Here is a 144,179-nt window from a genome sequence, read left to right as displayed (position 1 = left end):
TTATTCTAGCCAATGAGAAGTCCTCATCTGAGAAATTCCCTTGGCTTGATCCACCTGAACTGCTAGAGGAAAGGCCTTCAGAATTACTTTTATCTATTTCATATACTTTCTTAGTCCATCCCATTAGAGGAAGAGGCTGTCTCATCACCTCTAATTCACATGGGCTGTGGAAGAAATAATAATACATATAGGTATATATACACACGTGAATGATAACCTGAGATCAGCTCAGTTGGTTAGAGCATGGTGTTAATAACAAACACGAAGGTCATGGGTTTGATCCCCATATGGGTCATTCACTTAAGATTTGGACTTAAGGATCTTTGTGGGTCCCTTCAACTCAGAAGGTTCTGTGAAACATTCTCAGATATATGTTCAGCTTTCTACAAGATTTCACAAGGCAGACAGAACCCTCTAGAAACAAATTATGGTTCTATTTTATTGTTCTGTTAAACATGGTATTTACTAAGTTCATGCATTTTCCATTTTTAAAACTGAATGGTATGTCACTGATTTAATGCCACTTGCTGACCTTCAGAAACTATGGAATAAAATTATGTATTTGACATCCCTTCAATGTAAGTTTTCCCAAACTAAATAACAGACATGGAAAGATGTAATGGGATCAGAAAAAATAATAATGATCAACAGAGTAATAAAGCAATGTTAAGTGAAAAAAGTTGTTCTATTATATTGTAAAAATTGACTTCAACATGCAACTGGATGACACACAGAGAAGGTTCAATACCGACTCCCATTGTAGTTTGGCTATAGAGATAATCCCCACGCTCTGTGTGTGTGTGTATCCATGGCCACTTCTGAGGATTTCATCCTGTGATTTGCACTTTTGTCTCATGAAAATTTCCTATGACATTTTAATTTGGTAAAGAAGCACATCTCCAGCCTCTCCACTTTGCCCGTGCCCTGTCTCCAGCTCCCCACAGCCCTGGTCAGCCCAGTCATGGGTCCTGATGAGTCAAGTCCACCTGTGGACAAACATCCCAGCCTGGCCTTGGCCAGCCCCATCTGAGATGCCCAATGCCCAGGGCTGGGGTTACTCCCAGCTGTCCTGCTCCTGTCTGGGCATCTGTCAGGCACTGCCCAGCCAGCTGGGTACTACGATGGGCCCCAGCTCCCTGTTCCTGAGGCAGCACCTGCTGGTGCTGTGCCCTGGTAGCGCCTGTGTAACACAGTTGGATCCAGCTCCTCCGTAGCCATCAGGAGAGCTGTGGGCAGGGCCTTCCTTCTGGATTATTGGCACTGGTGTGGCCACTAGCTCCCCAACTGGCTGCCTCTGCAGCTGGGAAAGTGCAGGGAGCTCCTTCCCTTAGCTTGCAAAATAGCTTCTAATCTGCAGTTGTCGGAGAAATGATGGTCATTCAAGGGTGTGAAAATTGTATGTGAATACCAGTAGAATAACAGAGTAGCATGAATAATTTTATTAACAAAGAAAATGAATGTAAACCTTGTGACTTGGTTCACAATGTACAAATGACATTTCCTCTGAATGGGAATAACAGCTCTTACCTGACATTTGTTGTTTAAGACCTAGTCATTTCCTGGTGAAATGAAGGAGCTGCCCAGGAAATGGAATTATCCCAATTCACCTTCATTTTTTTTTCTGTGAAAATTCCATGGATTTTGGTATGTGAAATAAAGAGGTAGATTTTTTAAAAATTATATGTACAAACTTGCAAACCAAAGGAGATGAAGGGGAAGTTAAACATTACACATAAAAATCAGTGTTCTGAACAGAACTAGTCAGGGAACATGAATAAAAATGACCATGAGGTTTAAGAACAAGGAAAATGCAGAACAAATTTGTTTGAATGAGAATTAGATGTCATCTCTGACTGTAGACAATTAACTTCGGAGCCTCTTCTTCTATGTTTATGTTCATCAATGTTTCTCTGGGATAGGAAAACAAAGTTGTAATGTAATACAATATACAATAATAGAAATACCATTAGCTGCTAAAAGAAGACACAGCTTTTCTTTTTATTGCTGCATTGCCATTTTTTTAGTACTTTTGACTGTATGCCAATATTCTTTGCCAATACATTAAAGCTCAGGGTCACAAGGACAGCAGCATTATGTTCCAGCATCTAAATCAGAGGTCAGAACAAGTTGTTTGAACCGCGCTCAGTGGTGAACAGTGCTTGTGAAGTTGTATATTTGTAACTACTCCCACGATGATGCCTTCATTGTAAATACTAGTTTATAAACTCCAGCCTGCAAACTAAAACTGACAGAGATCAAAATGATCAGAGTAAATCCTCTGTAGTAGCAATAATCAATACAAACACAGCACCATACGGACTACTATGAAGAAAATTAACTTCATCCTAGCCAGACCCAGTACACTCCTCAGTCAAGTATCATGGGAAAATTCAGCCTCAGAAGGGCTCAATTTTCTACATAAATATTGTCTTGCATCATTAAATATCTGCTAAAGAACCATTAAATACTTTTCACAGGCATGTTCTTTTGAACGAGACTAAAAATAATTGTATTATTCATAAATCTCTGGAGAATTATTTCAAATCCATGGCTGCTTTTGTATTTGTAAGGTGGGAATTGAGAATAAAAGGTAGAACTTTAAGTAACAGCTGATCTTCGCTTAATTAGATACTCTTGTATCTAGACAGATCACAACTTATGTGTCAGACAGTAATTTTATTTTACATTTGAGTTTGGTGACAGAACCATTGATTTAAATGAAGGCTAATCTCTGAGGAGCTGGAAAAAAGGATTGTCTGTTACTGTAAATCTGAAGTTACTGTAAATCTGAAGTATTCTGTAATTTGTAAACAAGAGTATTCTCCAGGTAGATTTTAATACATATTCATGGGCCTGGTGTGGAGATTTTCTCTGCACAAATTATTCTTTAAGTATCCACACATTTATATGCTTGTTAAGCAGCTGTTACCGGTCAGTTTTAGAGAGGAAAGTAGAGTTTACTACTAGCAATGTTTCCTATTGTTTACTATATGTTCATCCTGACAAGCTAGAGAGCTTATAAAATGTAGTTATCATGACCTTTGAAAGATGCTTTCTGAATTTATGACAATTAACTGTCGTTGCCAGTGCCTCAGTTTAACGAGACAGAAATGTTTCGTTAGGAGGGCTGGATGGGGAAAAAAAGCCAAGCTCCTCCCTCTGAGTAGTTATAACTGCGAAATTAAAAAGCTCCAGTAGAAAGGTGTGGAAAATAAAAACAACAGCTCTTTACTAAAGAATATATAAGAGTATGGCGTAATAAACACTTGAAGAAAAGCACCAAGATCAGTGTTTACAAAGCCATAGTGTTGTCCACTCTCTTATGTGGTTCCGAAACATGGGTCATCTACCGCCACCACCTACATCTCCTAGAGCGCTTCCATCAACGCTGCCTCCGTTCAATCTTAAACATCCACTGGTCAGATTACGTGACCAATACATCTGTTCTAGAGCAAGCAGCTGTCACAAGTATTGAGGCCATGTTACTGAGAACGCAGCTGCGATGGGCAGGGCACGTCTCAAGGATGAAGGACCACCGCCTCCCTAAGATCCTGCTCTATGGTGAACTTGCCACTGGCTGCCGCATGAGAGGAGCCCCGAAGAAAAGATACAAGGACTCCCTGAAACAACATCTCAGCCTTGGCCATATTGATCACCATAACTGGTCTACTCTGGCCTCAAATCGGGAGGCCTGGAGACACACCATCTATAGACGCAGCTGTCTCCTTCGAGAACACACGCAGGATCACTCTCGAGGAAAAAAGGCAACGCAGAAAGAACCGTGTATTGCAGAATACACCATCTAAGTAGTCTTTCTGCTGTGCCTTTTGCAATCGGATATGTCTGTCACGTATTGGCCTCATAAGCCACCAGCGCGCCTGTAGCAAATGTGGATAGAGCCTTCCCAAATCTTCGTTCGCGAAGCCTAGCCATGAAAATATATATATATATATATATATGTAGGTAACACAACAAACAAAGAAGCAACAATCCCGGAACTCAGCTGTCACCAAAAACAACTGAGGCCGTTTTCGCCTTCCGGCGCAGGTAGAACCAGGGCCAGCAGGGGGCTGCCTTGCTGCCCGGTGGCCGGCAGGGGGCGCTGCAGGCGAACCCCACGGGCCAATGGCGGGTCTGAAGCGGCCGGGCGGGCCCAGCCCTCAGCGGCGGGGCCGGGGGCTGGCAGGGGACGGGGGGTTGGTTGTTTCCCCTCAAACAAGCATCGTCTGTACTGTCTCTATCTCATACTGTATGTTCCACCCAGTTTCCTTTTACCAGAGGCCGGTGAAAGGTTCTTTTTCTGTTGGAGAAAAGTTTCATGGCCGCAGTTAATATTTTTATTAAATAAATAGGCTAAACAATATATAAATAAGGAGTTCAATCATTACGAAGATATCATTAACTCAAGAGGAGTTCTAGAAGCTGCTGAGAGACTTCTCGCAAGGTGTCAGTTACTTGTCATTAAAAAGCTCTGCAATTTTCTGTATGTCCTGCAGGTGTAGCATTTCCACAGTTCATGAGCAGTATCTGGCTGTCACCGCTGGTAGCTCTGCGCAAAAACTACATATATAACTATTTGGATTCAAACAGTCCCAATGACTACAAAATATTTGTACAGGCTTTGCATCAACGAGGAATCTGGCCCTACATCTATAAACAAACCACTAATTTCAGGACAATTATGCTGGAGATAAATTTAACCAAAGCCTTTTTGGGGTCTTTTTATAGCTTCAGAAAAATCATCTGTAAAAGCAACTCCATCAAAGTATCTTCATGGAATTTATACTGCTCTTGTGAATATATTACTGGTTCTTAATTTTTGAAAGTAATACTATAGTACCTTTCCTAATTCTTTTTTAATATTAGTTTGTAAATGTGTAGCATATCTTATCTGAGATCCTCAAAAATTTTCCTGATGTTTCCAATCCTCATTATGCAATATGTTATGAGTCTGAGGAACAGAATAACCTAGTTTTAAAGAGAGAGGAAACAAATCATGTAGGTTAAGAATACATATATATGTTTCAGGTGTCCTCTAATTCCATGTGACTGGGTATTTGGATACCCAAATGAGACTGCTGCATAGTCTTCTGTTCCAGTAATTTGATATATATACACAGAGCACTTTGTTACATCAGACCTAGTAGTCCTAACAAACACACCTTTCAATATGCATTGTTTCCACTTTGGGGGAGCAGGGAGCAGGGAGGCAGAAATGTAATGCTCTATTTTTTCTGTTGAAACCCTAGATGGAAAATATAAGCTCTTTGACACATGTAAGCTTACTTTTCCTAATTAATTTCATAGCTACCCATGGTGCAAAAACAGTAGTTCAAAAACTGTGTAGTTACAAAAACTCAGCTAATATGATATGTACTTTTCTGATGACTAATAACAGCTTTAGGGTTTTTGTCAATTAAGAATGAGGGGTTTGTTGTCCAGTTTGTTTGGTTTTGGTCAGTGAAATTTTAAGAATCATTTTAAAAATCCCCTAATGTACTGGACTTTCACCGAAAGATCCTGAGGAATACATCTCTCTTAGCCCATGCATACTATAAACTGGATCTTGAGAGAAAGAATATTTCTGTGATGTTTTATGCTAAAATATAGTTTCACAGGTGAGGTAACTTCTTGCTCAAATACTAGCATTCAGAGTTCTCAATTTCCCTGTTGAGTTGAATACCTTATCAAATCAAATCAACATTCATTGTGTGCACAGTCAGAATGGTCCTTTAATCCTATGAAGTTTCATGTCTAATTTTTATATTTGTCTATGAATATAAAAAGGGACTGATAATCCTAATATAATCATGGTATAGATGGAACAAAGCTGGATTGTAACTGAACTGATGAAATATCCTTGGTGAAATTGTCTTTAATGACCTTCAGATGCACATAACAGATACAAACCAGACCTTGCCTATGGAGTTCCCTGTGTGGCTCCAAAGAGTTCTATGTAATCATATCTCTTCACCCATCCACACATATTTGACCGATTACACCAAAGAAAATCATAATTTAATCCATGAGAAAGATAGACATCAAAATTATGATGAAGCAATTTTATGACTTTTTCGTTGCAATATTTTAATTGTGTTATAGTTCTAAAAGTGTAGCACAAAACCAGATGCTGTTCTGGAGGAGTCCAGTTAGAACTTGTGAATTACTCTGCAAAAACATAGGGTACCAAATGTTTAATGCTTTGGGTGTCTGGTTTGGTTCTTTTTCTTTGTTCCTTTTTTTTAAGTGGGATGAGATCCAAGAAGCTTGACAAAGTTACTTAGGTCTAGTAATTATTACAACTTTTGAGACTCCCTTTAAAATCAGAGTTCTTAATTTTGTACTACCTGGTATATGCACTCCTCCTTATATCTCATTTGAATTCTTTGTATATATAGAACATACTGATTCTTTCTATGTATAGAAAATACTGTTTTGACTACAAGAGGCAGTATCTGAAAAAAATGACCTCGTGAAATAGAAATGAAATGTGATGTGTGTATCAGTGAAGTCACGAAGGAGAATCACAATGACAGTCACAACTTCTAACTGTAATACTATCATTCAACTCATAGAGCCAGAACTGAGGTATTTCTCTAGAACAGAATTTATATCATAATCTGATTTGTAGTAGTTGCATTACCGAAAGTAATTCATCCCAATAGTTTCCTGAGAATTCACTTTTTTATTAAACTTGTGATTAAGAGATTTGTTTTTATATACTTCAGCAGAAATGTTAGTTCTTCTGAATGAGAAAAGTTTACTCCAATTTCAAGGGTGTAATTTACAAGAATAGGAAGAGAAGAGAGAAGAGAGACGTGATATTTTAATGGGCAAGTGTGCTCTAGCTTTCCCTAAGCATAAAACTGAGCCTTTTCGGAATTATTTCCTGTGACTTCTGAGACAAAGGTGGAAATAACAAATTAACTAAGAGACCTTCTCTCTTCTTATTCACAAACTTTTGAATTAGCATTTTTTTCTGTTACTTTTTACATTAATTTTGTAGATATTTTACTTCCTTCCCCCTTGGGTCTATTCTGTGAATGGCTGACAACAAACACAAGTCAGCCAAAGTTTCTATTCTCTTAACATGAAAAATGGCCCTGTGCTGTGCAGAACTCTTGAGAGTAGAAAATAGAGACATCTGTGAAAAAGAAAAGGCTGTGTTTCAGACCAGTTTATCTGATTAACAAAAGAGAGGGCAAGTTAATAATCAGAAAGCCATTCCCCATCAAGGAGCAGCAGGTTCCTTAACAAGGTACAGGCAGTTCTGCAGCTTAACCATAAAATAGGTCAGAACCAAAGGGGGTGTTTCAAGGGTCCTGATAATGTTATTGATTCTTGATGATTGTTATTTTGTATTTCCTTGACAACAGTTTCTGTGATATAGAATAAACAAGCAATCAGCTCAAGCTGACAGTTGTTATATAAAATAGACTTCTGATAACTCATCAAAATAGAAAAGCCAGCTTTGGAAAGCAGAAAAGAGTCTTTGTTAACCAAAACACGTGGTAACTGGAGAATAGATGTGTCTGGGTTGGGAATGTATTGAGCACTGAGGTAAGCTAAACTTCAGAACAAACACACAGATCCACATTCTTCTTCCAGGCTGAATCTTTACTTACCTGCTAGGACATGCTGTCATTTATCCTGGAGCTATGTTTCTCCAAATGTCCAGGTCAAGCACAGTTTAGAGTATTCTGCAGCTCCTGTCTGGAAGCATACTTGTGTTTTATTCATGAAATTCAGAAAACAGGTAGTGTGTCTGTCTCATCTGAGATTAAGGTGTGACACTTTTTACATTAAAAAAAAATGCACCAAGTTATCAAAATTTAGATCTGATTAATTTCTAGTAGAAGACAGTTCATAACTATAGCTGTTATGTATAATAAATAATTGTATTGTCTGTTTTTCGCAGTTGAGCCTGAAAAAAATTTTCTCCAATTTCCAATTCCCATTATAGTACTATATGCAAATAATTTTACTGAAGGAGGGTGTGCCAAAAATACTAATGAAATTAATATATATTAATTTTTAAAATACAATAAAACAAAGTGTTATGTCTGATTTTCAGGTGCTTTCACACTAGATTGTACAACATCTATATAAATTCTAGTCAATCAATCTTACTTTGAATTTAGTGGCCATTTATTTTCATAACACAAGTATTTGTGCTTTCAATTAATTAATTTCATACCTGAAAAGGAACACTGGTTTGAATATAGTATGCTATGAAAATATCAAGTGAAATAAGGTAGAAATACAAAACAACAGTGATTGGGTCAAGAAAGTACTTAAATGATGGCTCTTAATGGTACTGGTGTTTAAGCAGGTTTGTTATACTGTAACTAGAAAAGTACCAAAACCAGTTTTACTTAGCCTAATACAATTTCTGTTTAGAGACAGGGTTTAATGTTTTTCCTCAATGATTTTGGCCTTAATAAACTGTCTTTTTCTTAATGAAAGTCAACCAAGAACCAGCAGTTCCACATTATAAAATCTCTGGTTTACTTAAAGCCTAAACACTGTGCAGATAGCTGCAGTAATGGCCATCTCAGCTGACCTACCAGTAACCCCTGTTTTGACCTGTAAGAATCACCCTCTCTCTAGAGGTCGAGAAGTTATTTCAATTATGGGGCTTACTGATTCATCTCTTTCAATGGAAAAGTTTTAGTTGGAAAACATTTCTAAGGCTTGCTTGGCTTTTTACATGATTAGTTTCTCTGAAGTTTTCATTATGACACTAGAAACAACCCTGATTATCCTTCCCTCAGAAAAAAAATGGCAAAAATAATATAATAATTCAATACCTCAAACTTGAAAATCGATTTTTTTGAATTGTCAGAAGTAGAGGAGAAAACAATTGCAATGTTTGCTGTACTTACCCACTAGTTGACTAGCTCAGGAAATCCTGTATCCTGCCATTTGCACCACTATTCACAGTATTCATTGTCACTAGATTATTAAAGACTATGTAAACATCTTCTTACAAAAGGCAGCAGATTCCTTAGTGTGTCAAGAACATTCCCATCTGCTGCAGTCTTTTTAATCAAAACAAATCCAAATCCACACCCAACAAAGATCAACAATGTTATTAATGTTAACATAACATATAAATATACCTTAACAAGTAAAGTTACAGTTTCCAAAAGCAGTTATATTCCTAAGTACATTTATGGATCTGACATAATTATTTTCTCAGGATGATGACAAAGTTTGCCCTAAAACTGATACATTTACACAATTCCTGATTGCTACTCACAGACCATCTCAGGGCAAGAATGGAGAGGGGACTGTTTTCAAAGACAAATTTGGAGCACAATGCATCTGTCTCCTAGGAATTTGGCCTCTGAGGCTCAAAAGGACAATATATTTATTAAACACGTTGTTTAATAGACAGTAGTACTTTTTCAGAGCATACAGTAGAACATCCTATTTCTATATACCTGAATGCTCAATATGAAAAACCATAATTGTTCTGTGAAATTGAGATAAAAAAAGAATTTAACCCATCATTACAGACAGCTATCAATTTTTATATTGGGATGATTTGAGAGCTGCGCAGAGTATAACCCTAGCAGAGACTGAGTTCTACTGCAGTAAAACAAACACATACTACTATCATGTCTTGTTAGTGCAAAATATGTTGTTAGAGAAAAAATTTCTTACTCATTTAATTAAAATCTTGTAAAATATGTATTAAAAATGATTCATCATAAAAAACAATGCCAATAAATCGTATGGTACGTCTCTTGAGGTCTTACAATAAAAACTTTTTAGAAAATGTGTTTTACAAACAAGAAATCAGTACATTAATCTCAATTTTGAGGGCAAAAATATTTGATCTTGGAATTATTAAAGAAGAAGTAGGTTTCCTTTAAAAAGGTACATTTTTAAGAAATAAAGCTCATCTATAGTAACTAGTGTTATGATGGTATCTGTGGTTTTGCTTTCAGGGTGTTATTCTTCGTTCAACAGGAAAGAAGCAGTTGAACATGAGGCATGTCAACACAGTACAAAACCATATCCTTGTGTTTAACTGGTAGTTTCTACTTCTCACTTCTTTAAGCTACAACTTCATTTTAAATTTATTTCATTTTTACTGACTAAAATGGTCAGAACCTAGTCCTATTAGGAGCTCTTAATGAAGTCTGCTACTAGAGAGGGAATTTATATCATGTTTGATTTCTTGGCTACTGAATGTGTTTAAAGAATGAGACATTAAACAAGCAACATAGAGAATCAAACAAAAATTATTAATTTCAGGTTAGAATCTCTTTCTTCTGGATGAGCACTGTCAATAATATTGCTGTGTGCAGAGATGGAAGAAGGAACCAAATACAAATTGCAATTTATAACACAGGTATAAACACAAAAAATAATTGGGAAAGTTATTAGTACTTATCCAATGCAATCAGAGAGTAAAGTGCAATTTTTTTCTGGGTATGGTGTTTCTTTGTTTTTTTCCTAAATATTAAATAACTACATGCAATACTGTATTTTATAGTGTTATAAAATTTCTTTTATGTGCTGAGGGGCAAATCTTCCATATCAAGTTTAAGCCATTTTTACATTTAATCATCATCATATAATATTCATACACCCTTTTATTTAACAGGTATGAGTGTTTACCTTCCCACAGTAACAGTAGTACCAGAGATTAGTTCTGATCCCCAAGGAATTATTCTTGTATTATAACTGATGAAACCAAAACCTCAAGCACTTGGTCACGTGTGCTGCCTGTTGCCTGCTCTCTTTATTATATGTAGAGAAGGTGGCAGGAGACAGAAATAAGGGTGCTGCACAGGAGGAAGTTGAGGCAGAGGCTATAAAACTGACAGTTTCTTGCAGCAGTTCTGTGCCACTGCCACAACAGCTGGATTTTAGAGTATTCTTGGACCCTGATGAGTTTCAGTACCAAGTCCAAGATACTTGTGCTTCAAGGCCCTGTAAACTCATCCTTTCAACTAAATACTTTAAGCTCTCAAGCACAGAGTGGCATTTCCTACTCATGTAGCAAACACTTTTAACGTGTGACAAAGACTGCTCGTTCAGCTATACTCCTGGCTCTACTAAGGATTGCTGTATGCAAGACTATTACCTAACACGTATACTTTTGCACCAAAAACGTCCTGGGTGACAAAAAGCGGGACAGTTAGCTGACCACTTCCTTACTGCAGAAACAAAGAACTAGCACCATGCCAAATGGTGCCAAAAGACAATAGCTTGTCTTTTCTGTAGAAAACTGAGCACCTGTTCTTGCTTTGACATGATAGCACTTTCTTCTCTCAATTTCTTCAGGATAATTAATTATCCTAATACAGGAGGTGTTTTGTACATGAATACAGCAGGTTTAACTTTCAGTTATAAATCAAGTCTGAGATTCTCTTTTTCTCCTTTTATAGTTTTCAAAGGGATTTTAGGGACCTTTTTTTATTGCTTCAAATGGAATAGACCATCACTAAAGTGACCACAGCTCATGTCTTTCTTGCCCTTACCTTGACTCATTATTTATGTGATGAAATTCCCCATACTTCCCACTATGTGGCATCAACTTCTTTTCAGTGCCTTAAACTCTATATGTAATAGACAGTCTTTGGAAAGCATTTAATAGAAAACACATTTTAGAACAATCTTTAAATCTGTCTGTCTTTCCTCAAATTTTTGCAGGCCATAGGAAATGGGAGACCCTAGGCAATTTCAAATAGTCTTTGGGGAGTATCATTTTGTATTCATTTGTTCTCAAGTCAGCAATGACAGCATGCTTTTCTTCTGTCTCCAGAGGGTCTTCTTGGAAATTTTATTTGTTTGGTGTCTTTGTTTCTGGTCGGGTTTCCAGCTGGGACCTAAGTGCAGTCTTAAGCTTAGGTTCTGCTTTGTAATAGGGCATTATCTACCACTATCATATTTCTATATCAAGCCAAGAAGAAATTGATCCCAGTTTCTTACAGCACTACAGAGTCTCTGTATCCCACTGCAAATTACATCAATATTCATAAAATTATTAGGTAGCACCGAATTAATTAATTGAAGACAAGGACTTTCACTATGCCAACCTAATATATCACAAAACATGAAATTATTTAGGTAGCTTTTTACATGAGTGCTCTACAGAAACAAAATTTAGAAAGTAGCTAGCCTAGAAAAGCAAATTGTTGCTTTGATTAAAAAAAAACATAGTTTATATGGTTTAATTTTTTCTAATATAAAAGGTATGGGTTTCATATATCTTCTAATATTTCAGCAGTAGCAGATTATTTGGTCTTACTTGGATAAGAATTTTTTGGCTAACAGAACATATCCTACCATTTGTGATTTGAACAGAAAATCAAAGCCAATACACATGGTATTTCATCCAGTAAACATGACATTCCAGAATGTGAATGGGAACAATATGGGTAAATTCCTACTTTGAAGTCAGTGGTAATCTCCAATAGACCTAAACAGAGGCCACATTTCATTTGATGAGTTCTACAATCTGTCTCTAAATATGGCTGTAAAATCTGAAAGCAAATAATTAACAAGCCAGGTTAAGTTGAAATGACTTGACAAGTGTGAAAAGCATTCGAAATCCATATAATTGTCTAAATGCTTCCAGTGAATTTGTGTTTCATGATCGATAGACATGTAATATAAATGAAAATAAACGTGAGCTCAACCATTATGAGCAAGCAGACAAGCTACGTGGAGAGAGCATATCCCATTTCATGGTCTGAAAAAAGAATATTCATGCCTTTTTAAACAGTAGAGAATTCAGTCCTCAATCAAAGTTACTCCCTCCCAAGTGGATTTTTTTGGTGTCTAATAAGTTAATTCTCAAGAAAACAAAATGTCTCTCTCACCTTTTCATTCTCTTCCTACTTCTCTTCCTCCCTCCTCAACTCTGTTCTCTCCTTCCCCCTTCCAGTGTAACTTCTTTAATGTCTATGAACAGTATAGATTACATTTTCTTTTTCTGTAGGAGGGGAATTATTCTGCCTGCTAACCTGCTTTCAGGAAAATTCATAGATCTGTTATACCTCTAACCCAGTTTCAAACTTGTTTGAAAGATATTAGAGTCTTTCAGGACACTCAGTTGTATTTATCCATAAATACATATCTATATTAAGTTTGCAAATTATATATGTAAATATGAGGGCTGACAAACAAATAAGAGGATATCTTAATTTTTTTATGTTATCATTTTATGTAAATATGTAAATCTCATTGAAGCGCCACAAAGAAATAACAAGGATATTTTTTCATGTATTACAAAATGGGTGCCAAGAATAATTTGAAGTGATCAACCACAAAAACCACAAGCTAGAAATTAACAACATAAAAATAAATAAATTAAGCCTCTATCTTCAGAATTTACAATATAAGAATTTGGATGCTTACTGTATGTGGGCTGAAAAGCTAACACTGAAAACTTACTGTATTTGGGTCCTATATGTATCCCACTGATTCATAATCCAAATGACTGTCCATTTCCCCCCCCCATAGACTTTTCCTCTATATTTTCCTTCAGATGTTTGAATGTTTATACTCTACCAGCAAAGATTCTTCAGAAAATTAAAAGCTTTGAGGATTACTATAAATACTTAAAACCAGAGGCGGAGCCCTGTAACATAGAAATAAATAGAAAAATATCAATTTCATTTGGGTCAAAACTTCAACTTATTTTAGAGGAATTTGCATATTTAAGGACATAAAGAGTATCTATTGGACGAAAATTATTTAAGAGATTTAAATGATGTAAGAACCAGAAAATTTTGTTAATCAGATAGGAACAAATAAAAAAAAATATTTTAAAATATTTTAAAGTACATTTCAAAGTTCTCTGAATTCTGTTATCTTGGCTGTTTTGAAAGTTTATTTAAAAGTATAGAACAAAGTGGAAAACAAGTTTTATAGATCTTGTGTCTGTTCAGCTGCTTGCTGAAGTCTTATTGTAGGGCAAATATGCTCCAGGTGCCAATGTTCTGCTCTCTGTCTACTCTCTGTTCCCACAACGTGACTGAAGTGAGTAGCAGCATTTAAAGTATTTAACCTTTAGACCGTCCTAAAAGCATTCCTCATCCTCCTGAACATCACATAAGCCAATATGGTGTTATATGCACTGGACCCACAGCCACATCTGATTCCCAACATGCAAACCCTTACTTGGAGGCTTTGATAGACTGTTAAAAATTACAAGGAAAACAATATAAATGCTGCACGTAGATTAGCAGATCATTATTAGCCCTTTCTACACTAAAAGCTGAAACCTCCTTGATCCTAGACTATAAAAAGCCTTCTGAAGCATTTTGAGCTTCTCTTTGATTCTTGGCTCAAGCTTTAATTTTCTCACAGTGCTGCAGCTCTGGGTTTCATTAGGGATATCATCTCAAATTCCTTTGTGCCTCTACTTGTTTGGAAGTGTTACTTGCAGCCTCATCTCTGCATTCTTCTCCACCTATATAAAAAGTTAAGTGACAATATCAAAATGCTTCAAACAATGCCTGTTAATGAGCATTGTTTATTTTTTTGCATCCAATTTGTTTTTATCATTAACTTGTAATATAAGAAAAATCTTACCATCTATCTCAAAAGAATTTGTTATCATGTTATTCTCGATTTCTTTACAGGCATTTTCAGGTAGTTTATTTATTGCTGGAAGGTTATTTTCAACTAAATGTTGTCTTTGATTTATGTTGAATGTGAACTCCTTTCTCACAACCAAGACCAGGAAGGCTTACACCTTGCAAATGTGCATCTATTACTCAAAAATACAATGCATTATACCCTTAGCACCTGTAAATCAGTGTAAGTACTGTAACAAAAAGTCTCATTTGCAAACTATTATTTAGCTATTTCTTATAACCACATGAGAAGCATATAATAGCACTACTGTATATTGAGGGGTCAAGAGTGGCCAAATACCAGATATCTTTCCAAGATCTAGAACGAACCAGGAGGGGAGGAAAGACAACCACAAGAAAACCAGATTCAAAAGTAATAGCAAGAAGAGGGAAAGATTTTGATGCCAAATCTGATTTTGAATGCCAAAGCCGATTTTGAATGCCAAAGCCAGACAGAAGAATTTTTAATGATCAGAACAATGGGATGAGAAAAAAAATTCATTGTAATGATAATAATAATGAAATTATTGCTCGTTTGAGATAACTCTATTATGGATCTAAGAAATTATTTCAGCAAAATATAGCCTCAGAAACATTTTTTTACTTTATTCTTAAAAAGAGTCTTGAATTTTTTGTCTGCAAATTTCCATAGCTCATTAAAATGTACTGGTTGCTATAATCAGGACAGAGCATATGTAATAGAAAAAAATTATTATTTTTATAGTCAGTGTCATTAAACTGTCATCTGATGTATTGCTCACTGTTGGGTTTGGATTTGAAGCTACTTTATTTCTATTGTCAGACTTTCATTTGTCTTTCTCAGCATGAACTGTTTCAGGAAGACTTCAGTTGCAACAGCACAACTTTTTTTGAGAACGAGATTTTGGCACTTAAAAAAATCTTCCACTAAAAATCTCCATGCTTGTACCATCAAGAGCAGAAAACCAAAAGTTGTCTACGCAGTGTCCCTGATATAACATGCACTATTTTCTCTCTCTGAAAAATTCCCTTTATAGTGGTTGAAGTATAAGCCTTTCAAAGACTTCCATTTACATCTGGTTGGTCAAGGTTTCCATGATTCCACCTGTGCTGAGCATACTGTTGCCCAGGGATGCAAGGCTGTAATAGGACTTCTTTATGATTGCTCTGGCTAATTGTTAAATTATGTGACACAGGACTCCGGAGCTGAAAGCAAAATGTCCATTTCTCCTGTCCTCAAGTACCTTTCAGCTGGCTCCCACACAATGCAAAAGAAGAGGAAACTACCTCTCTTGAATGCAGAAGAGTGGCAAGTGTGGAGAGACAGCTTTCAAGTTTGCAAAAAGAGAAAAGTGAGGGAGGAGTTTCAGTTAGGGAAATACAGGGACCACAGAAGAGGCCATAGAAAACACAAATATCTGGAGTTCAGAAAGATGCAGAGGAACCATGATGCTGGGAAAGATGTATAGAGAGGAGGAACATCAGACAAAACTAATTTATTTTAAAAATTATTGGAAAGTGTAAACTAAAAGAGGTGGAACTTCGGGAAAAGGAACAGCACGGATGAAGTTAAATGCACTTAAGTTTTATATGATGCAGTTAGATATCCAATGAAAAATCTTAATGAGACATCTAATATTTGTGATAGATTGCAAATAAAGTTAGTGAGCAGTGCAATTGTGTCCATATTGCTTTCAAAAACCCAGGTATTCTTAGAAGAATCATTCTTAATGTCTCATTTTTGGCACCCAAAAATGGACACAGTAAATTTGGCCTCTTTTTGCTTCAGTTTCATGGATGCTAAAATGGGACACTGATAATATTCTTTCAAAGGAAAAATAAAGATATGTTTAGGAGCAGCCATGAAGCAATTAGCTGATGTGATAAGAGATTTTGGATGATGTAACATAAATAAAACCTGAGGCTAACACATAGGGAACAAGATAAAAAGAAATGTTGGATAACTATTACTCACTCTATAAGCCAGAGCTCTCCTGGGAGAAAAACTGTGTGTGATTGTGTAATTAAAGATTATATCATAACACATATGAGGATGAAATAAGGTTGAGCGGGAAATGTTCATTTCTGTCTGTTCTTTTTATCTGACTTTTAAAACTTTAGACCTACTATTTCAAATGTCATATTAGACTAAAGAAGCATTTGTCAATTTTGTAGAAGGATAGCAAAGGGAATTTTTTTTTAATTATTGAAATTAATATTAGCATTGTAGACAAAACCTGCTTAGTTACGCATTTAAAAAGACAAAATAATATTATCATCTAGTTCCAACCCTCCTGCCATGGGCAGGGGCACCTTTCACTAGAACATGCTCACAGCTCCATCCAACCTGGTCTTGAACACTTCCAGGAATGGGGCATCCATAAGTTCTCTGAGCAACCTGTTTCACTGCCTCACCACCCTCACAGTAAAGAATTTATTCCTGAGCCAATTATCCTCCTTTCTTGCTGAGGCACCTATTGAGTCAGACAACCCAACATCTGTTTTAACCCTGGAGTTCAGTGAAAATGTGAGTCCAGGTTTAGGATTACATCAACTGAATCAGAAATATTACTACCTGGTGACACAGAAGGCCTAGCATTTGAGTTCATTCTCTCAGACTGATTCCTTAGAAAGTGTGAATATGTATATTTCTCCTAAGAATCTTTATCATGGACCAGGTATCATGGTGCCTGTATGCTTCTAACTGTAAGTTAGGTTGGATATTTGTTATGTTGCAGCAATGTCAAGTATATAAACCCTAATTTATTTACATTCTCTGGCCATTTTGACAAAATGGAATGATATTTGTGCACCTAAACCGAGTAAAACTTGGCTTAGGCAGATAATCTGGGAGCTTACAGATTTTGTATCAATGATGCCAAAACCAGTACCTTGTTAGGAAGGCAGAAAATTCATTCTCTGTCCTCATAGCTCATCCTTGGCTTTGGGAAAACCAGTTACATTTTTCCTTTAGCATGATAGATCAAAATAATTTATTTGGAGGAATTTTAAATCCTACTTGTTGTTTTCTCTTCGTTAAACCTTTAGTTACTGTGTAGCTTTCCTCTACCTCTTAATTTCTTTCCTTCTTTTAATTAATTAACTCCTCTTGCATGATTGGTAGTCATAAATAATATTTCACTGATTTGCATAGCATCATGGCAGCTGTCAAAAAAAGAATAGTTACTGTCTTTTGCAAAGCCAGGAAACTGAGGTTTCCCATTTGGAATACACATATTTAAAGACAAATATTTCTTTATAGTATTTTCTTACTATTAGCTCTATTAAACAGAAATTTCTTTTGCTTGAATTTCAGTATCTTACTTCTAGGCAATCTGTAATGTGGAAAAACATTTGGCCACATCAGATGTCCCTTGATTAGCTTAGCTTCAATGCAGTAGCTTTCAAAACCAGATTAACCACCTGTGATTTCATATCTAAAACCTCAAGATAGATTACTAACCTCAAACTAGATTACTATCTGCCAGATCACACAACATATTGAAGATGTGGGGATGTACAATATGTATATGCAAAGGGTACGAGAGATGGGTAGAGGGTGAGAAGGTCTCATCTGCAGTTATTCACAGCTGGTTTATGCATCATCTTGAGTACTTGTACAAACAGTATTATGTTTCCTGTTTTTTGAAAAGATATATATTTTACTGACATCCTGAGAACAAACTGCAGCAGCCACCTTCACTTTTAGGCACAGTAACTAAAAGCATTAATATGCTTTTTTTAATAGTTTTTCCTCAGCAGTTGTGAGATGAATTTTTATGGACTGTGAATAAAGTTATTTTAGAGTTTATGACTGATTTTGGGATATTGGTGGGGGGAGTGGGAAGGAAGGAAGAAAGTAGATTTTAAGGATTAGGGCATGATAACCATACTTTCGAATACCTCTGAGAGCCTTCCTAAGTTAAGTATTAACCATTCTTTGAAATTTTCTTTTTGAAGAAAAAATGTTTAAAAATTATTATTTATGTACTTTAATTTTTTTTCCTATATGGATAACCTGAGGATTGTATTAGTAACCCTCAGACCACTTTAGAAACTATACAAGTTTTACTTTCTGCTACTTTACAATCCTGAACTTGCTATTATTGTCAAATACTGAATTTTCTCCAGTCTTTAAATCTAGAATGTCTTTCTTCTTAGTTGTTTCTCTGCTTCAGCATTTCAGAAAGTATTCCTAAATGTTCATGATCAAAAGTAGTTAATATGTTTGGAAATGTTTTTACCAAAGTAATCTTGTAAATATTTAATTATTAATCTAATAAAGCTAGAAGAAATGATATCTAGCAAAACAGAAACAAGGTCTACTCTTACAGTATAGAGTACTTCCCTTTCAGCACCTGAACTGTCTTAAATTTTTTTCCAGTATACTTTACTGAAAGTTAATGAAGTCATTCTGTGTCAGTCATGTTCCGACATGAAAGTGATTCAAAGCATAACATTTGCAACTTTCAGTTTAGGTTTCACAGGGCAATAAACCAGTTTGCTAATATAGAACAATTGTTCAGCTCAGATTATCTGAGGAGAGGGTGGATTCTCAAATGGACTCCTCTGTCAGACATTAAACTGGCAGCTGGTCAGCATTACCAGAATGAATAATGAAGTACCAGTGACATCTGGATGGGTTCTAGGCAGGCTCTGATGTATTAAGATAATTTCTCTGTTTTAAGGAGTGATCCTTTCAATATCATCGCCCTGATGATAAAATGCATCTTCACTTAAGCTGTGAAGTGTGTTATGAAAACATAGAATTACAGTAAGATTCATGGGACCTGAATGATAAATAAAATTTTCTCTCTTTCCATGTCCAAGCCAAGTATTAGCACGATGAGATAATGCAGTAAACATCCCAACAAAATGACAGAAAGTCGAGTTTAACCCCTCTAAGTGCTTTGGGCTTATGACACAGCTGATAAAATCTTCCAAATACACGGTAAATTTTAGTGTGATGATTTGTCAAGACCATAGAACAGTTTTTCAAGTAGCAAATGCATTGCTTTATAGATTTCCAGTAAGATATATGACATAGTTCTCAATTCAGCTCAGCGACATAGAAAGGAAATTATAGAACATGACCTCACATAAGAATATCTTCCTGTGTTTTGCAGTAACAGCTCAGAAACATACTGACTCTACAAATTTCTGGTCTATTATTGTTAAAAGCATCAGTACATTATCTTTCCATGCATTTGAAACAGCATTTGATGAGTTAAAAAGAAGTCAAAACCAGTTGTGTGGAATAGTTCCAAACCTTGTTCTGTATTATTACAAGCATTACTTGAGATTCAAGAAGGGGAATGTACCTGCATTGTTAAGAATAGAATAACTGGCAGCAAAACATCACTCTTCTCTTCTTGCTGCTAAAATACAGGTGTATATATATAATACATAATATTATATATACATATGTATACGCCTTATATATAAGTGTAATTATTGCTTAAAACTTTGAAAAGTTGTTGTATGTCTAAGGTCAAAGTTTTTTACTCAGAAAAAGAGGATTCTGTAGTTATCACAAAGACACACTGACATTTTTACTTGAAGTGCCTGAGACAAAGTGATCCAGTTCCTCACTTTCCATACTGCTATGTCATACAGGAATACAAGGATTCTCTCCTGAAAACCCTTTCCACACCAAGCCAACAACTGTAATACAAAATAGAAAATTTTTGTAGAAATTAGTTTGGGAACACATTGAAGGGATTGTATTTTCTTTTAAACAATTCTAATTATCAGAGTAGTTCAAGCAATTTCAGGGAAGTTCCTGAGAGAAAGTGAATATGTATTAAACTTACTCTAAGTTTCTACCCTGAACGGTCTCCGTGCAAAATAAAGTCAGTCATGAACAACAACAGTATGATACCAGCTATTCAAAATTAGTTTAATACTCTTGGGACTAAAATAGTTGCCGAATTAGTTTTATAATTATTCGGATGGCCTTATTATACACTGTTCATCACTTCACAGAAGTTAGAGCAGAAAGAGGCATGGTAGGATTTGTATGTCTTATGAGTTACTTAGAAAAAGGAATTACTGTGCAGAATCTGTTGACAATGAAGGCACACAAGCTCAGCTGATCTAAAGGAACATGATCATTTAAACCTGCATATAAAGACATATAAAATGTCTTTTGCATATGTAAAGGATTTTAAAATTATGTAAGCATTTTATATCTTTCACTATTTATTCTTAATTCACATACATAATTCAATTAAAAGTGATTTTTTTATTGTAAAGCAGAAATTTTCTTCATTTTGCCAGCACATCTGTCAGATTTATAAGTTGACATGCAATATAGACATTAAATAAATGGGGTTTTGACACATTTTTCTGATTATAAATCAGTAATTGCAGATTTCATTAATTGTCAGTTTGATTTTCTTTACCTCTCAGTGGCTGTTGTTTTGTAGGGGATGATCTACAATATCATAAACTATCAAGTTAAAAAAACCCTCCACCTCTTAGATTGACAGACATATCTGTGCTAGTCCTTTTAAACTCAAGACCAATGAGAAATAAATTCTGTTTTATCCTATTCAGCCAAAACAACAAAGCAATGGGGGTTTTCCTACAGATTTAGTGTAAAAGTCCCCAGATGACAAACACAAAAGCCTAGATATCAAACAGGATGAAAATGCTGATGTGAACACCTGCACTGTGTGAGGGCCAAGAAGTAAGCTAAAGCCTTAGCTAACTAACACACCTGCTTGATAGTGTAGTTTTTAACCCTTTCCTCTTCATTGTCAAATTCCTTACTTAAAATAGGAGAGGATTCTAATAGAATGATGCAATCAAAGAGATGTTAAACCACAGTTTTAAAATAGACACTACATTCTGCCTTCTTGTCAAAATGTATCAAATTATTATTTTATTTGTATTAAAAGGCTATTTAGCCTGACAGAATTTTAGTAATACTCAAAAGGATAATTTATGGTTACAAACTTATGGGAAAAAACTCACACAGGCTGTGTGGAACTGTTTTCTGTGTCTAGAAAAATGTTTGTATAATCACATTGTTATATCTGACCAGGCACATGCTGCAAAAAACCATGAGCGGTCTAATTATTCTCCCTGCTCTTCAGAGGCTTCAACGATATGATTAGAGAACATCCAGCCAAAGCTGAGCCTGGGTATCTACTGGTTCTGCTTTGGCATTCCATAAGCACTGAGTATTTGTGCTGAAGTGCAGAGGGCTTATGCTTAACGTCACAAGCAAATGAACAAGGACCCATGTTCCAGCAGTTTTTGCATGCTATTATTCTCCAGTCCTTCAAAAAGAAGAATATTTGAGAGTTTTTATTCTGTTATAATAAATACTAAAAATGAGGTTCACATTAGTAGGTCTTCAGTCACCTTTATCATAATCCACACGGGATAAAAGCAGTTTGCTTAACTGCTTATGCAAAAATGCATCTAATATGTCATTTTAGTTGGAGGCACTTTCTCCTTCCTTCACCATTCCATGTAGAAAACATCTTCCTGTGTCTTCTATCATTGCTTGGAAAGTTCTAAATAAATTCAAAACCTATAATTGTGTGCTGGAATAACATGAGATATTGCATATGGGAGACAGTTCTACTTAGACCAGTAAGTAGAGTCAAGGTGGAAAGGGTAGACTAGACCAACTACAACTTAAGTACTACTAGCTGTGCAAACTATGCATTTCCCTCACACCTCAGTTATAGTAAAGAATGATCACACCAATGAAGCAACAGCAGGAGCTCTGATTTTGTTGGAAGCATTAGCAGAAATTCTCCACATTTAAAAATAGGTAATCACATCTAATACCCGGAATTACACTTTGTTTTCATGTGAAGCTTATTTGTATTTTTTTCATCTTTGCCTCCATGTGAGAAAATATCTACTCAGCAAGACCTCTTAAACCTTTATTTATTCATAAAGAAGAGCTGGCTATCATTTAAGGTAACCCATTTTTGAAGCCCAAATCCCAAAGGGGAATAAATTAAGAAATTAATAGCCTGATGATGAATTGTCATCACTTCATATGGGTCAGAAAGCAATTCACAGAAAGTCCTAAATACAGAGGATTTCTCAATAGTAATTCATAAAAGAAGCCATTTGAATGAAAAGCAGAGGATGACAGGTCTCTAAATAGGGCCTTAAGAGTGTTCAAAAGTAAATATATCATGTGATGGATGAGCAATTGGCTCACTGGTTGAGCACAGAGGGTAATAGTGAATGGGGTAACATCAGACTGGTGGCCTGTCACTAGTGGGGCTCTATTTTAGGCCCTGTGCTCTTCAACATCTTCATAAATGATTGCATACTGGAAGGCATACTGAGCAAGTTTGCAGATGACACAAAACTGGGAGAAGCTGTTGACTCCCTCAAAGGCAGGGAGGTCCTGCAGAGAGACCTCGACAAATTGGAGGACTGGGCAATCACCAACCACGTGAAGTCCAACAAGAGAAAGCGCCGTATTCTGCACCTGGGATGGGGCAACCCCTGAGGTTTGTACAGACTGGGGAATGAGATGCTGTAAAGCAGTGCCACAGAAAGGGACCTGGGGGTCCTGGTTGACAGTAAGTTGAATATGAGTCAGCAGTGCCCTGGCAGCCAGGAGGGCCAACCGTGTCCTGGGGGGCATCAGGGAAAGCATCGCCAGCCGGTCAAGGGAGGGGATTGTCCTGCTCTGCTCTGCACTGGGGCAGCCTCACCTTGACTATTGTGTGCAGTTTTGGGCACCACAATATAAGAAAGATATTAAGCTATTAGAGAGCATCCAAAGGAGGACAAGGAAGATGGTGAAGGGCCTTGAGGGGAAGCCATATGAGGAGCAGCTGAAGGCACTTGGTCTGTTCAGCCTGGAGAAGAGGAGACTGAGGGGAGACCTCATTGCAGTTTAGAACTTTCTCGTGAGGGGAAGAGGGGCAGGCACTGATCTCTTCTCTGTGAAGTGACCAGTGACAGGACATGATGGAATGGCCTGGAGTTGTGTCAGGGAAGGTTTTGGTTGGATATTGGAAGAAGGTTCTTCACCTAGAGGGTGGCTGGGCACTGGAACAGGCTTCCCAGGGAAGTGGTCACAACACCACTTCTTGACAGAGTTCAAGAAACATTTGGATTATATTCTCAGGCACATCTTGTAACTCTTGGGGATGGTCCTGTGTAAAGCTAAGAGTTGGACTCAATGATCCTTGTGGGTCCCTTCCAGTTTAGCATATTCTGTGATTCTGTGAAAACTGATGAGGAATCTGAGGCTGAACACCCATGTAGTTTTTATCACATGATCTAGATTTCTGTATTCTTGTGCTAGGTACAGTAGAATACCCAACTTCATGTCTCTTCTTCATAAAATTAGAGTCAACAGACTTCATTAAAAAGGGAACTTTACTAAAAGGGGATTTGAAAAAAGGTCCTCCGAGGTTACATTACTTAAAAGAGCTACAATACAAGATCTTACTCCTTTGAAAGGGTAGCAGAGCAAAACCATCTACTTATATGATCTGTCACTGTGGTCAAGGAACTAAATGTTCAGAGTTCAAAGCCACTGAAGGGTAAATCCAGAGCACAGAATCTGTCACATTTAGACATGAAGCAGGAATCCCAATCAGAGTCCCCCTCAAAAAAGGTGAGTTTACTGGGGCGCTAGAAGCCATTATCATGCAATACATCAGCAAGTATGGGAATCTAAGAAATCTAATGAAACTGCTGTTAAAATGGAGTGTTCACCCCTCCTTTCTTCCTGAGTGTATTTGGTTTATTTGACAGAAACTCCTGGAATTTTTTCAAAGTGATAAAGCAAAAAGTGGTTTTCATGCTCCAAGATCTCCAATGCAAGGACATGCATCATATTAATATTTATTAGCTGATCAAAGATGTTTCAAGTTCTGGTATACTTCACAAGAATATTCATTTCTCCCTTGCTAAACAAAATTATATCCAAAAGTTAATCCAAAATATCTGTGTGGAAACAAAGAAAATGCAAAACAAAATTTCTTTTGACTTGCCACATCCTTTGACCAATCCTTTTAACCTCCATTTGAAATTTTGTGGTAGTTAAATTGTAGACTGGTGCTTTAAACAGAGCTTAAAAGTGATGACAGTGTTGGAATAAAGGTTTGAACACACTAATAGGTTCTAGTGTCTGAAACTTTTGATAATCTGTCCCTGAGCGTCATGAGTCTCTCTGAGTGAATTCCATCTGTCCCATAAAGTTATGTATTGAAACATAACACAGCCCTTTGATCTTCCCTGTTTGGAGATCCTCGTGTTCCATAAAATCAACAAGATGCTCTCATTCACTGAGAAGCCAGATCTCAGACTTGGTGATTGGTAAGACTATAATACTTGTTAGAGTGTTGCCTTTTCCACTTTGGTTTATGTCAAGTTTCAGCTACAGCATGACCCAAGAAACACTGGTGAAAAATTAACATCTTTATTATTATGACTTAACTGACTAGCATTTGGCCATGTTAACATACTATCTATTGAGACTGTAAAATAAACGCTAATGGTTACACTCTTCAGTAAAACACATGGTAGTGAATTAACAGACATGTCAGCAATGTTGTTTATTTGTCTATAGTGAAGTGTTTTGACATCTGTAGGTATTCTTCACAATGGAGTTTGTTACATAAACATGACAAGGTTACTTCCAATTAGCATTGCTATAGTTGGAAGCAGACCAAGAGTAGGATTATTTTTAACTGAGTTGATAATTAGAAATTAAATTCAGACTGAAAGCCCTCTTGCCATAAGCGTACAGCACAGTGCAGAGCACATTCATACACTGTCTTTCCATGCAGAGACACTCAGCCCTACACCCAGCACTGCCACCAAGCTACTCAGCAGCTCTCTAAGACCCCTGGAATCACTAGTACAGGGAAAAGCCAAACAGGGCTGGATCCCAGCTGGCCTCCAACAGTCCCAGAAAATGAAGCACTACGAACCCTCAGGGGATCCCCTTATCCTGCTTCACATCCACATAGCAGTGCTGCTGTGCTTGAGTACTTTTATGCAGACAGATGTAGGGCAGGGTTTTCCCTTAGTAACTTTTCAAGTTCATTCAAGAACTACATTGCATATCTGCAAACAGAACCCATGGCCTCTACTCCTTGTATCTTCATCCCCAAAACTCACTTAGGAACTTATGTGCACTAGCTGGTGAAAAACAACCTCTGGCACTGTAAATACTGGTTTTAGGATTATGTGACACCCGGGAAAAAAATCTATTATGATATGTAAAATGAAATTTCATTTAATTTGGGTTTTTTTCTTCATGGCTTCAGAGAAAACCTTCTTCACTATAATTACTTAGTTCACAGTTTCATTTAAATATCATCTGTACAATGAGTTTTTTCAGCGGCTTGCCATATCATCACTAATTCTTACTTAAAATTATAATAATTATTAATAATATTAAAAATTATTAATTTTGTTGTTATATTAATAATTAATTAATAAAGGTACTGTTTTCCTATTATTATAAATGCTATTAATAATGAAGTTTTATCCTGTGTTATACCACCTACTTCCAAGACCAGATGGCAAAACTGTGAAATATTTTCATGTAATTTACAGTTATTTCATTAGATGGCAGTGTAACATTCAAAACAAATGTTTTATTCTTTTATACGTATGTATTTCATAATTACCAAGAAAAGCAGATGATTTTATGCTAGATGATACATAAATCTTTTTCCAAAAACAAATTTATTTTTACATTTTGGAATGTTCAAATCTTACATCTGGAGGTGAATTTTAAAATTAAATGTTTAATGTTGATAACTGAATCAAGATATTATTTTTCTTACCAAAAAGTTATAACTTTAATAAATAAAATTTTATTTGCTGCTATTTTTAACTCCTAGGATCTATTCAAGAAACCTGTGTTGCAGAAATCAATGTAATGAGAGGAATGATGGTTTTAAACAATCCATATATCTTTTTGATCCTTAGGCCAACAAAGATTCAAGTCAGCTCCAGATAAAAGTTTCAAATTGGTTTAATAGGTTGTTGTAACGAGCATGTTGTAAAGAATGATGAGAGAATTGTTCCTCTTGTATCACAGATATCTATACTGCCCCCTTTCTACACAAAAATCTGAATCCATAGTGCAAAGACCTGCTATCTTACTTTTCAGAAAATCTTATTTTTCTAGAACTGAAAACACATCTGAGAACATTTCTCCTTTACTAATTTCTTTATACTCCTTTCCTCCCTTGATATATCTATCAAAGAGGAAGAAGGAGTATTAAAAGAGAAAAAGGAACTTCTGCATTAATGAACACCAAATCTAAGAAAGAACAACAAAGTAATTGGTATGACTGATAGTGAAATAAAGCAAGCAGTTGGAGGATGAAATAATTGTACTGGAGAAATATCACTATATGTTTGTCTTGGTCCTGTCTTCTGTCCTTCACATCTGGCATTGCCCATTATATAGGATACTGAGATTGACTGACAGCCCTCTCATCTGACCAGGTATCACTGTCCATAGGGAAAACTACTAATAAAAATGATTCATGCTATGTGTATGCTTCTCTCCATCATACAGATTGTTCTCAAGTGCCCCATGCTGCAGATGATGCCTTTTTTCTTCTTTTTTTTTCTGGGACTAAACTCTACTACCGAAACCTACAAATGCAATTTCCACCTACAAAGTGTGTTCAGCATTTTGAGTCATTCCATCCATGTAGATCTATACTTTTATACTTTTTGGGAATCAATAGAGTTTCAGTCTTGCTGGAGGAAAATTGTATAAAAGAACTACACCAGTTCTTTGTCAGCATTTCTTATTGTCAGTTGTTCTGATAGCAGCAGAACTTTTACTGGGAAAAAAATAATTCCCAGTTTAGAAATGGGGTTTATCTCTCTCTCTCTCTTTACAGTATACATGATACCAACAGGGTTACTGATGTGTTGCTCTTTTTGATTGTAGTCTTCAAGGTTACAGGACTAGTACTGCAGGTGCCCGATAAGAGACAGAACCCTCCTTAATATTGCACTATCTTTTCATGTACAGAAGTCTCAGGCAGTGTACTTAAGTGGACTGCTTTTATCTCACAATATTCTTTGAGGGATTTCTAGTTTTCAAATAATGTCTGATGTGACAAGCATTTTAAGAATCTCTAGTTCTTTAGAATTCCACCTAGTCCTCTGGAAACACATGCTATCAAAATGCCACGTCCTTTTCTGGCATTTACCCTGAAGGCTGGGAAAGCATTTCTGTGAAAAGTAGAGTTATGAGGGGTTCAAAATTACAGCAGATGTGTTGCAAAGCCCTACCTCAGACTACTTGTTGTTTTTGCACCCTATCAGAGCTGATTGGATTTTTCCATCTATGTGAAATTAGCATGTTTTCTTTCTTTTTTTTTTTTTTTTAAGTTACCAGTCTTGTGCACCAGTATAAGCATATTGCAGAAATATCTCTTTTTTTGCCTTGTCTTGGTTTCTACTGTATTTAAATGTCACGATTATTTGCTCACCACTTTTCAAACTTCAGTAAAAATATCAGATTCTTTTAATTTGATTTTCTGCTTCACTTTATTGGCAAGTTACTTAGTTCCAGGAAATTATAAAGCAGCAAATTGACATTATCATTGGCCCTTTGGGTGCAGAAAGACTATACATAATGTGGTGAGATGATGTAACACTACTAAAAATAGAAGAACACAGACAAAGAAAATAGTTCTCTTAGTAATTATAGTATATGAAAAAATATTGTTTTCCAAGCTTTTCCTGGTTTTTCCCATCAACATGGCTAGGAACTGTATTTTTTTCCGTTCTTGTTTACTAATATATTAATATTTTAAAATAAAATAATAATTTATTGAAACATAATCTCTCTGGTTTGTTTTTTTTAATACTAGGAAAATATTAATGTGCTACAGAATTTAAGAATTTAGGAAATTTTAAGTGTAAATTGTAGACATGAAAAACTACAGAGATGAATAATTCTAATATTTTATCTATGAGTGAATGTGCCAGATCGTGACTGAATATATAGTCCAAAGTCTTTAGGTTTTTGTATAATCAGACTTTGGTGACCAAAAAAAAAAAGATACTATAAAATTATAGTTTGATCAGCATTCCCTATCAAATAAACTTGTGTTCCCCATATATTTTGCACAGTGTGAGAAAAACACCACACTGCTTGCCAGTAATCACCCTTGTGACTGTTTAGCTGGAAAATAAAATACAGAACTTTTAGGGATGTGAAAACCTGTACCACAAGAGGCTTTGGATGCTGTAGTTCAGAGAATATGGAAGGTGAACATTCTACTGAATGTTTTTAAAAGAAAACAATTCACCTGATGTTTAAGGATAGACAGCCAATGAGATCTGGGTCAGACCAGGCAGTTTCTGATCCTTCTTTCCAGCTTTATAACCAGGGGCTAAATGCCAGCAAAGCAGTTTTGTCTCTGGCTGCCGTGGCCTCCCCTCCCTGTGCACACACCTTTGCTGCCACTCACACCCCTCAGCACACTGATGGTACTCAGGCACTCTGTGCTTTGTAGCTTTGCTCCTTCATCTGCCTCAGCAGCATCTCTTTGCACAGAAACACCAGTGTTACTGCTGGAGGCTAAGGTAGCCACATTGCCTGAGGGATTCGGCATGTCTTGGGAGGCAAGGCAATGCTTTCCTTTGTAAAAGCAGGAGCAGCTGTTTAAAATCCAGAGCTGTCTCTGGCAGTAAACACTAAACAATACAAGCAACAGGGGCATAGCCTTCATTAGAAAAGTCCAGATGTCTTCAATGAAACAGACACTGGTAGAAGGAACTCAGGCTATAGTTTCTAAAAATAGGTAAAAATGGGTAATTAGGAAGACCTGATTTGTTCGTGAAGGTGAATGTGCTTGTGAAAGGAAGACAAGAGTACATAGAAGAAATGTACATAGAAGAACTGATGACTGATGGATCAACTTTTGGAGGGAATCAACTGCATGGAGAGCATAGTTTCTGCAAAAAGTCAGGGACATGAGACTGGGAATTTTGTTCACAACATGTTAACCCCATCCTGTTATTCTCAGTGCTTTGGAACACAGTCTATTTCTGTCTTAGGAAAAGAGAAGCAGAAATGTTAGCCAATTATGATTTGATTAGGTGAGTATTCCCATATATTTCCAACAGACTTAAAAGAAATTAATTTCCTGCAAAACTCTATATATCTGCTTTCTGTTAGTATGAAAAAATAAATGTTATACCTCATAAGTCAGTAGTAAAATACATTAATTTTAATATTATTAAACAGTTATGAATTTTGTATAGAAAAGCAGAACATCAGCCAATTTCCTTGACTTTTTTATCAGCTATGTGAAGGAAAACTCAAACAAAAAAAATGAAGTTCGAATAAACCCGAAGGTCAAAAATAGATATCTTTTGATTATTTTTCCCTTACTATAAGATCTCTTCTGCTGATTTGAAGAGGTTACCTAGGAGAAACAATGTATAAAAGTCTGTCTTCAGATCTCTGATAGGAAATCCCCACTACAGCAATAAATATTATTATTATGGCAGGCAATTGGCAAGCTACCTTGATCATGATAGTCCCTGGCTGACAATCACACAAAAGCGAGACCAGAAAGTATATCTTAAATGTTTCAGCACTTGGGTTTTCCTAACTACTTCTTTCAAGTTCTTTATGAACAACTTGTATATAGATCAAAACATGCTAATTTCATCATTGCTGGCCAGCATCATAGAAGAATCATACAAAAACATATGGGCATACTCACCAACTTTTTAAGCAACCAAACCTTTCATAGAACTATTGAAGTTTCTTCATGAGATAAAAGAGTTTTGCTGGTTTGAAACAATAGTACCTCTTCTTTTAATATGAAAACTTATGTCGTTCACCATCTGTTGCCTTTTCATTCGAAACACTGTCAAGGGGATGCCTAAATATGCAAAGGTAGCAAGGGCCACTACATTGCACAGCCAAGACAGGTTTGGGTTTTGATCGTTAATGCACTAATTGCCCAAGGCAACATACATGATACCTGATTATAAGATGTACCCTATTTTTGCTCTCTTGAGAGAGATTTTGGAAAAGCATTGCTGAGCTGCAAGAAGTCTGTTTCAGAGATGCTCAGAGATAGGGAATGCATCCTGAAGAGTCACCTAAAGAACATGAGGGCAGATAGAACACCTTAAGACATACACTGCTAATAACCTAGAATTAGATGTCTTAAGCTTTTCAAGGTGTATATGTTATGAAGAAAACTACAGAAATGTCTTACTGCTGTTTGCCTAGCACCATCACAGAATGGAGAACACTTTACATAGTTAAGATTAGCAGACACGTTCCTAGACAAAAGAATTTACCTCCTCATTACAGTAAGTTTGAGGAGTTAACTGAGGTTACAAGACACAAAACCACAACCACTGCACAAATGTGGGTATCTTAGACTCAATTTTTAGTAATAACTCAAATGCAATGTGGTGATTGTAATGGTACTTGAATACAGCCATAGGACATTTCTAGTCAAATGAGAATTTCATACTGTATGAGACAATTTCATAGTGCACCTTACAGCATTCAACAATCACAAGCCCAAAACTAACCTCAGGAGACTTAATGAGTTTAGAAAAAGTACCCATGGCACCATGACCTAAAAGAGAAATTGTGAGTGGGTGGGTACTATGCCACACAGGGTTTAGTGTTTATAGTTTCTAGGTTATACATGTTAAAAGTTAGCAAAGGGATAGATCATTTTAATAGGCCCATTCTGGATCAGGAAAAAACTCTTAACAAATTTACATAGGTATATGTCTTATAAGACTGTTCTGCATTTGCTTAGCTTAATGATTAATTAGACATATTGTCCCCTTATAGGTGATGAAATTGAGATATAAAGATTAAATAGATAGGCCCAAGGTTGAATAGCTAGAGGAAAAGTCAGAACAAAGAGCAGAGTGCTGTTCTGACTTCTCATGCTGTCACTGGATTATGCTAGTTTTCAGAAAGAGTAGGTGGCCAAAGTAGTGCCAAATCTAGGAGATGAAGACACAGTCTTTGTCCAGGTGAAAAGAGAAAGAGTTTTTGATTGGAGTTCAAAACTTAATAATCCACCTGATAAGTAGGCTCTCTAGTAAGGAAGACTTACTAATTGTGACAATCTTCTCAGTTTGCAAAAAGTCCTGAGAATATCCTCCTTCTGTAATTTCACCCCCATCATATTTATACCAAGCTTCCATCCACATATCTATTAGAAAAAGAAATTATGTTTTCTGACTCCAGGAAACTAGAAGATATAGAATCAGCATTAGCAGAACATTGGCTGCTAATATTACTTAATGCTTTTATCCGGAAGCTTCGGTACAATAGAGGTCAACTGGAATTAGAGATGGATGGAAGATCTTGCATGAATAATAAAGAGACAAACATGTCCCCTGAAACAGTCAACAACTGAGAGTGTTATTGCCAGAAACAAAGGAAACTCCTGTAACTAATTTGAAAAGCATCTTTCATAAATAGATGCTACAGTGGATATATATATATTTAAAAGATTACATTTCAGAGAAAAATGTTACTTGAGTTATATTCGTAAATCAATTAACACTCCTGACTTGAAGACATCCATGAAAGTAATATGTGGGTTATAGTATTTTAAGTGGGAATAAAATATGATTCAATTTTCCCATAACTAGACAAAATATATAAACAAGGATTTTACCACAGGAAGATTTTTACTAAGTTTACTGTCAAAAGACTGCCTAACACTCTTACTCCTCTCCCCAGGAATTGCATTTACAAGAGACTTGCTATAATAAGAGAACATTACCAATAGCATTTTTTGATATATTTAAAATACAGAGAGATACTGTCACCACTGCTTTAAATCAGTATTTTTTTCTTTTTCCTGAACTTCCAGAATGGTTCTACTGTCTTATCATGTTGCAGATGAAACAGTTATTTTGGCAACCTGCCAAACGCTTTCTGTTTGAAACTTAATATCTCTCCAACTGGTAATAGAAGTAACTGTTTGACCTCTTCCCTGTGTGGATTTTTTTCTTTTCCTGTTTGTGCACAACTTATTCATAAAGATGTCATGGTTAAGTATGTCCCACCTGAGAAACTTCTACACCTTTCTGTTTTCTCCCTATGAATCTCTGAATGTTAAGAACCCATACAGGATTGTCAAAACTTCTGCAAAACTTTGTTTCAAAAACTGAGTTAAAACTAATGCCATAAACCAAACTTCCCTGATCACCAATTTCGCGGTACATAACAACTTCAGAACATTCTCCTTCTCTCTCTAGCAATGCATTTATTGCCATGTACTGAGACAAGCACATGTACATCCAGATGTACACTGACACTAGGTACCCTAACAGCAACAATTCCGCCACAGAAGGTGAACATACTACTACTGCTAAAGAAATTGTTTTGAGAGAAATGTCTGATAAAGTGTAGGTTTATGTAGACATCCAGGAATGGCTGAATTCCACTATCATGTTCTTCAACTGTGAAATGTATAATTCTTTTCTGCCTCATAAAAGGAAATAGCCCAGAGGAGAACTGATAGAGGAGAATGCCCAGAATATACATCTGTCTTATTCTCCTCCCAATGCACAGAAAATGTGGTACTGTCTTATCTCACGCAGCTGTTGTTATGTCCATATAACTTGAATCTTCAAATGGATCCATTACTAAAAAAAACACCAAATAATTGCAGAGATTTGAACAGTTATGAAGTGAATAATTTTTCTTATATGAAAAGTGAAAGAACAAATATGGTAAAGACCTGCAAAAGATCTCCTTACCAATAGAATCTCCATATAGCAAGATAAGAAAAACTTAAGCATCCTACCACAGTGTTCTCAGTACCTGACACAGGCTTGGTCCAGTACACTAAGGCAATAGTAAAGATTCATTTATGGTATATGAAATTGTCTTACCTCTGTTTAGGTCTTTGCTGTATGGAAAAAGGAGTAAGGCAAACCTAATGGTTTGCAGTGGTATAACTAGAGCCATGGCACAGTAGTACTATTAAGATAACATAAGCAGATAAGAATAAATAAATCACAAACATTGCCCTTATAGCTGCTGCTAAAGGCCTGTGTTCAGGTAAACTTGACAAAGTTACTGAAGCTAGAATGGATGGCTATGAAAAAAAGAGTTAACAAAGCACATCAAGAAATTAAAGTAGCTGGAAATGAAAGCTGTTATGAATATGTTAAATGACCCTCACATGCCAGAAAGTAAATTCTGCCCAACCCTGGAGTGCTACCAGAATGCATGGTCACACCAGTGATTTGGACTTTCAGATAGAAGCAGTGAAGGTGGCTGTTACACCTGAGTATGAAAGGTAATATCAATAAGCTCATGATAGAAAACACAAAGATATGGACAGGAACAAACTGCTCTAGGCAAACACAAATGGCTCAGATGAATAAAAGGACTGTGCACCTTTTAGACTAGCTGTCCACTTTTCCCGATTATATAAGTGCATCTAATAAAAAATACCCATTTCCAGAAGGATTTGGGTTCTCCTACATCCAGTAACTATTACGACTGAAAAACTTCCACAGAAGACTGTTAAGAATTCTATTTTCTGCATTAACAGAAGTAACAATTTCACTCCAAGTAAGCTCAGAAGTCAAGGTTCCTCCTGGATTTCAGAAAATATTCTGTATGGCCAGTATATTATTTCTGACACAACTTGGAAAAGAGAACAATGAAACCCAAAATATATGAAGAAATACAGAACTGGCATGGAGCACTCAATTTCCAGCCTACTCAGAGATCAAAAGGCCAAGTTTTACAGCTAATAGGAGAATCCATGGGAAGCAGAAAGTGGGGCTGCAACTGCTACACAAACTGTATGCTACACAAACCTTGATTGGTTCACCTTCCCTAGGGAGAAAAAAAAATAAGCAAAGGCAGAAATGGGGCAGTCAATCATGCAGGGATTTATTTCAAGATGTGGCATTTTCTCTGCTTTCAGATACTTCCTCTGAACCTTGAATAATGTCATCTCCTTCTGATTACCCTCTTCACAGTATTAAGAGCAGTCCACAGCTTTCAGATTGATAGAGTTATGCAAAATGTAGTGAGTGCTAAACTAGATCATTAATTCTACTGGTTAAACAGAACAAACTTCTCCCTCTATCCTGTTGGGCTTTCTGCAGTGGGAATGAAAACCACACACAAAAAACCCAAACAACTGACAACTAAAGCTATTAGTCTATTAAAATGTGAAAAGAGATAGTTTTAGGTGTTGCTTTTGCATCCACCATTTTCAAACCAGAAAAATGTTAAATGCATCTGAACATCATGATGGACAAAATTTAACAGAGCAAATAAATGCTGCAAGCAAAATGAAATAGGAAAACTCAAGGTATTTCTTCAATGGCAATACACCAGAACTAAAAAGGAGGCTGTGACAGCTTTTCAATGGTCTGGAGGTTTTGTACAGTCATTCATCACCACAGTACCTGCTCCATTACATTTTGTTCAAGGATTATTTGCATATATCTAATGCAAATAATGGGGCAAGCATATATCACTCTTGTTCATCTATATGTTGGGTAGGTGTTTGGATCCAGAAGTTTCAGGCAATTATTCACCATTTAAAGTTGTCCTCAGTTACTATTGTGGAGATCCAAAGAAAGATAACTCTTACTGGTATGGTTAAACACTGAGTGTTTGCCAGAAACCCATGGGAATTATAACCTGAGCAGCAGCTACTCCTTTTTTACACAACTTACATGGAACAAATTACTTTTCCAGATACAGAAAAAAAAATTTTCTATTTAAAGCATATACTTTTGTCTTTAGCTATTGATGTATTACTGATGGGACTCAGCGTCACCCATAAAATCATTAAGTTAAATTGAAGTCCATTACAACATTATTTTACTAAGCTATTTTCGATGCACTGTAGATCTTCCTATTTTTCAGAACATTTAAATGAAATATTTAACCTTAGTAAGTTACATATTGCTAACCACAAAGCACTGAAACATGCTTTTGCGGACCTGCACTGCATTTCTATTTGGCAGAGAGTAAAATGAATTTGTCCACAGTCTGTCAGTAATCTATGCTCATCCACTTCTCACTACAGGTTGGAAGAAGTTCTGGTACAGCAATGGTTCTAGCAAGTGTGCTATACACTGGAAAATGTTTTTCATTAATACCTTAATTTTATATAAATGGTGCATGTGCAGTACTTGAACCATATACAATTCCATAAAATTGAATGAAACAGTTATCTTGAGCTGGAGCCCACTGGGAGCATTGGCTCTGAAACATGAGACCACCTCTGGTACAGTACAAATACTGTTGCCCTCTCCTGAATTGCCTTTTCTGTAGTCCTTCTCCTAGGCCAACCTTGTCCATGCAGGTGGCAATCATCTGAGAGCAAGCTTCAGCAGCTTTAGGTCTAAATCATATAGGGTCTGTCATTAACCCTTAGTATTCTTGCAGAGAGCAGACTTTCCCCTCAGTTAATATGCAGATGAGTTTGTGCTTCATAACTGACAGTTCCGAATTGAATTAGTGCAACATATCTGTTGTGTACCTGGAACTAGCACAGAGACACAGCTCATTCTTGTCCTGACACTTTTCACAGAAAAACTTATGCTGAAAGTATTCCCTAAATGGGGAATCGAGATAAGGAAGTTGTCTTCTTATGCTTCTCTGTATTCAGTGGAGAAGCAACCTTCACTTACGGAAGCTTTTCATTCAGCAATATCAAAAACTTCATACTCTGAACTTGTTTCCCCTTAAGCATATTAATAAGAAATATAATTAAAACATTCTATATAGTGATGAGAACCCTATACAAAAATTTTGAGTAATACAGAGAATAGCAGGAACCCTTTGGCAAAAAACTATCAAGAATGTTGTGATTTGAATCAAGATTTGAAGAGCTAATACTACTTTTTCTTTCAAGGTAACTGCAATACATTCTTCACAAGTTTTGCAGGGTTGAAATGTTACACATAGTGTGCTAAGAGACTCTCAATTTAAAAATAACAGTAAACCAAATAAAGTGAAATAATTTTTAATTCCCTTTTTAAATGTGCATTTGAATTTCATACAGATCTGTAAGGCACTCTTCATTGGTAAAGAAAATTAAACATTCTTTTCCAAATAAAGACAGTTACAAGGCAATGGTATGTGCATAAAATATAAACTTATCTGTAACTGATAAGCAATGAAATATGAATGTTCAGATTTTGAATGCTTTTCTGTGTAATGTCACTTCTGTATCATGACTCTATTCAGAGTAAATATTGGCACTGTAAATGATTTCTCGTTGGGGTTAGGGGTTGTATTCTCTTCATATCCCAGTAAAAAATAAACTCTTTAATAAATAAATATATAAAATAAATATATGCTATCTGGAAATGTATAAATAGGTCCATCCTGGAGAAAAGTTCCAGCTCTAAATACGATGTATTGACATCTAACGTCCATCACTAAAGCGGAGCCAGTAAAACTTCATATGCAGTTCTCAGGATTTATTACTATTTTACAGTACATTTCTTTCTGTTTCTTCCTGCCGTTGTGTCATTCATAGGATGTAGGCAGTTCTTTGCTAATCTACAGACCACAGATAATCCAGACAAAATTTCCAAGAGTTTGTTATTTTTAAAAAAGTCACACTTCCCTCTGGTTACTGGCTACCAAACAAATCACAAGTTTCAAGGAGGTTGGTCCACTCTCAGCTTTAAGGTTTTGTCTCCTAAATCCAAAGGTTAGAAAACAGAGGTTTGCCTTCACAAAGTAGCTTCTTTGCATCCAACATCCTAGACCTCTGCAGGTTCCTCATGCTCGCATTGCCAGGAAAGCAGGGGCAGCAGCTCCAGTTTGGGTCTTTTCCAAAGCTGCTTCCTTCTTCAGCTGTATCCTAACACATCTTTATACAGTTCTGGAACTCTCTCAGGATCCACAGGCCGGGGCAAGAAATGTGTGAATTTCTGGTGTCTTTTGGACCTTGTCCCATCTCTGGGAGTACCATCTTTGTTAAGTGCTACAAAGTATCGCCGCCCTGAATCTTCATGTTTGTACACATTGGATGAGTAAGTGTTGTACCAGTTTTCCTCAAACTGTTCCCTGAAGATGCATTCAGAAGTTAGTTTCTCCTGCAGAAAGAAAGAGCAAAGAAAAATAAGTTAAGCTGTCACTAGATATCTGAAGACATGAAAAAACATATGATAAAAATAAAATAAACAAAATGCTTAAGGCTTTGTGTAGCCTTACTGTTCATTTAACTGTCAACAAACCAAATGCAAGGAGATTATGTGGACCTGACATCAAGTTTGGAAACCTAGACCTATAAGTATACAATTTTAGATTTAAACATGAGTTAGATAACACTCACTTAAGAAAGCATTACTTATTTATTATTTAATTAAAATTCATCAGACTTCCAGGAACTATATTATGTAGAGTTCTGTCTCACTACTATTCTAGAAATGAGATTTGGTGGAGGGACTCGGGTACACTATAACATATCAGGAAGGTAGGTATTTCCATATGTTCTTTGTGATGTGCATCACTTCTCACATTTTCAACTGGAATAACCACAACCAAAGTGGAGAAACAGAATATTTTCTCTCAAGATGTTTTAAAACCTGAAAAGAATAGAGTAGGACTGATAGTATTGTAAAAATCTATTTTGTTGAAGTTATTTAACAGATGCAAATCAACTGTCACGAGTACAAGCTTATTTTCATTCTTAAACACAAATATTCCAGTTGGGATCTAAGATATTGCCAGTACTCTTGCACCATTCAGATTTTTCAAATAACAGTGGTACTTCTTTGTGACATATGCTATTATGCTCTTTTCCCCAGCATTTGCAACAATGCTGTCATGTTGTAAACTTGGTACCTGGAAGCACCACCTGATGATTTTTAAAGGAGCATTTAACTATACATAAAGTAAGCCAGGTACTATATTAATTGTCGTTTATTTGTTCAAACTATCCTTCTAACTTTTTTCCAGTTGCATTTTATGTTTTTGATGAGAGAGTATGCACTATGATACATTTACAGAATTCATAAAATAAAATTAGATAGTACATAATGTAAATGTTGTTCCAATAACTGATTTAATTTACCTATTTTTGTCATTATTTAAGAGGAATATCTCTTTTCAGTTCTCTTCATTTAGGATAGAGAAACTTTTCCCATCAAATCTTTAGTATCCAAAGATACTGTATACTTCAAAAATATGCTACACATTTGAACAGGAAAAAACGTTGTGTTTTGAAAGCTGAGATGCTAGTTTCTTGAGGAGTTTGTATAGTGTTAAGAAGTGAATCAAAACCTCAAGATGTATGAGCTGACATGGATGTGATACTTACAGAGCCATAGAGTTCTCCTTTCTCATTCATTCCAAGGTAAAGGCCACTGTCCACGCCTCTAATACTGACCAGTCCCACTGCCACACTGATGAATTCAAGGATACCTGGAAGAAAAAAAAAAGGATTGCTTTAATTCATTTCGTAAGCACACAATACATACCGTCCAAAAACACAATTGAAAACAAGAAAATGTACATACTATAATAAATGTGGTCTACTTTCTCTGAAATTTCAAATACTATATGGAAATGCACTCAACATTCACAGGAAAGCAGTTCGAGAAGCCTCATCTAGGAACACGAATCCTACATTATTTTAGAAACTTTTTTTTAATGTTGAATATAAAAGGATTTTATTCAGCACAAGGCTAAAGCCATCAGTACTCTGCTGTTGGAATCTAGAATGATTGTACACTATTTGCTAAACTGCCTATTCAAACACTGGAAGATAGGATTGAATTACCTGAAATCATACTTTACTTCTATAGAGTTATCTTAAAAAAACACATCCATTATTAGATCATTTGAATGGAAATCAAAGTACAGATGGGAATTTCATATCTACCCACAGAAAAAAACCCCGTATTTGCCAAACATCTTATCTAGCATATGGGCCCACACCTCTTGACACAACTTGCTGTCTTCAGTACAGGCTTTTTAAGTATATGAAATGTGCTGCTTTTTTTTTGCTACTGTTTGGATTACAACATTATTTATATTACATTTGCCCAAAAATGTAATATATATTAATAAAATAAAGTATTTGAGAGATGAGGTACTATTTGAAGCCTGAATTTGGCAAGGGTAAGCCAACATAACCAATTGATATGCACAGATTACAGTATATACAAAACATGAAAGAAAGGGAACGTGTGAACTGGCTTTTTGGAAGTTGTTAACAATGTAAACAAAGCCTCAAAAAGAAGTTGTGCTAGAATCATGCCCAAGATTTTGCTGTTCAGCAATTAAACCACAAAACATTAAAAAAAGATCTGAATCTAAGGTAAGTAATTTTAAATAAGGCATTTGATTATGACTTTTTGTCTACTTACTATTTACGATTTCAGGACAATTTTCACTCTCAGACAAATGGACTGTCCAGACTATGCAATAATTTAAAATGTTTTGAATTTTAATTCAACTTTGGCAGGTTTCTTAGTTATATTAAAAACCACAAGAAAATAATAAATCCTTTGCAAAGAGTAAGCATTAAAAACTCTTATCACACATAAATCATCCTAGTTTTTCACTTGCTAAAGCAAGAAGTCCCATAAAGCAGGTGGAGGTATTTTGTCTTTCTGATATCACTTTCAAAGCCACCCTTTTCCAAAACTATAATAAGCAGGTGATACAACCCACAAAGAAACCAGATCAGACAAACTTACTGAGAATAGCAGTAGAATAAAGGTAGTACAACACTAAAAAGCCCAGTAAATGTTAGATCTGGGGCTAACTTGATTTTCCTTTTAAAGCAAAGATTTACTTCATGTTTACAAGCTGTAGGAAAACTTCCTTCTGAGAAGATCTGTTTGACTACCGTTTTTCTACTTCTTAGAACATCCATGTGTTATAAAAGCAATTAAGAGCCATTTCAGCAGATTGTTTTGACTATGGGGAGTATGTTAGGAAACTCTTTAATCACCTTTTTAGGACTGCTAAATCAATACACACCAAAAGTCACGTGTAGTTGACAAAAGGAGGTTTGTTCAGATGTCCAGCTTCTACAACTAATATTTAGGTTTTACTCTCATATCTCAGGAAGCATTTACTTTTGAGGGTTGTCTTCACCTCTTTTGGGTTTATTGACAGAGAAACCTGACTGGGAAGCATTTTAAGCATTTGAGCAAAGAGGCATTTTAGGCTCCTCAGCTTCAACGTTCAGTCCTGTGAATGCAGCCTAAGTATCAGCCTGCCCAGGTCTGTGACCTATACTATTCTACAAAGACTCAAGAAGCTCGACACCTATAGCGAATAGAAAAAGGATCGGCCTGACTCGCGACTTTTCCCACTCCACTAAACCTGCAAGCACATGCATGTGCTTATAGATCCCCAGCATAGGCTGAGCAAAGAATACATGCCCATCTCCTGGCTCTCATGGGATGTGCAACCCTCCCTCGCTACCTTGCCCTTGTGCAAACCCCATGGGCTAATGCCAAAGGGGTACTAATGCCGGTACTGAGGGCTCATCCACCTGCCTCAGCATCACCAGTATCACACCTCTCTCCCAAGAGCACGACTGCTCACGTCCAGGTACACAGAGACTCGTTTACACGCAGACACAAACACACAAACCAGCACCCGCACGGACACGCACCCGCGTGTGGTAGCGCGCACACACACGCACACGCCGGGGCCATATCGCCTACCGAAGAGACTGTGGTCCTGGCGGGTGCCGCGCACGCTGCCGTCGGGCAGGATCTGCAGGTGGAAGCCGGTGCGGCAGTACAGCTGCCGCCGCCGCAGGATGCCCTGCAAGTGCGCCAGGTCCGCCGCCGCCGCCGCTGCCGCCGCTGCCGCGCCGCCGCGGGCCGCCCGCTCCGCCGGGGCGCGCCGGTCCCCGAGCAGCGCCGGGCGCTCCCCGGCGGGCGGCAGCAAGAAGTGGGCACCCACCGGCTGCCCCAGGCCGTCCAGGCCGCCCAGGAAGCCGCCCACCTCGGCCAGCGGAGCCATGGGGGCGCGGGGCGAGCGGGCTAGGGCGCGGCGGCGGCGGAGAGCGGCTGCCGGCCTCTCCCGGTGGGCATGTGGGGGTGCGCCGCGGAGCCCCAAGCATGGGGAGCCGGCAGGGCCGAGCGGAGCCGAGCCGTGCTGAGCTGAGCCAAGCTAAGCCGAGCCGAGCTGAGCCGAGCTGGTGCGAGCCAGGCAGCGGGGTGCTGTTCATACGCCCCGCGCGCGTGTATATATGTACGGCGGTCCCCTGACATATGCTAATGAAGGCGCTGCGGGGAGGCCGCGTTTGAAATTGTAAACCAGCTCCAACTCCGCTCGCACCTTCCTCTGATCTGCGCTGACGGCGGGGAGGGGGCTCCGGGCGCGCCCCCGGCGCGCAGCCGGGCACTGACGGGCGCGCACACGCGCGGCGCGGGCGCGGCCCCGGCGCGGAGCGGGCAGCGGGGGGCGGGCGGGAGCGGGTCCCGGGCGGGAGCTGGCGGAGCATTACGTGGACAGGTGCAAGGAGAGGCAGGAGGGAAGAAGGAGAAAGGGCGTTACCTGAGGGTTAGACCTGCCCAGACACACATGAAAGAAAAAAAACAAAGATCTGACAGTTTTACTCCTTGTTTCTAAAACGCTAATAAAATGTACATGCATTACCCTTCCCTTTTATCACTTCAACTACAAGGACGGGGATTTCTAAAGAAATTGGCATAGTCAAGGAAGGTGTTTTCCCCTTTGCAAATTCTCCCTCACGTTTAATTTATCATTAATGTGACATGAAACTGATCTATAGCGTTTGGGTATTGACAGGAGGTCTTAAAAACATAAATGGGCAACTCATTGCTTGCAATAAATATTTTCAAAACTTGCCGAGAAAAAGAAAGAAAGATTGAGAGGTGGCTCATCTAATCCATCTTCTTTGGGGTTTTGCATCCGGCCCATAGCCAAAGTCTGGGAACATCACAAATTAGCAATATCATCTACTGAAAGTTCCCTGCTGTCTTTCCACAGCGTTTTGAAACAGTTTGGCACTTTGCTGTCCTGTTCGAGATGAGCATATGCTTTTTTTTTATCCCCAAATTAGAATAGTTCATGCATATAAATGCATTGGTGGAACACATGCTCATTCATTATCAGCAATGGTAAAACAACGTTATATTAAATCTAAGAGCTTAACTTTTGCTATCTTTCCTGTTTTTTCTGTAAGGTCTAATGAATTTTAGGGCTGAAATGACATGACCCATCTTAGCATTTAAGAACGCAATGCAGTTCCTTGCCTATGTTAAAACACAGTATTAGAGTATAAAATGCAAAGATCTTTCATAGTTAATTCTTTCAAAAGTTCAAGAGAATCACTTGGCAGTTTAAGGTTTCATTTAAACAAAAAAGTTGCACAGAATCATAAGAGATTAGTTCTCCCATCTTGCTTCGTGGTCTTTTCAGTCACAGTCTAAATCTGAGAGATCAAATGGATTTGATTGCTTACCTTTATTTGCTACGGAGAGTATAGGGCTAATTAATTGGCAGGTGCTTTAAAGCAGGTAATGCTACACCTTTTCATCACTGCAGTCCTAAGTACTGCCCCTGTGTGCACCTGAATTATAAAAAGGCTGCTTTAAAGCAAGTGATTTACTGTGGAAGGATTTAAAACTGAAAAAATTAATGCTAAATACAATGATCAGATAAATCACCTCAGAAGAGAGCACAGGCAGACCTGCTCTGAAGGCAGTTACAGATAGATGTTATATTATTTTACCTTTTAGATAACAGGAGCCTGTCATGTGGTGGGACCCAAAAATCCACCATAATCGAGATTTCAAAGCACATCTGTGTAAACATTATCACATCAGTGTAAAACATCAACCAATGAGCTTTCTCTTTGAAGCAAATCTACTTAATTGTAGTGCTAAATCAAAGAAATAGATCAAAGCTGAATAATCTATATGGCACCTATTTCTCAAGTAGCCTGTACACTGATTACTCAAATATACCTAAAACGTTTGAAACACACATCAAGTATTTTTATTGACATGACTGGCAGGTCAAGATGAAACTGCTCATCACAGCTGCTGAGTTGCAGTACATGCACTAGGATGGTACAGCTGAATGGAGGAGGTATATTCTTCTCAGCCTAAAGATGCTCCTGTACAGGTACTGTTCCTGGGTCCAAGAAGAACCTTCGAGTCCTACAAACAGTATAGGGGTTTTCTGGTCAGATGGCACCACTGTCTCCAGTAGAGAAGGATGGCTTTTTTAAAAAAAAAAATCTTCAGCCATCACACATTGAAAGACCCTTATGGCTAAATCTTTCCTGTTATATAATGGAAACATTTAAAGTAGAGTGGAATACACAACATCGATCTTTTCCGAGTGGAGTCTTTAATGTCTGGGCACTAAACCGGTTATGCTGTTCTATAAAGTACCAGAAAAGAAACAAAAAGATAAGATTTTTTTTGTGTGTTTGCACTAGTCATGTGACAGGAAAAGATAACGCTAAAGATTTTTTTTTTGCACCTTCTGAGACTCTACCATGGGAAGTTAAATAATTTGGAAGAGAGTTTTTACAAGAGTACATAATTCAACTTAAAGTATACAGTACAATCTAATCAACTCTACATATACTTCCTAGAGACGGCACTTTCAATGTCATTGAACAAATACATATGTGGTTGAGTTTTTATTTCCATAGCAAGTAGTTCTGGCTTCTAAAGACAATATAATTACTGTATATTTACCAAGAATAGCATGTTGTCATAAGCAAAATCTGGTGCCTACAAAGGGAGTGGACAAAGCAAGGGACTGCAATCTTTCACAGATAGTCTATAGATAGATAGATAGATAGAAAGAGAGAGATATCTATGTATCTATAAAGATCCTGGTTGGTATAAAACTGTATGTCCTGCAATTTATTGCACCTTTATTAATTTTAGAACTCCCTTACAACACTGCTGTGCCAGCCATAAATTTTTAATGACATAATAAAATACTGTGAGGGTTCATGAATACATGAGAAAGAAAACACTTGGCAGAACAAAAACCATGAAGTATAACATAAAAGGGTATGTCCAGCTACAGATACCTGGGTATCACGGTCAGTTCAAGATTCTTCCTTGATTTGGACAAGAAAACATGGTTGGCTGCTTTCAACAAGGCAAGCAAAACATGCAGAAGTTGCAAGTGCCTTTCTGAGCACTGCAAATCTGAGTGAAACAAGGTGTATTTTTGCGCAGAATTTACTAGAAAGAACAGAACCTTTTCCAAGGCTCCATGTACAAATCAGGTCATGATGATCAAAAGCTTTTAAAATGCAATACACGTAGATTTAAAAAACATTCACAACTTTCTCTTCCGAACAGATACAGTTGCAGGTATGTATGCATACATGTATATATAAGTATATCTACCTATTTGCAAAAACTCAAATGAGAGAAAAACTATGCTGAAAAAAATTCTTTTCCTATGGAAAGCGAGTTCTGCATTTCTTACACCTTCATTTCTTTTATTTCTTTAAATTAAATCAGAAATTCATAGGGCTTTTTAAGATTCTTGATTTTTTGTCCATGTTTTCACGGACACACATGAATAAACTCCTGTATAAGCAGAATGCGATGGAGAAGCTAGGTAGCAAGCACACATTTACATGGTTACATCCAGTGAGAATAGATCGTTTCCATATATCAACATTCAAATGCCTCCTTTGGCAGCTTTTTTATTAGTTCTCTAAGTGAATCATTGGATTAAAACCACCTTGATTTATTTAAATTACATGCTTTCTGAATCTGTGCATAGAAGATGTGCAGGCAGCTTATGTTTTTTGACTTGCTGCACAAATAAATTTTGCTCTTGTTCCTGAGCAAACAGCTCACCAGGGAAGTTCTAATATATCCAGGTGTAAGTAGCTGCAGATGTGTATTGGATTTTTTGAAGTGAAAAAAATTTAGCCTAAAGGTGTTATTGAAAAGTCATTAAAATGTGTCTTACCAATTTCAGGGAAACAATGTGAACAGGGAGATAAATCATGGTTCATGTCCACACTTTACATGATTGATGAGCTCCTAATAGCTTTACTTTGGGACACTACATTGACCAAAAGTGGTTTCTTTCCCAGCCAAACAGAAAAAGTAGGCTATTTGAAAAAGGTAATGGTATTGGTGAATGATGTCTCCTAATGAGGCAGCTAGAACTGAAAAGATTTGAGACACATTCTACAGAATTTTACAGACTAGATGGTTAGTCATGTAACTGCAGGAAAAGTACTCGAGTTTCAGTCATATTAAGCATCTGAAACTATTATTGCCTTGACACCTACATATTGGCTTTTAGTCATTTAGTACACAGATATAACTCAGATTTGGAGACGACTTTTGACTGGGAATCATACATACAAAGAAAGTACTATAAAATAAAGCTTAGATAAAAAAAATAAAAAAAAAGTTTTTGGCAGATGGGAATAATGAAGTCAAGGGAATTACTTGAGGGATGAATTTGCTTACAGTATTCTAAAATATTGAAAGAAATGCAGTAAACCTGTCATTCAGCCCAGATACCTGCCTTTCCAGCTGTAGCTCTGAGGAAATTCAACCATGGCCATGCTTAGAGTTGCATGATCTGACAGACTGTCTGTTGACAAACATGGCCACACTTTTCCCTTGATACAGTATCACTGTGTCACTGAAATGTTTTTTAGAATATGAAAATGCACAAGAGTGTCTTAAAGCTATTGAAATGAGTTATGGTTTGTGTATTTTCCAAAATCTTTTTCATAATAATATACAAAGCCATCAAAGACTTAGGGGGGGAAAAAGGATAATAGGCTGAAACTTGGGAAAAAAGTTATGTACAAAAGAAAAAGACTGAGGCTCTACCTGGCCATTGCAAAAAAATGCCATACAGTGTGCTATGTCTTGAAGTGTTTGTTTGCAGCTTATGAAGTTTCAAGGAAACCTAGGTGGTGATGCAGGTTGCACCATGGAAGAATGGCCTAATATGAAATGCCTGACGAAGTGTATCGTCCATCAGCACCAGGTAGGGACAAAAGACCACGCTCATCTTTCACCACTGGTCTTTAACTACTGCTTGGTTATGCTAAGGAGGCTACCTGCCACCAAGAGTATTTATCAGAGGAGAGGCTGCCGACATGGCAAAGATACATCTGCTGCGTCGTGCGGCACACTCCCTTGGGAGCACGGCCCTGGAATCACGCGGTCAGGCTCTAGAGCACGTTACCGAGGACCCACGGCACACCCGCCAGCTCTGCCCGCAGTCGCGGCAGTTCCCACGCATCCCCTTTCCCAGGCACTTTGGCTTGAACTGGGCGGATCCTGGGTCGTGCCCGTTCTTCGTGTTTGGTCTGACCACCTCGTATCTCCACTAACTTGGCGGCGGCCCGCCAGTGGCACTGCACATCCCGCCGCGCACTGCTGCCTATCCCTGGAGCCGGCAGCCGGATCCCGGCGCGGTGCCCGCGGGGCGCCCGGTGGCGCGGGCGGGGCGGGGCCTGCCGGGGCCGCTCGGTTCCCCTCCCCTTGCCCGCTCTCGCGAGGCTTCTGCCGGCACCGGGGGCTCGGAGCGCCCGGCGCTGGGGCGGAGGGGGCCATGGCCGCCCTGCGCTCCCTCCTGCGGTGGCGCCGCCGCCTGGGGCTCGCGCCCGGCGCTCCGCCGGCGCGGCGGCTGTGGGGCGGCGACGGGGTCGGGCCGGCGGGGCCGCGGCGGTGGCGGCGGGAGCTGGGCTTGGCGGCAGCGGGGGCGGCTCTCGCCGGGTACGCAGGGTACCAGCTGTCCGAGCGCCGGCGGGAGCCCTCCCGGGAGCCGGCAGGGGCCCGGGCGCTGCTCCCTATCCCCGTGGCGGCCGCTGCCAAGGAGACGGTAGGTGTGTGCGCGTCCTTTCGCAGCGGGACCGTGTCTGCCAGGGGCGGCCGGCCGGGGGGGCGCTTCCCGGGCTGTGGCGCAGAGGTGACCCTGCGTGGGGCCGGCCCGGGGCCAGGAGGCGAGGCAGGGCCCCGGGAGGAGCTGTGACCCCTCGGGAGAGACGGGCTGTCACCGGAGCGCGGCGGGTAGCGGGCACTGACGCGCCTTGGCTGCGCCTCGTCTCTGGTGCTGTCCGAACCTTTCTTTAATAGAGAGTGCCGGTTTGCAAATGGAGCAGCTCAAAACCTGAGTTCAGCTTCTTTATACTTAGGACAGTTATCGATTTAGTATAAAATTTCCTGTAGAGTGAAAGGTTTACGCAGAGCTGCGTACAAAGTGACAGCATTATGACAAACAACGCTTCAGCTGAACTAGTTCAGAGAAAACACAGGTTGAGTAACCAGGGGTGACAAGAAACAGTTGGAGTTTACCTGGAAAATGAAGTGATAAGGGAGATACTCCGCACCGTGACATGCGTAACATGTGGTAATGATAGGGGTGGGGTTTTTTTCATTTAAAAATGTCAAGAGATGTGATTAGGCAGTTTGTCAGTATGGGATCTGCTAAGACTGGAAATCAGTGGTGCAAATGGCCTGCTTTCTGTATACCAAGTTTATTTTAAACTGTCTTTGGGAGCAGGGTCTACATTTTTGCAGCAGAGGCCTTGGTCTTAAGAATGAATGTTATCAGCCCTTTTGCCCTGTGTCATTAGCTGAAATGCAGATTCTGTCGGCAGCATCCTTTATGAAAGGAAGTTGAGCCAGGTGGTTTTGATTATTCATGTACTTGTTTCTTGAGTGTGTTACTGTGGCATAGAGGACTGAAGACAAACTCCTCCAGGTTTTCATACTGTTTTGATTTGACAGAACTTAACACTGTTTTACTTGGCTAGTCTTAACTCTCAGTCTTTTTTCAGGGGAAATATGGCTCCTGCACCCTAGAAAAGTCAATTCATTTAGTCGGATGTATAATTATGAATTTTCAGATACATCACTGTAAAAGGACTGAGGTTACAAATTTAGAATTAAGGTTATATTTTAATTCATGTAAAATTAAAAAATATGTAAAATGTATTTTCTATGTATACATGGGCTATTTTTTTGAAGACAAACACAGTTTTAAAGACAAACACCATGGTCTTATGTGGAAAACAGCTGTGAAACTTTTGGTCTGAGGTAGTGGGTTCCTGTGGTTTTTTTATTAGTGACTCTCGTGCTGCAAAAGGCTTGTATGGCAGTGGGGAAAGACCATAGTTTGAAAGCAGATCTAGATGGTGAACTACCAAGAGTAGTTTGACCATGAACTCTATCTGTGATCCGTTTATAATTGCCTTCTAGACCTATGATGAGCACCAACTCTCTCACTACAGATTTCTGAAACATCTCCAGAGATGGAAAAAAGGATGTGAATACTGTTCAAATTGCATTGAATGGTATTCATGGTAGTGACAATAACTTTTTTAATTCCTAATTTTAAGGGCTGAGCTTGTAACCTTAATAGAGTTTAACAGTTTAAAAAGCATAATAATGTTGGAAGTAGAAGATTCTGTTGTGAAAAATCATAAAAGTGTCAATGTTATTAGGATCAAGGCTGGAGCTCTTGGATATACTGCAGAGTGTGTTTAGACTAATGGCTGGAGGATGATAATCTGCAGCTTCTGTATAGATGAGTTTGATGGAACTGTGGTGCATGTTTTGTTAGGAGATTTTTACAATTCTGTCAAGTACTGACCAACAACGAATGACGAGGGTCAAGTATCTTGGGATTCTTTCTAGCTGCTTTTGGATGTTTCTTCTTTATTCCTGATGCATAAAGTCTGACACTGTTTTCTGGGGCTTTCGAGGTTTGTCCCTCCCTCACTTTCCCATTTCCCTAGTTCCCCCATCTCATTTCCTATCTCAGTCTGTGTTTCATTACACCAAAGCAAATAATGCAACAGCTTTTTTTTTTCTCCTCTATCCAAGCCACACTTTTCTGTTTCATCCTAATATTTCCACTTGTGTGTTTCTTCCTTATTCTTCCCTCTAGCAGCGTGCTTTTCCCAAATGCATTTGCTTAGACCACTGGAAGCAAGAAGTAGCTGGTATCTCTGCTGTCAGTGTCTTGGTAGAGAGATCTACAGCAGCTAGCTGGTGAAAGCAGTTACACTGTTGGTTTCTTGCATCACCCCTGGGGGACAGAATAACCTCTAAAAAAAAAACCTCAGTCCTGACACTAAAGTGACCAACCCCTGCAAGACCTGAAACCTTTAAATCTTTAAAACATAGACAGCCATAATGTATGGACTTGTATAAACATAGACTTGTCAGAGAGTCTTAAAAATTTTTAAGTGTTCTAATGTGGGAAAAAGGAATCTATCTCCTCCCACAGTTTTTTGTGTTCATTCAAAAAAAAATTGTTCTGAAACAGCAACTGAGAATGGATAATTTCATTTTTAATGGTTAACACAAAGTAAGTTTATAACTGAAAACAGTATCACAAAAAGTGATATTCAGTAAAAAAGTAAAATATTTAGATACTCAGAGTGTTTGCAAGGATTCAAGATAGCTGCAGCTGTCTCATCTATAACGTTGGGGTTTAACCTTGGCTAGCAGGCACCACACAGCCACTTGCTGACCCTCCCACAGTGGGATGGCAGGGAGAGCTGGTAGTGTAAAAGTGAGAAAACTAATGCGTTCAGATAAAGACATTTAACAGGCAGAGCAAAAGCCACACAAGCGAACCAAAATAAGGAATTCATTCACTGCTTCCCATGGGCAGGAAGGTGTTCAGCCATCCCCAGGAAAACAGGGCTCCATTACACATAATGGTGACTTGAGAAGACAAATGCCATCACTCCGAATGTGTGTGTGTCCATTTCCTCTTTCTTCCCCAAAGCTTTTATTACCGAGCACAATTACACTGTATGGAATCTTTCTTTGGTGAGTTGGGGTCAGCTGTCCCAGCTGTGTCCCCTCCCAGCTTCTTGTGCCTCCCCAGTTATCTTGCTGGTGGGACAGTGTGAGAAGCAGAATGAGCCTTGACAATGTGCCAGTGCTGCTCAGCAATAGCTGAGATATCTCTATGTTATCTACACTGTTTTGGTCACAAATCCAAAACATAACACCACACCAACTACTGTAAAGAAAGCCAAACTAAGTACAATATCTAGTCTTGAATTCCCATGTGTCTCTCTTGTTTCTTCAGAAGAATTTCTGTAAAAGTTTAATAAGTGAAATGGCCTTCTTGTTTCATCTAGGCAGCTCCAGCAGACAGCAGAACAGTTTTCTGATACCACCAAATACTAAAAAATGACAGTTAACCTAGTTTACATCTTGACTGTCAAAGAACAACTTTCTTTTCTGGCAGGTCACCTGCTTCCAGGTAATTTTCATATGGCTTGTGAAAGTATTCTGAGAGTTTACTGGTCCCAGTTAGTATCACTACGGTTGACTTTTCATGAGATTCTGTTACTGAGTCGAAATAATGCTTGGCAGTAATGATGGCATATTTAAGAATATAAGATTATCATATATATCTTGCTAGTTAGTTGCTTTGTCCTACTGCTGTCATCTAGGATTTATGGAACAAGTAAATTTTAAAGGGGCTTTTAGATTCCAAGAGTAATAGTGATGATTACACAGATGTTGATGCGACACTTTCTTGGCCAGTTCAGAAATTAGGCACACCATTTAACTGGAAAAAAAATGTGTTTGAGACTCGTAGAGAAACAATGTGTCAAAATGGTCTGCACATCTGTCCCCATGTTCAATGAGGCTTTTACAGTATGAAACCTGATGAGCAATAGATTTGTGAATTTATGTACAGATGAGTGAGAAGATGCTTTTTCTTAGAAGTCAAGTAAGCTATGATATGCATCACCAATATGGGGTGAGTGGTGTGGCAGGCATTTTGATCAGACAAAGATCATGTGATCAATGAAAAAGTATACTTGCTTGATCGAGCATATCATTGGAGGTGTTCTGGTGGAGAGTAAAATTTGTTACAGAAGCAGCATGAAGCTAAGCTCCCTACAGGATTACCTTTTCCCAGATGCTTTCTGAGAATAATTCCAGTCATGACAGCTTCATATGTGATTACCTTGAGTGAAATCTTGTACGCTATAATAAAGCAGCAGCTTTAATTCCAAGACTGCTGCCTCAGAATCAAAGTAAAATTCTGCACTGGGAGGTGCTGGTTTTGTGTCTGAAGGTTTTGGTGAAGACTGGAAGAACTCTGCTGGCTGACAGCTCCTTTAAAGTCTAGGAGATGCTTATGCAGAGCAAGAATCTCTTTGAATGAACTGTTATTTTGATACAGGTTCTCTGTACTGGTAACTGAGAATGATATTGACCCAAGAAGACCCTTGATCTAACATACTGCTTATGAAGTATTTACCTTGTTGGAACAGCTGTGTATCATGTTTCCTTCAAAGAAATATAACAATTTTCTAAAAACATAATCCAGTGCCAGAGTTCCAGTTTCTTACCTCCAGAAGTCCGGTGTTATTAGTAAAACTTAGTAAAATGGTCTTGGCAGTACACATGATGCCTCTTGCATTCCTAAGAGATCTTTTTTGTAGTCATGTTGTCATTGCGTAAAGGTAGTGAACTCCAGGCCTCTATTTATTTTTAGGAGTTGGTCTCTAAGAGTAATTTCCTTTAGAGGTAATTTAGGTATTAAAAGGGAGGCAGGGAGAGACAGACATGGAATGTGTACTTTATCACATTTCTTGAAGGCGCATTGATTTCCAGGAGAAGGAAGCTGCATACTTCGGAGGTTTCCAGAGGGTTTTTCCTCGTACCTCAGCAGTACTGTCAAATTCCCTTTTTGTGAAAATACTCAAAAGGTCAAGTTTATTTGTAGCAGCACATTTCTAAGTGCATTATGTCATGTATTTCCATCTCCATGAAATGAAGAACAAAACTTTTAACTCCAAAAAGCAAGGCAAACTTCCCTAGGAAAGAGACTCTCCTGCCTGCTCGAAGAGGATGCTGTTCCAAAAGATGCATGAGCATCATTTTTACAGAAGCCACTTGTAGCAAATGCTTTTTCATGTCGTAGGTCAATTGCCAAACGTAGGAAGATGGTTTGCTCTTCAGCTGATCACAGATGAAGCTCCTTACTGGCATTATCCCAAGAAGAATACAGCTTGCCAGCCAGCTGTAGTGAGAGCCATGCTGAAGGAAAAGGAAGGTTTACCTTTCATCATTAATTCTGTGTTCCTCCTAATGTTAAAAAAGGATAATGCATGTTTGGGACAGATGGATGCAGCTACTTGTATGTTTTAGTGCTGCGTGCAGTGAAGCACATGCAGGATATACACACTGACTAAAGCTTCTTGAGCTGCTAGAGGTTAAGTAACTTCCATGTGAAACTAATGTAAGAAGGACTGTTGGAGAATATTTTAGCATAATACTTACTTCGAAGGATTTCTGGAATAGCTGTGCTTACAGTTAAACACTGTTACCCAAGGATTTCCTGTAACACAATTGTACTTGAACATGGCCCTTTTTACAGCATTTTAGATACACTCTAGCTTCCTGTGCTTGTAAATACTTTAATATAATAATGCCTGTATCTCAGTGAAGCAGGATCAACTAACAGAATTGTTGGCTGTACTACATCTAAGTTGTCTGCTAGAAAGACAACTTCAGTAAGCATCAAAACAGTTTTGTCTGCTTTGGGATTTTCCCACACTGGGAACTTGACGTTTAACCTTTTGGCCACCCAGCATGAAAACAGAATTGTGCTACTTTTATCTACATGGGAGCATATTAAATAAGCCTGAAGTCAAATATAAACGAAGGAAGTTAGGAACAGCATTGCTTTGAAAACCTTTTTATTTTAATGATTTGCACAGATTCTCATTGATGGAAGACAGATTACTTTGCAAGCAAAAATTCAAAGAAAGTTACTCACTTGAAATAAATTAAAGATTAAACTACTACAACAAACATAATTTTGACTGCAAGCAAAATGTACTTTTAGTAGTAAATGTTGGCTTCTTTAGCTAAAATAGTCTCACCTTTATCTCAGTTGGAAAAAGCAAGAGAATACTGAATTGACTTGGAACACAGCAAAGTTGTGATTTTTTTTTTTAATGTGATACTGCTGGAGCGTTTTGCCTCACATGCAAACAGCATGTATATTTTTACCTGTTCGTTCTGTAAAATATTTTGCATTATTTGTAGGTATTCTCAGAATCTAGGAGTTGGACTAGTATTCTGGGTTTTGATAAAGGATTCTTGCAGATTACTTCTGTAGAGCTTTATGAGCTTATAGGCATCAGTTTTTAAATTTCCAAGAGACGATTTCTGTATCTGGATTTAAGTTTGTTTCTGTGGAAAAATTAGATTTTTTGTCACAGAATAAAGACTTCCGAATTACTGACCTAATATAGTACAAGACTCACACTTGACAAAGAACATTTGTGGGTTTTAATAGAAAGAGTAATTATGTAGCATTTTGTCTTCTGCACTTTACTCACAGTGAATATGAGCCACATCATTAATACTTATTGATATTTTCAGATAGTTTGGGGTCATAACTGCTGTAAAATTTTAGCTATTTTAATGCCACTGTGGGCTCATGCCGTGTGTTAGGCTGTCAATGTAAAGTTATTGCATGGATTCACTGGAAGGCCATACAGGTTAATTTGTGTTACACCAAATTCTGGCTGAGCATGTCTCTGAGATAAGAAAGCTAGTAAGATGAGCATGGGACCAGAAATGGAGATTAGGCCATGGTTCAAGTAATACATGGACACCATTGGTGACAGCACCAGACTTTCAGGGCATTTTGACTTGTCTCTGTTGGTAGACATCTGAGGAGATGAGGCTACCTAGGTAATTAAACTGCTGGACTGATTTGAGCTCTGATTGGCCAATGGTGATATGGGGATGATGGGGGACTTCCTGAGGTGCAGGTTGATAAAGAACCTCTGTCTTCTTTAAGCTGACTTCCAGCCCAAAGAGCTCAGCAGCATCTGCAAAGCAGGATGTTAAACGCTGCAGAGCTATTTCTGTGTGGGCCACAAGGGCGGCGTCAGCGCAAAGCAGCTCCCAGACAAGATGGTTTAAGGTCTTAGTGTGGGCCTTCAGTCACCTTAGATTGAATAGACTTCCATCAGTACGGTATCGAATGTAGATACCGTCCTGATCATCAAGGTCTGCCGTGGCCCTTTGGAGCATCATGCTGAAAAAGACTGTGAATAGGGTAGGAGCGAGAACGCAGCCTTGTTTCACACCATTCTTAATTAAAAAGGGCTCAGAAAGTGTGTTGCCATATCTGACTTGGCCGTGCTGATCCTCATGGAGTGAGATGATCATTTTAAGGAACTTGGGGGGACGTCCTAAACGTTCCAAAATCTGCCACAGACCTTTTCTGCTCACAGTATCAAAAGCCTTGGTGAGGTCGACAAAGGTTACATAGAGACCTTTGTTCTGTTCCCTACACTTCTCTTGCAGTTGTCTGAGAACAAATACCATGTCTGTGGTACTTCTGTTGGCTCTGAAACCACATTGGCTTTCAGGTAGAATTCCTTCTGCTATAGCAGATATTAGTCTGTTCAAGAGTATTCTTGCCAGGATTTTGCCAGCAATGGAGAGCAGAGTAATACCGCGGTAGTTTGAGCAATCTGATTTAATACCTTTCTTCTTATACAAAGTGATGATGACTGCATCTCGAAGGTCTGATGGTAGTTCGCCGAGTTCCCAACAGCGCACCACAAACTCATGAAATTTGGTGTGAAGTGCAAGGCCCCCATGCTTCCAGACTTCAGGTGGAATTCCATCAACCCCAGCTGCCTTGCCAGTTTTCACCTGCTGTATGACCTTGAGGATTTCTCTTAAAGGGGGGCAGTATCCAATTCATACTTTACTGGTTGTTGTGTGATGGACTATCAGAGCTCAAATCAGTCCAGCAGTTTAATTACCTTGGTAACCTCATCTCCTCAATGGTAAGATTGACGGAGAGATAGACAAGAGGTTAGCCAAGGCACATAGTGCTTTTGGAAAACTCCACAAAAGAGTATGGCGTAATAAACACTTGAAGAAAAGTACCAAGATCAGTGTTTACAGAGCCATAGTGCTTATTTCCAAAGATGGTTTTATTTGTCAGTTTACTAAGGTGTGTGCCTGGAGTCTTCTGCAGCCAAACCTTGCTTTTATTTGGACATTTAGTATATGGACCAGTCATCCAATACATGGTAAGCCCTGAGTACATTTATTTAAATTCATGTTGGATCAATAGCAGAAATAACTTGTTTTGGTTCTTTCAGATAAAACCACAGAGTTTAAATTAAAGTGGTGGTTTTATTCCTTGGAATAAAATTATGCTTAAGCTTGCAGTTTTCCCTTCACTTTAATTAGAAGTAGGTGGAGCTTGCTGCTGGAACAGGTGGTATTTTCTTTTCCATAATCTGTAAGTTCCTGTGGCCTAGGTTTTGAAACAAATAACTGTTCTTGTGGAGTAGATCCAGGCATTTATCTGACTAAAAAAATAACACCACTGAAAGAAAAGTTCTCAGTCAGACCAGCTCCATTATCTAATTTGACACTTGGAAAAATGAACATAAAGTGGCAGAGCAATGGCATGTGGGTATTGGGCCTTTAGGGAGGTACTACTCTTTTTGGTGGCAGGCTGTATTCGTATCAGGTGACAATGACTTTGAGCCAGAGCATGAAATATTGGCATTGCTATATAGTAAGAGGGAAACTAGATTCAAATATGAGGCAGAAGTTAAGATTTTGCAGACCTGAGTACTGACATGTATTAAGTTTAAGCATGTCTTGAAAATTCCATGTTTGCAGCATGTTATTTTATACTTGTAGTAGCATAGAGTCCTTAAGATAATGTTGAAATATGTGTCTGAGAATTTAGCAAATGCTTTTCTCAGCCTCTCAAACAAAATACTAAGCAGTGGTACCTGAGACAGAATTTCTTGAGAGAGCAAAGAATCTGAACATGTTCTCAAAATGGTAACAGTGATCAAAACTATGATATTTGAGAGAGACATTATCTACAGATTCCCTTGATTGTGTATGATTGATTAGGACTGATTGCAATCAGTTATACATACTGCATGTGTAATATGGCCTTGAAGCAGTTTCTTTTCTGAAAATTGACTTTGCAGAAATATTGCTTTATTACTCATGCTTACAACCTGAATGTATTCAAAAAGCATGTTTGTAATAGTGATAAAATAACACAGGTATCAAAAATAAGATAGATTATTAAACTTCAAATACAGGGATAATCAGTTGTGTCACTACAAGCTCTATCAAAACAATTGAGTTGTGTAAATCCCACATGAAGACATAGCTTGAATGCCACTGGACTGCTCAAGGATCAGTAAGACCAAAATATTCAAACAGTGAGATAGGACAGAAATATTTTGGCTTGCATGTGAGTATGTCAGAAAGGAATTTAGCTTCTTTTTATCATTTAAAGATGACTTTGTAGTCATCTAACTGGCTGTTAGATTTTTTTTTTCTCCCCATATTTAATTTGGTAATCATTTGAAAATTATAAAAAACACAAAGTCCCGGTTTAAAGCTGCTTCTCAGGCAGAAGTGCAGAATATTTGTCTGTAGAGCAGTCTCATGAAAATTATTGTATGAGTGTTTCTCTCACTTTCTGTGACAGATTTTTCTATTGAAACAAAACATTTTCACACATACAGACACAAAGCAATGATTTTAAAAATACTAGAGATAGTCCAGAAAGAGGAATAGACAGTCAGTAGTTTTTCTTCCTTCTACAAGGCTGGTGAAAGTGTCCTAGATAAAGTATTGAAGTAGTAAGACTCTCCTATATAAAATCAATTTTTTTCCAAAAAGAAAGTGTTTGACCTCTTCTAGACACATTCATTTTTGATGTGTCAATTTTACAATCTAATTTAATCCAAGTTATAACTGGAGGCCATAAAATTTTGTTTCACTGCAGTAGTCTTACTAAGGCTTTATTTTTTAAGGACTTTGTTTGGAAAGCTGAAGAAAAGTGAGCCCCGATCTTTGACTGTCCGGTATAAATGTGCCTTTGCTTCTAATTGCTGAAATCTGAAGTCTATTCTTAGATAGGTTTTGGAAAACCAATTTCTGTTTGTATTTGAGGTCAGTTATCTCCTAGTGGACAGCCACTGCAGACATTTTCCAACTTCTGTTTGGGTTTAGATGCCTCTCTGAAAAACAAGGTTTGTTTGTTGCTTAATTGTTAAAAGAAAGCATAATATTAGTTAAATCATGTGCTACTTGTTGCATTTCCTTAGTTTGACATTGTAGGGATACTGCATGAAATGACAAGAATAACAAGCAACTTGGGATATTTCACTGATAAGATGCTGCATTACTATTTTAGCATTCTGGGAGAAGTTAGCTATATCATTGCTCTTCCTTTTAGGAAACAGTTTGGGTTTGGTGTTTTCATCTCTGAAAAAACATTGGATACTTACATTTTCTTCAAGATACTGATTCCACAGAGCAGCTCGCTTCGTTATGGGCTAAAAAAACTTTTCAGATAGCAGTAGTATATTTTCTGTTCAAAGGTTTGGCAGTGTAACACAAAGATATAATAATTCAGAACATTTTGTACTACCAAGTTTACATGTAAATCAGCTGGCTGGTAAATGTACCAGAAACTCTTGACATATATAAACTCTTCTGATGTGTGAACATAATGCCGTATTATACTTTTGTAACTCTGCAGGTATAATTGTGCTCTTCTGTTCCCCCAAGTACAGTAGCTTTAATTGCATTGGATACTCGAAATAGAAGTATTCATAGAAGAATTTACAGTGGAATACCAACAACTGCACTCTATGCACCTTTATGTTTACAGTTCCTTTATGATGAATGGCAATGCCAATTGTAAACCAAAACTTTTCTCGTACATTAAAATTGTTTCCTTCTGTCTTTGAAGGTTACAGAAAGCAGATCAGACCTTGAAGATTTACACCTTTATGCAACTCCTCGGGAGCAACGGTTTCGTATGTTTGCCAGTTTAGAATTTGAAGGACAGCTATATATGACTCCACATGACTTCATTCAGGCTGTTACAAGTGATGAACCCAAATGTAAGCAGGAGTTTTATAATGATAAAATTGCTAGGGAAAATGTCAGCAGTGTATGTTATTTTTCCATTTGCTTTTGATTCCTACTTCTATTTCTGACTGTAGTAGAGAGATACTGCATCTTCCACATTTTTATTTTTAATGGTATCCAAGTGCATACAATCAGTATGCTTGATTGCTACTAGATTGCAAACATCTGCTATTAGTTTAACTTTCTTCTCGTAAAGGTCACAAACAGCTCAATAGTCATGAAAGACAGCAAGTCGTGTCATTTCCATGGACACAGTTCCTTTCAGAGCAGGCCAGTATTGCTGTAAACTCTTGCTTCCTTCTCTTTATAGTTATTCTATAAACAGGCAACATATGAGTTCTCTAAATAACTTAGGATAACACTTTTTTGCGGATGTTGCCATCTTAAATTCTCATCTGCTGTCCTGTTGGAGTGTTTTGCCCCACAAAGGTTCTCTGACTATATCACAGCGTTCTAAATAACATGCTTTGACTGAGAGATTCAGTCCCCTGGGAGATCCACTTTCTACACTTTAACATTGCCAGAGTTAGTACTATGTGTTAGTTAAATTAATGAAAAATCAACTATCAACTTTAGTTCATTTACTGTAAAATCTCTGTTTTAAGTATCAAAGAGTGACTGATTAGTAAGGTGATCCCTTTCAGTTCTAGTTTGATTTCCTGCCCCTCAGGTTTGCAGTGCATTGGTAGCAGCACACAGCTTCTGGGGAATGTGAATATCTTTGCTCAGGTGTGACATGTGTGATCACTCACCTTGGGTCTTTCTTCATGAAGTCTACACCACAGAACTAGTATAGAGAACAGTCAAAAGCAGCACTAAAACAGTCAGAGGAGAGCTTAAAGCTCTGTGCAGATGTTGAATTTCTTCCCTTTGTTCTCCTAACAGTAATGAAACAGGGAAAGAATTTAGCCATGGCACATCAAAACTTCTGTAACTTTTGAATAAAGATATAATCTTGTTATAACAGTGAAGACAGAGGATAGAGCTTAGATGGGGAAAACTTGCAAAACTTTGAAACTCTTACCAGAAAACAAAAATTATTTTTTTTTTTTTTGCTTTGCAGTTAAAAGAGAGGAAGCAGATTGCTTATCACACGATTTAATACAAATACACATCGATGATTTACATCTACTTCCTCTGCCCAGACCTTCAAGTCTTCCTTTTTCTGTTACTGTGGGGTTGGGTTTCACTGTGTATGGTCATGAAGCACTTGTGCTACATGTACTGGACATCAGTTAAACATTTGGTTTAACTCCATTTTATGACAGTTTGACTGGCTTGACCACACTATATGTATGGTTTGCTGTTAAAATTTTCCCATGCTAACAAAATTTACGCTTCCTCCTCTATCAAAGCAAGTATTCAGATTTTAAAAACAAAACCAAACCAAAAAGCATTTAACTCACAAGGACATTCTGTTTATCTCATTACAAAGGAGAAGAGATCTGAGATCTGAACAGTCAGGCACCCTTCTGAGTTCAGTGTAGCAAACCTTGTTTGTATCAAAATCCTTCCTGTGCATCCAGTTCACCTCTGAGACCAAAAGCAAAACTAACCTGGATGTTCTTTAGATTTTTAGACTAATATCAGAGACTACATGGCTGACAATTATTTTAAGGGATTGTAACTAAGCAGAAGTGGATGACTTCATTATAGTGGAAGTCATATTGTCTGGGACATTTGGACAGAAGGCTGATAAATAGGAATAGGTGAAATAGATGACCCGCAGATTACCACTTCCAGCTTCTCATATCTGACTGGGATAATTTTAACCCTTGTTAAAATTATCAAAGTACTGTCAAAGCATTGTCAAAGTACTGCTTTGTCTGCTTGAGCAAGTCTTAATTTTCTATTGAAGTCTTTCTCTATTGAAGGCAGTGCATTTAAGGAAGGTGTTTTTCAGAATAAAGTAATACATTCTAAACATCTTATTTTGTATTTTTGGGGTCATTGTATAAATACGTTGCAGGTTGTAAATAATTGGGTCCATTCAGGCTGACATACTAGAGCATCTATGTTTTGCATAAGAAAAAAGAACATAGACGTGGGAGGTTTTATGGATGAAGACTAGGAAGGTCTTAGCATTTTTTTTCTTTTTTGACAAAACTCCTTTGAAGCATAATAATAGTAGCTCTTTATGTCAGCTTTATAGAAAAGCTAATAATACTAGACCTGAATGAGATTCGTGATGGAGTGAATGCGTCTATTGTGATTGATTTACTTTGGAAATCATGTAAACCCTACAAAAGTCAAGAGGGTGTTCACTTCCTTTTTTGATTAAACACTAACTAATATTATAAGAGTATATTTTCTTTTATAAAGTGAAGCTTTTTACTCCAGGCATTTATTATAGAAAATAGAAAATAAATGCTATAATTAACTTGCTGCTGTCTTTATGGTGCAAGCTTTCATTTGGGAATATATAATATTTTTAAGAGTCAAGCTTGATACGTTCGTATCAGCCAGTTATGAGAAGAGGAAATATATTTTGTTCCCTGTAGTGCTAACTACAGTAATTTTAGCCTTAGCTGTAAGAAGTATGAATATACACTTAGATCTTCACTGACTTGTCTAGAAAGAAAATACGTATATAATGTATGAGACTGGAACATTATCTGATTGGAAAATTAGATATATAAATTAGATATATATATATTAGATATAAAATTAGATATAAAAATTATATATATAAAAATTATATATATATATTAGATATATATATTCTCCAATCCATATATGGATTTGTATGGTAAATTAGGTCGTTATGGGGGAGTTTATTTAGTTTTCTGAGACAAGACTTTAATTGAATTTTAAAAAATAAGGTGAAAAGTATATGAAAATCTGTTAGCTTGTGTTATGATGTTGTTTGATATAACTCCCCCATAGTTAGAGTGGGATTTGTGGACTGCCTTGGTGCAAACCTTTACCAAGATGTAAAATTAATTTCAGTCAGTTTTTAACTATGAACTAATAAAAGACTGTAGTAAGTAGCTTCTGTATTGTGTTAATTATTTAATGGAGCATGGGAAAGGGATTTCTAGTACCACAGTGTGTTTTGCTCTACAAAAAGGAGCCTTTACCCACCAAAAATTTATGGATTTGATCACATGCAATGCTACTTTTTGTACCCTTGTGAATTCTGATATTCACAGAACCGTGTCTTAATATTTATTGCATCTGTGCAAATATTCGTCTTGAGAGGGTGGGGATAGACCTCAATTTTTGAATTCTTGAATGGTTATGGACAACTCTTGTTAAATATAAGTATTTTCCTCTGTGCCTGGAGTTAAGATGTTAGGAAGAAAGGATCTGGTCAGTCATAACCAGTTTTCAGTGCTAATGAGCAGTTCTGAATTGGAGGCCCTCTTCAGCTCTTCTGTTATAACTTAAAAAGAATTGAACCTGACAGAGGCTGTAAAAGGAAGCATGAATCTGAGTTACTAGGAAGGGCTGAAGAGGGTCTTAGTGCCTGGTGTAGTTTTAAGGACTTTTTTTTTCTGTGTTTGCTTTAAAATGTATCAGTGGTCCCTGAAGCAAGGGCCAGAATTTAGGTCTCCCTACAATCTGCATTGTAATACTACTGCTACTAAATAATCATTTCAGAGTATTGAAAGCTGAAAACAGGAAACCATTTCCTGTTAAATGTTTTAAGGACGTATTTTGGAGGTTGAAAGTCTTTTCTCTCACTGAAGCAGAGTTGGATTAAAAACTATACATCTGAATTGTTTCTTTAAAGTTAGGACTTCAGATATGTATTAAGCTAATTTTTTTTTAAATAACGTAAAGAGAATTTTTTTGGAAGCAGGTTAAAGGTTATACTCATAGAGTAAGGAAAATACTACTTCTTTGTCTTGAAAACACAGTGTAATGCAGTCTAATTTTTATGACATCACATTGGCAAAACGAAATGCTGTGAGCTCATGACTTTGTCTTTTGTTGCAGGTGCTAAAAAGTGGCGATCCCTTTCAAAGCAGGTGGGCATTAATTCCTGTGTGTCTTATAACCATATATTTTGATAGTTACTTTAATTCAGTATGCAAACAGAGTCACGGGAGAGTTTAATTTCTTCATTGTTGTCACTTCAGAGTCAGTGGAATCCAGAATCTCTAAGATGCTTTAGCAGTTGTGCCTGTTATTTACTTAATTCCTCTAGCCTTTGGCAGTTGCTTCCTCAGTCCATATCTGCCTGCATTTCTTAGTGTCTAGGTGTAACAGGTATATCCCAAACTGACTGAAATACTTATGCCACTCTCTCCCTTTTTGTGGTGTTTAAGTGCCTCTTACTTTTTTTTTCCCCACATTTCTATAACTGCAGAAGCACACTGTTTCCCTGTATTTTAAGGAAAGTACATTCATATTCATGGGTGAAGTTTGCTTTAGTTCAGGCTGAGTGTTTTAAAAGAACAGTTGCTTGGATTTTGTATGAAGACTTTATTGAAATGCAGGGAAACTTATCCTTGGCTTCACTGAGTATGATCAGTTGTGAGTAATTCCAGCCACAAATACATTGCATTCATGCAGATGAGTAATACTTGTAATAATTGTGTGTGCAAAATTTATACGGTGCTTGAGTTCTTTCAAAATGATTGTGGTAACTGCAGTTAAATTAACTGGTAATTTGCTTGCAGTTTCTTATCTTTTATATTGATTTCCTAGAATTTACTCGTAATGCGTTGACTTCTTCATTAAATATTGAACTATATGCTTTTATATTTTTTAAATCTTATTTTTTAGGAACTGAATCAGATCCTTATGGAGACACCACCAGTTTGGAAAGGATCATCCAAACTTTTCCGTAACCTTAATGAGAAAGGTGATTGGCGAAAACTTATTTTCCTGAACCAAATTATCACTGTATTAATTTGTTGTGGTTAAAGTGAAGTTGTACTTTCATATGCATCACAATTTCAAAAAGATAAAAAGTTTGTCCTTGCTCTCTCCATTTTACAGCATGGAAAATTTCCTTTTAATCTCTACAGTGTTTTAATGATGCCATCTTACAACTAGCCTCTTCAGGTGAATTTGTGTCTTAGAGCTTGTTAAACTCATGTTGAATGTTTCAGGTTCAGTTTGTTGCAATGAATGGTATATAGACAGAGTATTTTAATAAAGACACAGTATCTTTTTTTTTTAATAAGTTTGATAATATGATTTATTTCCAAAGACGGTAATGGTATTGTATATCACTGAATAAGCATTTTGTACACAACACAAAGTGACAATTTCAGAAATGCTATATATCCCTTTAAGTTCTGCAGATAGCTTTTAAAACTCACACTATTGGTAAATGAAGAGCCAAGAGTCACTCCTGGTCTCCTCTTTTTTTTTTTGTTTCTTAATAAGCTCTATCAAAACTTCAAAACCAAAAATATAGAGTGTAAAAAACAATGATGGCTTGTACAGACATTTAAAAGCTATTTATGATAAATTATCCGCATATTTATTTGCTTATATTCAGAATGGCAAAGGTCTGGTGGAGCGTTTGAAACATTTTTAAAAGCAGCCCCAAGTACTTGCTATAAAATGAAGACAATTTATGGATGTTTAAAATAAATATGCCAGCAACAAAATTCCAGTCAAATGCAGCTCAAATTTATTAAAGGACTAAGTAGTATAAACCTACTCTCAGAGGAGGATCCTAGGCTTGAATCTCTAGTGCATGAAGGCACTCCCTTTTTTTTCTCAGTGTGCAACCAGAACTCTAGAGAAGCAGAAATTGGCACATCTTTGCACTGTATTTCCATGTATTTCTTTGCTCTAGGCTGCTTTCTATATAATCTAGCTGACTTTTGAAATATCAATTGCATAAAAATTCAACCTCAGAATCTCTTAAATCAATACATTATCAGTTTTAAAAAACATGTCTGGATGTTGCTTGTTAAGCCTGTAATAAAATGTCTGCAATATGCACGGCCTTGAATCAACAGTATCTTACTCCAGTTTTCTGCCAGAGAAGTTCTACAGAAGTTGATGGAATTAGGAGGACTCAAAACTGTCGTAACAAGCTGGTAAAATTAGTAATAAACTTTAGCAGTTAGATTTTTTTTCAGCATGCTTTCTAAAAAAGTGAGTTCTGTTGTCCAGTTTTATACATCATATGAGAAAATACGATGGGTCTTAGGACTGATAATGTCATTCAGTAAGCCAGTGAAAGGAATGGGAATAGAATTCAGCTCTCCTTAATTCTAATTTAGTTTTTTTTTAATTTATTACTTTACTCATTTTATTTAAAACATGCACATACGAAGCAAGTAGCAAAAGCCTATGTCCATTTATTTTCCCTTGGATTTATTTAATTCAGATAAGTCACACTGATTTATGCCCATTGTCCTTAAGTTTTATTATGTTTTATCCTTGAGTGCCCTCCTTCTCTTCTTTCTGACCATAGTGTAAGCTTTTCTTCCCTTCAATCATCATTTCAGAGCCTCTCTCCCATAACACTCAGAGCAATCAACCAGAACTATCTGTCTGCAGCTACAATACACCAGTACAAACAAAAGGAGAGAATACTTTCAAGGCTTTTTTATTGCTCTCTTCATACTGTGATGGACTGCTTGACAATTGCACTTTCTTTCTCTGTTTTACAACAAAGAAGGTGTCATCAAAAAGCCAAAAATACATATTTACATTTATTGACTGGTCATTAAAGGTTTTACATCACTGAATGAGAACCTTTGAGGTATCTGATTTCTTGATAGCAGATCTTTGAAAACTAATTTCTGCAAGCTGCTGTATAAAATCAAGAAGATAAAGCATAAGAGCGTGTACTATTTAAATGCCTTTATTTAATCTTTGCTAGTCTTCAGTGTGGAGCTATGTGTAAATTGAGGAAAAGAGGAGGTGGTATTAAAAATGCTTAGTAACTTCCCTAACTAGATCTACTAGTAGTAATAAAATCTTGGTTGTGAAGACTTAAATTTGCTTTTGGATCAAAAGATGGGAAATGAAGTATAACGGAAGTAAAATCCACATGAATGATACAGTGTTTTGAGTTTTAATTGTACAGATTTTTCAGTGTAAAAAAAAGTTCAGATGACTATTTGCATGGTTTGTCACACACTCATTTAAGTCAGATTTTAAAAGATATTTAAACATCCAAAGATTTGGCTGTTTTTGGAAAAACTTTTGCACCTGACTTGGACTGAAATCAAGGAGACAGCCAGCAACTTCTGAAAATCCCAGCTGATAGACATCTTTACTCTCAGGGATCTAAATACTTTTTTTTTTTCTCTTTTGAAATAGTCTAATATTGTGGACTGACTTAACACTTCTGGTTTTGGAGGGCAGACAAAATCAATTTGTTAGAAATAAGGAACATGTTTTCCTAGTTCAGCCTCAAAGGTCACTGGAGCTAAGGGCTTTTGGGGGAGCTGCAAGTCATTGTTTTCAGTTCTTACTGAACTGTAAGATGCTTCTCGTTGTTGCCGCTGTGGGCATTTTGAAAAGTTGTCTCTTTTTACCCCTTACTTCAGAGCTAGAAAAGCACAAGTACAGCTTATGGTACCAGACATAGTATTTGGGGATTGACTTCAGCTCTTATTTAAATTTTGCCTTAATCGCTTCTGAAGAGAAAAGGAAGTGCCATTCCACACTATGATTCCCTTTTGACATCTTGTAAAAGATGAAAAGCCTAGAACATATTCCTTACAGGTCTTCTGAACACAGAAGAAGAGAGAGTACAAATGTCTTTAACAGGCTTTAAAAATATTTAACAAATTACACATATATTTACTAAGAGTTTTAATATGAATTTCTGGTAATTATTATGAAAAGGTTCATACAAGGTCGACTTAAAAGCCAGAATCTGTGCTTTCATAAGTAACACGAGACCAAGTTTTCTGTTAATATAATGCACTTAAAAACCACATATTGAAGTCAAGAACTGTATTCAAATGGGATGTATCAGGAGGGAGCACTGTTAATGTTCTCCAAGTAAGTCTTTTCATACTGTTGGAGAGTGTTGTCATGAACTATTGGTGGGGTTTTTGCAAAGAAAATTTAATAAATCATTTATATTAGCTTTTAAGAATCTATCCAGCTTCTGTTTAATGAGCTGTTCTCCACTGACTCTAGTTGTTTATTTGCCATATTTAGTGTACTCCTCCCCTAAAATACTAAAAAACAAACAAAAAGCCCCACACTCTAGTTCAATATTTTAGACAAATAACTCATTTAACAGGTTGAATACAGTTATATGCACACAAGTATGAATATGCATATACACGCGTACAAAAATTCTTCTTATACATAGATTTAATGGTTTCAAGTTTAGGATATAAAGTGAAACTAATATGACATAACTTTTTTTTTTGTCTTCAGGTGTGATATCTTACACAGAATATTTATTCCTCTTATGTATTTTAACAAGTAAGTATTTTTGGAGAAAAAACCCTAAAAGATTCATTACAAATTTCTACTCTCTGAATGTGTTGCTGTATGTTAAAATATTCTTACCCTTATCCCACATATCCCAGTATTGAAAAAACTATATCATACATCTCTATGTCCATTTGAACCTCTTTTGCCCTAGTGCAATCTTGTGTTATGTTTATTGAAATGTTGAGGAAGCCAAACTATACACTTCAGCTAAAGCCCAATTAAGAGCTTAAGTTTATTTTCTTGTTTGAAATTTCTATAAAATTTCAAGCTAAATTTGCTGACATTCATAAGGGACACTGAATACAGGGAGAAGAGAAGGATACCCATTATTACTTGTTTCACCTATTAGTGCCTGATAGGTGATATCAATGAGACAATAATAAAATATAAAGTATTTATGTTAGAAAACACTAACAAAATTGAATAATTATGCTTTTATCACCCATAAAACTGAATTAGAATAGAGTTAGAACGCTATTCTATTAGAGTGGAGAACTGAACTGAGCCTGATACAGACTTTGTTTTGATATTTTGAGATGTGTTTTTTGGGAAGGAGCAAAGAGTTTTATTTGTCTTTCATTTGTATGTAATTAAACCATTTCTATTGGATTCATAGGGGGTTTTCATCAGACATGATCTGGATTCCTGTTAGGAATCAGAGCAGGAACTTGACCCTAAACTCATCTCCAACTCCATGGATATTCTTCTGTTACTTTTTTGTTACCTGGGTTAACTTTTGGCCATAATTCATCCATATTTCAAATCTCTGAGTGTCACTAAAATGTTGCCTAAAGGCTTCACTTCCAGTTACCTTCAAAATCCCCATGTTTCAGAAATAATTTAAAATTCTAACATGGTCTCAAACTTCAATGGCTCTAAGCATGTAAACAAGAAAATGCTGGATGTCTTTCTGCATAGCATTTATTTTGATCAGAAGCTGTTGGATCCTGTAACTTTTTTGCAAAATCTTTAAAAGTGTCTTTTTAAAACACTGTGTTTTAATAGAAAATGTATTTTCTACAAATCTGGTTTTGTAACATAAAATGGATTCTGCCTATGAACAGTCTTAACTATCTAACTAGCCATTACTGTGAGATGTTATTCTTGGATATTTCATGTTCTATTTCTACTTTTGTGAGCACGCCTTCTGTTGGCATAACACGGGTAATACTGTTTTACAGATGGTACAATTTGCATTTACTATGTACACAAATGTACTGATGTACATTAGCTGAGGGTATGGCTTTTATAAATGGACATTGAATAATTCCCTAGAGTTTTATATTTTCTTTCTTTCCAAATAAATAAATAATTGGATGGGATTTTTTTTGGCAGAGCCACATGCAGGTTTTAGAATTGCTTTCAACATGTTTGATACGGATGGCAATGAAATGGTGGACAAAAAGGAATTCTTAGTGGTACGTATATTTTCAGGTTTTGAAGTAATCTTGAAACAAATGTGATGATGTCAGTAGTTATGAGCATACAAGCTATTCTTCACTGAGTGCAGTTGTTTATTTGCCTTATTTAATATAAATGGTTATTATAATGTTAATTGAAAATAGTAGCTCCTTCTTACAGTGCATGGATGTGTTGTATATAATGATTTTTTAAGCTTAATTCCAGTTTTTATTCTGTAGCTTTTTAATTGCTTCTACATTCACATATAGTTAGGCTATTAAACTAATATAGCTGTATGAATTGTCAGCAGAGTTACTTAATTGCTATAATCATAAGGGACTTGCAAAAGAATCTTTTCCTGGGAGACCACTTCACTTTGCCATTCATTCTGCTGATAATTTCAAATAACCTGAAAATATTGACCGACATAATGGGACACTATCACCTGTTTTGGACAAGATTTGTAATTAAATAAAACATATTGTACATATATCTAGTTCAGGTTCTCTAGAAACTAACATCTAAAATTTTGTGGTTAGTGGTGTAAACTGCACAAGGCTTTTATTTTTTACTGAACAAGTACAGATGATTAATAAAATATATACAAGAATCGAATCAGATGCTCTTAAAAAAAGACTTTTGCAGAAGACATAAATTTTATCTTCACAGAGTTTTATGTAGTTGAGCTTATAAATAAATACAGTAAATACACATGAGAAAAAGTCCACTGCCACACTGAAAAAGATGGAACAAAATATAAAGAATGAAACAGACACATGGAATGTATTTAAGTGTCTGATTCCATTTTATTTAAAACAAAGACACCCTAATTTCCTGTGTGCAGTTTCATAATTGATTCAGATAAACTATGCTAACCTAAAGAAAACAAAAATGTGAAAGAAACTGTGCTTAGTTTTAAGGACTGAACTTCCCTCAGTTCTACTTTTCAAGGAAGTTACATCAGAGGTCTGGGGGCTTGTTTTCTGGTGACATAGCTTAAGCAGAACAGGTGTCATTTATTTTGGAAGGTGAAACCACTTGCAAACTGTGCCATGCTGATAACTTTTTTGTCTTCTAATATTAAATGTACGCATCCTTGTAGGTGCTAATTCCTACTAAACATCTCCAATTGGAGGAACAAAATAGCAAGCATTGGATTAATTAGCAAAAGGAAAAATAGACGAAGAAGAAAAAAAAAGAAAACTTCTAATGATTCAATAACACAGAATGTAGTGGAATACTGAAAACTTTTTTTGATTTAAAAAAAGGATTTCCATCAAAACAGCTAAATGGGAGAAAATTAAAGCAGGAGGCTTCATCTTTCAGAAACTAATGCTAAAAATGAAATAAAATAAGCATGTGAAGTGGGAAGTAAGGACAACATTTAACTATGGATATTGCATCTTTCTTTCTAACTATGTTTTTATAGTCTCCTTCACATCCTGCTATGTATTTACTGTCTGTCATGGTCCCTGGCAAAAAAATTCTCCTTATACGTTTTCTCTTAGGAGACTTGGTGCATTAAAAAAAGAAAGGAGAATTTTCAAACATTAGATATACTGTCCTCCACCTATGATTGTATTTAACAAATTCATATAGATTAAACCTGAGCATAACTCTGCTTCATTAGAGTGTTAATGACACTTAAAAATTAGTTCAAAACCTGTAAGTCAGAATGGTAGATCTGAAGTGAAAAAGATTGAAGTAGGTAGGTAGATAGATAATGTTTGTGTAATTAAAAGTAAATTTGAAAATAGCAGTTGAATCAGTGATGCTGCAACTATGTTAGTTGACCCCAGAGCATACATTTGGCTTCTGTACTCACTTTGAATACGATGCATCATACCCTCTCTGCCTGGAAGCAGGAGGCTGTTCAAAAGATACCATTTGAACTTGGTCCAGCATTTTCAAAGTATTTATCCATAGATTACAGGCAACTATCAACACAAAATTGGAAGTACAGTTAATACTATTCAGTTTTGCAAATAAAGAGACTTTAAAGAGTTTTGTTTTGGGATCACATGTTGGGTGATTCTTGAAGAAAATAGTACATGTAGCGAAGAGTTAAAATTCTGTTAATTTTTCTGTTAGCAGCTTTAGTGTTTTTGTAAACTAATTCCATGGTGTTTGTGCTTCCCTTTTTGCTTATGTAATAGGGTTGAGGTCAGGGAACAGACGTATTGTGTTGCCTTGTTACAGGAGATCCTGTTTTTGCTGCCTTCGGTAGTCAATCCCATTATCCTGTTTCAAACAACGTTCCTATGAAAGTACTCCTACACCCTTTTTGAATTCACTTTTTTACTCGCTGGTATCCTATAGCACCCTTTCTGAACAAAAGATCCATTTCCAGAAGTTTAGCAAGTGCTTTAATGATGTATGCAACAGAATCCTACTCCCTTTGCCTCTGTGGCAGGGAAAATACATCCAAGGATGCATTGCTTTTTACCAGTCTTTTTTGGTTTTTCAATTACTGCCACTCTTCGCTCCTGCTTGATGTCATGTCACTTCACTTTTCACAAGGGACTTTCTTTCTACTTCTCTCTCTTCATTTAACTCTTTTCTTTCCATTGTTCTGGGTTGCAAATGTGTAATACTCTGGACCATACAGCTAGATGTCCTGTCATGACTCTTTCCTTGTCAGCATAAGTTACAGTAATTTGGGTGTGAAGCTTTGCAAAAAATTAGAAAAAAAATCAAGATCTGTAAGTTTATCCATACTCAAAAATAGGTATAGTGACACACAAAATATTCTGGTCTGTATTTGCCCTATAAGAAATTCCAGAACACTGTAGTCAATTTTAGTAATTCATAACATGTTTTTTATAAATGTGTTTTGCTACTTAATCACTAAACGCTGTATTCTTTTGTTTCAATAATGTCATACACCTGCAGTAAAGCTTGCTGATCCCCTTGTCTTAGTCATCTGCCTTCTCTGAAATAGTGATATCCTTAAATTTAGTTTGGAAAATTTCCTTGCAAAATTTATCGCACACACTTTATGTTTCACATTCCGATCCCTGGGGAGCTGTGTGGATGCCATGACAGTATCAGGTTTTATCAGACTCTTGGTAGGTAAAATCAGGTCTTTGAAAGGACTGTCACAATTGTGTCTGTATGCCATGGTGTTTGGTTCTGAAAAATACCATATTCCAGATAGGATGAATTTGTCAGCTGCAGTATTTATTCTTTTTCCAGCCCACTTAGAGGATAACAAATGCTACAAGTGACAGTACAATATTTTCACCTGCAGTTTTTTAAAAACTGAAGTTTACTGGTAGAGATCTAGGTGATATCATAGTTAATACTGCACTCTCTTGCTACGAAGAATAAACACTGTGACACTTTTTTCCAATGGTTTGGGAATATTAATAGGTGTTACTATAAATAAAAAGATCTAAATAAAATAGATACTTACAAAGAAAGATAAGTACAAACCAGTTCATACTCTGAAGACTTCACAAAAATAAATATGCTCAAGAATCTATGTTTGAAATCGTGTATTTGAGGTTTTCTCAGAAGTCATGTTTAAAGCTCTTAATGTTGAGATAGTTGTGAAAGGGGTATTTTACAAGACCTGAAGGTATTCTTTGAACAGACTTGAAAAAAAAGGGTACTTGATAAATTACTCTTGAGTAGTAGTCTGTTGCTGCTGAAGGGGAATGTTTCACCGCCACCAGGTGTTTCTACCCCTCCCTCGTGCCAGCAGGAGTTAAGAACTGATCAGGTTGGAAACTAACAGTATGAAAAAAAGATTGATCCAGCTGACGGTGTAACTACACAGATACTAATTAGTACCCAACAAGAAAGAATGTGCCTTGAGGTGGTGAAAAAGGCTGGAACTCCCCCTTTTTATATAGGTCAGATTGGCTAAATAGGATGTTCTTAATATTGTGCTCCAAAGTAGAATTGTTAGCCTTCCTTTGTGGAAAAAAATATTTCCTTTTTCCTTTCTGTGGGATGGTTTTAAGTCACAGAAAGAACATAAAGGCATGACTATGAACAATAAAAGATCATTGAAACACCACTATTTTAGTAAAGAGCTACATTTTAATCCTGTTTGTAGTTTCCTCATGATGAAAGGTTGTTATGCATGTGAAATAGCCTGAACACTAAATATGAATAAAATGGTTTGGTTTTTAGCTCCAAGAGATCTTCAGGAAAAAAAATGAGAAGAGAGAAAAACGAGGAGATGAAGAAAAACGTGCAATGCTGGTAAGTAAAATCAGAATAGTTGCATCTGGGAGTTGGTTTACTTTCTTCAATGTAGGACAAAATTGTGTGTGTATATATTTCACTAATCACTGTTTTTTTTTAAACACTAAATTCATATTGTTAAAAGAATATGCGTAACCTTATATGTAGAAAAAAGCATTTATCCTAAACTGCAGTTGCTGAAAAAAAAATTAAGTGTATTCTATAAAGGAAAAAATAGTGTTTAAATATGGTTATGACATGTTATGACAGTACCATTGGTTGCATTTGGAGTCTTTAAATCTAGGGAAAAGTGAATAGTAATGACCCAGTGAGAGATCTTGGTGACAAGACCAAGACTCTTGCTTTCATAACTAACTAAAGCTGGTCCTGATGCTTGTTATCAATAGAGTAGTTTTAAAATAGATTATGAAATATTACAAGTGAACTTAGATTTTGTTTTCAAATTTAAGTCTTTACTAAATAAGGCTTATGACCAATGCAAAATATTTTCAGTTATATATATGAATCTGAATAGATTTTTATGGAATATTGGATACTCACATGATGTCAAATTTGCATTTCTTATGGACATAAGAAAGGTAAGTCAGAAATAAATGAGCCTGTGGTGGTTTGTTTGAAGGATGGCAGCAGTATCAGGTACTTATTTTGCTGCTGGAAAAGTAAAAATTGGGTACAAATGTCTGTCAAGCCCACAGCAGAACAAACCACGTTCATTTGCAATTTGCATATTTATGGAAAAAATTCTTTGCTATAAGAAACATTTTGACACATGCACGGAACTTCTCACGGTGTCCATTATCCTTTTGCAACCATAGATGCTTGATCTCAGTTCTTTGTCCCTGAAATCATAAGAATTTTGAATTTCAAGAATTAATACTTTTTAAACCTTCCCACCCTCTCCTGCTCAGCTTTACAAAATGCTAGGTCAGTTGTTGAATCTCACACACACTGTTTATTTTGAAAAAAGGAAATGTACACACAAGGAAAGAGCTTTTGGAAAACACAAAGATTGCAAAATCGCACATTTCTCCTGAGAGTAATTTCTACAAATCTGTACTTCTCTTTTGAAAATTTGAAGAATGAGATTGAAAATAAACCATTTTTTCTTCACTGTCATTTTGCAAACAAAAAACCAAAAAGACTAGTAATATAGAAAGTAAAGGTTTGCTTGTCTTAACCTATTTTGTTGTCTTTTTTTTCTCCCTTCATTTGTCTTCATTCTGATGTGTGATACTTGCCTTGGCCCATTTTTGCTGTATGTCAGCGTCTTCAACTTTATGGATATCATACTTCTACTAACAGTGTATGTACTCTAATTATTTTCAATTGATGCAGTCTTCACCAGTGAGATAATATGCTATAAGAAAATTTACTATATTTATCTTTTTCATGAAGTAAATTACTTCTGCTAATCTGTAAAAATGCGAGGGATCTTTACCTGGGTAAAAAATTGTGCATGCTCATTGCACACGTTCTGAACAGGCAAGCCTACCAGGAGGAGAGGTTGTTCTCTTTATTTATATATGAAGGAAACAATATTTTTAAGGGAAAGTTGAAAATACATTTTAATAAATTATAGGCTTATTTTTAATTAATGTATGTAAATTAAGTCATCCTGCATGAGTCAGTTGATTAAGCTCTGTCTTGTTTACTTGTGTATAATGTGAAGTAATAATTAGTCAAATGAATCCTTTACGTCTTTGTTTCCCCGAAAAAGGGAACCTGAAGAGAGCTTTCCTGTTGTTGTGCTTTGCTTACAGAACAAATACATAAGAACTTCCAGTGTTGAACTAGAATAGGATTTTACAGAAAATAGTCCCTGTATTATGTAGGTGACAGTAAACTTCTTTTCAATCATTTCTGAGAGGTGGGAGAGAGAATCAGCAAGAGAGAGATCTAAGGTTTTTAATGTCTTCATCTTGACCTGATTAATTTTTGGATCATGGCAGAAGTAAAACTGTTTTAAAAAAAAAAAAACCAGATTGATTTGATGTTTCAATAGAAGAATTAATCTTGTTTTGGTATGATTATTGTGATACTCAAAGTGAGGGGATGCAATCTGAGAATTAGATGACTAGTGAAATTCCAGTTTTAAAATTTGTTTCTTTATACAATCACTCATAGGAATGTGCAGATTCATTTCCTGTGAAGTTGAAACAAACAGTTTGGGCAATATGCAGGAATGAATTCTGTTGAATTAAAAGATGCAGTTGACAGGATATTGTGAGAAAAATGTAGTAGAATATGTAAGGCCTTATGATTCAATGGATTTCAGATTAGGCCTTACTGCAGTGAAACATTCTGTACAGAAGTTAACATATTCTTGTGCTGCTGCCTATTTCAAACTGAAACCAAACTAGTTAGGCATTCTACTCATACAATAATTTTCAGCTTTAGTAAAAATCCTCCTTCTAGACTCCAGCCATGTCCAAACACTTTATCAAGATGATGCCCAGGTGTTCTCCATCTTTTTTTTGCCCTCCTACTATCTGAATGGAGATCTCCATGCAAAGGAAGCTAAGGTGTATAGGAATTCACAGTATCCAATAAATCCCCCACCCCCAAAATTGATATTTTTGGGGGTTCTATTTCTCCTACTGAAACAAGAAGTGTGGCAGCCTTTTCAGTTTCCCTTGATGTCCCAAGGATTTGAAGATGCTCAGGACCAAGGAGATGCAACCCTAAAATTCTGGGATAGTCCAACATGCTGTGTTGGGCCCTTCTCCTCACTTTGTCTTACAAAACAATGCTAACTTTTTGAAAAGTGTTGAGGTCTGTAGACCATAGAAAGCATCGAATGATGTTTTAAATGGGATAAATATTTTAGTATTTTCATTTGCAAACTCTTTCCAGCCATGTTCTGGTGCATACTGCATTTGCGTCTCAGACCGCTTCAGCATGTATTGCATGAGTGCTTTCACTGGCCAAATGCCAACCAGAACATGATAATTATGATGAGATGCATGTAATGAAAATAAAATGTGCACACCCAGAAGTACTAATTCCATTGACTAAAGTAAATCTCCAGTAAGAGAACAAATTCGGTGAATACTTAAGATAGATAATTACAGAATTGTATGCATGAAAGAATGAGCTGCTGTTCATTCACAAGACAAGGTAAGTTTGATCATCAGACATGCAGTGTTTTCCTGATAAGTATGTTACTGTTGAAGTTGAACTTATTAGGCTTATTAGTTGAACTTACTGCCTTTCTTTATTAGTGCAAGGATGTCATCCTGATTTTTGGATGAAATTATTTTTATATATGGTGATATTTATATTTTAATCAAGGACAAAACACATTTCTTAAGTTTATAAATTATTAATTTTTGGCAAAACAGAATTATTAGAAAAAACAAAGGCAAAACGCTGAGTTTAAATGGTCATTTTCCTTTTAATAAATGTACTTTTAATAAATATTTTCGCTTTATGCTTTCTCTAATTTATTTTATTTGGGAAAGTGGAGTCTGGTGATACTTTTGGTACCACCAAGAGTAATAAGCAAGTAGCTGTGATAGACCAGTGTTCTTTCATTGTTACGTAACTGGGTTGAAATTTCTGTTTAGAAGCAAGAGAACGAAGCCATGCTTTTGAAGATCAATTGGAAAATATTTTAAAGTTTATAAGTGGTTTTTCTATTGTTCTTTGTTTTTCAAACAATTGTGCTTCTTGAAACTGCAGGTTCTTAAAACAGAAGGAGAGGACCTTGTCCCCAGAAGCTATTGGGATACTTTGAGACGTAGCACAAGCCAAGCACTCTTTTCGGACCTTGCAGAGGTATAAGACAACCTCTGTCTCTGGTCCATAAACAGACTTCTATTTTATTTATTTCTGTTCTGATTATTTTCCTATTTTATGCACCTTGTTTCTTTTCTTCCTTTTAATTACTTTGTTTTTTAAACCTGAAAGTTCTCAGATAAAATGCATTTGATTCTGTGCAGTTCAGTAATTGAAAGTTGTAATTTCCAAGAAAAAGCAAAGTTACCTTTTGAAAGAGTTGGAAGATGAAGTCCTCTTCAGTCCTCACTATAAGAAGCATTTTCTAACACTAATAGTGATGGTATTTCACAGTTGGAGAAGTAATTTCAGAAACTTTGCCGTTTAGACTTGGTCTAGTGATATGACAACTTTAATGAGACTTGCAGCCCTTTAAGCTTTATGTCCTTAATGCACTTTTTATATATGTTATCTGAACCTATCTTCACAAAAAGTATCATGCAAAGATTGTTTTAATTATTGGAGAAAACCAGGAATGTTTTAAGGTAACCAAAACATTAGTCAATATTTTTTCCATAGTGATTTAAATTCTAATAATTAATATTTCATGATCTGCTTCCAGATAATTGGATAAGACATTTATTTGTATCGATCATTTCAGAGGGTCAGAAAACTAGATCATTTAGGCTTTTCTGTGCCCCATGCAGTGAGAGTGATTGCTTTGCTGGTTGTGGCATTAAAGGACATACAGCAACTCCCCACTGACTCTGATCTCAAAGTCCCATGTTTCCTAAGCAGGATCATAATGAGAAAAGAACCAGGAACTGAAACATCTCCAGGGTAAAACAGTCTTTTTCTTTGGTTGGTAAGCAACGTGTGTTTCTTATTAAAGGTAATTAGTGTTTTGTCCCTGCTGTTCCTCTGCAGAAGCTATTGAATAACCTGAGGACGTCAATGGACTTATTTCTAATTTACTGATAGGCCCTTTATACCAGTCTGTTGTTCCTTAATTTTCACAGGGCTTTTTCTTCTTTAGTGTTAATCTTCTTACTCATAGTTGTGTTTATAAATGTAGTCAGATCCCTCAGTTTTAATTATCATAGGCCAAACAAAATAAGGTACTTGATTTTTCTCTTAAGGTAAAACCTAAATTTCCCAGGTATCAAATAGGCCTTTTCAGTATTTCTTTCTTCTTGCGTTCATTTGCCCTTGAACAAAACAAAATGTAGTTTACAGAATTGAGTTTTATAACAATATTTATAGGAATATTCACAGTAATAACACATACATAGTAATCTTGCAATAAAGCAGTATACCCAGTCTTCCTTCCCTTGCTTTTACATTGATGAGCTCCTGAACTGTTAGTCCAGTTATTAGTCTTTATTTATTCCACCAAATTTTAAAACCCAGAATATCAGTGCTCTTGTCCAGTCAGCTGAGAGAGATAGAGGGGAGAGAAGGCTGCTCTTTTCATTGACAATTTACAAAGCTTGAGGCATTTAGTTTTCTGAATAAACTGTCATCTTAATCTACAGTTAGCTGGCATGAATTCAGTCCCAAGTGTAGATGGATTTACATTTGGTAATGTCTACACACATTTAATTTGAAGAGAGAGAGGTTTTTTAATATCTGATGCCTCAGACTAATATCTATAACTACAATGTAACTGAAGCTTAACGCTGCTATGCTCAGCATCAATTTCAGTTCTCTGTAAAGCGTGTAAAAAGCCTGTTTGCTCACTTGTAAATCATTTTATGAAGCAAAACCGTGTTCTACATTTTCTCCACTGACAATTTCCCCTTCTCACCAAATTCATCTTTATCTCATTTGGTTGATTTTGAGTCAGCTGACTTTCATCCATATTCTTATCTCTCCCAGGTCCTCTTGCGTCTGAATAATACTATAGCTTTTGTAGTAAGAAAGTGGCATAAAGCTCAGTAACACTAGGGTCTGTGTTGTTTGATAGGCTTTTGAGAAGGCGATGTGTAAGCTGAAAAAGAGTGTAAATAAGGTTTGTTGCTGTGGGAATCAACAGGAAATGTCTCTTTGGGGAGAAAAGTTATTTATCACTTCTAGTTTCTTTCCAGGACAGTGTGCAATACTGTTTCTGCTCTTACTAATTTAGTAACTACACCATCCTGTTGGAATATGCCACTTAGCACTGAATTCAGTTTTTAGGTTTATTCCTGAATTACTAAGTGAAACTGAAAATCAGTAGATTATTTATCATTATCGAAAAATCAAGAATTTGCAGTAAGAAAGCTCTTAATAAATAATATACATAATTATCAGAATATGTTGCTACAAGTGGAATTAATGCTTATAGTGTTACCTATTTTTAGTCAAACCTCTTTAATCACAAGCTTGAAATTAACTTTTCAGAATATAAAATAAATATATTTCATGCACTTCAGGTTAGGAAATTGAGAAGATGTTGCTGTTATGCAGCAAGCCAATAATGTGATTGAAATGCTTATCTCCTGTTTGTCTCTTTACCTGTATTTGTATTATGGTTAGTGTAAAGGTAAAAACAAATCAGCAGGATTTTATTCTTATTTTAATGACTGCAAAATGTATTTGATCAAAATTGAGGCTCATATTTGTGTACATGGAAACAGGCATGGTCATTAAATTTACTTGATCTAAAGTAAAAAAATCGTTTTATCATGAACAGTAAACAATAGCTTTAAATGATTAAGGCTTTTGGTTTTATCCTTACCATGTAAGAGAGCGAATTTATTTAATGCTATCAGTGCAGAAGGACCACAGGAATACTTTTCAGTTGCCTGCAGTTCTGCAGAGAAGCATACTGGGTTGAGTTTCTGCAGTGACATTTTTGTTTGGGGTTTTTTCATTTAGCGAGGCCAACCAAATGGGAATTGTGAAAAGACTTACAGATTGTATTTTTTTTTAAATGGTTCTTTAGATATGGGCAAATGCAACCTAAGTCTAAAGTTTTGAAATGTTTTTGCAAGATGAAAGGCTGTAATTTAACATTTGATATCTTTTCAGTGTACTTGAGGGAAATTGTTTGAATGTGCTTAGGGATTTAATTGCTTAAAAGACATAAGAAATCAGGGTATCTGCATTTCAGTATATTGTGTCCTGTAGTGGAGGATAACAGTATTAAAAGACAAATAGTGATTACTTTTCTGAATTAGTTTGCTCACTTGAAGAGCAGAGCTGCCTTAATTGAAGGGCATGAAATATCTCTCTGTCTCTATATACACTGTCATCTTATTTCTCCCTGGAGAAGAATATGAGAATAAAGAGGAAGGTAGGGTACATGAAATACAATCTTGAGAATACTAAACTGATTATACTAAAGAACAGAAAAGTCTCTCTCATTTCTTTAGATCTTGGATGGTGAAAGGAAAGGATTTGTGTTGTTACTGCCTCATGTTTTCCCTTGTTGTTGATATGTAAATACTCTCTTAACGGATATTGCATTTTACTTTTTTTACAAATCGGTATGTAAATTTGAAATTAATGTAGTGTATTTCAGAGACTGTAGATATGAAATGGTTTTTCTTGGTACATCATAAAATGGTTTTTCATGATGTTGAACTATTGCATATTGTTCAAAATTTCTTCCTGGTTTCTTCACTTGGAAGTGGAATTTCTCTATCTTATAAATTTATAGCCTCTTCAGTTATGAAATAAAGTCAAACTTACAGGACTCTGAGTGCAGCTTACAGGTTTATACATGCAGATCTTTATAAAGAGTTTTCTATACTTATGGTAAATCCCATAGATTTATAATCTCTCATTATGGTGATTAAAAGTACTAAAAAAATAGTACTTTTGCATCTCCCAAATACTTACTGTGTTCCTGTACTGTGTATTCTGTTTGGTACTGTAACACTAGAGTCATCAGAAAAACTTCCTGATCGGTGGTAGCTTGCCTAGGAAGAGCAGAAACTACTGTCTCCCACTCTTTGCTTTTCATAAAATCTTGTCTTTATAAGAAAAATGAAAGCTCAGACAGAAGTTTCTCTCTAAGCAGGTGCAGTAAGGTGACTAAGTATATTACTTTTTATATTTCAAATGTTGGCAAATGCCCATTAATTTCAGGAGATCACTGCCATGTTGGAATACTATGGCTTATTTAAGAGCCTTTTGTTACTGAATTATTCTTCTAGCTCTTCAGTATATCAAGAGTTTCTTTGTAAAAGAAGTAAAATCAATGCACGTAAAATGAAGTAAAATGCATGTAAAAGAAGTAAAATCAGTGCAGTACACAATAGTTAAGGGCAATGAATATTTAGTTAAAAAAGTGGAATGCTGTGCAATCACTATACACAGATGATAGTTACTTCGGTTTGTTTTGTTCTGTTTGTTAGTTTTCATGTAACCCTCTGTTTACAACTCTTGCTATTAGAAATGGTTGAAATCAGTTGGCTTTCTATTCTAGTTCTGCCTTTCAAAGTTTTCTGTTGTTTATTAAGGAAAAAGTGTTAATACATGTTCAGAAATTCCTGTCCTATGCAGAGAGCACATTGTCTGCAAATATGGAACATTCTTAGGAGAATGAGTCAAAATATTACTTCATTATTGTTTAGCCTGAAGAAGAAGAGGAGGCTCAGGGGAGACCTCATCCCTCTCTACAACTATTTGAAAGGAGGTTGTAGCCAGGTGGGGGTTGGTCTCTTCTCCCAGGCAGCTATCAGTAAGACAAGAGGGCATTGTCTTAAGCTCTGCCAGGGAAGGTTTAGGTTAGATATTAGGAATAAATTCTTTACAGAGGGGATAATCAGGCATTGGAATGGGCTGCCCAGGGAGGTGGTGGATTCACCATCCCTGGAGGTTTTTAAGATGAGACTGGATGTGGCACTTAGTGCCATGGTCTAGTAACCACGGCAGTGTTGGATCAAGGGTTGGACTTGATAATCTCAGATGTCCTTTCCAACCTGGCTGATTCTGTGATTCTGTGATTATTTCAAAATATCTTATGATTCTGGATTTTTAAATATGTTTGAGCAATAAAATTTAAACTGTAATATAATGTATACCTAATTGATGTGAGTGGTTTTGGAACACAATCCCATACTTAATACTGAAATAGAAAATAAGAGTATATGAAGTAACGTCCTTTAATTTCTTTGTAGTTGCATAGGAGAAGGGAAAGGAGACTGTGTACAAAGGGAATTATGCTTATGGTTTATCTCAGCTGGCAAGAATTTTTTTTCCTCATGAGTTTCTGGCTTTATTTTTTATGCTTTTCCCCCCTTCACTGCAGCTTCCATTATATTATTTTGTTCATTTAAGTATTTTCTACTAAATGCAATTAACAGCTAATGCCACTTTTGTGTGAAAATTGCATGGCAAAGTTAATGTAATGGATTTTAATACTAAAATCTTTTTTAAGACGATGAACATAAAATACAAACTCTTTCAATAGAAAGGTCTATTGTGATGATAGGCATTCTCAGATTATACTTCTGTATCTGATCCAATCATGGCCTTTAATTTTTTTTCTTCTAATATTTAAGCGTGCTGATGATATTTCAAGTTCACTGTCAGATACTACACTACTTGTACACTTTTTCGGTAAAAAAGGAAAAGCTGAACTGAACTTTGAAGATTTTTATAGGTGAGTATTAATTCCCTGTAAAAAAAATTTGCATTGTTCTTCTAATTAATGTGGCTTATATTACTATAGACATAGCTTATGCAGGCACATCTATAAGGTTTATGTTCCCTTTGTGTGTGTTATATATAAGAAGAGCAAAATAAAACAATAATTGGTCCAATAAAACAATAAAAAATCATCTTCTAATGCTGCTACGTTTGCAAATTTTGTTAGCACTTGTGTGCATAATTAGTTTGGAGTGGAGAGGTTATACCCCCAGCCCTGTCCTTATGGATATGTAGGAACTTTTTTTCTTGGTTTTGATTTATTTTTTATGCAAAGATTTTCTGAAGATACCATGCAGGCACCTTAGATCAAACTTCTTTGGGTAGAAGTGAAAACACAGTGGAAGCTATTGACTTAGTTATTATACCAGTAAAAGTAGAATTTAAAAATTTAAAAATAGAGTGCCATCAAAACAGAACCATAAAACTGTGTGCTTCTGGATAATTGAAACAGATACAGTGTTTGGTTATTGCTCCTTCAGTAAATGCTCTCAATACCTATTGTCTTTATAGTTATCACTTAGCTATGTATTCCAGTCAATTTTTATTTTTCAAAATATTTTGCCTTAAATGAAGAGTCATGAAAAGTATTCAGTATTTCACAGAATATTAAAACTGTATCATTAAGTCAAATCATGATGTGAGTTCAAAATAAAAAGCAGAAAAGGTAATTTTTCAAAAGGCTAAAACGTTAAAATGCTACAGGTTTTGTTTGACAGTCAGATGAACGTGAGCTCCCAGTGAGTGCACTACTGTGACCAGAGAGGTAATTTCCCCCTTCATTGTATGACTAGGACATCAGACAGAATCAGGGAAGTTACATTTCCTTTTTGTAGGCAGCTGGTTTTATATTTGGTATCCAGTTTTGGTGTCCGGATTATACTAAATAGGTTGTTAAGATGGGAAGAGTTTATAGAAATATCATGAGAATAGTAAAGTCTTTAATAAAAACAAATAAAAAAAGGTTAGATTTAAAGGCTGCAAGATCTCATCATACTTGGCTTGCTAAAAAGAGAAAGGCAAGGTTAAATTGCAAGCTGTAAGTAACAACACGGGGAACATATGTTGGGAATTAATTTAGTACCATGATGGAATTTTGACTTTAACATATACAAATAAAGATCAGTGACCCACTGAAGAAGAAAATCAGACAAATAGAAACTAGAATTAAATTAAAAATGTAAGTATTAACTAATTTTAATCCTTACTAACATTTCATCGTTGTGTTAAGATCATCGTATTGATTAGAAAATACGTTGACATAGATAAGAGATTTACCATCAGTGCTGCAAAAGGAGAACTAATTTATGTAGTGTTACTTGGTTCATATTCTACCAGTCTTTTAAGAACATGAACAATAGAAATAGAAATTATGACTCTTCTTCATGTTTGTTTGTGCTTCAGATTTATGGATAACCTACAAACTGAGGTTCTAGAGATAGAATTCCTTTCCTACTCTAATGGGATGAACACAATCAGTGAGGAAGACTTTGCCCATATTCTTTTGAGGTATACAAATGTGGAAAATACATCAAGTTACTTGGAAAACATGCGCTGCAGTATTCCTGAAGAAAAGGTGGGTTAGCAGTGGGCCACAGCATGCAGTCCCATTGTCACTAAGATAAAAACATCTTCTTGGACTGAATGAGATTCTGTCACTGAATTACTTAGTTCCAGGATTTTATACTGATTCTAAGATGTGTGTCTGGTTTTTCAGATTACGTGCTGAATAAAAAATAACATGAATAAAAATAGCATAGAATTGTGTTCTATAGGATTTAGCTAGTAATATTTTTGAAGTTTACATAAAACATAAAAATATAGTTTAAATAACAAAAACCATACAACTTTAAAGAACAGTTTTCTAGCAATGAAGTATTTAAAAAACCCTTTCTTTCTTACTACTTCTTTTTTGCACTACCACTGGAGTAGCACCTCTTCAGAAATAACACTGACACCTTTTATCTTATTGTTTTATAGTCTTAATAATGGATCATTTGTGTATAAATATTGTTGTTATGTGGTTTATATTAGTGACTGAAGAGACAGAAATGATAATATAAACAGTAACAGACATGAGGTAGATAGTCCTTCATTTGTTTAACAACAAATGTGTCATCAGAAGTGTGTCTGATAAGAAATGTAGTAACCCTGCATCAGTGATAACAAATAGGATAATGTTAAAAGTAGCCCTTTAAATAAGGACTGTCTGGGTATATTCTGTTTGTGTTTACAGAAAAAGATCAGATTCCTCTGTCCTAGAAATCTAACTCTTCAATAGCTATATACTTTAATGGCATTGACAGCAGAGCTCATGAGGAAAAGTAATAAATAGGTTTGGACAGGTTTTTTTGGTTTTGTCAATTTGAGAAATGAAATTGTAATTTCAGTCTTCACAGTAAGAACAGACAACTGACCTGAAAGAAGCACACTCAAGAATCAACAGTTTTCTGTTCAGATATCTGGATTATCTGACTCTTCCTGTGGTTGTACAGCAGTTAGGGCCACTGAGAGATAAATACAGGTGGGGAATGAAAGGGAGAAGCAGGGTTGTCTCTTTTGACCAGATTAGGCATAAAATGCAGTGGTAAGATTGGTGTCTGTTCCTGCTTAGTGACCCTTTCTGAGTTCCTGGTCTAGCCGCTGAGGTGTTCAGTTCTACCTACCATAAAAGGTAGTATTCAGAGCCAAGATACTGCAACAGAACTGCTAAAAAGCTTTTTCTGTGTGGTTCCGAGACAGAAATGTGAAAAAAAAAAAACAAAACCACATCACTCTGGGGCTTGTATAGCAACAATAATACAAGTATCACTTGGAAAGCTGAAAAATAATGACAGTTGTAGGTATAGAGAAATATTTTGAATGGCAAAGGTGAAGTTAAGTAAATACAAGTACAGACACTTTCTTTCGAACACAAGGAAGTATTCTTTGAAGGTTTTCTAAATCTTACAATGTCACTGTTCTGATAGCAAGTATTCCACAGTAGTTTCCTCTTCTTGACTTCTGGTGGGGCCATTAGTTAAGGAAAACTTCCATGTAGTCACTAATTCACAGGTTTACTTATGCTGCATTCTGGGAATATCCTGGCACAAGATCAGTGCCATATATCCGTATGTCATATGCTATACCTCCATTAGGTGAAACAAGACACTGCTGTTTTTCATAGCTTTGTATCACTGGCTCAGTAAATGTGCTGTTAGTACAGTGAAAAAAGTAAATCCCTGTGGCATCTCTTATGCTGGCCACATTCTCATTTTGAGAATGGATTTTGCCTCTTATTGCCGTGGAGGCGCTGTTCATGTGTTTGTACTTTCTTATACTTGTAATAACATTATAATTTAAAAATTATAAAATGTGCTCTCTGTGTTATTACAGTGATATGCTGCAATACTAATACTAACCAGAGGATTCCATTTAGAAGAAAAATTAGTTGAGTCTGTAAAGTAATAGGCAGCTACTCTCTCAGTTAGCGATGTTAATCTTTCAGGGCCCTGTATGAAGAAGCTCCTAAAGCAACACGATGATCATTTGCCATATTGTAGACACATTAAAATATTCAGCTGGCATGCTGCCTGCTCTCAAGATGCTTTCCTCCTTTTACTAACTAGATGCGAAGCAGCGATTAATTTAAGCTGGCATCTTGAATTACTACAGATATCAGCTCCTGAAGAAAGGCTATGTATTTTTAGCAGCACTGGTGTGTTAATATGAGTTCTCCTTGCTGTAGTAATATATAATCTGTCCATTTAAATAAAAAGTTAGCTTCCTTTTTGTCATGGTTTAACCCCAGCCAGCAACCAAACCCCACGCAACTGCTCGCTCACTCCCCCACCAGCACGACCGGGGAGAGAATTGGAAGGGTAAACCCGAGAAAACTTGTGGGTTGAGATAGAGACAGTTTAATAGGAAAAGCAAAATCATGCATGCAAACAAAGCAAAACAAGGAATTCACTGCTTCCCATGGGTAGGCAGGTGTTCAGCCATCCCCAGGAGAGCACAGCCCCATCACACATAATGGTTACTTGGGAAGGCGAATGCCATCACTGCAAATGTCCCCCACTTCCTCCTCCTTCCCCCTACTTTATATACTGAGCTTGATATCATATGGTATGGAATATTCCTTTGGTTAGTTGGGGTCACTTGTCCCAGCTGTGTCTCCTCCTAACTTTCCCTCCTCGCCAGTGTGGCAGTGTGAAAAAGGCCTTGGCTCTGTGTAAGCACTGCTCAGCAATAATAAAAACATCTCTATATTATCATCACAGTGTTCAGCACAAATCCAAAACACAGCCCCACTCTAGTTGTTGTGAAGAAAATTAACTCAGCCCTAGGCAAAACTAGCACATTTTTACATAGAAAATAAACATTTTTCAGTATGAAAGTTCTGGAACGCTTACACAAAGATAACATCCTGTGTGAAAATACAAAATGTGTGGCAAATATGAAACGTTATTACAAGTACCAGTTGAACAAAACAGGGTAGTAGAAAAGGGGAGAGATAGTAGAATGCTGCATGCCCAGCTGTCTGGGTGTCATTTTGCCTGACCTTCTGTTTCTCTTGTGTCCTTTGCTGTTTTTCCTTGAGAGGAAGTAAGCATTTATGATTGCACATTATTTCAGCAGAACTTGTACAACTCCTAAATGAAGCAAGATATTTTCCTCATTGCTAGAATGTTGTGGAGTATGTACAGGTTAGCCATGGACTGCATGTTTGGCTCCTTTATCTCACTGTTCCATCTCCAGTGTCAACTCATGGCAGCAGTTTTGACCACAAGGGGAAACACAGAAGCTGCAAAAAGGCTTGTTTGTAGGAATTTCACAAATACGTGACAAAAGTATTCCAGTCCCAGAGAGTTTTCAGTCTAAACACAGTGCAAGAAATGGAACTTGGACACATAAACTATTACTGTCAAGTGCAATGAAACAAAAACCAGTATTGGTAGTAGTAAATTCAGTTTATAAGATAAAAATTTAAATGAGAATAAGGAGGTGGTTCTGCTTGTGTCTAAGAGAGTTTCCTCCCAGTTGCAAAGGATGAAACAGAGAACAGATATGCTTGTTGAGAAAAGCAATTCATGGTGGAGATGGGTCAAGCTCTCCAAACAGTTTTTAAACCTTTTCTGGAATTTAGGTAGGATCACTTAAGCAGGGATTTACATCTCAACTGTGTGGAGGCCTATAAAAGTCTTTTATTATAACAATATTATGTTGCTATCCACATTTTCCACAGTACTTGCTGTCTTATATGGGTTTACACCCAAACACTGCCATCTGCTCTGCCACAAACCTACTTTAGTATGTTTTCTGTGTTCCACCATACCATAATGACTATGTATGTATTTGAGGAGAGACACAGGTCAATATTTTAATTTGAACAGAAAGGCTCACAGGTCTTTCAGTTGTCTTCAGGTTTATTTTCAGAGGCAAGTACTTAAATAGGATAAAAGGATAAAAGCAAACAGAAAAATAGCCAGAAATAACAGTTAAAGGAGTCCGTGGAGATCAAGGTTTGACAAGGAATGCCAACCCATGTTCAGAATGGCTGAGACTAAGGGGATTCAGATATAGGCTTAATTCAAAGTCTTAGTTTAAAATCTCTTTCAAAATTGATTTAGAGATAGTTTATCAGGTCTTTGGATTTGTAGCTGAGAGAAGAGCAGAACAAGTATAAGGAAAGAAGATAAAGTAAGCTCTTTTAACAATGTTTTCAGTGAAACTTTCAAAGAACATATTCTGAAGTCTGGTCAAAATGCAAAGGATTTTTTTAAAAAGCTGAACAAACTACAGTACTTGATTCTTGGAGTATCAGCTGAAGAGACTTGCGTGTTTAAATCTGGATCTGTAAAAAAATTCACCCTAAAGTACAGACTTAAGGTAGATCATAATACGTATTTGTGATTTCATTCAGTGTATTTATGTGAGCACATGCACTCACATATATGTAACAGTGGTTTGCAGGTTTTCAGTAGTAAACATACTCCAATATTGATACAAACCTAGACTTTGTCAGTATTAAGTGTTGTGTCATAATAAATCCCGTAATTCTTAAAAACTGCCACGAGCAATGGAACAGTATTTTCAGCTGCTCTGGTGAGAATTGCTGTCCATTGCAGTTGCAAAGAGGAAAGACTCCAATTCTTTACTTCATTGACTTTTACTAGAAATCTCTCTCTTTTTTTTTTAAAAAGGTATATCTGTTCGTAGATGAAGTAGACAAATATAACTGCAAGGTTTGTTTATTTAGTTGTTTCTACTACTGATAATTCTTATGGTGCATGTTGTTCTTCTGTTTTTTAGGGTATCACCTTTGATGAATTTAGATCATTTTTCCAGTTCTTGAACAATCTAGAAGACTTTACAATTGCAATGCAAATGTATAATTTTGCAAGTCGTTCCATAGGTCAAGGTAATTATTTAAATTTTTAAAAAAATCTCTTGGTAACAATATAGAACTGCTGACAAAAATGCAAAAATGTTTTGTTGTTCTTAGTTTGTACTCTTAATGTCTCCAGTAATAGGCTAAAAAGGACTCCAGCTTTGAGAGGAGAAGGTTCGGTCATATCATAAGAGATATTTTGCCAAGTCATATAAGTGGTGGATAAGCTGAATGCAGAATACTTGTTCACCAAATCCTACAATACAAGAATTGAGGCACTTGATGACACTAGTAAGAGATCAGATTAAAGCAAACAGAAGCATTCCCTTACACAGTGAGCATCTGGAATCTGGTTTCTACAAAGGGTGCAGAAGGAAACAGTGTCAGAAGGTCTGAAGAGGGATTAGATTTTTTAAGAAATCAGTAAGTGGCTGCTAAAAGAACTAGGCATGTATGTACTGACTAAACTCCTTAATAAAATAGTTGTGATGCTTGGGGAGTGCAAGGTGAACAGTATGTGGTCAGACTTGTGTGCTCTCCTCAAGTAGCCTCTTCATGAGTCTGACACAGTAACACCAGCATAGTCCTACCTCATGTGTCCTTTCCAAAAGATTATATCATTTTCTCTGTTTTGTATTCCCTGGGTTCTGTTTTGTGTCAAATAAATAAATGCCATATATGTGACATAGATTTTATTACAATATGCTCTTCTATTTTTGTTATTGCACGTAGTATAGTACATGAACTGTTATATTTTGTGTAAAATAGTTGATACCAATTAAGCAATGTCATTTTGTATCAGTTTAGAACTACTTGATTTAGAACTGTGAAACTCAATCCCGATTTTCACATTTTCTTGGTTTTTTGGTGTTTAAACGTGAGAACTCAAAAGTTTACTTGTATTTCACAGTATGTTGTCCACAAAATACCATTAACTTAATGGGTTTTTTAATTTTTTTCTGTTGTTCTCCTTACACAGATGAATTCAAACGTGCTGTGTATGTAGCCACAGGTGTGAAGCTTTCACCACATTTGGTGAACACAGTGTTCAAGATTTTTGATGTCGACAGAGATGATCAGCTGAGTTATAAAGAATTTATCGGGATTATGAAAGACAGACTCAATCGAGGGTTTAGGGTAAGGATTCTAATTTTTATATTTACCTTAGTTGACTTTACTACTTACCACTACTTTAGCATCTGTAGCACATGTAGGTTTTAAACCAGCAGTGCATGTGTTTAAAGACATATGTTTTATAGAAATACTGAAACAGTCTGTAAGATAAAAACCTTCCCAAATTCTTGATTTTTTTTTTTTTATTAGAAAGCAATACATAGAGGACATAATGTACCTTTACCAAACCAAATCGTAGATGAGAAATCCTCTGCATACTGTCATTTCTTCCGTATTGTGTGATCAATAGATTAGCATTAAGAATTTTAACAAGGGTAGCAATTATGTCTGGGTTGCCTGCAGAGAAAAGAGAATTTGCCTCTCTCAAGCTCACACAGTTTAGTTAAAGGTCAAACACTGGCTATTCTAAAACATATAAAATAACAAGTGTTGATAATGACAGTTGGAAAGAGTTGCAGCAGAAGATAGTTTTAATTTTCAAATAAAGAATCAGTGAAGTGGAGCTGAACAATGTTGTATTCTAGTTCAGAGTTGCTTTTGATAATTAAACCTTGCATATAATACATTCAATTATATTAAGCTAGAGGGCAGGAAATTACTTGCAGAAAGTTTTCATAGGGAACAATGGTGAATGTGTAGGCCTTGCTGCCCTCTTCAGGTTCGATATAGTGCCAGGGGAATGTTATAGTAGCAGAAAATTTTTTAATTAGGGTATGATCAACAAAAGCCTTTTTTTATATATATGATGGGGTTAACATTTTTAACTAAACATAAAATGGTGTTCTTACTGACAACCTTATCACTTAAGACATAAATCTTAAGCTGCATTATGGTTCTTAGATTCACATTTCAGTATGTTATTTCTGTGATGTAATTTTAGTTATTTTAGTTAACTTCCTAAATATAATGTTAGAACTTTTTGTGAAGTGGTGTTGAGTTTAATAGTTTACTTGTTATTTCTGTAATAATATGATCGAACATAAAATGTGGATAACAACCACTGCATTTGTAACAAACTTATTTCCTTGTTGGTCCTCAGTTCCTTTTATTATGGTGTGGGAATGATGATTGTTTCATAATCGTTTTAAGATGTTTGGCTATATGTTTTAATTGTTTACTAATTGTAAGTGTGCAGTGTATGGTTACTTAACCAGAAAATGGTCTGCTTACTAAGTAATTTTAGTATTACATGTTTCTATTTCACGAAAAGCATGACAGAAATCACATATAATCCTAAAAAATCTGTATCATCCAGCACTATTCTGTCTCATGTATGTATCTTTCTTTTCCCTAGACCTCCATAAAATATTCCCATGGACTGTAAAAGAACTATAAAGAATAGCCAAGGACATTCAGAAGAATAACACAGTCTTTCATAAATTACATGTCTAATTTTAATAAGATACTAAATACCTCCCAGATTGCATAGGAGATGATCATGATTTGGTCCTCTAATTATGTTAAATGCATTCTCTTTATTAATCAGTAGTATTCCAAGACAATTACAGTACCAAACCGAGGAATTACAATTTCCAGTAAGTTTTCTCAAGTGTCACACAAACCTGATTTTTCCAAGAGTAGGTAGTAGTAAAAATTCTGCAGAAATTTGCTTTTTCAGTTTAATAAACACCTGCTACCCACTCCTGTCTTGGTTTAGAATGAAAAGTAGAAAACACGTAAGAACCTTTTTCACAGAACAAATTGGTGGAAGGTCATTGATTGCTTCCTGTTGTTTGTACATTAAAAGTGAAACAGTATTTAGTGTGTCCATAACAAGTAAAAATTTGTCCTCTTGCTCCTGCAGTGTGGAGGCACAAATGTTGTCTTGGTGCTAAATCAAAACTAATAAATCACTAACCTCTTCTTTGTCAATAACTGTGTTTTCCATCTGTATGAAGATTCGGTCAGTTCCATTATACAGATAAAAGATCATAACAGCTTCTGCTTATGCAGTATTTTGTAGCAGCATAGAAATCTTTGCCATGAGAAATATGAAGCTGTTTACGAAGGTCAAATGCCCAATTTTAATGTAAAGTATCCCACAATTAATGTCTATCCAAATCAGTGTAGTGTCTGATTATCACTCTAAAAACGTCCAAAAATTACAGTTTCAGCTAGGCCTACGATTTGAAGTATGATTTTACAATTAACATCTTATACTTAGCAATTCAACATTTTAAAAAGTTGTTTTGCTAAAATATTTGCCCAGAATCTTGAGGGCATAACAGAGTTTGGTACCAGGACCATATATTTTAGAAAAGAGCATTTTGTGGTTATGTAGTCAGACTAAAGCAAACATATTAAAGAGCAAAGAGTTACACAAGTCCAATGAAAATGGAGCTCTGAAACATCAGTCAGAACCTACCAAGTTTGATGTATTTAAAAGCTTAGCCATGGCACTACAAACTTGAGGAGGATCAAGTGCTACTTCTTATAGGAACATAATAAATTTGCATTTTAATATAAATTGAAATACGTTTTTGGAAAAGTAAACATCTTAAAGAGTTTATCAAATGACATTTCTCTCTTTCTGCAATTTAGTAGCATAACCCGAAACCTCGTTTTGGTTTTAGTAGTTTGAAACCAATTCATATGTTAAGCTGCCATCAGGTGGTCATTCAGAGTACTGCCGTAAACTTACTAAAATGTACAGACATGAAAAACTTTATTTTTGCTTAATATTTAATTAAATTAGTTATTTCCTTTTTTTTATTATTAATTTAAAAATATATAAGAATATTCCCTTTCCTTTATAAATTCCATTTTTAAACTGAAAGACTTGGAACTTAATGACTAAATGATAAATGTTCTGCATAACACATACTGTACTGTATTTCCTAGCTCTTTGTCACTTAAAGCCATTTTTTTGTATTTTCATGATACCGTTGTCTTATGCTTACCTCTGGCTGCCTTCACATGTTGTCTGCATCTGCGCACTTCTCCATCTTCTGCTCCACAGGGCTACAAACCTATACAGAGGTATACTACTTTCAAATCCTGCGTGAGGAAGGAACTCTATAGCAGATAAATGACGGTATGTGTTAGCCACCCAATCTGAGTGTGCTGGCATGCTTGCAAGAATGGCTGAATGTTTAGCTGTCACTGCTTTGTTTCCCGTTCAAAAACTCTGGAAAAGGTTATCTGACTGCAAGCAGTGTGGTAGCTCAAAGCATTACGTTGTGTTTTTGAATGAAGCAATAGAATTTTATGCTGGAGTTGGTAATGACTGACTCACACTGTCACTGTTTTGTAAGCCAGCTCCAATTTTGTACTGTGTTTGAAATTAGTATTCTTTCATAGTTTCTGTTGCTGTTTTCTGTCTGTCCTGTTACTTCTTTTCAAGTAATTTCCCAGGTACCTAAAGTTAATAAGGATTTATCAATGAAGATTGTAGAGGTAGATTTTTCTGACTGTTAGTAACTTGGTTCTACTTCAATTTATACTGTTAGACTTTTGAAAGCAATAATCATTTTTGGCTTGATTAATGCTATACCAGCAATTTTCAAAAATCAGCACTGTGTCCACACACAATCACCATGACTGTTTCCATGTATGCACTACATGAATGTCCATTCTTACAATTAGATTGTGCTGTGGGTTTCAGTGTAAAAACTGGGGTGTGCATATTCTGTAGCCAAATCGTGAAACAGTTTGTCACGCAGTGGACACAGCAGACACTGTGTGTTAGTAGACATTTCCCTTCTTACATAAAGCAAAAGTTTTTTTCTTTAAATCACAAAGTTTTTTCCTATTTACATTTAAAGAGTTTGCAGTTGTTGCTATGAAGGCTGTTAGCTCTCAGATGTATTATTTTACAGAGGGGAGGAACAAAGAGATGTACACCATGACAAACAAGGCCCCATGGTCGGTGGTTGGGTGTCAGTGGACCCTGTGCAGTAGCCAGCACATCTCGTGTGCTTCTGAGCCAGGAGGGTTTGACTGTCATTCCCCTGCTGTTTTTAATTCTGAGGTGTAATATTAAGCTTTTATGTTCAATAACCATCTTCAGATGGCTCCATATATTATCATATCGGCCTCTGACCTTCTGAATCCTATCCTTTTCTGTCATATGCCTCTCTGACCACTTGTATGCCACTCAGTGTGCTGGGCCTCTGGTGTCCATCTTTCTTCCCTAACTCTGAGATAGCATGTCATGAAAGCAAAGCGTCTTGGATCCTGTTTATCTGGGTTGATGGCTGGCTTCCAGCAACAGTGTAAAATCTAAGTGTTTAAGGATGAGAGGTGGGGTCTGTTTACCCAGACTGGTAGCCCATCAGCTCTCCAGTCCCAGTAGTGTTTTTCCTTTGTAGACCCCCGTGCAAGATAGATAAGGGAGGGGAAATACATCCAAACTATTGACCTTTCCTGTGGCACGACATGTCATGTATCATGAACCGTGTTCTTTGGAACTTTTCAGACCATTTTTTTTCAGTGAAGTGTGTCACATCTTTTGAACAGGCCGTTTCTCTGAAATTCAGCAGTAGAGATGGCTTGGGGTATGTCCAGGCTTACAGAGACGGTTTGTCCTCCTAGAAAGAAGATGAGTTCTGTTTGATTTGTATATGTTCTTGTACATGTAACATTCAGCATCCATAAAATTATTTTATTATTATTATTTTGATTATCTGTTAACACTTTTAAAATTATACTTCCTTTTGATATAACCCAAATACTGAAGCATTTGTACTAATATGTGAGGGGCAGAACAGGAAATTTGATCTTAATAAAAAAAGCATCTGGTTTCTCCACCTTATTAATGGGAAGTGTAAATGACTAATGAAATAGTTGAAACAATATTTTAGTAATCCAAGTTGCCAGTCATATGAGAGGAAGGTCATGGCTTTAAATTAATTTTATGTAAATTAAAGATCATATCTTTGAAACTTTTGACTCTCAAAGCTTCTTTCCTTCTTTTCCCATGTATTTTTAAAAATGGGTTTTAGTAGTACTTTTTGTCTTTTTGACAAAACCGATATTGCAGTTGCATGTCACGTATTGTTTAATCTGTAAACTTTTCAAGATACGGAACAGCTCTTACAGGAAACTGGCAAAATGCTATACAGTCATGATGCATGCCTAATAATAGCAGTGAAGGGTATGTGACCCAGTGGAAAAAAAGGCAGTGACGCAAAGGAATCCAGTACCTAATCATCAAACCTAATAAAATTAATCTTGGTGACTGAAAGGTTGTAAAAGCATCAAGTTTACATACACCAATACTTTATAAGATCTGAATTCAGGCAATAAATCCATAGGCTGAGATGATGTAAACTGGGGAAAAAATATACAGTGGAGAAAGGGAGATGTTATTCAGTCTGTATAAAGTCATTCTCAAGAAAAAATTTAAAGTTGAATAATAGTATGTCTACACTACACACTGAGAGACAGAGAAACCAAGTTAGTTCTCAGGGCATGGACTTGGTTAAAGGCAGCCTCACTGACATAGTGTAGAAGCCTCTGGTTATTTACCCTGCTCTTCTTCCCAGCTGGAGCGTCTGGATGCTATTAATGAAAATTCTTCTTGTACCCAAGCTTTCTTGAAAACGTCTGTATCAAATATTTGTTGCCTGTGCACTGAAGAATGCAGTGTAAGCCTTATATTTATAAAATTCCCTGTTTCCTGCTTACACATTAGTTTGGTACTGCTCTTCACTTGAGCAACTCCTTCTTGTCTCATCATGAGTTAAAATCATAGAATCACAGAATTGTTAAGGTCAGAAAAGACCTCTGAGATTATCAAGTCCAGCCGTTACAGTGACATAACCAATTGTTGGCTGTTCAGAGTTCCTTTTTGTGCGAAACATTCCACAACTCTTTTAGATTTTTTGTAAACTTTTACTAAAGTTGTTGCAAGTGCCAGTTAATGGAAATGGAAGCCTTAGCCAAAGCATGTGAAGTGATTTGGCAAAAGTTACCATGGAGAACAGAGATAGTTCTGTCTTTGCCATACATTGTGGAGTGAAAGTGGATTTACATAACTCTAAAAATTATTATTTTCCATTTAGTTTATAAATAATAAAGATGGAATCATTGGAGATTTGAAATTGAACAGTTTCAGTGGTTAATTTAATTTCAGTCTGATGTACAAAGAAGCACATAAATATACATGAAATACAAAAATCGTCTGCAACTACATCCCAAAGTTAGATGCAGTACAACTACTATTAATTTTACCTCGTTCTAAATATAAAAGTACAGATCATTGTGCTTTGATATACTTCCTATGGTAAATGTAGAACTCTGATGAAGGAGATTAAGATACTTGGCACACACACTACAGATTATACCCTACTTTGAATCTACACCTTGAAAAGGGATAAAGCACATTCTGCTGTACTTTAAAATGCACTAATGCCATTTACTCCACATTGTAAAGAATGTTGCACCCTTATAATAAATAATGATAGTCTCTCCTTGGGAAACCTGTAACAAGCTGTGTGTGGTCCCTGCAGGGCAAAGAGCCTGACACAGCATTGGCAGGTACTCCTTTGCATACACCGCAGGGAGAACTGAAAAAAACATGTTAGGAGAGAGCTGCCTAACAGAGCATAGAGGAGAACTCTGCTTCGAATCTTACAGAAGGATATAAAGGAAATTTCTAACAAAGCCCTTTCAAAGTTAATTTCTGAAAAGGGATGCTAGAAGCCAATTTAAGAAGGGATTCAAGTCCATATAAAAGTACTGTTTGCCAAACTATTTGCATGGTCAGTAGCTGTGATAGATATTTAAGCCAAATTCTGATTTTATTGACTTCTAAAGTATTGAAAGTAACTATTACGTGTCACAGATGTAAATCTAGAAATTAAGTTCTATATACCAGTAATTTCCTGAGAATCTTAAGACATTTTGCTTTAAAAGAACTGATTTCTAGATGTTCTGAATGTTGTGGGGTTTCAAAATTTCTAATTTAAGGTTTTTAGGAAGTAATAGTTAATAGCTGAAAATAGTGCCTTGGGACTGACCAAGGAAGGAAATTTCATTTTGAGAAAGCCACGAAAGACTGAAGCATGGATTCAGAATCTCATTTCTAGCTATGTTTCAACTATAAATTGTTATCTTCTGTAAACACTTCATTCTGTCAAGTGAGATTAAATTTGTCATGTAGCTAATATTTTTAAAGCTTTTAATTTCTATACTATCCTAGTACATAGCAGTTGAATATATCTGTTGTAAGATTAAAAAAAACTAAAAGATATTGTTGTTTACTACTTGAAGAGACTTTTGCTTACCTCTTCTCTACAGTAGAGAAAGTGAGAAGCGTGTGCTAAGACACACCTTACTGACTTATGTTACAAAAGTAATTGAAGGTTACAGAACCTGGGCTTTTGAGTCTAAACCTGACTAGAAAAACATACCTGGATACAGTGGGAGGAGAATGTTCCAGTGAAATATGAAAGCACTGCGGAGTATGTGAACAAAATGTTTTTTCTGTGGATTTGGTACACTCAGGGTAGGTGCATACATTAGAAATGACACTGTTCATCTAAACAGTCAGTGTATTTCAGCATTTCTTTTAATGACTTTCATGAACATTTCTCTGAACTTGTTTCATAAAATAAAAAATGTGTACCTTAAAGCACGAGTTAATCAACTGAACGTGCTTTTGTTAAATAATGCAGTGCAATTTACAAGTAATGCATTTTTTCATGAGATTGACTATAAATTTCAACTATAAATTATGCATTCATGTAAGTATTGTTTCTAATATTTCATTTAAAGTCTGGATTATATACTACTGTGGATTAGATTGTTTTCTGAATATTTACAACTTCTCTATAAAATTCCATGTTTTTTAATTAAAAAAGATGAGTGAGAAGAATAAATGGATATAGGCTTCACTGTCTAATGGTTGATTTTAATGTACTGCAATGTTGCAATATTTTTAACAGCTTCACTCGTTTCAACCAAAACAAGGTATTGGACAATCTCTAATCTTGTGTCATGGTTTTGGCTAAGAGACAGTTAATTTTCTTCTTAGTACCTGGTACTGTGCTGTGTTTTGAATTCAGGATGAGAATAATGTCAGTGACACAGTTATGATGTAGTTGCTACTGAGCAGTGCTTACACTAAGTCAAGGACTTCTCAGCTTTTCCTGGGGTCCTCTACACCCCAGTGAGGAGGCTGGGGGTGCACAGGGAGTTGGAACAGCTGACCCCAACTGGCCTAAGGGATATTCCATACCAAGTGGTGTCATGCTCAGCAAATAAACTGGGAGGAAAGCTGGGTGGGGGCTGCTGCTCAGGAACTGGATGGGCATTGGTTAGTGGTGAGCAATTGCTTTGTGCGTCACTTGTTTCATATATTTGAATTCTTTTTTCCCTGTTCTGTTAAACTGTCTTTATCTTAGCCCATGAATTTTAGGGGGTTGTTTTTTTTTTTTTTCTGATTTTCTCTCCAGAGTGGGGGGAGTGATGTTCAGCTGCTTACCCAGTTAAACCGTGACACCTTGATACTGTAACCACTTGCCTCCAGATACTGTACTTAAATTGTAAATCATCTTAGAAATTAAAATTACTTGTAAATGTTTTTTACTTCCCTATAGCAATTATAATTCCTGTTTCTCCCTTAGCTTCTTTCCCCAGTTGCTCTAATACTTAGTACCTCTCCATCTTTCTACACCTGCTTTCAAAATAGGCTTGTGAAGTTAGGAACAGTGGAAGAAATAATAAGATCCAGTGATACTTACAGATAGCATAGAGTCTAGTGAACCTCCCAGGCCAGCCCTTGGCCAGTATTCTTCTCCATTCAATGGGCACTTATTCATGTTGCTGAACTACAGTGCACTTTAGGATTAAGGTAACCTAGTATAGAGAAGCTTTCATGTCATCTGCCTATATTGTATTTAGCTTTTCCTGATGCCTCCGTTTAATGAACATTAGTAATTTTCTGTGCTTTTTGTTTGGTGTCATAAGTGAACTTTTTAGTACAGTGTCAACACAAGCAAGAAACAAAACTAGAGAGGGAACAGGACATACCTGAATAAAGAGCAAATCCTTTCCTGCAGCTTTTAATATAAATAGGCTATGTGTTGAATGCTAACTGTGTGCTGTGAGGTGAGGATGCATTTTGAATACTGAACCTGTGTATGGATTTATAACCCTCATTTTACAGAAGTAAATTTGATCTTTCATTATTTTAATATTAAAACATCTATCTAGTGTGTATGAATCTGAGTAAAATATAATGTAGAATTAAAGAATTTAGTGAATGATATCTTTTTTTCAATTGTATGTTTTTCACTTTTCACAGGAGACTCCAAGGTATGGTTGGAAGGAATATTACTCTTGTGTGATGACTGTAACCAGTGAACATCTCAGAGATCTGTGGAAGCAATTTCGGAGACAAGATATGCTGAGATAAAGGAAGGAAGAAGAATTATCTGCACTGGCTAGAAATATTTATTCCTATGAATTCCTAATGAAGAACAAACTAACCCAGGTGAATTGTGAATCTTCCAGCTGCAGCAGAAAATACAGGACTTCTTTTCCACTTAGTGTAGTGATCACCAACTCTTAAAACTGCTTTTCAGTATGTATTTTATTTAAACGATGAACTATTACCTGAGTGGCAGAAGTCTTTTTTTAAGAACATCTTTTGAATATTATTTTTTTATTATTTTGAGATAAGTTTGTCATTAAAAAAAAAAGTTTTATGGCTGGGTAGGAAAATGTTTTGGCAATGAAGAGAAACTCCCTCCATCAGCTTAGACTGTGAATTTGCTTTCAGAAGAGCACTATTGAAAGTTTGTGCTAAACTGAAAATGAGAATGCATTAAGTAGCATAACAATTATGTATGAGTTGAATGGACAAATTAAACTCTTAGAAGCTGTAATTTTAAAAAGAGTAAAGCTGTTATGGTTATAATGTGAATGATAGGTATTTACCTAGGAAAAGTACTGTATGAACTATAACGTTCAAATTCTCCAAGTCTTATTATTATGTTTATTAATTTATCCTTTTGAAAAATAGTAGGGATTTTAAGATGTCTTACAAGCAGTATGTCAAAGAAAAGTCAAAATGTTCAAATTCATGTTAAGTAACACACACTTTGTAATATTTATTATAAATTTTATTGCCATACACTGATATGTTTCCAGTAGAGTAAAACTTCTTGTATTTCTTGTGAATAGTGCACTTTTTATGAAGAGGCACTGAGTAGAAATTATGGTTGTCAACTTGCTACTCTGGAATGCAGTATCTGAAAAATAACTCGTGTTTGTGTCAAACAAAAGAGCAAAACAAAACATGAATGCATGCAGCAGTACAGAAAAACACTCATTAAGTGATATTATTTGAATATCACACATGAAACATCAGACATAAATTAGGCTGTATAAAGGTTATAGAGAATACAGGCCATCGGTAGCCGCTACAACCTGTCATGCCCTCTAGGTTTAAATGTTACTGAAACAGTGGTATGGACACTGTTATATTTGTTTTTCATATTCTGTAAATTTCTTGTTTTCTATTCAGCAGCAGCATTTTTCCTTACTCCTTTTCAAGATTATTGTCAGGTGGTATGAATTAAGCTCAAACAAAGAAGAACACATATTTTTATACCCTTCTTGAAAAGGTTCCTTGAACATTGAATAAGTCTGTATCTGTCCTGGAACAATCTGTGCCTCGAAATCCTTCTACCTGAGTACATACACACACACACTAAAACAAATGTCAATAAATTGTTATCAGAAAGGCAAATATTTGGTAGTCAGACAATCAAAACAGAACCAAAATAATAGTTTTAAATATCTAGTTACCCCAAATATGTGAAAGCAGACCTTTAAAAATTTTATTCAGTGCACATGTTGCTCAAATAGTATCTTATATCACGTGTGAATAAGTAGCATTTGTGTAAGTGCACCTAAGTTTAGAAATGTTTAATTTATAGCAAGATTCATCTCTGGTAAAAAATCAAAACAAAATAAGAAGTAAGGTTTTTTATTAAGAAATTCCACACTGGGAAGTCTAGAAAAAAGTGTGCTAGGTGTTGGCTAAAAACAAAAAGTCAGTTTAGAAAACTATTGAAGGATGATAGTTGAGTTAATATTTCATGATAAAAACTTGGAAAATTTCAACCTTGGTGTCTTTAAACTACTGACAAGAAAAAAATCAAATAAATTGGGATAAAGGTTCTTGAATTGACACAGCAGAACATAGATAAGCTGCAATCCCTGTGTGATCATGTAGGGAATCACCTGTATTCAGTGTATTGTCTTGGTTGGCAGAACTGTCTCACTGCTTCTTGTCAGCATGTAAAAAACCCAGTTTGCTTCTTCAGTGATGAAGGACAAAAAAAAGGGAAGAAATGACAGGGAGTCATCGAAGGGACTCCCATCTTTCCTTTTCATTCACTACTGCCCACTCACAGTGATCCTTCCCTTGGAGGAAGCAGCAGTACCATCATCATTTTGATCCTCCACTGCCCTAGGCAATAGTGCACTTTGCATTTATGGCTGGCTTGAGACAATTTTGGCATTTTTCTGTGTATTTCATAATTGTAGTCACGTAATATAAACTAGAATGTGAAAGTGTCAGATTAGTTTTTAAGAATATTTTTCCTCATGTTTAATAATGTTATTTAATATAAATATGAATATATACGTATAATATTTCAAAATAAATGCACTTGAAACTAATTTTCTTTGCATTAAAATTCTTTTGTTGTAAAATAATCTTTTTTTTTGGTAACATGAATGTGTAAGCGCTTTGATATAGAGCATCTCACCATCACAACAAAATAGACTTGTTTTTTTCTTTTGGTCATATCTTGTGATAGCTTTGCTTTTCTGCCACAGAATTCTGTATAAAAGGGCTGGAATGCAAGGACAGGTGATAACAAGGCAGGGTAACGGCACATGCCATCTGCTGTAGAGGCACCCCTCGGATAGGCTGCAGTCACTGTGCTCAATAAGTTCATAAGTTATTCAAAATCTGCCAAATTCCTGGCAGCAGAGAAAATGTGTATGCTGCCATGAAACCATGTGAAAAGTTGTGTAAATTAGGGCTTTTTTTAAAACCAGCTCTTGTTCTCCAACGTAAGTTAAGAAAACTGTAATAGTGTAAGTGAATATTTAGAGGATGCTTTAGGAACTGCCCACAGATGCCCAGACCAGCTGGGATAAAATGGGAACTAGTAAACCTGCAGCTTTGGGTAGCTTTGTGATACTAACTCTTGCCTGTTCTGATGAATTCCTAGTTCCTGGAAGAATACCCTGTACTACAAGCTCCTTCCTGTTAATCTTCTGATATTTAAGATTACAGTGCAGTTTCCCTCCTTGCACATTTTGGCAGTAAGTTGATACAAACTACTACCACTGCAGATTGTCGTGTTGTATGACAAAGAAAGCTGTCAGCCTGAAGGAAAAGAAACGCTATTGAACAGTAATTGGCAGAATTTTGTTGGTAATACTGCCTAGTTTCTATAGTTATTTGATCTGTTCCACCTAAATATCAGGATACAAATGCATTGCAATAAAAGGGGAAAAAATTATAGAGAAATTTTTCTTTTTCATTTGACATCATGTGATATTCTTTACCTTATGATGTGTCTTGCTTTCTTGTCCCACTGAGGATATTTTCAAGACAGTTTCTAGCAAAAGAACTCCAGACTAATAGTTGCAGAAGGAAAGGAATCAGACTAAGAGCTCACTATTCAAAAATTAATCTGAAACTAATTTTTAGCAATACAAAGTCTGAAATCCCCTTAAAATCAAGCCAAAACTGATATGAATATTTTCTAATATGTGTGAGGTCTTAATGTACAGTAGTATTCCCTATATCTGAAAATCCATGAAAGTATTTGGCACTCTGAACCTGTCAGCAGGTAATGCCCTTGCATATATTTTCTTACGCACTCAATTAAATACATGAGGTGTGCTTTAATCTTGAATGGGTAATGTTAATTTTCACCACTAGTTTGACTTATAAATTCCTCCCACAGAGAGGCATTATTATTAGCTAGTGGAATTCCATAAAAATACTAGTACCCACTTGAATTTTTTTATTAAAATACCTAATTTGTATATATAAATATTCATAGAAACAGCAACATATCACTCCTGGGATTTTTTTAACTCTAACCTTGATTCAGAAGCTACAACCTAGATTCAAAAGCAGTGCTATAAAATAAACTTTTAGATATTCAAATCTTTGCAGTAAAACACTGAGTCTGAAGTTAGTCGCCTGGGCTTTCCAAAAAAATGCATGCAAGGAATTGCACAAGATCCAGAAATACCTCAAACTGTTTTAAATCCACAAACTAAACTAGTTAACCAGGCAGTACTGAGTACAGAGCCATTGTAAGATGTTGTTCCTGGGAGCTGTGCATTCTCATGTGCTTTCTTTAGTGGCCATTAGCATGTGAGGGGAGAGGGCTCAGTTAGAAAGTGACACAGCCAAAAAAACCCGTGCAAACATACACACAGATATGATCCTATGAGAACAACTCCCTGTTACAAGAGTGCTGGGGACAGCATGTGAGAGAGGACAGAGGTACATTGCTTGGAGCAGAGATGAAGGGCAGGATAGTGGCAGTCAGGATTCAGAGAGATGTGGCAGTTGCAATCCAATTATACGTCTTGCCAGAAATAAAACAGCTTGTAAAGAGAATATGCCCTTGCAGTTGGCAACTGTGTGACAAAACCCAGTACAAGGAGCAGGGACTGGAATCAAAAGTCCCTGGTGTTTTGGTCAGATGCCCTCAGAGGCTGCTGGAGCATTTACTTTCTCTGGTGCTGTGAACCTTGCATCCTTTTCCGTATCATTTCAAAAAGAGAGTGGACAAATTACTAAAACTGGCTTACAGGCTGGCAGTTAAAACATTTCCATGGGAAGTGGAAAGAAAGAAATTATGGCTGTTGCTGCATTTTATGCAGACATATTCTGAGGATCCCCAGCAACAGAAAGCTTGAACTTAGGCAGGAATTTTATCCGTGAAGAATGGCCAAACCTAGATGTATGACCAAGGCACAGAGTGGCTTAGGTCTGTCACGGCATTTCAGGGCATTAGCTGTAGAAGCAGGTTTAAATGAGCCTATCTAAAATGAAAAAAGGAGGTCGTCAGACTGATAGTTTTAAATTTAGATGTTTACTTTTGGAGTCAACCATTAAGTCACTTAACTTCTATTCCAAATGGCAGAAAGCACTGGATTGGTGCACACGGCATGGGATAAGGTTTCTTACATACAGCTCTTGAGGGGTTTTCCACTACAGGGATTTTGATTTTTGCCTAAGCAGAGACCTCCTTGGGCGACTGTACAGATCTCCATTGCACCAGAACTAGTAATGATTGGAGCTGGTTTAGCTTTATCCTGTATTTCCCACCTTAAGTGACAGAAGGGGAAGCAGCAGGGGAATGAAAATTCACAGATGGGTGCATCTGAGAAAAAAACAATGCACAAGTTGCAACAATGCACTACTGCTGAAAGTGACAGAAGGGTAGGTGGGTAATAACCCCAAATAGGACTTCAAAAAACTTCCTTGAAGGCAGACTCTGACAAATATAGTATTGTATCAATCCAGAGGCAGCAATCAAGACATTTGAGGAGGGCCTTCATTACTTGGAACAAAACAAAAAAAACCCCAACAAAACAAACCACCACAACACCACCAAACAAAAAAAAAATCATATGACAACAGTTAGGTTTGGGTATCCAAACAGTTGCAAATAATTGAGTACCGAGCTCAGATGAAGGGAGAGCAAGAAGTTGAATACATCTGGGCCAGTCCTTCAATTAAAATACATTTGACAGCTGGACTGACACTGGGGAGGGTACTTGAGCTGCCTGTTTTCATGTAGCCAGGAGCCACAAACTATACACAGACAGTACCTGACTCCAGCTGAGATGCAACATACATTTCTAGGTGACACCTTATGCCAGAGGTGTTGCAGAGGGATTTCTTTTCCTTTGTGTGGTAAGCGTGGTCCAACACCCAAACATTCTGGAGATAAGCAAGCAGAACAGCTGCTGTCTTGAAGGCCAGAGAGCATCCCTGTAAAGCTGCTGGTTCACCTAATTAGTGCCTTGTGTGTGTATGTCTGTCTGTGTGTATTCCTCCTTCTAGGTGCTGCTCTGTGTATTGTGTAGGAGCAAATATGTATACTTCTGCCCTACTGTCCCTCCTCCTCTTGCTGCTCCACTGAATACACAGGATGTGGTGGGGGAGGAAGTATTCCACCATATCAGATTGCTTACACAGGGGATGACATGTTAAGATTCTATGAACTATAAGTGCCTAGTCTGATAAATACATCTTAAATTAAGAACATTTTTTGTGTGTGCTTATCAGTCACTGTATTCTGCATATACTTAGTCTGGGATTTTTGAAATAGACCAAATAATGAAAGAAATACTGAACTTAAAAAAAGCTATTATGAGTTTATAAAATGAATCATGCTTTATTGCTAACAGACAGGGTTCCAGAAGCATTTGGACAATGCTTTCAGGCACATGGTGTGATTTTTGGGGCTGTCCTGTGCAGGACCAGGAGTTGGACTTTGATGATCATTGTGGGTCCCTTCAAACTCAGAATATTCTGTGATTCTGTGATTTTCAAACTGTTCTAGCACAGTAAACCTGTGACATCTTAAAATTAATTATCTAATAATGTGAAGTCTTTATTTTCCACACTCAGTTGTTGCAATGGTAGTCTTAAGAATTCAGTGTAATTTTATAGTCAAAAAGTAATGAGCTAGATAAACATATGGTGTTTCCAGCTACAGATGCTCTCTTACTGCAGTACTGTGGTATTCAATTCACGTACACATTAAGGAGAAGACTGTTAATTTTCATAATCACATTTCTTTTGAGGCTCATTTTACTTTCTTATTTGTACTGTTTTGAAGTTTTATAACCTTTCGAACAGGCATAAAACTGTGCTCTGAAGAGACTCACTGTGCTAAATTATTATTAACAGATAATTTTTCTCTGTTATGTGTTAAATATCCTCCCTTTAAATTTCCTTCCATTTTGCTGCCATTACTTTATAAGATTGATTGTCAGGAACTGTTTATCACATCTTAATAAAATACATTCAAGATGTCTGTGCAATTTCATTAGACATATACAAACCTTCTACTACTGTTTGCTCTAGATAGACAACTTACTAACTACTAGTAGTAGTTTCTTACTTCTTAAATGCACCAAAATGCCCTTAACTATCTATACACAGTAAGCAGTGTAGGAATGCAGCATCACCTGACTGTGTGTCAAAGAACTTTTAGTGTCAGCAATTGGAACAATGTAATTCTTTATTTAAAGATGGTTCAACAAAGCAGAGAGCCCCCTAGACTTGCAAAGGAGTAGTTTCTAATTAGGACTGCATGCTAAGGGTACCAAGATGCCTTCCTTCAGAAAGAGGCACAGTTCCCACCCCTCCCCTTCTGTATCTTAGCTCAGCTGGAATCTACCTGTCAGAGCATATGGAAGGAGAGAGCACCTGCTTTGTTAATGTCATCTGACCAAGGATCTTGTCAGGTGAGAAGACAAAGAAGGGGGGAAGCCAAGCATACAGATGAACAAATGCAACCGAACAACACTCCCGAAAGACAACAGCAGAGAGCCCTGGTCAGCCAGACTCGTTGACAAGGGTATGTGGAGCAGGAAGCTACTTGTTTCAGCAAGATCAGCTGCACAAGGGGGGTGTGTGCTTTCACTAGTGAAACTCAGCCCTGACAGCCAAAGGGGAGAAAGGAACTTGGCTGTTGGCACTTGTGCGAGTCCAGTGCATAGGCACTGTTGAAGTTGCTAGTGGTTGGGCAGGAAAGCAGCAGCCACCTTCACCAGGGAGGAGGCACTGGGTGCCTGGGCTGGGCTCCAGCAGGGAAGAGGATGCTCGGCCCCAAAGCTGTGTGTGGCAGCCCCTTCCTCTAACATCCCTTCATGCTACCAAGGTCACACAACTGGATACAGGAAATAGTCAGACATGGTAATGTTTGAAATTTCCAAATGTATTCCAGGAGAGACACATTTAAAACAAAAAATCCACTAGCAGTACCTTGCATATACCTTGCCTGAGGAGAAAAGCTGAGTGGTACTACCACTTGTGATAAGAACGTTTTGTTTCAATTTGCCAAACACTCAAGTTGCCTCCTTAAACACCAGCTACCTTCAGCCCAGCTCCTGACAAGAAAATTACCTTCATTTCCTCTATCTTTTCCTTGTGAACATTTTCATACAAGCAGCAATAAACTGTTCCCCAAGTAACCTCTCTCATTATAGAGAGAAGCAGCCCAAGTACAGTAATTTGGGAAACTCGTCTATTAACACCTAATGGGTTTAGATTATGCCAGTATTTACTTCTGCCATAGTACAAATTCTCCTTTGAATATGCTTGCTCTTGAGTTGTTCTGCTGCTACCACAGAGGGAGGAAGAGGAGGAAAGGCACAGAAGAAAGGGTCTCTCATGGCCATCACCCATGAGTGATGAGAGTCATGGAGGGAATAGAAAGTAACTGTGGCCATGAAGGAGAGCTAGAGAGCCCACGTCCCTGGGACGAAAACACAAGGACAGGCGATTCTTTACAGCTCTGACCAAAGGATGCTCCAAAGTAATTGGCATTATCAGTCAAGGCAGGTTTTTTTGTCCCACCTAAATTAACGTGAGGTTTGCCTGTTTATTTCACTGGACGGGCTAATTTTAAACCAGAATGACCATGATTTTGGAGCTCTGGTAAAGCATATGCTATAATAATTATTATTCATGTAATTAATAGCATACTAAATAGGAAAATTCTGATTATTGTGAAATCTGAGCAGAGAGCAGAGAGTGGTAGTGGCCATGGAAAATTTAGAAAGCCGGACTACACAAGCCCATTTTCACGAAGGGGTAATAAAAGGCCCCTGACTAGAAATTTTATGATAAATTATAATTTAAAGTCTTTGTAACACATCAACTCTGGCAGACTGCCACCTTTCTATATGCATAATTTTGTATAATAACTATGACTTCAATGAATAAATTATGTTATAAAGTTTTCTCTAATTTTTACTGTTTCCCTGGCACGTGTTGTTGTTAATAAGCCCCGTATCATATACAGCATTTTAAAAGTGTTTATAGGAAGAAGTCTTTCATAGCCCCAGAACGACGCAAAACCTACTTCACATATACAGCATCCAGCTGTGAACTTCTCATGGTGCAGCCACGTCTCCCTGCAAACACACAACACAATAGATGCATTATCCTTGGTACCTGAGAGAGGTCACTGTCATGTATTTCCAAATGAGTTCAAAAAGCCATCAAATTAATTAAATTGCCTTCATTTCTTTTAACTTTTGCCATTAAAGCATTGGGTGTGCTTCAGGCACTGGTAACCTTATTCCTTATGCTTTTAAAATCTGTTTTGAATAACCATGGATGTTTGCATTAAAACATAGTAAAGTCAAATACTTTAAATGCTCTATTAAAATGATGGTCTAAGTGATGACTTGTATAATTAATTAAAGTAAAATAAAGTGCTTTTACTGTCTATGTCATGTTGGTTTTGCTCCCTTTGCTCTTGTTTAGTGAAATATAATATGCAGGAATATCAAATGTATGTTTTTAGCAACATTCACTATATCTTTACCTTTTTAATGTAAAATACGTATAATTCCCATTATGCAGAATCTTTTCTTAAATTATATTCCAGTCTTTTGATGGCATATTTCATTCTTTTCTCTACTGTAATAACAATACATTGAGGAGATGGTTTCACTGAGCCCTTCACAATGATATACAAGTCTTTCTCTTGAATAGGCAAAGATAATTTACTGCCATGGGATATGTGCTATTCCTCTTGATACATCATCCTGCATTGGCCATTCATTCAGTTCACTGTGGCTAACTGAAATTTCTCTGCTTGATCTTACAATAATGAGGGGTGCATAATTTTTCATCCTATAAAAAAACTGCAGCCGTACGGTCAACTTCCGTCTCTTCAACAAACGTTCTACCTACTCCATTTCATACTCTGAAACCTGACAGCGCACCTACTATTGGGTTTGTCATATTTTCTCTAATATTATTTTCCTCTCTCGTAGCTTGTTCCTAAATCAATAGCAGTTGAATGCCTTCCAGATTGTGATTACTTAGCTTCATGTGTAGTCTCCCGTGTGAGATACTAGACAAGCCTTTTTTCAAAACACATTTTAATCAACCCGCTCCTGTCTACCTACTGCGCTGCCGATGCTCTGAAAGGTTCTAGCAGATTGCAGAAACACTACGGCCCGCGCTTGGTATTTTCAATTTTGCAATCATAATTCAGCAACAATTTGGGTGCACATATTGCAACGCCGACTGAGTTTATTGTGACACCTCACGAGCGCTTCATTACGATGGCCAGAAAGTAAAGTCTTTTCGGGGCAGAGTGAGTCAGCACAACCCTACGCTACCTTCCCTCGGCCAAGCAGCCGCCAAGAGCGGGTCTGGTCACCTCGGCCTCACACAGCCTGTTGCTTGCCATGGCACCGCAGCCCGCAGCACTTGTTTTTCATTGTACAATACTTTGAAACGTTATTTCAAACGAGGCAGTGCTTTTCCTAACCAGGTGTTTTAAAGCGTTTGCAGGGCGCGGTGAAGTGTCGCCATCCCTGTTTCCGAGGCGGATAAAGCCCAGGGATGCTGCTCCGGGCACGGGGCGCTACCCGACCCAGTGTCCCTACACGTGGCGGCCGCTCCGGGCACGACCCGCACCCTGACCGGGCGGGGCCGCTCTGCGCCCTGCCCCAACTTCTCGGCCGTGCCCCCAGCCCGGCGGAACCAGTCGGACGCCGACGGGACGCTGTGGGCTCCCAGGCGGCTCTTTCCTGCCGCCCTGCCCGGGACGGGGGGAGCGGCGGGCGAGCGGGCGGTGGGCGGGGCGGCCCTGGCGGGGAGGGAGGGGCCGGGGCGGGCTCCGGCGGGGAGCTCGGCCGGGGCCCGGGCCCCCGGAGCGAGCGGCCGGGATGCGGTGCGGGAAGATGGCGGCCCCGCCGCCGCCGCCGGCAGCTGGGGCGCCGGGCGCTTGGGGCGGCGTGCGGCGGCGCTGCCAGCGGCTGCTCTACTGGGTGCCGGTGCTCTTCATCTCCAGCATCCTCTGCTGGTCCTACTACGCCTATGTCACCCAGCTCTGCCTGCGTGAGTGCCGCGGCGGGCGGGGGGCGCGGCGGGACGGGGATGGGCGCCGCCGCCCCTGCCGGAGGAGCGCAGCCGGCGGGACGGACACGGGCTGCAGCGGCGTCTGTGGGGTGTCGGTGCTGGGGCCGCCCCCGGGTGCTGCCGCCGCCACGCCCGCGGGCCGGGCCGGGCCAGGACCGGGGCAGGGGCTGGGATTGGGGCTGGGGCTGGCAACGGGCCGGGCCGGGCTGGGCTGGGCTGGGCTGGACCCCCTCGCGTCCCGGCCGCTCGGACGAGGGGCATCCACCCCGCCTGGTTCTTTCCGCAACCTGGTAGCGCCTGGTTATCCCACGCGAGGAGGGATCCAGTCGCACGGGGCTTTTCACGGGCGCGAGTTTCCCTCCGTGGAGTGCGCAGCGGGTGTCAGGTCTCAACCCCGGAGATGGGAAGCGGGGTCTGACCATGCGGGTGGCTGAGCAGAGTTCGCCGTCCATTCGGCGTGACAGCCTGTACACAGACACACAGTGCACATACATGCACATACATGTAGCGCGTGAGGGCCATTTGTCAGCCGGCGTGGAAGCAGGAACAGGTAACAGGAAATCTGCGAGTCGCCCCGTGCCACTCTTCAGTCATCTAGAAAATGCCCAGCTGTCACAACTACTTGGTCCCTTCTTTGGCATCGGAAGCCTGCATGACATTCGGAAGTCATCCTGACCACGCACCTTGGCACCCGTTCCTCAGCGTCAGGCAAATCATTAATCATATACTGGAGACTGGGTGTGATATGAGTATTTGTGTAAATTTGAGTAGCCAAGCCAGAGGGCTTTATTATAAATGACCAGCTTGCCAGGCTCCCTTGGTTTCTGGGTTTGGGGTTGGTTTTTTTTCTGATTTTGACTTCTCTTATAGTGCATCTTGTAGAAAACAATTGAATCTTTTAATTTTAGGGGCTAGTGTGTGGTATACTGATGTTTCACTAACAGTGTTACAGTAATGGCATAAAGGAATATGAGTTGTAAGTCTTCAACTATTCATCTTGAAAATCTCAGCAGTCTGGTACGTAATTTTAATTTTATTTTTTTTATTGTATATAGAAGATTGATAGGATTTTTTTCCTATAGATGCTTGGCTGAGCAGTTGAGGGACTAAGCGAAAAATGATTGCCAGGCCTAGTGCCTCTGTTTTGGAGGGAAGTATGAAGACTTGGTGTGGTTCCTATATTGGAGGTGGGCTTTTTGCATCTTTTTTTTTCCTTAATAATAGTCAAATCTTTTAGTTCTGAGCACCACTCTTCTGCTAGAGTTGCTGTGCCTTCCCGAGAGGATGAATGCAGTGTCTGCCTCCAGTGCAAGGAGGTGAATTGTCTGCAGGGCTCTGGGAGAAGTTGACTGAGTGAGCCTGGAGAGAGGAGCTGTTAGCCAGCATGAGGAGGGAGAGGATATTTAAGGGGAAAGTTGCTCTGTAGTTAACATTTGTCCTGGTGTATGCAGCCCTGTAGTAGGTACAGGAGGCTTGTTTTGGGCATTACTGTTTCAGTGATCAACTATATTTTTTCTACTGCGTAATTCTGCATAACAGAGGAAGATTGGGTTTTAGCTTACCTGAAAGTGCATAAGCTTTTGTCTTAAGGAAATGACATGCTTGAAACCTGCTTCAAACTGTAAACTGTGGTACCCTAATGCCTTGAAAACCCCTCAAAGCATAAAGTCTGTGATGGGAGAGGAGGAAGAGAGAATCCTGGGCCTCTACTAAAACGTCTTTTACTGAATTCCTTTCTATGGATAAGGGTGATTTTTTTTTCTTTTTTTTTCAGTTTCCCCCACAACCACCCCTTTCCCATTCTGCCTGGATTACCAGTTTTTGAATTCAGCATAATAGTCATCTACAACTTCCACTAATTCCATCTTTTATCTGTATCTGGATGCTTTCCCTCATTTTTGGCATATTAAGATAAAATAAACTTATGTCTTGTCTTACTAATGAATATTTAGTGTAAACAACAGAAGGAATAACTAACAACTCTGGGAACGAAAGCCAACGGCAGGAATAGACTGTAAGCATTTCAGTGCTTTGAAGCCAGCCTGTCTGCTCAGTGTGTCTTTTATTCCTGCAGCACTGAATGCTAAAGAGGACGTATATAGTTCCTTTTTTCCCCTGCAGCTTACTGTCATCGATGCTAATGACAACATACAGGGAACAGTGTTAACCATTGTGCAGTAGGACTTAGCAAGGACTTTGCTCTGTTTTAAGTGGTTTATTTCAGCTTTTAGTAATGAGCTATTTTGAGCTTTTAGTAGTGTTTCAAATGTAGTATTTTGAATGAGGGGTTTTTCTGCAATTTTAATCTGAGCATTGTAGGAGGAACGTTATATTTTTTTTAAAAAAGAAATCTACTAGTCTGATTCCTTTCATCCCTAAAGCTGAATAGTTACAGCATTGAAAAGCATTTTAGGAATTGAAAAAGGTTTTAGAAATAGAAAAAGAAATTCACTGTTTTTAACAGTAGTATTACCATATCTGTCTCTTTTATTAATGGATTCAGTTAAGTGCTCATGCTGTTTTAACCTTTAAGGAAAAGGACAAGGGTGTTGAACACTAGCAAATGTTTCTCTTCTTCCTGTTATAGAATACTGGAATTAAATTAATTAATTAAATTAAATTAAATTAAGACCAAATTGATTGGTCTTAAAACACCTGACTAAAAATTGCTTCTCTTTATTCCAATACCATTCTCTTAACTTTGCCAGTATTGTCATCTCCCAAAACCTATCTGGCAATAATAGTTGTTTTTTTTCATGCAAATACCTTCCTTTGTGTTTAAAATTAATGGGCCTATAAGTATCCCTTCTCTTAAAAAAAATTTGAATGTGTTTATGAGAACCTGAGGGATACAGACTTGTTGTTCTCCCTCTAAAAAAGATGAGGAAATAACAGGCAACCTGCAAAGAGTACAATGAACTTGGATAACTAAAGTTACTGAAATTTCAACCAAGGATATATGGAACAATCCTATCATGAAGTTCAAATGGAGTTCTTTCCCCCAGCACCTCGTCCATGTGTCTATACTCAGAAAATATACATTGGATTCAGTGTTTCTGAAAACGCAAATATGAAAATTTAGTGTTTATTAAAATCTTTGCATGTTTCATATGCAAAGAAAAGAATTGTTCTTATGTCTTCCTTCTTAGATGCATCTCTCACTCAGTTTTGTAGAACTATAAGAGACTTGGAGTAGTTGTCCACTCCATGCTTTAGGTAAGGCAGAACCAGTAGTTATTTGCAGTTTCTGATAGTTGTTTGTCAGAAATGTTTGTTACAAACTTGGATACTGAGATGCTGTTTTTTGTTTTGTTTTGTTAGTTTTGTTTGCATTTGGTTTTGTTTTCCTGCCAGTTTGTGATTTGGACCTGCACATAAAGAAGGAAAATGTAAAAATTTGACAGTGCTGTGGCAGATGTTTTTGGTGAAAATATAAACTGAGCTCATGAAAGTGTTATCCTATAAATAGAATATGGATGTATATGTATATGTTTTACATGTCACTGATTTTTAATTCTAAGGATTATGCTCTTGCTCAGAGAATCTGTCTGAAAATGTAGCTTGAATTTGTAATTTTAAAGAAGGAAAATGGATTTGGTGTGGAAGAAATGAGCACTAAGCATTTCCTTACTACTTCACTGAAGGGAAAGGGAGGAAGTATTGCCACCTGGTGAATGAATTGCCTGATTTGGAAAAGAGTGACTTCAGCACAGCTGAAGAGGGGATACAACAAGACATTCACCGCACTGTCAGGAGAGCTCATAAGCCACATCTTTGTTTTTGGAGTAGAGTATGTAGCTTGTATCTGTCCACAGCTACCTTCAGAATGGAACAGAAAATGTGGAATGACATCCAGATGCTGAAGATGTTAATGATCATGAAAAAGTTTTGCTGGAGGATCAGACTGATTAGTGCTGATCTGAGGTTTTTGACCATCAGTGTACCATCAGTGGAATGGAATTATAACAGGATAAAAAGCTGCTTAATTCATCACAGTTTAGAGGCAGGATTAATATGTGCCCTGTGGGCTTGGCATAGGGTCATCAGGGCATAAGAAGTGACAGAAAATATGGAGATAGAAGTTGATAAGAGGTAAAAAAAAAAGGTGGGGGGGGAAGTCAGACCCACAATTTGGTCTGCTGGATTTGAGCTCTTTGCTGAGTATGTTCTTCAGATGAATTAAAGGATTTATGGTACTTGCAGCTTTTGTCTTGTAACCATCTACATCTTACCTTTGGCTATAGAAATACTAGTACATTGTAACATTGCAGTTGGCTGTTGTCAAATACCAGTTAAATACCCTATCTTTACACTGTCTGCTAAGGTAGAAAAGGACTTTGTTCAAGGAAAGTTTGCATTTTTATTCCATATTTTGCAAATACCGCTTTTTTTTCCCTCTTTGGTGATCCCTGGGTACTTTGAGAAAAGTTTCGAAACTGGCAGCTGAAGTAAAATTGGCTTCTGAAGTATATCCAGCAGTGCTCCCATGCAGCTGCCATTGACCACTTCTGAAATGGAATTGAAATCTATGTTAAGCGTGGCTGATTATTTCTCCATGTAGTGCCCGGTGTATTACCTATAGGTTTTGTGCCTTGAAATTTAAACCATGGCCTGAAGTTGAAAACATCTATGGTGAAGATATAATTATTAGATAAGATTGTTTTCAATTAAAGATTTAACACTGCTTGATACATATTTTAATAGATGCTCTTGTCAGGGGGTACTTTGTTTTTGCTGAAAAGGATCTGACTCTACAACATTGCTAGAAATAGTCTTCACTCTTCAGTCAGTCCTTTTGACTTGGAACATAAATGGGAACTTTGTAAAGAAGATTAAGTCAATTCGTAGTGATGTTCTATTCAAATAGCAGCTTGCTGCTGGGTGGCAGATGGTGATGCAGTTTGATGGGCACAGGGTTAAAATGAGTTTACTGAAACGTTCACAAATGCCATCAAATCCAAATATAAGGGTTATTGATGAAGTATTAATAGCTATTTATACCAACCTTAAATATCCCAGAAATACTTGTTACTTTTGTTCTGAAGCAAAGCACTGGTGGCATGTTGTCACTCTAAATCAGTGCAAATCACTGCTCTGCCTAGCAGAGAGGTAGGTTTTTATTGCAAGCAGTGATATTTTTTCTAAAGGACTGTTGCAGGCAATGGCAGAACACATGTCACAACTATAAAACACTTTTATGTGTGCACAGAGCTGAGTTAAGCTGCATCTATAGATCAGTGTTTTCCAGCTTCAAACATGCTATAAAGATAAAATATATACTTATTTTTGTGAATCAGATCCAAGATGTTAAAATTCAGAAAAGTTTGAGAGAAGAACCTATTTATAGATGTGGCTGCAGAGTCTCTGAATCAGGTGTGTGTTATTTTCCCACTCCAAAGTTTTAAATATTTTAAACATGTACATAAAATATGAAAGTACGGTTTAATATCCACTTTTATCAAAGCTTAAAAAAATTAATTGCTTTCTCTCCCTTTTTTTTTTTTTAAATCTAACCATTACATTTACAGTTCAGGAACTTTGATTTTGGGTTTAGAAGTCAAGTAAAATTTAATGTTACAAAACCAATGCAAATTTTTTACATTAATTTTATCTTCCAAACTCTTTTGGGTTTTTTGGTAGCACTGTGTCTTACCATGTCTCTAGCTGTATGGAGATGGATGTCTACTTAATTTTTCCACAAGTGAGTGAGAATAAACATTCCTAGATAAAATGAACAGTAGTTCAAGAAATGGAGAATCCATTTCTGTCGCTTAATTAAGGTCTGATGCAGTGCAAGGTGCTAGCAGTATGGCTTCTCTTCTTAGCAAACTAATGTGGTGATGGAAACCATCGTGGACTTTTTCCGATCTTTTTGTAACACAGCTTTGTTTTCTTTGCAATTGTTTTTTTGCAAGCGCAGGCTGTTTAGCAGCATTGACTACAGAATATGCTGTTCCTGTTTCTGGCTGCTTGTGGCTCAGGACAAGCAGGGCACGATGTTTCTGGCTCAGGAAATTGGCACCTATGTTGGCTGAAGTCCTGCGTCTGTCCCAGCCTGGTCCCTAATTCTGATGAGCACCATCTGCAAGCTGCGTAATTATCCGGAGAGGCTCTAATGATGTGATAGTCTGCTAGTACTGAACTGTAAATGGCATCCTTAGCTTTAGCAGGGGAAGGATGATTCTTAATGAAATTGACCCCTGCAGTATCTCAGACGAACAAAGCTGTAACTTTTTAATGATCTCTTGAAGACAAGTCACAGTTTTATAATTATATCCATCTCTGAATATACAGGAGTATCATTCCATTTTGGTCCCAAAGGGTTTTACCCTGTTTTCTTCCAGAAATTGCTTAGCAGTTGGGATTGCCATGTCCTTAGTGTTTATTTTAGTCATCGTAGACATAAATGCTTTTTACCCATATTATTTCTGTGCTGTTTGACTACCAGTAAGTGCATTTGCAGCATTTCAGCTGATATTTATTAATGATGGGTTGCACAGTCTGACCTACTTTTCTGTGCACTACGACAGTGAATGTAACCCCTTGGAAGAGAAATGAGAAAACTGCCGGAAATACTGATATAAATGATTCAGGGAAGACTATATGATCAAATACTGCTGAATAATATAGTAAAGCTGTATCACTGAATCTAATGAAAAGTAAAATATTTGGTTTAAATAAATACATCATGTGTGCTGTTCAGAGGATGGGGAAAATAACAACCATTTTTTGATCAAACCAAAATTAGAGTGGCATTTTTCATGTCAGAAAATTATTTTCCATGCACTTAAATAGTGTGATTTTAGAATTATAAACATCTTGTGGTTACCCCAAGAACGCTTTGTATCACCTTCATTCAACAAAGAGAGAAAATTTATTTTTTAGAGAAATTTGAGAGAGTTTGATTTCTAAGAGCGATTTTTTTTTTTTTCTTCCTGCTAGTCAGTTCTGTCACATTTGTGCAAAACAACCAACCGACAAACCCCAAAACCAAACAACCCAAAAGCCAAACCAAACAAAAAAAGTCCCCCTTTCATTTCCTCTCTGGTGCTGTGGTATTGCAGATGCTTGTCCTTTCCTACCTCCTTCGGGGAACTTCCGTCAAAGGTGATTGAAAGGCATAAGCAGAAGGAATAGTACTTCACCTCATACAGGTTATTGGATATCTTGCATGTTCCTCTCTGTCACCGTCTGCGAGAATGCTTATTGGGCAGTGCAGCCAGTCTCCTTGTACACACCAGTTGCAGTATGTGTAGAGAAAAAAGATAGCAAGACTGAAGGTACTGGCATCTCTTTTCAGCCTTACCTCTTCTGCTTTGGTCTCTTAAAGTAGTTGCAAGTCAGGAGTGTATGAAATAACTCTTGAGTTATACTCAGGTGGTAAAAGAGATTAAAATGACAAGATTTCTCGAAAAAAAACCACGTTCTCACCCTGCTGAGATTAGCTCGACATCTTTGGGCACTTGTGTTTTAGCCTTCATGGTCCTGACTGTCAGGAACATTTGGCTTCCAAGCTAGATACCACAAAAGCTGAAAAGACAGTCCTCTGAGCAGATGCAGACTCTGAAGTATGCATTTCCTTCCGGAGGTTGACAGAAATTTTGAAAAGCTATAGGTTTGCTGTCCAGTAGAGATGATGAAATTTGGATTTATTACTTGTATCTACCCTTTGCCTACAGGCATGTGAAAAATTTAGATGCTTCAAAGACATTGATAAATACATTTTATCCAAAGATAAGGGATGGAAAAAAGATTACAACTGCTTTCACAATATTCTTGGTCATTCCCTTGTAAGGAGAGAAAAATGCCACATATCATTGTGAAGGTTGGTTAAATAGATTTTATTTTGAAACTAGTGATTCTGCAATATATACTTGGCAAGGGCTTTTTAATTAACAGAGAGTAGTTATTCCAAGAAGACTGTCAAAGTTTCTGCATACTTTGCTGACCATGCCAAGTGGAGAAAGAAAATCAGAATTTGAGTAGTGGCTAATTTGTCCTCATCTGAGAGCTTCAGCACTTTTAAATTACACATCAGCTCTAAGGATGTCTTTTGTTTTGTAAACAGTCATCTGGTGGATTACTGTTTATTTGCAATTTCACAGTTCTTGTGTATTATTGTAGTGGACCTTCTCTGTTCCTCAGAGTTAAATGTGTATACATGTTCCCTCAGCTTCTCTCTAGCAGTTGTCTAGATGCATATTTAGCTTATCAAGTTCTAAATATTTCAGAAAACTGAGAGCAGAATACAGTTTATAGTGGCTTATGCGACTTCGGTGGTGTCTTTCTGATTTTTGTGAAGAACTTTATAAACATGGTTGCTTACTGTTTTCCCTCAGGTAAAAGTAGATGCTTGTTTTGGCAGAGCTATAGCCCTATCTCCATTTTAATAGACCTATTTTATAATTACAGAGTTGTAGAATAATTCTTGTTTGAGAGGACCTAAGCTTGTCTAGTCCAACCTGCTAATCAAAGCAGGGTTAGATGTGAGGTCATTGCAGGTTGTTCAGGGTTTTATCAGTTTGAGTCTTGAAAAATTTCAGTGATGGAGGCTGTACAACATATCTGGGCAGCTTTCTGCATTGATGGGTTGTTCTCATGGTGGAGAAGTTTTCCCTTGTATCACATGTGATCCTTTCATTTCAACTTAACACCTACTGTCTTTTGGTCTCCCACACTGTGCCAGTATGAGGAGCCCAGCTCCACCTCCTCGATGCCTTCCTGGAGGTACTGTTAGGCCCTCCCAAAACCCTTCTCCAGGCTGACAAGCCCTGGTTATGCAGCCTCTGTTTAGTTTTAGTTTTTAGACTGCTTAACTAGGATGGATAAATGTGTGGTGGAGTGGTTTGAGTGGAAGGAGGTTTTGATCACTTGGGAGTTTTTGATCTTACTGAGATACCTGTTGCAGGATGGCTACGTTTTTTAAATAATGTGATCAAGAGTGGAAAATGCAGTGACTGATGTGTGATACCTGTGTACTCCACTCCATGCCTGACATACTTGCGTCTTTCTCACTCTTTTACTATCCCTAAATCTTGTAATCCAGGGGCAAATTCTTAAACTAAATGCAACTTTTGTGTACTTTAAATTTTTATGCTTTGAAGATCTAAGGTATCACCAAGTATTGCTGTCAAAACCAGTTCTGGAGTCTGATACCTCTGGTTCAATAATAGAACATAAATAAACAGTGAAACCCATACAACCATAGTTAAAGAAATAACTGGTCTGCAGGGGTGGCTTTTCTTGGATTAAATTTGGGCGGCTTCTGATAGATGGAGGTACTAGTTCTCAAGAAATGAGCCTGGGAATAGGAGCCAAAAAAACACTATAAGCAGTTGGTATTCTGTACCTATTCACATAATGAATGTACACAGCATAAAATCTTGATAGTGTCTGATATTAAACATGTATTGTTTGATGATTACACTTCCCTCTTTGATTGAAAAAAAAAGTTTAAATATTCAGTTACATCATCTGCTATTTAAACATAATTTTTACTATTTCCTTTTTTATCTTTTTTCAGTGACAATGACAAATATTGGAGAAAAAGGTAAGATTTTTATTATCTGTTTATAAGTGGAATTCATTTATCTGGGTAGAATAGTAGTTTACTAGTAGAATTAAGATACGAATCTAACTAGTTTTAAATAAGTATAGTTTTTGTGTTCCTCAGCTCCTTTTATTATCCTGCTATTCCTGAATATTGCTTTAGCCATTACAAATAAAGATAAGAAAAAAATTTTCGCTGTTCCTACTGGCTTTCTGATGTGCCAACTAAAATAATCCTTATATTCTGTTATTTAAAAAAAAGTGTTCATAGCACAGAAAGCTCTTGTAAAAGCAGGACTTCTAGCTATGAACAGGGTGTTGGTGCAGATGCAACCTATTTAAATGGGAGGTAAATTTTTACTGTAGTTTCTTCTTAGCCAGTGTCTTTAAAATCCTTTGGATATGTAGCCTTTTTAGAATATAATAAAACTGCCTTATTAGCAGTTCCTACAGTTCCTACCCTGAGGCTGTAACATGTTTAGATTACTTTTTCAGATGCTATTTTACTACTGTGGCACAGCATGGAAATGTAAAGTGTGGGGCTGAAGAGCTTTTGGAGGAAGGGGTTAAGAGTTAGGAGATAAACTTTATGCTTTTTATGTTTGTGTAATTCCAGCGTATTTTATCAAGCCATTGGCAGCTCCCTCACTTAGAGAAAGTGTTTATCAATTAAGAAACATTTGCTTGAAAAACTTTCTTCAGTTCAGTGATCTTTCCACGCATATGAGTGCATAAGCGTATCTGCAAATTTCAGCACCTGCATTGAAGTAATTCCAGTTTCTTGCTGCTCCATACTGTGTGAGAGGGGACACGAGTGTGTTGTTATGCATTGCTCACAAAACACATTAGAATTATCAGCAAAATGCATTGGAGAACATTAAATTCTCGCTCAAAGCCTTGGTCAGGTTCAGCCAGTCAAGAGAAATTTACCCTGGCTTATACTTCTACCCTAAGTTTTTTCCGGGGTGAAAACTGGGTAAATGGGGCTCAGCCCTACTACAGGTTGCCTCAGATCTCCAGACAACTCTAGCTATCCTAGCTATTTGTAAATGGATTGCCTTCATGCAAGGGATACACCATTTGGGTTGGGGTTTTTTGGGAGGGTGGTTCAGAAAAACTGTGAAATCGAAGGATTTCTGCCAGGGAGATGCAGAGACCTCTTCTTTTACTGTCTCAAGGGAAATTAGGTTTTATACTGGACTCTCAACAGACCCAGTGGAGCTGTGGGTAGCCCAGGGTCTCCATCGCAGTGCAGAGAAACTGGTGGGTAGATAACCTGGGAGGAGTGACCAGTTGGGACCTTGGCCAGGTTGGAGAACTGAGGTTCAAGATCAAACAAGATGAGCTTGAGTCTTGTGCAGTCTTTAAAGGGGAATCCTGGGATAATGTCCTTAGGCTAAGCTTTCATCTTCCTTCAGTAGTCTTTTCTTTTTTTCCTTTCATGTATGAACAATTTTCTTATCAATCACAATTGTTGTTTTTCTCACAACAATAGAATACTGATGCAGATTAGTAAATGCATTGTGTACAGAACTGAGATAACTTGCCCTACCTTGCTCTCACTGTATGCCTTGAATATACTATTGTTTAAAAAAATACTGATTTTGTTTGAGTAAATCAGGGGTTTTTTATAGTTGATAGAAATGTTCTGATAAAAATGTGGACTGTTCCTGTCCAGAAGCTTGTGCGATAGCAAGTTGGTCTTTTAGTGTATTGTTCTTTGTGTGGAGTCCAGTTCTATCACTTACTTATGCTGATGAGATTTTTCTCTCAGTTTAAAGGCTTGGCATATGGCTCTTTTCCCCTGTCATCCCTAAAGCTCTGTACAGAGTTGCTCTTTAGATTTTCTTAGGGTTTTTTTATTATTTTTACTGCTTAGCGAATAAGAGTAAATATTTACAATGTTTCTGTTTTTCAAATAAACAAACTTCAACACCAGAAATATTTATTCAGTGTTACTATTGAGGAAAAATTACAAAAAATAAGATCATTCTGGGCAATTGTTCCTGCATTTATACACTTCATCATGCATGTGTTACAGAAATTTATTCAGCACTGAATAGTATTACATACAAAAACCCCCCATGAGCTAACCATACAAGAGCAATATTTCAGATTGTGTAGTTAAAGTACACAGGTTTCCCTTTATGTTTTTTTAATGATCTTATGAATTTATAGAAAAATACTCTTTCCTGTCTTTGGAGTAAGTTAATTAGGGGATATGAGTTTTGGATATGCTATTTACTGTAGTGAATTTCTTAGTACAGTGAGAGATTTTAAGAAGAAATACCTATCCATCCATGGCAGGCTCTTAGGAAAAGTTAATGTTGCCTTCTGTATTCTAGTAAAACAATTCAGCATGATAAATGCTCACTGGCATCTGTTAAAAATATAAGAATAATCACTGGCTGTGAAGAACAAAAAGTAGTGAATGAACATTTTAATTTAAAGGAACTGCAGGTTTTTAAAAACCACCCAACTGTCCTCCCTCCTAAAATCTAGCAAAACAAATTAACTGGTTATAGTTACTGCTCAGGTATCATGTGTTGTATCCACCCCAAGACTCCCCTCACTCTTGTCATTGTTTGGATAACTATACTTCCTTTGGCAGGGGGCTGGGATGTTTGGGGGAGAGGAGGTGTTTGCATGCTTAGCAGTCTTCCTACATGGTTTCTAAAGCTAAACAGCAGAGATGCATCAGTTAATTAGGATTTAACAAATGTGTAAGGAGGGAGTGCTTGCTAAATAATTATGGGGCTTTAATAGGCCCATTCCCCTCAAACTTTTGTAATCTATGTAGACTGTATCATGACTTTCCCCACAGAGTGTGTATTTGTCTAATGTAAAGTTGCAGTGCTGTATTTTTGTTGCAAAGCTTTTGCAGAACTGTTTGTAAGTACTACAGTATCACTGGTCTGTTTGTATTAATTCTGTTCCTTTTTAATTTTAGTTGTGTGCCTGGTTGCTTACCACGTATTTTTCATGCTGTTCGTCTGGTCATATTGGAAAACAATCTTTACGCTACCAATGAATCCTTCAAAAGAAGTAAGATAAACTTAACTTTTGTTTTTGAAATAGCCTAGTTAAATGCCTGATTCTGTAGTATTTGAATAGCTTAGTCTCTGATCTCATGTAGTCTTACACTGTGTAGAAAAACACAGATGATAGTTACACAGCTTCTTAATAGGAGTGAGTCAGATTGCAATCAATGTAGTGACCAAGACAAAAAAAAATAACATCTTCTCTAAATTTTAAAGTTTTTAATAGATATTTTAAAGTGAGCTACTTATGACATTAAGAAGAAAAAATCCTGTCCACTTGAAAAATGTGAGTTATTTGAACTACTAGCTTAAATTTTTGCCTGGGAATATCGGACTTTTATGTGGGCAAAATTTTATTTCCCCGTGTTTAAGACTTATATTTTCTGCCAGCATCTGTCTGCTGTCCTCTGAATTAAAGATTCTTCCCCATGTATTTTGATATAAAGGAATTTGTGGGTTGTAGTGGGAGTGCACATTGGGTAAGTTGATGCTGGGAAGCCACAGCTGGCTAAGCAGGAAGGGAGCTAGTAAACAACAGCCACATGGAAAAAAGGTTATTGATGGAAATGCTCCCCATGCAGCTTAGTACAACCAACACAACTTTTTGGCCTCTTCCATCCTCTCTTTATTCAGAAACCCCCTAGTCCTCAGTAGGTGCTGTGTCACGCAACTTCCAAGGTCAAGAGGAATCATTCTGTGGCTGTTCTGTAGTTTGAAATACCCACAAAGCCATTACTTACTTCAGCATGGACTCGTAAGTCTAGCTGCTTTAAGTACTATGTCAACACAAAATAAATAGCTGGTGGTTTCTGCTGTCTGTAGTGCAGAGGTTCTTTTCTGAATAGTTTTCATTCACCACTAAGATACGTAGTTGTGGAAACAAGTAGATAATTCAAACTAATTGCGGTTTTCACTGAAGTTCACACTGCAGTCTTTACTACAGCTTGGGATAGGGAGGAGCAAAATAAATTAGGAGCCTATTTCATTTGGTAATTACAGAGCCAAATGTGTGCATGTATATGGTGACTGTAGCAATAATTAGAAGGGTTTTCAAAGCGCTGGACTGATGCCAATGAAAGACTTCCAAAACATTTTGACAAATCCTACTAATTACAGTAGGATTCCAAAACCATCATACAATACTACTGAAGAACTTCAGATGGGGTATGGAAGTTGGGTAATAGAAAGCAATATGTGATGTTTCTGTGTTCTTTGAATTTACACAATGTTGCTGGCAGAAAGTGACATCTTTGTTGTTCCATGTCTTTTTCTTGTTCTACTAGAGCAGTATTTTCAAAATTTAATTAGAGTATTTTGTGATGTTAAGTTACTGCTTGGCTTCCATTTTCTAGGATGAAGTCTGTGAATACTAAAGGATTATCTTTTCAAATGAACTGAACTGACTTATCTAGCAAAAACTCATTTGAATACTGAAAAACAGTTCAGCATTTTGTTTTCATGAATAGTGTAGCTGGTGCAAACTGCACAGCTTTCTTTTAAGCTTATTTCAAACTTTAACACATACAGAAAGTAGACTGTGAGGGACTTTGCTGTAGTGTGTGCCATTCTGTACCTGTGCATACTAGCTATATGCAAGTACTGCATGACGGTGGGAGAGAAGATGGTTTCCCAGGAAGGAGTGTTTGTAAACTTAGGACTACTCTGAGGACCAATACAAAATGATGGAGTAGTAGCTCTGTTTACATCGAACCAGCATTTTAAAAAAAAGTATTCTGAACCAAGTTTCTGCAGTGAGAAATTGTATGTATCATTAATATAAATCAAATCAGATTTTGGTAAGAGTGTGTTCTTGGAAGGGAAAAAAATGAATGGTGACTTGAGAAACTCAGGCTAAACGGTAAATCTCCAGCTTCAGCTGGAAGATTGTGAGTTTTGCAAGGAAGGGTGGAGTGGTGCCTTCTTTATGGTGGTGAGAGTAGGTTCCTAACTGTGTTTCTGTCTGCTTCCTTAGTTTTACTTACTGCCTCACTTCCTTTTAGGAAAAAATTCAACATTGTAACAACTAGCCTTCCTGTAAACATAAAATGCTGTGGAGTGGGCTTCTGTTTCTAGCACAGGTTAGAGACAGCCACTCTTCCTGCCAAATGTGGACTTCTTTTCAGAGATGATTTTGTATCCTCTTTCTGGAGAATATCAGAGATGTAGATATCAAAGTTTTTGGCATCTGCCCATTTCTAGAAGCTACAGTGACAAGGCTATGGTGCTGTGTTGCAAAGGACTTTAGAGTATAAGGAATTTGTACTACTTCATGTATACTGAGCATGTCTTTCAGAAATTTTTACCCTTTCAGCACTTACTAGAGCCGTATTTCTTATTGCCATTTTGAGCAGTGACAGAAGTTGTCATTTTATTCAGGAAGATGTTCAAGATGTGGTTTTTCTGTCATATAGGACACCCGTCTCTTCCTTCTCTCAGCCAGTCTCTATAGTAAAAACACATCCTAACACCTGCATGACTAGAACAGCAACTCTCTAGTGACAAAGAATAAAAGGAAAAATGCCAGACAGAAGAGAAATAAAGCTATCTTTTTGGCTGTTATTAGTAGTGTATTTTCTTTCAGTTAAATACTGACATCCCTAGCTTATATTCACTACCTAATATTTGGTATTACAGAAGTAAATTAGCTGACCTTTCAGGGGAATGATAAGCTCTTGATCTTCCTCTTGAAGAGAATTGCTTAATACTTCTGGAAGCATTCATCTCTACATTGATACCAAATCAGAAGTATTTTTAATTTTGCCATAAACTGAATTAGTTGTCTTGGGAACACTGGGTTATTTGCTGTAATTCCGTGTACTTGCTGCTAATCCATCTTCATATAATGAATATTTATTTCTCATTACACATCTACAGTTACTTATTTAACTTGGAATTTGCTAACATTTCTTTGATTTTAAAAATTATTCCAGTTTCATCTATCATATTCAGACAAGGAATCCCTAGAGAGAGAGCCTAGAGGTGAATCCCAGCAAGAAGTCTTAAGACGGGCAGCCAAGGATCTTCCTATCTATACACGGACAATGTCTGGAGGTAAATAAGTGTTCCGGAGGCCACCGAAGACAGATGTCTTGATGTACTACCTAAACTAATTTAAAAAAAATTTAAGAGTTTGGATCGAAGGGGAAAAGTGCTTTTCATACTTCATAAAATAACAAAATGGTCCAAGAACTTAACTTTAATGTAACTTTATGCAGCTACATTTATTCAGCGTAAAGATTGTTGGAAAGTAAATTGTGGCATACAGTTTAGGATTTTAAAGTGGATTGACACTTTTTAGATGTTTTCAAATTGATTTTAGCAAGTAGCTTGTAAAACTAACAAGCTGCAGAAGAGGCTGTAGCAGTCATTAGCTGCACAGATTTGTTTTTTCATAGGTTAAAAAAATAGTTATAAAAAAAGAATCACTATCTGCATGTTATATATAGATAGATAGATCACAGTAAGAAATTGTTACTGTTTTACTTGTTGGTTGTTCCGTAGCAAGAACAAAGGTTCTTCCAAACTAAGAGTTAATCTAACCCTACCGATATTGTCAGTTTGTGAATGCTGGCTAGCTAAGCAAATCCAAGAGATAATCTCATATAGTAAATTAAAGCTGTTAGAACAATAGCTTAAAATAGCTATATTGTTGAATGATCTTTAAAGTTTTTCCAGTCTGGTAGGTTTTTGTGGGTTTTGTTGGTTCGTTGGTTGTTTTGCAAAGCTGAGGGGTTTGGAAGAAAAAAACCATGATTAGCATGATTAGCAGAGATTGCAAAAATTGAGCTTTTTGGGTTCACTTTGATAGATTCAGCATTGCAAGTAGTTAAAGAATGCTTTGGTATTTGCAACTCTTTCTGATCATGTTGAAATGCTTTCCTGGGGGGTTCGTTCTTCGGGGCTGAGCTGCTAGTATTTATTTTTGCACAGACTTCAGGTATCAAAATGTGTAACTGTACATTGACATCTAATCTTGGAACGTTTTTTCTTTAGCAATCAGATACTGTGACAGATGCCATCTTGTAAAACCAGATCGTTGTCATCACTGTTCTGTGTGCGACAAGTAAGAAAAAATTTTAAATAAGTGGTTTTCTGAATTAATCCATTTTTTCCTTAACACAGCAGCTTTTATTTTTTATGAGTAGATTTTTCAGGTTTAATATTTTGGCAGGTAAGCTTTTTTCCCTTAGATTTTTTTTTCAGATTTAGTTTTCATTTACTTATTTCTAGGGAAGTCTGTAACTTAGTCTAGTTCATTTGATGGCTTCCTTGATGCCAGCATTGATTACATGGTCTTCTACATTCTTTACATAATAATGAATTTTCTTTAAGAATGTAACCAAAAATAGCTGATAAACAAAAATTTGCTTCTTTTGTTAGAATCTGAATAAACATCACTACCCATCTCAATCTAATCATGATGTCACATCTTATCTGAGGTAATAAACTTAATATCCTGTTTTTCACTGGATAACTTGCAGGTTACTTTTGTTTAAAGAAAGAAGCAGCCAAACATTCTCCCATTTCTAACTGGGAAGTAAAATAAAGATTTTGTTTGTCTGCCACAAAAAGAAGTTCACATCCATAGTCCCCAGAAGTCTGATTGCTTTCAAATCTAATCTTTCTTTTGGCTTTTGTTCTCTCTGACCTTTCTCTAGCAAGCTTGGATGTCTGTGCGTTTCTTCACTCTTGCCCCCAGTGCTTTAAATTTCTATCTTTGAGAGAAGACACTTCCTCAAAGGATGATTTATTCTTAGCTTTAAGGCTGTTCCAGTTACTCTTCAGCTGATACAGCATCAAACCTTCCAACATGACTGTGAGGTGGAGAAGACATTCCATTTTGTCCAGCAGAGCAGCAGAGGCACTGAAAGAATAACAGAATTGAGGCAGAAAGGGGATCTTGGTTGTGTTGTATGGAATGGTGGTTGAAATCTAAGATAGGAAAATAGTCATGTATCTTTTTACTGGAGAAAAAGAGTGACTTGTGTTATCGTATAAAATGTGAATGAAATTTGCAGAATGCCATAATTAATATATTTTGCAGAATACCTTTATTTTGTCCTTACCTTGTCAAAATTTGCTTACTTCAATTATATCTGATTTTCATGTGCACATTTTGTTAATGAAGAGTGATTAATTGGAAAACTGTTTGGTATTTTTCATGAAAGGTAAGTTCTTAAAAACCTCATGTGCATATGTGTATATTTCTACAAAAGCAAACCATAATTCTTGGAAATATATTTAGTTGTATGACTAAGTAATTAGTAATGACTTAGTAATAATTGAATTAGCCCCGTTTCTAAGGCTCTGTCAGAGAATAAAGAATATTTGAAAAACCTCTACAGAATGAGAACCAAATCCTGAAGTTGAAGCTCTAGATTGCGTTTTCTTAAATCACTAAGCTCGTGACAGATCAGGTGTTTTGAGTTTAGGTTATCTGCACTTCAGTTGCAGGTAGACAGCTTTATGTGATTTTAAATGCACATATTTGTTAAATAGATTAGGTATACAACAATAAATATGGGTAATTCTTAATCTGTATGTGAGTAATTTAAATCTGACATATAACTGTGCTTCTGACTTTTTTTTTTCTTTTACCTTTTGCAATGCTTGGAATTCTGTTGGGGTTATTCAGATGCATTTTGAAAATGGATCATCACTGCCCTTGGTGAGTGTACTATTGGCTTTCTTTTCTTACTTTCTGATTTGATAAAATACACTCTTGCTGGGCTTTTTGTGAAGGTGATGCTTCACTATTCCTAGAGTTAGATGCTTATGTGAAGTTACTGGTCTTGTAGAACCATTGGAGTTATTTACTGTATGTCCTTTTTTCTTAGTTGTGACATATGGAAAGAAGTTCATGTATAATTTTTCTTAGATCTCTGAGCTGGGTAACTATGTTTTTACAGTAAAGATGAGGTAGACTTCTGGCCAGTGAAAAAACTTCTTTTAAGGATTGCTGTTTTCTTTATAGTTCGAGTATTACTGTGCCTTTGTTGCAATGAATAATGAAATGCCACCCTAGGTTAAAAATGAAAGGGCAGGGGTGTTTCTAGTTCCCTTTACTGAAGCTCCCAGGACAACTGGAGTGGGCTTGCTGGAAACAGCAAGTTAGTTCTTTTAGTTTTATGGGTTTTTGTGTTCTTTCATTTTTCCTTCCCTCTCCCTCCCACCCTCCCTTCTTTTGCTGCCATGTCAGCCTGCACAGTGGTTTTGTTCTCCTGTGTTCTCTTAGCAGCCCTTGGGACTAGTGGGTAGGCAGGTTACATAATTAATTTTATATCAGTTTGACAGGTGTCTCACAGAAATAATTAAAATAATTGTTTAGTAAGGTCTACATTGAGATAATCGAGTGGTATGTGGCAGTTCTTCACTGCATGAAACCTATCAGAAAAGAAGAATCTCCTGTGTTGGACAAACTGATGGGTAGGTGGTTCTAAGCAGCTGTTTTGACACTTTCTTAAATCTAATTCTGGGGCAGAGGAGACTCTGTCCTGAGGGAAGAAGAGGTGCTGGTCTCTTCCTGTTTATTTTGGTCCTGACTACAGCCTCTGACATAATGCAATTTGATTTCAAGAATCTCCCCTTATTTTGCATCTACATGGTAGATTCAATTGAAAGAAATAGTTATCTGTATAGGGTAGAGTTCCTTCCTACAATTTTTTTTGCTGTAGGAATATCAGCATGTGAAATGTGATGATGCTCAGTGTTAGTAATGTGCTTCTTAAAAAAAAACAAGAACAAAAAAACCCCACAACAAAACAGGGAAAGCTATAAGAAAAACAGCTGTCAGGCTATTCCTGACAAAATATTGGTGAAAAGTCTCAATATGACTATTATTGTTCAGTATTATAAACACTTCTTATAGCTTTATGGTCTCTTTGAGATTGTTTGAGTTGTTCTATCTTAAGACATTTAAATGAAAATGTCCTTCATGTAAACTTCAATTTCATAATAAAAATCCATTGTATCAAATAGTAAATCATAAACAGCACTTAAATTTTTTGTAAAAGGGGAGTGAAGTGTTGTTTCACTAGGGCAGAGACTTCTAGGAAAACAAACTCCATTTTCCTCTCAGTAGCATTTGCTTATTTTACCTGTTTGCAGTCTTCTTAATCTAACAACATAAACATACTCAGTTTGAGAGAGTATTTACATTGCTCATTGTTTTTAATCTAATAAACAGTGGGTGCAAAAAATAAAAATACAAATGGAGAAGATAATTGAAAGATGTATAATGCTTCTTGATGGAGAATTGTTCCTTTTGTATTCCAAGTAACAGAAAAGCATTGAAAAAGAAGTATTGTCTTGTGTTATTTTTCCTAATTGGAGTGGATGTTCACAGTTCCTGGCTCACCCAGAAAAAAAGAACTACGTGGAAGAGACAAAAAAGTTTTGAAATACTGCACCAATGCTGATCAAGCTTTGTAGTTTCCTGTAAAGACCCATGTTCAAAGGTTCTTTGGGAAATATATGGCTATCTTGCCAACAAAAGTAAGGGTGTAAGTCAGTATAATGGATGGATTTTAGTCTCTCTGAACATTATTAGGTCCTGCTTTGCTTTTCATGTTGGGATTTTTTGGTGGGAGCAAGTTGTGTGGGAAGGAAGGGGGAAAGAACTCATTTGATGCTTAGGGACAGCAGGGAAACAGTAATGAGAGTTACCTCTAACTTAATATTCTGCTATGAGAAGGATTTCTGGAGAGAAGACAGGTAAGGATTACCTAGGGAGTAAGATGAAGCATTTGGAAGGCAGAGTTAATAAGAGGTAGTCATGTCCTAGCCCCAAGTCACCTGTGTTCTGCTCTCAGGAAGGGAGGCTTTATTTTGGCTGTCATTCTTGTGCTAATGGAAGTGCTGTGATAAACAGAAATATTTAATGCTAACTGCCCACTAACTACTCTAACAGTTTTAAGTGATGCATTAGTGATTTCTAGTGCTGCTGCTACTCACTATAGACAGACGGAGCTGCAGGCAGGAATGCAATGGCTTGAGGCATCACCAAAAATATTGTTTGTATGTAACACTAATGTTAACAAGGTCCATTAAGAACACCTTAGGAATAATTTGAAACATTTCTCCTTTATCTCCTGAGTAATCCAAAAAGAAATTAGCATCTCCTGAATTCTGTGATGCTTCTTGTTAACTGTGAGTTGAAACCCCTTACTGCGTTGTAAGTTATTTCTTTGCCTGGCATTTTCAGTAAACTAACTCTTGAGACAGGAATTATGTATTTTCTTTTTATACTTCAAAATGAAGTGTTTAAAATGTTAGCTGTAATACAAATTGTTACTCTGTACTGTTCTTCTGTGTTAATGTTTCACTGCAATAACATACCATTATTTAGCCACTTGTCAGTATATTTATCAATTTTAATCTTTCTCAGAAATGTTAGACTTCAAATCTAACCACAATCCTTGGGGTTTAAGATTTGATACTACATGCTCAAGCAGTACAATTACAAAACCCTGGTGTTTACTTTCTCTTCAATCTTCTGATAAAGTGTTCTCTTCCAGTAAGAACTCCACGGTCTGGGGCTTTGCCAGAATTGAAGGGAGCATAAAAATTTATACAAGTTTATTTTGACGTGTGTACTGCATGCCATAGTGCAAAAGAACAGCGATAAAGAAATCTGTCTTTGATTCAAGAAACTTCATCTTTGGGGAATAAAATTTCACTTGATATTTCTTTTCTCACACCAAACAATGCCTCAAAGGAAAAACAGTCCTAAAATAAATATCGTGAAAGGAAAACAGGGTTATCACAGAAACCTTGAATTTGAATTGGTTGCAGTTTATCATGGAATTGCCTACTTTGATGTTTTTCATGGCTAGGCGTCGCAAACGAAGATTTAGGAAGGCTCTATCCACATTTGTTACAAGCACACTGGTGGCTAATAAGGCCAATGCGAGATAGACATGTCCGATTGCAAAAGGCACAGCAGAAAGACTCCTTAGATGGTATGTTCTGCAAGGCACGATTCTTTCTGCATTGTCTTTTCTCCTCGAGAGTGATCCTGTGTTGCTTTCTCAAAGGAAACAGCAGCGTTATAGATGGTGTGTCTCCAGACCTCCCGATTGGAGGCCAGAGTAGACCAATTATGTTGATCAATATGGCCGTATTTAATTGAAAAAACCCCACTTCACTGCATGATGAGCTTAGAAATATATCTTCCTATTTTTTTTTATTAGAACAATGTGTTTTGAGTCCTTAATTGTAGTTAAAGCAGATACTTAGCTATTGCTGCATGTTTAAATGATAATGCTAAATGTAATGTTTAGCCAACGTGACACATTTTGTCAAAACAAAACTTAGAACAAACTCCCTATCCACTCTGAGAATGAATGACAGTAGTGTACAGTGTAAATTCATTTGGTGTTTTAAGATTTTACCTTTATCTCATTAGCATGTATTCTGCCATTAGCATCCGTCTCCCTAGAGAAGAGATCAGTTACAATAACGTGTCCTGCACTTCTAGAAGCTGAAGTTGAGACCTGCCACACATTTTTTTTAGAATTTTTTTCAATATACAAGTGCTCTTGTGAGTGTAATCTTCTCTTAATTAGCTGATCTTTTTGACAGCAGTATCAGTTAGTTAAGGTATATGGAATTATTTTTTTTAACTCATATGAAGAATTTTGTCAAAGTTAGTGCAAAGATAACTTCGATTAGCTTCTTAATGCAACCAAATAAAAGAGGAAGTGGTTTGCCAATAGTCTGCCTGTGGGCAGCACTCCGATATTTTTCATTTGGTGGATGTAATATCATTACATGTTTAATAGAGCTCTGAAATTCATAATACTTAATATGTTGTCTCTATTGGGAAGCTGCCATGGTACTAAATGTAAGCTCATCATCATAGTGTATACTAGTTGCTCATTATTGTCTATAAAATCTTCACAAATGGGAGACAGGTGAACTTAAATCCCATAAGCAAAAATGATAAAATGAGATTTATTTTAACATTTGGATGTGTATTTGCATATTTCTAATGTCTTTTATTTCCTGTCATGTTGTCACTGATATGAAATGTTTTCTGTCTATTTAAGACTAGTATTTCTCTCATTTTTTTATCTAAATGTAAATATTTTTAGGAATTGCCTATGAATGCTCTTAAGTTTGAGAATAATACTAAGAAGTTTTAATATGTAGTGTAATGAATGAAGGAGGATGTGGATTAAGTGAGACTGCTTTTATTCTCACAAAACTCAGTCGAGATTCAAATTCTTGGCTTGTTACTGTCCCAGCTGACATGCAGTATGCCTAATGGCATAACATGGATACTTACCTGCAAACTAAAAAAGTAGCTCTAACTGCAATCACATTTACATCAGATATGCTGGGAACAGATTTCATACCATAAGAGGAAATTTAATTTCAGTAAGCTGTTGAAAGCAGCGTTACCTGGTAAAGTTCTTTGGGCTTTTTCTAGTGGTGGTGTTATTTTGCTTTGGGTTAGAATTACTACATTAATTTGAGAATTGAAACTTAATCCATTTCAGTAGCTTGGGGCAGCAGAGATAGGATGCAAAACTTGGTTTACATGCTGATATTAACTTTTTTTAGAGTAAATAATTTAAATTGGATGAAAGCAAAAGAAAATAACTTTCATGACATTCCATTTTTACTTCTACTTTTTTTTTTTAATCAGGGTGAACAACTGTGTAGGATTCTCCAATTACAAATTTTTCCTTCTCTTCTTGGCTTACTCGCTAGTGTATTGCCTTTTCATTGCTGCAACAGATTTACAGTACTTTATCAAGTTTTGGACAGTAAGTACCCCAATCTACATACTGTCTTGAAGTGTATGAAGTTACTGCTGTGCCAGAAGTATAAGATTCTAAGGGGGCCTACAAAAAAGCTGGAGAGGGACTTTCTTACAAGGGCATGTAGTGTTAGGACAAGGGGTAATGGTTTTAAGATGAAAGAGGGCAGATTAAGATTAGATATTAGGAAGAAAATCTTTACTGTGAGGATGGTGAGTTTGCGTAGAGAAATTGTGGATGCCCCATTTCAGGAAGTGTTCAAGGCCAGGTCAGATGGGGCTTGGAGCAACCTGCTCTAGTGGAAGCTGTCCCTATCCATGGCAGGGGGCTTGGAACTAGATCACAGAACCACAGAATACACTGAGTTTGAAGGGACCTATAAGGATCATCGAGTCCAACCCTTAGCCCTGCACGGGACCATCCCCAGGAGTCACACCATGTGCCTGAGAGTATCATCCAAATGCTTTTTGAACTCTGTCAGACTTGGTGATGTGACCACTTCCCTGGGGAGCCTGTTCCAGTACCTAGCCACCCTCTGGGTGAAGAACCTTTTTCTAATATCCAACCTAAACCTCCCCTGACACAATTTCAGACCATTTCATCGGGTCCTGTCACTGCTCACCACAGAGAAGAGATCCGCGTCTGCTCCTCCTCTTCCCCTCACGAGAAAGTTCTAAACTGCAATGAGGTCTCCCCTCAGTCTCCTCTTCTCCAGGCTGAACAGACCAAGTGCCCTCAGCTGCTCCTCATATGGCTTCTCCTCAAAGCCCTTCACCATCTTAGTTACCCTCCTTGGACACTCTCTAAGAGCTTAATATCTTTCTTATATTGTGGTGCCCAAAACTGCACACAATATTCAAGGTGAGGCCACCCAGTGCAGAGCAGAGCAGGACAATCCCCTCCCTTGACTGGCTGGTGATGCTTTGCCTGATGCCCCCAGGACATGGTTGGCCCTCCTGGCTGCCAGGGCACTGCTGACTCATATTCAACTTGCCATTGACCGGGACCCCCAGGTCCCTTTCTGTGGCACTGCTTTACAGCATCTCATTCCCCAGTCTGTATGTACATGCAGGGTTGCCCCATCCCATGTCCAGAATCTGACACTTTGCCTTGTTGAGCTTCATATGGTTGATGATTGCCCAGCCCTCTAATTTGTCGAGGTCTCTCTGCAGGGCCTCCCTGTCTTCAAAGGAGTCAGCAGCTCCTCCCAGTTTTGTGTCATCTGCAAACTTGCTTAGTATCCCTTCCAGTCGTGCATCCAAGTCATTTATGAAGATGTTGAAGAGCACAGGACCCAAGATGGAGCCCTGTGGAACCCCACTACTGACAGGTCACAAGTCTGATGTTACCCCATTCACTATCACCCTCTGTGTTCGACCCGTGAGCCAATTGCTCACCCACCACATGATGTGTTTATCCAGCTCTGTTGGACATTTTGTCCAGAGGATCCTGTGAGATACAGTATCAGAAGCTTCAGTGAAATCCAAAAAGATGACATCAACTGGCTTCCCTTGATCAACTAGGTGGGTTACCTTATCATTGAAGGAAATAAGGTTTGATAAACAGGACTTTCCCCTCATGAAGTTGTGCTGGCTGTGACCAATGACTGCGTTGTCTTTCAGGTGTTTTTCAGTACCTCCCAGAATAATCTTCTCCATAACTTTACCAGGCACGGAAGCGAGACTGAGAGGCCTGTAGTTTCCGGGATCCTCCTTCTTGCCCTTCTTGAAAATCAAGACAGGGTTTGCCCAAGCTTCCAGTTGGCTGGGACCTCTCCAGATTCCCAAGACCGCTCAAAAAATCGAGAGAGGTTTTGTGATGACATCAGCCAGCTCTTTGAGGATTCTGGGATGAATCCCATCAGCCCCACAGATTTGTAGGTATCCAGCTGGAGCAGCAGATCCTGCACAATTTCAGGGTCAACTGGGAGTTGATCATTCTCACAGTCATGGTCCTCCAGCTCAGGGCACTGAGACTCCCTTGGTCCGTCATCTGATTTGAAGACAGAGGCAAAGAAACATTAAACATCCCTGCCTTGTCTCTGTCCCTGTTTGTGAAGTGACCATCCCCATCCTGTAACAGGCTGATGATATTTCTATACTGTCTATTGCCATTAATGTATTTGAAAAATCTCTTTTTATTGTCACCCACATTTCTGGCAGCTTCAACTCCAACTGAGCTTTGGTCGCACACATTTTCTCCCTGCAGTGGCAAGCAGCATCTCTGAATTCTTCCCATTTTACTTGACCTTGTTTCCACTGGGCAGACACCTTCCTTTTTTGCCTCGTCTCTGAGAGAGGATTCCTGTTCAGCCAAGCCAGCCTTCTACCTTGCCTGCTTGACTTCCAGCATTTGGAAATTGCCTGCTCCTGTGCCCTTAGGAGGTGTTATTTAAAAAGTGACCGGCACTGATGGACCCCAGCATCTGCAAAAACATTTTCCCAGAGTACCTTACTAACTAATTTCCTGAGCAGCCTGAAGTCTGCTCTCCTCATGTCCGGAGTCGAGGTTTTGCTGGCACTTTTCCCTTCCAAGCCAAGGCATTCTGTGATTCCAAGGCATTACATTGTAATCTAGTATCTTCTAATATCATGTACGAAAGTACAAAAGATCTAATAATCACAGCCCTCATTTTTTTTCTCTTATCACAGGTCATGAAATTTCACTCATTTCTTAATTATTTTGAAGTTGATTTATGCTATAAGTATTTTGAAAAGGCTAATAAAACAACACAGTTTTTGTAAAGACAAATTATGCTTCACTAAAAAACACTTCAGAGTTCAGATCCAAATTTCAGATTCTTGCTCTCAGTATTTATAGTTTCTCAAGAAAGGGCCTGTTTCTTTAACTTAGGTGCTGTCACCAACCTAGTTGCATGGCTGTCTGTACACTGGAGGTGTATAGTTCATTTATTCATATTCTTGTGTGGTACATTTGTCTCTGTGCTCAATTTGATTTTGCTGAATAGAGAATTATTAATAATCAAATTAAACAGCTATTTCCCTAGTTCTAATGGCATCATTTTTTTTATTCTTAGAATGGCCTTCCTGATACTCAAGCCAAGTTCCACATCATGTTTTTATTCTTTGCTGCAGCTATGTTTTCTGTCAGTTTGTCTTCTCTCTTTGGGTATCACTGTTGGCTTGTCAGCAAGAATAAATCCACATTAGGTAAGTAGATTTAATGCTTCTGTGTTTGACAGCAAAAAATAATTAATAAATGTATATTATATGTATGGGTGTAATGGAAAAAGTGGACAATTCTACACAGGTTCCTTGGACCCTGGTTAAAATCGCCCAGATCTGGCACTGTCCAGTCCTGACTCCCCAGTTCTGCTACTCCCTGGAAATTCTCTTTCCTTCATGTCCCAAAGGGCTGAGTTATTAATAAACTTATGCTCTTCCTCTCACTACTTTCCATCCACAGCTTGTTAACAGAAACTGAATAAAATAAAAAACTGAAAATAAAATTGAGATGATTTTCTAATAAATGTTAGATGCACTACTGCATGCTCATGTGGTTGTTTTTTGGCATTCTCAGCCCAAAGGTCAGAGTCCTCTGATATGGTGTCTCAGTAAGGGCAGTGGCTCCAGCACTTCATGCCCACCCTTACCCCCTGCAGAACCAAAGTTCTGTCAGAGAATGACCTGTTAAAGAAGAACAGGCAGTGCTTCTCTATTTAGTAGTAAGTGAACAATGGAGATCCTAAAGGCAGTTTCACAGTTGTGAGAGCTGTCTGCCACATAATTATAGATACATAGAAAGGACTCTGTGTTATGAATTAATTTTTAAAACCTCAAAGAAGATGGCCTGTTCCTCTACCATATGGCAGTATGTATAACTGCATTGAATATCAGCCTTAAACCAGGATTTTCCTCCACTTAAATACATGTGTTTCTGATTACAAATCTTAATAAATAAAGGAAGGTGCAGAAGATTTGAGTGCCTGTTCAGTGCTATATCCTGGACTGTAATAATGCCAATTTGCAGTATAGCCGTTAAAGTTCTAAATCTTTAAATGCTTTTCTGTTGATATAAGCTGAATTAGAGTAAGCCAGTGAATTGATCTGTTTCTTCCAGTTCTCTTTGGATTTCCTAATATGTAGGTGACTAATGGAAAAATTTGAGAATAGATATCTATATCAATGGAAGACAGCTTGTTTACATCAAGATTTCTCTAGTGTTTGTGGGTTTCTCCAATATTCTGACAAATCATTGACTTAGAAATTCGTACTGGAAAAAATGGTTCAGTCTAGTTATAAGGACAAAAGTTTTATTAAAGATGCTTAAATGAATGGCAGTAATTAAGTATTCTATTTATAAACTGGTCTTTCAATTTTAGTGCAAAAAAAAATTGTTCAGAGGTAGCCATTATACATTACACTTTTAATTCAACTTTTCATTTTCAAAACTAACAGAATTCAATACAGGTAATATAACATGGTTTGTGCATGCTTAGGCTACTCAAAGGGATCTGTTTGTCTCTTCTTCCTACTTTACTTTGGGAAATTGCTCAATATGTGAAACCCTCAACATGCAATAATTTGGTAATGAAGCCACGATAGCTTTAAGTGTGACTGTGATTGAATCATCCTGGGAGGTGTTTTCCTGGCTTAACATGGGCATCTGAAAGGGTGCCCCAATTTTCCCTTCCCCCTTCTTTAAAAGTATGGTAATTAATGCATACTGCATGTGGAGGGTCATTTCCAGCAGTTCATAGCTAAGGTTTTACTGCAGAAGGACAGTCTCAGCATGATTCTGACATGGTTTCTGGGAGCTGTACTGTCAGGACATCAGTATGTAGTTTGCCTACTATATATAGCCAATTAAGGGAATTAAATGGCTATCAGTTACTTAGTGGAAAGTGAATGAATTTTGTGCTTCAGGCACTTTGCAACACTTAAAGCTATATTTAGCTCTCTTCTCCAGAAATTTAGTTTGCATTTCCATGGGAAATAATCTGGGTCTATGAGCAAAGTCGTTTCTTTATGCAACTGTAAAAACACACAATATTTTCATACCCCAGGGTATGAAAGGCTAGTCTTACTACTAAAGTAGGTTAAGCTTTTCTGCTTTTCCGTTGCTCTTTCTGTCTTAAACCCTTCGTTTAGGTTTTTCTTTCTTGAACACTCTCTGTGGTACAGTCACATGCTACAATCTTCATATAAACCTATCATGCCTTCTTAAAAAGTGAGTTCCTCACTCTCCCTTGCCTTGATTAGGGAGGAGAGTGAAGGAGACTTTCACCCTTCCTGAACCGTTGGAATTCATTCCTCTGCACGCACAGCGAGTGTGCAGGACTGACTTCAGCTTTCTCAGTCATTTGGGCAGTACAGCCTTTCCTCATTGGTGCAATTGCCTATATACTGGTGTGAAACGTAAACATTGTAACTTGTGAAGAGATCTAATTAATCATTTTCTTTTAAGAGGTATTCAGAGCTCCCATATTTCGTCATAGAACAGACAAGAATGGCTTTAGCTTGGGCTTCAGCAAAAACCTAAGGCAGGTGTTTGGTGATGAGAAGAAATACTGGTTGCTGCCTGTGTTTTCAAGGTATGCTGTTCTTAATGCTTCATTTCTTGAAATTGTTGAATAATCAGGATCCAGAGGTTTTGGGGGTGGTTAGTTTTTGAAATAAGATGCAGTAATACTTTAATAAAAAAGTTCTTCAAAGTTGTTGGATTTTTGTATGTATGACACTAATTCTGAATTTTTCAGTTTAGGGGATGGTTGCTCCTTCCCAACTTGCCTTGTTAATCAGGATCCTGAGCAAGCTTCCACACCTGGTGGTCTTAATTCAACATCCAAAAAGTAATCTGCTTTTTGTTACACATTCTAAATAGTTGATTTTTTTTTTCCTGTGCGCACATAAACAGAACCGTGTATAAGATACTCTTCATTTGCTTACCACTTTTATGTACCCTGTTAATAAATCCAAGTCAGATTTTAAACAGCTAAGCAAACCAGCTAATTCTCAGATTTATTTTTACATTATGGAAGTGAGGTGGGGTGGGTTTTTTTTCCCCCGATGTACTTTGTCTTGGTTCAGTGGCATCCCAGGACCTGAGTTTTCCACCCCTCCCTGACATTCAGTATCAGCAGCATTCTGTTCTGCATACATGTGAGCTGGTTAGTTGGTCTGCCTGTGATACAAATCCATTACTTTGCACAGCTTTTGGGGGAGGCCTGCTTTTCTGTGTCTGGTGAAAGCTGCTTCACATGAGGGAATCCCTTATGGCACTTGTGCCAAAGCACAGGAAGCTAAATATTAAGTGTTGTTTCTGCTGATAATAGAACATATTTTATTAATTCTTAAACTTAATGAACATGACACCTTTAAAGTGTGAAAAGTATGCAGATGCTCTTTTAAATAAATATAATAGCTTAGTATTTCATATCTTTTTTGCAACACTTATGTAATGAAAAGTGTGAAAAGTATAGTAAATTTGAATACGTGGCTAAGAAATTATAATGGAATCATACTGACAATCTTTTATTCATAGTAGAAATATATTATATTTCAGCTAGCTGCTTACTGACGTTTTATCTTACCCCAGCATTCCATAACTTATGTTAGGCAAGAGATTTTTGAGATGTTCTCTCCACTATTTATCATGTCAAGCTTGTTGTAGTGGGAAAGATTATAGGTAAGAGTGCCTTTGCAGCTGAAGTACATACATGTATTAATATATAATAGCTGTCAAGTTAAAAATCAGAATGTTTCCCTGTTCTGTGCTAGGGAGTTGCTTTTTAGATTGCACTTGCATCTGTGACAACTGCACTGTAATATGTGTAATGATAAAAGAATAGTGATTCATCAGAAAAGCAGCAAGGTAAGGTAGGAAAAGTACTGTGTATGACAAAGTGTTTGTAATGTGTGGTAAGATAATGAAAAATTACTGCAGTTCACTAATGTTCTTTTTATTGTTACTACAGTGAGAACCATCTGTTTCCTGCAAAGCCACTGCGTGATTCCCAGAGCCACCTACTTACGGATACACCTTCTTGGTCAGAAACTAGTGTAAAGGCTGAAAAGGGCAAAGTTGGTAAGGAATTGATTTGTGCTTCAATGATTCGTGTTGTATAAACTAGTTTTCGAAGGTCACTCGATTTGTATTCATGAACCAAAATTCATGAAGCTTCTTCTAAATGCATGCTTATAGGAAGTTCCATGTGTCAAAGCTGCTGTGCCCTTCCTAGTTAAACCTGACTGAGGTACTGAGGACACTGACACCAGCAGGTGCTAATTATCTTTTAAGCTAAGCCTGATAGTACTTTTGACAAGAAATTGCTTATAAAAGAGTATAACACCTAGTTGCAACTAGTGAAAAGCTGTGTGAAAGACACAGGACAGGAATAGACTTGGTAATAGTGTAGTGGCATTAAAATGATTGTTAATTAAAGGTTGTATTATTTGCTGAAGTAGACATGAGACCTTTTCTTGTGGTAGTACCATTCTTTGTCTTTAAAGGTATGAACAATCCTGCATTAACCATGGAAAATGAAACCTAATTTCTCTTAAAAGAAGCGTCTGAATATATAAGGAAAAGGTATGTTAATATTCTCTGTACTTAATATGTTATTCCATGATTCCTTATCACTTGAGGAACGCACGAAAGAAAATTACTAAAACAATTCCTATATGTTTTCTTTTCTTCAATTAATTTTTTTACCATGAGTAGTAGCACATGAATTCATAGTTTTAAACTAAACCTCCTATTTCTTGATGTATCATATTTGCAAAATAGTTCAATCTTTATACCTATTAGTTTTAGGTAATGTTCCAATATATTATTATTCCCTTTCTTTAGAAAGACAATGAAATTGTGACTATTCAAACTTTTCAGCCCATATTTGTAAAGCTGAGTTTGAAAATTAAGTTAGTTCTTAACAATGAATGCCAAGATCACAGCTTGGTATGGTAATGCAGGTAAAGGTCTATCAAATGATGAAGGAAAAAGGATTTAATCTAATATATAAGCTATTCATGTCTTGTTCTGTGTCAGGTACTGAGCTGGATCCTTTCTGATAGTAAAAATGTGCTGCCTACTGAAGACAAAAAGTGTTTGTATGACTTCCTGAACATTTAATCACCCATTGTCAAAAACAGCTGAGATTTTTTTGATTTCTTGCATTGATATCTTGCAACAGAGTTCCCAGAAAGGAGTTTTGAGAAGCAGCTAGTAGATTCTGTTGGGTACATAAGGAGACCTTAATAATTGGGTTTTGGGGAATAAACACAATCGATCATCATATTCAGTTTGGTATTTGAATATTGCTAAGTCCACCAAAGCTTCTGTAATTAAACTATTTTGTATTTAAAACTGTATAAAAAATTTGACCCTAACCCTAAGACTGTCTGTATACCAAATAATTGGTATGGAGCAATAGTTGGTATGACAGCAAGGTCAGTTCTGTCTCTACTGTTGGAAGTAACCTTTCCAGTCATCCTGAAAAAGTGTCTTGAGTGGATATGCTTCATTTGTGTGCGACATGACTCCTGGACATGCTGTCATGGTCCCTCATGGAGAAAGTGGAAGGCATAGAAAGCCGTCAGGGAACTGCAGTGATTGTTACTAGATCCATCAGAAATGATATTGCACTGTCAAAGCAGATTATAAAAATGGTAGGTGTGCACATACCAATAGATGGTATTGCATATATGGCAATATATGGCACATACCATAGGTTGTACCAAAAAGTTCAGTTTGATTCATAAGAGAAACTAAAAAAATTCTTGACCCTTACATTCTGGTTTTGTGTTCAGTGATGAAGACCCAGTTCCAGATATAGGTACATCTGCAAACTTGATGATGATGTGAAGTGTTAGAAGTGTTGAAAATGTGGGTGTCAGATGAGCAAAGTTAAAGAGATGAGCGAAGGAAATTTAAGACGGTGTCTGCAATTTTGACTGCTTTGTTTATGTTATTTGAATAGAATATAAAAACCTAATTTCTAAACCTTTGTTCAAAATGGAAAATGCTGTATTTCTGCCTTGTTTAATCCATCTTTTTTTTTAACAAAAGAGCAGCTACTCGGAAAGAATAAATTACTCAACTTAATCATCAACCAGTTAGTTTGATGTCTTACGTGTCATCACTGATCAAGAGTAAAACATTGGAGACAGACTTTAAAGAAACAGATTTTTGGATTATGTTACAGAAATACCATTAATTGCAACTAGTTTTATTGGGTACTACTTTATTGGGTACTACTTTAGAACTACTTTCTAAAGTCCTAACACTTTATTTACTTAAGTTACAGCTTTTAAACTTTAATCTTTCTTTGAAGAGTTGTACATTTTATTGGAACTTAGTAATTCAGATTATTCTGAACATCAGACATGGTCTGTGACTGTTCTAGAGATGTTAATAGTGGGGTTTTTTTCCCTGCTGTTCAGCTTGATAAACAACTCATCTCTTTTTTAATTGTTTTTTTTCTTTTAGTCCAGTCTGAGAAAGTAACCATTAGATATATGTTTGCAGTCTGATTAACTCACTCCTGGGGTTTGTGGGCTTTGTTTGTTTGTTTGGAGCTTTTTTGTTTTTTCTTTTTGTGAGCATCCATTATGAAATGAGGCTTTTAAAAGAGGTACCACTTTTGGAGGAGGTTATGTTCCAAAGAGTAAGTGTAAAACCACATAAAGGGGCTCCTGCACATTTCAGAAGGGTAATATCTTAAGGACTGCTAATTCTTTGGCATGGTTTGGTTCTATTTGGCACTTAAAAGACTTTAATGGAAAAGTAATAAAAAAGCCAATTTGTATATATATATATATATATGAAATACAGTTGCTGGAATAAGAGCCCTTATATAACAATTTTTTTTAACTACTTTGCATTTAACTTCATTGCTTTATTGTCAGTATTTGAGTTATATTTGTTCCTAGGGAGTGAATAGAATAGAGCTGCTGAAGTCACCACAACAAAACCAAGTAATTTCATCTTTAACATGAAAAATACAGCCCACAGCCCCTGCCAGTGTGTTAGAGTTAGAATTTCTGTCCCAACTAAGGATACGTTCAATAACCTGTATCCTGTAATCCTTCATAATTCGTTAGAGGACTAATTACTGAGAATGCCAGATATGGTTTACAGTAATGTAATAGAGAGTTGTTCTTTAATGATGCTGTTACCTGGAAATACTGTAAAAATAGCTCACTTCATTTTATAAACTGGTGGCCTGCTTGCTGTGTAGTCAGTACTTAATCACTGTCATCCTGAAGTAGATTAATAACATGAGTAACACAACTGTGAACAGTCTTACAGTGTTCCTCTTCATAATTTTCATGCTTCTGTTGGTCACTTCCCCTTCAAGTTGATGATACCTGTAGCAATAACTTAATTTTTAAGTGTTCTTTGATTGTAATAATGTATTTTGTAATTAATGTTCTGTTCCAGTTTAAGAAGAAGCCGTCATTGGAAGGAAGATGGATTCTTCCAAATTCAGCCCTGTTGGTCAGCTGTTCCTGTCTGCTCCTGTATGGATGTGCTCAGAAAACAAACCAACAGATGATTAACTGTCTCTATGTCCATGCTTGAAATACAAAACTAGACATACTACTTCTGAACCAGACAAAGAATTTTTCAACTTAAAATTACTGTGTTTGAGTGGTGAAGGATGACTGAATATTAGGAAATGAAAAAAATAGGAGGCTGAGTTTACAAATGGCTGGTTTTACTTTGATATTCAGCACAAGAAAAATGTGACCTTCTTCTGTATCAGTCCATGTTCTTGCCTTGGTTTCACCTTTTAATTCAAATTGTTGTAAGTAGTTGACTTTAAAATCAAATTTTTGCACTACTGCCCTTATGAATTCCTTATGAATTGGGAGAACACCCAGTGTGGATTGGTGGACTGTATTTTTATGAATAATTTAGTGGCTTGGTGGACTGTATTTTCTTTTGAGTGTTTGATAAGCAGTTTTTGAAGATAAGAAGACCCAAGTGTGAAATGTCTATTTTTGGAACATTTTTTTGGAAAACATTATTGCAAAAGCTCCGTTTCCCCTCAGATCTGCACTACCAATAGTTTGAAAAGTTATAGAGGGGAAAAAAATTCTTTGTTAATTGAATGCTACAGTGGGTCACTGCTCAGTGCTGTGATAAAAAGCCTGTATTCAGATGGGTAATACATACATGAAACTGGCCAGCTGGGGATTTTGATGGGAGCTGCACAGGACAGTGCTATGAAATGGGGATTTTATTGTCCCATTTGGAGCTCTTAACTGCTTTGGGAAGTGAATGTTGGCACTGAACTTTAATCCAAAAGGCTTTTTACCAACCTGTGTTCCTGAGGGCCTCTGTCTTTCAAGCTCCTAGTTT

At 37.1% G+C, this 144,179-nt stretch overlaps 3 protein-coding genes across 11 annotated transcripts; 2 read left to right on the top strand and 1 right to left on the bottom strand.

The window, feature by feature from the left end:
• Positions 1 to 36,687: 36,687 nt before the first annotated feature.
• FGF20 (fibroblast growth factor 20) lies at positions 36,688 to 41,571 on the bottom strand. The gene is made up of 3 exons (XM_017804861.1): positions 41,253 to 41,571; positions 38,888 to 38,991; positions 36,688 to 37,661 (listed from the first exon to the last, which is right to left on the bottom strand). The coding sequence occupies exons 1-3, from the start codon at positions 41,554 to 41,556 to the stop codon at positions 37,416 to 37,418; spliced, it is 654 nt and encodes a 217-aa protein (XP_017660350.1). The 5' UTR covers positions 41,557 to 41,571; the 3' UTR covers positions 36,688 to 37,415.
• Positions 41,572 to 47,112: 5,541 nt separating this feature from the next.
• On the top strand, positions 47,113 to 100,164 carry MICU3 (mitochondrial calcium uptake family member 3). 4 transcript variants are annotated; one of them, XM_017835282.1, is made up of 15 exons: positions 47,113 to 47,403; positions 58,345 to 58,498; positions 62,469 to 62,500; positions 63,261 to 63,339; positions 66,846 to 66,893; positions 68,241 to 68,323; positions 72,447 to 72,518; positions 73,786 to 73,824; positions 76,203 to 76,298; positions 81,731 to 81,831; positions 83,280 to 83,451; positions 88,170 to 88,278; positions 89,228 to 89,385; positions 92,342 to 92,416; positions 98,633 to 100,164. In XM_017835282.1, exons 1-14 carry the CDS (start codon positions 47,134 to 47,136, stop codon positions 92,408 to 92,410), a joined length of 1,482 nt encoding a protein of 493 aa, XP_017690771.1. In that variant the 5' UTR covers positions 47,113 to 47,133; the 3' UTR covers positions 92,411 to 92,416; positions 98,633 to 100,164. The 4 variants fall into 4 exon arrangements, with proteins under 4 accessions (XP_017690771.1, XP_017690697.1, XP_017690857.1 ...); XM_017835208.1 differs by lacking the exon at positions 92,342 to 92,416; XM_017835368.1 differs by lacking the exons at positions 76,203 to 76,298; positions 92,342 to 92,416.
• An 8,925-nt stretch (positions 100,165 to 109,089) lies between these two features.
• On the top strand, positions 109,090 to 143,579 carry ZDHHC2 (zinc finger DHHC-type containing 2). 6 transcript variants are annotated; one of them, XM_017805512.1, is made up of 14 exons: positions 110,413 to 110,515; positions 112,648 to 112,714; positions 119,022 to 119,048; positions 121,998 to 122,092; positions 125,019 to 125,139; positions 126,082 to 126,151; positions 127,724 to 127,756; positions 132,740 to 132,860; positions 135,892 to 136,024; positions 138,282 to 138,408; positions 138,574 to 138,666; positions 139,792 to 139,901; positions 140,327 to 140,405; positions 143,256 to 143,579. In XM_017805512.1, the coding sequence occupies exons 3-13, from the start codon at positions 119,027 to 119,029 to the stop codon at positions 140,365 to 140,367; spliced, it is 966 nt and encodes a 321-aa protein (XP_017661001.1). In that variant the 5' UTR covers positions 110,413 to 110,515; positions 112,648 to 112,714; positions 119,022 to 119,026; the 3' UTR covers positions 140,368 to 140,405; positions 143,256 to 143,579. The 6 variants fall into 6 exon arrangements, with proteins under 6 accessions (XP_017661011.1, XP_017660964.1, XP_017660972.1 ...); XM_017805522.1 differs by lacking the exons at positions 110,413 to 110,515; positions 112,648 to 112,714 and adding an exon at positions 109,090 to 109,144; XM_017805475.1 differs by lacking the exons at positions 110,413 to 110,515; positions 112,648 to 112,714 and adding an exon at positions 109,306 to 109,477.
• Positions 143,580 to 144,179: the final 600 nt, after the last annotated feature.

Source organism: Lepidothrix coronata, unplaced genomic scaffold (genome assembly GCF_001604755.1).
Source record: "Lepidothrix coronata isolate B3197 unplaced genomic scaffold, Lepidothrix_coronata-1.0 Scaffold0, whole genome shotgun sequence".
NCBI classification, from domain to species: domain Eukaryota; kingdom Metazoa; phylum Chordata; class Aves; order Passeriformes; family Pipridae; genus Lepidothrix; species Lepidothrix coronata.
This window is presented reverse-complemented; position numbering and strand designations above follow the sequence as displayed.

What these genes read in the sequence shown, in the direction of transcription:
- FGF20 (XM_017804861.1), bottom strand. Translation starts at nt 41,556, where the DNA reads ATGGCTCCGCTGGCCGAGGTGGGCGGCTTCCTGGGCGGCCTGGACGGC. An exon ending in CCAGGACCACAGTCTCTTCG is followed by an intron (nt 38,992 to 41,252) that starts GTAGGCGATATG and finishes TTTTTCTTCCAG; the next exon opens with GTATCCTTGAATTCATCAGT. An exon ending in AAGGAGAACTCTATGGCTCT is followed by an intron (nt 37,662 to 38,887) that starts GTAAGTATCACA and finishes TTCTTTCTGCAG; the next exon opens with GAGAAACTAACTTCTGAATG.
- MICU3 (XM_017835208.1), top strand. Translation starts at nt 47,134, where the DNA reads ATGGCCGCCCTGCGCTCCCTCCTGCGGTGGCGCCGCCGCCTGGGGCTC. An exon ending in TACAAGTGATGAACCCAAAT is followed by an intron (nt 58,499 to 62,468) that starts GTAAGCAGGAGT and finishes CTTTTGTTGCAG; the next exon opens with GTGCTAAAAAGTGGCGATCC. An exon ending in ATCATACTTCTACTAACAGT is followed by an intron (nt 73,825 to 76,202) that starts GTATGTACTCTA and finishes TTGAAACTGCAG; the next exon opens with GTTCTTAAAACAGAAGGAGA.
- ZDHHC2 (XM_017805475.1), top strand. Translation starts at nt 109,306, where the DNA reads ATGCGGTGCGGGAAGATGGCGGCCCCGCCGCCGCCGCCGGCAGCTGGG. An exon ending in CAATGAATCCTTCAAAAGAA is followed by an intron (nt 122,093 to 125,018) that starts GTAAGATAAACT and finishes AAATTATTCCAG; the next exon opens with TTTCATCTATCATATTCAGA. An exon ending in GGCTGAAAAGGGCAAAGTTG is followed by an intron (nt 139,902 to 140,326) that starts GTAAGGAATTGA and finishes TTGTCTTTAAAG; the next exon opens with GTATGAACAATCCTGCATTA.